Source organism: Phyllobates terribilis, unplaced genomic scaffold (genome assembly GCF_046119375.1).
Source record: "Phyllobates terribilis strain yellow unplaced genomic scaffold, ASM4611937v1 Scaffold_3__8_contigs__length_932513732, whole genome shotgun sequence".
NCBI lineage: Eukaryota > Metazoa > Chordata > Amphibia > Anura > Dendrobatidae > Phyllobates > Phyllobates terribilis.
Window position 1 is genome coordinate 415,469,683 of NW_027362763.1, and position 144,179 is coordinate 415,613,861.

Consider the following 144,179-nt stretch of genomic DNA (forward strand, 5'->3'; position numbering starts at 1 on the left):
GCGGAAAATGCATAGGTAAAAATTGCTTATGAGGTTTCAGGGCTTTTCTGCTGGGGAAATGCATTAGAAAGGCATATGATCCACACATGATTGTATCAATAATGTTTTGTCAAAGCCAAATACCAGGAAGTATCGAAAAAGAGCAGTTTTATTTAAAACATGACATATCGACGCGAAACAAAATGCGATAAAAACGTATGTAAGAGAAAATGCATTAAAAAATGCAAGTAACCTAATTTAACCCAAATACCAGAAAATAACCAACATACGTTGGAAGGAGGGTAAGTAAAGATTATCTACCAAAAAAGACAATTACCCATTAAAAATTAACTTTTAATTTAAACACACTAAATATGCTACTGAGGACGCTGTTTGCAAAATTCTCAAAGCAGGATTCACTAGATCATCTCAGACAGATGTCTGTCCAGCCTCTGTTTGAAGACGTCCATTGAAGGGGAACTCACCACCTCTCGTGGCAGCCTGTTCCACTCATTAATCACCCTAACTGTCAAAAAGTTTTTTCTAATATCTAATCTGTGTCTCCTCCCATTTAGTTTCATCCCATTGCTTCTAGTCTTTCCTTGTGCAAATGAGAATAAAGATGATCCTTCTACAATGTGACAGCCCTTGACATATTTGTAGACAGCTATTAAGTCTCCTCTCAGTCTTCTTTTTTGCAAGCTAAACATTCCCAAATCCTGCAACCGTTCCTCATAGGACATGGTTTGCAGACCAGTCACCATTCTGGTCGCTCTTCTCTGAACTTGCTCCAGTTTGTCTATGTCTTTTTTTAAAAACTGTACACAGTATTCCAGATGAGGTCTGACCAAAGAGGAGTAAAGACCGATAATGACTTCACATGATCTAGACTGTATGCTTCTGTTAATACATCCCAGAATTGTATTTGCCTTTTTTGCTGCTGCATCACACTGTTGACTCATGTTCAGTCTATGATCTATTAGTATACCTAAGTCTTTTTCACATGTACTGTTGCTTAGCTCTATTCCTCCCATTCTGTATATGCTTTTTTCATTTTTATTGCCCAGATGTAGTACTTTGCATTTTTCCCTGTTAAAAACCATTCTGTTGGTTGCTGCCCACTGCTCCAGTTTATTTAGGTCTTTTTGAATCCTCTCTCTCTCTTCTCTAGTATTAGCTATCCCTCCTAGCTTTGTGTCATCATCAAATTTAATCAGTTTACCCTCAATTCCTTCATCTAAATCATTGATATAGATGTTGAACAATACAGGTCCCAGGACGGAGCCCTGTGGTACCCCACTTGAGACATTCATCCAGCTGGATGTGAAGCCATTTACAACCACCCTTTGAGTCCGATCACTAAGCCAGTTATGAATCCACCTAACAGTTGCCTGGTCCATTGCATACTTGGTCATTTTTTCAATAAGTATGGAGTGAGATACTTTGTCAAATGCTTTGCTGAAGTCAAGATATACTATATCATATGTTATATATATACATATGTATATTCATATGTGTACTCATTGAATTGCATTATTAAGGTTCCTTGGCGACTAGGTGAAGGATAGCCGTGGTACAGTGGGGGCACTATTTGAATATTGGGGGCTGATATACTCCACTGCCAGAAAGGGATTAGTCTATTATCCCTTATAACGTATTATTTACGGCCTAGCTGACACTATTTCTATTCCTTTTTCACCTTTATGTCCCTCTATGTCTCCTTTCTTATATGTTAGTTTGTCCCAACCGTACTATTGAGTACATTATTTTAGTGTGTTTAAATTAAAAGTTAATTTTTAATGGGTAATTGTCTTTTTTGGTAGATAAAGTAACCTAATTTACCTAATAGGTGCAGAAAATCTGCAATATCAAAAACTCACTAAATACTCATCATGTGAACAACGCCTTAGTTAGACAAGAGATCTCCAAGCATTTGTTCTGTTTGAGTAAAATTCAATAAAGATTGGGGAAACACGGACAGATAAATATTTTGGTCTGATATTTGGCATTTAGAATGCCTGTGGTGCTTCTATACGGTGAAGGTATTGCTAATTTAGTGTATGTCCATATTATTTGAGATATGTAATAAACATGTTGTTCTATTTTTATATCCAAGGAAATTGTTCTAGTCGGTAAGGTAGGGCACATACGTTAAAAAAATGTGTACGCTAGCTACCGCTCCATGGAGCCCCAGGTAGCCCAGGTGTTTTAAGATTCTAGCAATGTCTCTGATGTCACAGTAATCTACTTTTATAGCTATAAGACAAAACAAATATGTTATGTTTTATCTGTATTGTCAATGACAACATGAAATACATGAACCACCACTCCCCCCCAAATACATGAGAAACATGCTAAATTACCTGAAATGTTTACTAAAGTGTCGCCTTGTTTTATTTAAAGCATACCCTTCAGGTGACTTTAATAATAAACTGTTGCATGTGTTCAAGAGGAATAACGCTATTTCTGCCAATTTTATGGCTTTCATCTTGCAGAAACTACCTGATATCATGTCTCACATAACTGGCACACACAAGAGTACAAAAGTTACTTAACTTTTCACTAAACAATGATAAGCTTTTATTATTTAATAGAAGGTCTTCCAAAGATATGTGATTAATGTCAATGTGTGTACAAAAGAGATCAGCGAATCTTTTAAAATTCAAATTTGCCAGCTTTGACAAATTTTCTCCAAAATTTTGATTTGCGGTGAATACATTTTCATGAATCTCAATACTGGAAAGTTTTTGATTGCTCGGAAAATATATGTGGGGACAGGAGAGAGAGAGAGAGAACCCTGCTGACCATAAGATCTTACACTCTATAGGGAAGAGAGACAACCACGCTGAACACAAGAGCTAATTACATTGTAGGACAAAATGAGAGGACCTTATTAATCATAAAAGCTTACACTCTACAGGCGACAGAGAGCCACGCTTACCATAAGAGCTTACACTCTGATGTCATAGCTGCAGGTAATAAAAGAGAGGTCGAAGCAGCAACGCAAAATGACATTAGCCCGCTCTCTAATACTTCAGCAGTGTGGGAAATGGTGTAGGACAAGTTTCTGCAAACTGCGAATCAAATCTCAAAGTATTAGAATTCACATGAAACTGCAAATTTTGGTAAATTGATCCGCTCATCTCTAGTGTGGAGCGCTGCGGACTACATGATGTTATTGCGATACAGAGATATACAAAGATTATAAGAAAACATGGTTTGGACAACATCCTCATTTGCCTACATCTGGGAAAATTATGCATAAATGTTTAATAAGAACTGTGTGGTAAAGCTTCGGATTGGATTTCCCTTTTAATTCTTGCCATTTCTAATTGATAAAATATTTCCAATATTATGTTGTCTATCTCTGATCAAATCCCAGATCAAGCCATTAAATTAATAATATTTTAGCATAAAGAATACAGCAATGTACATTTGTATTTCTATGAACTATGAACAGCATGGCTAAATTCTATAATCCAAAAGTTATGTTTTATTTTAGACACATTTAAATTTGGCATACAAATTAGACAGAATTATCCATGGGACTATTATTTCATGGGAAACATTGTCCAAAAAGTCTAGCCGGGTTTGATGTTTTACCACAGAGAAATCTTCTACATTTTCTAAATAAAATTACTCATTACCATCTCATTTTTGTAACTGTTTATGTTTTGAAACATTATCTGCATCTTATTAGATTCTCAGGTCCAATATAAATCTCTCTGGTCAACAGCCAAAGAAAATGAAATATTTCTTTTACTAGACAAGTCTTTGGACAACAGTTCCAGAAAATAGTATGTTGCAACATAATTTACTGCAAGCTTCCACAATAAGTTTTTTAAAACCACAGAGACATAATGTGTATTTTTATACTGATACTGACCTTCATTCTATCAGTATATCTTAGTAATGGGAGAGGCCGATCTTTATATACTCAAATACAGTCTTAGTGATGCCAAGAAATCCTTAATAAAAAAAATCTAACAGATAAAGTGCTGGTTCATTTGCAACGATGTTTCAGCAATTGAGAATGTAGTTATTTCTGGAAATACTTCAACCTATTTTCCAGATATAAACAGGGTAAACTGGAGTCCTATAAGTTATGTCCTGATAACAGCTGTGGGTTCCTAGTGTAAAAGTGAATATATTTTAATGGTTTAAGGAGCTGTCTTAGATTATTTTACAAAATGACTAAAAAGAATAGGATGTATTAAGATAACAAAACAACTTGAACTTACAAAGGTAAATCACATGCTGCTATAGTGGCGTTGCGCTATTGGTATTTCGTAGCTGTCTGGCAGTGGTGATGTGCTGACCACCTACATGAAGCCAATCACTAAACTCAGAGGTCATGTACCCTGCTACCAACAAAGCTGAGTCCAGTGACTGGCTATACCAGTCATCTGAAGGTAGTGAGCATCACTACAGGACAACTAGCAAGGACAGTAGTCAGGACTAGGGATGGGTGAACCCGAACGGCCCCCTAACACGGAATTCTCGGGGAAATCCATGCTACTGTTCAGGTTCAGCAGCCCAAACAAAGTTTGTTAAAAGACTGCAGTGCAGCCAATCAACAAGCTTTGCAGGTGTGGAACTTCCGGCTCAATAGCAGCCATGACAAGTATTGGTATGGCTATGATTGGCCGGGGCACACAGTGTAAAAGAAAAAATGACGTATGGTCCACTCTATTTATGCTATCCAACACAAGTAAAGCTGACAGCGGGGAGGGTCCCGTGCCGTTTTTTTAATTTTTTGAATAAATAAATTAAAAAACAGCTTGGGGTCACCCCCAGTTTTGATAACCTGCCAAGCTAACGCAGACAGCTGGGGGCTGCTATTCTCAGACTGAGAAGGGGCCATGGATTTTGGCCCTCCCCAGCCTAAAAATAGCAGCCCGGAGCCACCCCAGAAAAGGCGCATCTATTAGATGCGCCACTTCCGGCTCTTTTCCATGCTCTTCCCACTTGCCCTGGTGCAGTGGCAAGTGGGGTAATATTTGTGGGGTTGATGTCAGCTTTATAATGTCAGCGGACATCAAGCCCACAGGTTAGTAATGGAGAGGCATCTATGAGACACCCCCATTACTAACCCCATAGTCAAATGTAATAAAAACACACAGAGAGTAAAGTCCTTCAATGGAAATAAAAACACAGACTCCTTTATTTGAAAAAAAAAACACTCCCCATCCACTTTCACCTATTTATTACTGTAAAATTAAAAATAATAAAACACCATATTCCTCACCTGTTCGACGATAATCCGTATATCCCACGATGTGCTCCAACTCTGCTACATCGGAATTCATGGCTGAATGGTGGCATGATGCAACCGCTCAGCTGTGAATCCAGGAGACACTTAGCTGAGCGTGTGAGCGCAGCTTCAGTGACCTGCGGTTACGTCATTGAGGTTATTGCCGGTCACAGGCAGTGGTTCTCAGGCTCAGCTCAGTGTAGCCTGGATTCACAGCTGAGCAGTGGCATCATGGAAATGACAATTCTGGAAACAAGACCCTTCTGGCAACTTGCAAAGATGTGTGGTGAGCACCTTTTGAACCCCCAGGTTCTTTACAGAAGTGTTGAGTCATGAAAATAAAAAAAATCAAATTTTTCCCACAAAAATGTTTTTTAGCCCCATATTTTATAGCACACTGATGCCCCATATGTGGGGGAAAACTGTTTGGTTGCACGGCAGGGCTTGGAAGGGAACGAGCGCCATTTGACTTTTTGAATGTAAAATTTGCAGGCATAATTAGCGGACGTCATGTCGCATTTGGAGAGCCCCTGATGTGCCTAAACAGTGGAAACCCCCCACAAGTGACACCATTCTGGAAACTAGACCCCTTAGGGAACTGATATAGATGTGTGATGAGCACCTGGAAACCCCTGGTGCTTCACAGAAGTTTATAAAGTTGAGCCATGAAAATAAAAAAAATCTAATTTTCCCACAAAAATATTTTTTAGCCACAAATTTTGCATTTTTGCAAGGGTAAAGGGAAAAAATGAACCGCGAAGTTTGTTGTGCAATTTCTTCTGAGTACACAGATACTCCACATGTGGGTGAAAAGTACTGCTTGGGCGCATGGCAGGGCTAAGAAAGGCTGGAGAGATGTTTTGGAATGCAGATTTTGATTAAATGGTCTGCGGGTGTTATGTCACATTTGGAGAGCCCCTGATGTACCTAAACAGGGAAATAAAAGACAAAAGACCCCATTTTAGAAACTAGACCACTCAAGGATTGTATCTAAACATGGTGAGCACCTTAAACCCACAGGTGCTTCACAAAATTGTACAACATTGATCTGTGAAAATAAAAAAAATATATATTTTTTTCCACAAAAATGTTGTTTTAGCCCCAAATCTTTTCATTTTTACAAGGATAGCAGGAGAAAATGAACCCCAAAATGTGTTGTGCAATTTCTGCTGAGTACGCCGATACCCCATATGTTGTAGAAAACTACTTGTGAGGTACAGTGCAAAGCTCAGAAGGGAGGAAGCGCCATATTGGAGTTCAAATTTTGATGGACTGATTTGAAGGTGCCATGTCACATTGGTAGAGCCCCTGAGGTGCCAGAACAGCCAAACCCCCCATAATTGACCCCATATTACAAACTAAACCTCTCAATGAATTAATCTAGGGATGAAGTGATCATATTGACACCACGGGTGTGTCAGAGCATTTTACACCATTGGACAGTGAAGAAAAATAATTTAATTTAATCATAGAATGCTAGAGTTGGAAGGGACCTCCTGGGTCATCTGGTCCAACCCCCTGCTCAAAGCAGGATTCACTAAATCATCTCAGACAGATGTCTGTCCTGCCTCTGTTTAAAGATGTCCATTGAAGGGGAACTCACCACTAGTGTTGAGCCACCCCCGTAGTGTTCGGGTTCGGTTCGGTTCGTCGAACACCGGGATGTTCGAGGAACTGTTCGTCGAACTGTTCGGCGAACACCTTAGAACACCGTCGAACACCGTTAAAACCAATGGCAGGCAAACAAAAACACATAGAAACACATAGAAAACACCTTCAAAGGTGTCCAAAAACTGACAAACTGCTCAGAAGACGCTTTCTTTAAAAAAGCCGGCCGGCAATTCAGCAGCGGCATACACCGGTACCCGACAATTTAGACAAGAAGGAATAGAGCCTCACACATAGATTAGATAGATAGAAACATGTCAGTCACATATATATGAAGTACAGTGACAGTGTTGCTTACTGTACTTGTCATTTAGTGTAAAGGATTTATTAAAAAATATAATAGTGTTTTCATGCACTGTCTCTTTAAAAAAGCCGGCCGGCAATTCAGCATCTGTACCCGACAATTTATAACAGACAGAATAGAGCTTCACACATAGATTAGATAGATAGAAACATGTCAGTCACATATATATGAAGTACAGTGATAGTGTTGGTTACTGTACTTGTCATTTAGTATTAAAATAAAGGATTTATTATTAAAAAAAATTGGCGAGGGGTTCCCCTTAATTTTAGTCTCTAGCGGAGGTTAAGCAGACAGCTGGGGCAGATGTTTGAAGCCTGGGAAGGGGGTAATACCCACGGAGCTTCCCAGGCTACTAATATGAGCCCCCAGCTGAATACATAGCCTTTACTAGCTATTAAAATGGGGGACCCCCCAAAAAAAATGACGTGGGGTCCCCCCTAATTTAATAGCTAGCAAAGGCTAGGCAGACAGCTGGGGGCTGATATTAATAGCCCAGGAAGGGAGCCATGAATATTGGCCCCCTCCCAGGCTAGAAACACCAGCCGTCAGCCGCCCCAGAAATGGCGCATTCATAGGATGCGCCAATTCTGGCACTTAGCCTCGCTCTTCCACGCTGCCCTGGTGCGGTGGCAGGGGGTAATAGGGCTGAGGTTGATGTCAGCTTATAATGCCAGCTGACATCAAGCCCAGGTTAGTAATGGAGAGGCGTCTATAAGACACCCCCATTACTAACCCCATAGTCAAAGTTAAAAGAAAACACAAACACCCAGAATAAAGTCCTTTAATTGAAATAAAGACACAATCCTTTATTGTTCTAAATTAAACCATACTTACCATCACGCCCATTCCAGCTGAAGCCAACGATCTCCTGCAATAAAAGAAAAATAATAAAGCAACATCATCCTTACCTTTCCATGGTTCCCACGACAGCTTCAGCTCTGCTACATCGAGATGACAGGCTGGACCGCAGCAGAACGCTGCCATCCCGCAGACACTGAGAAGCGCAGGCATGCTTGCGCTCTGCAGTGTCTGGCTGTGACGGCATAAAGATGAGACGAGTTCATGTCCAATGAACTCGGCGCACCTCATGCACGTCACTGACAGCGTGGGAAAATTCTCACGCTGAAGCGGTGAGTGCAGGAGAATTCTCCCACGCTGTCAGTGACGTGTATAAGGTGAGCTCATGTCCAATGAACTCAGCTCACCTCCTGCACGTCACTGACAGCGTGGGAGAATTCTCCTGCACTCAGCGCTTCAGCGTGAGAATTCTCCCACGCTGAAGCGCTGAGTGCAGGAGAATTTTCCCACGCTGTCAGTGACGTGCATAAGGTGAGCTCATGTCCAATGAACTCAGCTCACCTCCTGCACGTCACTGACAGCGTGGGAGAATTCTCCTGCACTCAGCGCTTCAGTGTGAGAATTCTCCCACGCTGAAGCGCTGAGTGCAGGAGAATTTTCCCACGCTGTCAGTGACGTGCATGAGGTGAGCCGAGTTCATTGGACATTAACTCGGCTCATCTGGATGCCCTCACAGAGAGACACTGTGGAGCGCAAGCAAGCCTGCGCTTCTCAGTGTCTGCGGGATGACAGGCTGGATGGCAGCGTTCTGCTGCGGTCCAGCCTGTCATCTCGATGTAGCAGAGCTGAAGCTGTCATGGGAACCATGGAAAGGTAAGGATGATGTTGCTTTATTATTTTTCTTTTATTTCAGGAGATCGTTGGCTTCAGCTGGAATGGGCGTGACGGTAAGTATGGTTTAATTTAGAACAATAAAGAATTGTGTGTTTATTTCAATTAAAGGACTTTTTTCTGGGTGTTGTGTTTTTTTTAAATACTTTACTAGAAATTCATGGTGGTCATGTCTAATATTGGCGTGACCCCATGAATTTTGGGCTTAGGGCCAGCTGATAATGCCAAGCTGGCCCTAACCCCTTTATTACCCAGTGAGCCACCGCATCAGGGCCCTGGATGAGTTGGGTACAGCGCCAGAAGATGGCGCTTCTATGAACGCGCCATTTTCCGGGGTGGCTGCGGACTGCAATTTGCAGCGGGGGGGCCCAGAAAGCTTGGGCCTCCCTGCGCTGCAGATTCCAGCCCCCAGCTGCCTAGTTGTACCTGGCTGGACACAAAAATAGGGCGAAGCCCCACGTATTTTTTTTTAAATTATTTCATGAAATTCATGAAATAATTAAGAAAAAAAGGCCTTCCCTATATTGTTGTGTCCGGCCAGGTACAAATAGTCAGCTGGTGGTTGGGGGCAGCCCGTTCCTGCCTGCTGTACCTGGCTGGACACAAATATAGTGCGAAGCCCCACGTCATTTTTTTTTTAATTATTTCATGAATTTCCTGAAATAATTAAAAAAAATTGAAGTGGGGCTTCGCACTATATTTGTGTCCAGCCAGGTACAGCAGGCAGGAATGGGCTGCCCCCAACCACCAGCTGCCTATTTGTACCTGGCCGGACACAACAATATAGGGAAGGCCTTTTTTTCTTAATTATTTCATGAATTTCATGAAATAATTAAAAAAAAAATACGTGGGGCTTCGCCCTATTTTTGTGTCCAGCCAGGTACAACTAGGCAGCTGGGGGCTGGAATCTGCAGCGCAGGGAGGCCCAAGCTTTCTGGGCCCCCCCCGCTGCAAATTGCAGTCCGCAGCCACCCCGGAAAATGGCGCGTTCATAGAAGCGCCATCTTCTGGCGCTGTACCCAACTCATCCAGGGCCCTGGTGCGGTGGCTCACTGGGTAATAAAGGGGTTAGGGCCAGCTTGGTATTATCAGCTGGCCCCAAGCCCAAAATTCATGGGGTCACGCCAGTATTAGACATGACCGCCATGAATTTCTAGTAAAGTATTTAAAAAAAACACAACACCCAGAATAAAGTCCTTTAATTGAAATAAACACACAATTCTTTATTGTTCTAAATTAAACTATACTTACCATCACGCCCATTCCAGCTGAAGCCAACGATCTCCTGCAATAAAAGAAAAATAATAAACCAACCTCATCCTTACCTTTCCATGGTTCCCACGACAGCTTCAGCTCTGCTACATCGAGATGACAGGCTGGACCGCAGCAGAACGCTGCCATCCAGCCTGTCATGCCGCAGACACTGAGAAGTGCAGGCATGCTTGCGCTCCTCAGTGTCTCGCTGTGACGGCATCCAGATGAGCCGAGGTCATGTCCAATGAACTCGGCTCACCTCATGCACATCACTGACAGCGTGGGAAAATTCTCACGCTGAAGTGCTGAGTGCAGGAGAATTCTCCCACGCTGTCAGTGACGTGCATGAGGTGAGCTCATGTCCAATGAACTCAGCTCACCTCATGCACCTCACTGACAGCGTGGGAAAATTCTCCTGCACTCAGCGCTTCAGCGTGAGAATTCTCCCACGCTGTCAGTGACGTGCATGAGGTGAGCCGAGTTCATTGAACATGACCTCGGCTCATCTTTATGCCGTCACAGAGAGACAATGTGGAGCGCCAGCAAGCCTGCTCTTCTCAGTGTCTGCGGGATGACAGGCTGGATGGCGGCGTTCTGCTGCGGTCCAGCCTGTCATCTCGATGTAGCAGAGCTGAAGCTGTCGTGGGAACCATGGAAAGGTAAGGATGATGTTGCTTTATTATTTTATTTTTATTACAGGAGATCGTTGGCTTCAGCTGGAATGGGCGTGATGGTAAGTATAGTTTAATTTAGAACAATAAAGAATTGTGTGTTTATTTCAATTAAAGGACTTTATTCTGGGTGTTTGTGTTTTTTTTAACTTTGACTATGGGGTTAGTAATGGGGGTGTCTTATAGACGCCTCTCCATTACTAACCTGGGCTTGATGTCAGCTGGCATTATAAGCTGACATCAACCCCAGCCCTATTACCCCCTGCCACCGCACCAGGGCAGCGTGGAAGAGCGAGGCTAAGTGCCAGAATTGGCGCATCCTATGAATGCGCCATTTCTGGGGCGGCTGACGGCTGGTGTTTCTAGACTGGGAGGGGGCCAATATTCATGGCTCCCTTCCTGGGCTATTAATATCAGCCCCCAGCTGTCTGCCTAGCCTTTGCTAGCTATTAAATTAGGGGGGACCCCACGTCATTTTTTTTGGGGGGTCCCCCATTTTAATAGCTAGTAAAGGCTATGTATTCAGCTGGGGGCTGATGTTAGTAGCCTGGGGAGCTCCGTGGGTATTACCCCCTTCCCAGGCTTCAAACATCTGCCCCAGCAGTCTGCTTAACCTCCGCTAGAGCCTAAAATTAAGGGGAACCCCACGCCAATTTTTTTAATAATAAATCCTTTATTTTAATACTAAATGACAAGTACAGTAACCAACACTATCACTGTACTTCATATATATGTGACTGACATGTTTCTATCTATCTAATCTATGTGTGATTCTCTATTCCTTCTATTCTAAATTGTCGGGTACCGCTGCTGAATTGCCGGCCGGCTTTCTTAAAGAGACGGTGCATGAAAACACTATTATTTTTTTTGATAAATCCTTTACGCTAAATGACAAGTACAGTAAGCAGCACTTTCACTGTACTTCGTATATATGTGGCTGACATGTTTATATCTATCTAATCTATGTGTGAAGCTCTATTCTTTCGGTTCTAAATTGTTGGGTACCGGTGTATGCCGCTGCTGAATTGCCGGCTTTTCATGTTTCACTGTTGGCACTGTTCCCATCGATTTGGGCAATCACTGTAATGCCACAACCACCATGGCTGTGGCATTACAGTGAGTGGCAGACAATCCCTGCATGATTGGTGCTCTAAATAGCGCCAGACATGCAGGACACGCTTTTGGTGCACGAACACTTATCGAACATAACCTCGAACAGCCGAATTTTTTGCAAATCGTTCGGGTTCGTCGAACAACTCGAACACCGCCCAAAACAGCTCGAATTTGAGATTGGCGAACAGTTCTAGTCGAACACCGCTCATCTCTACTCACCACCTCTCGTGGCAGCCTGTTCCACTCATTGATCACCCTAACTGTCAAAAAGTTTTTTCTAATTTTTACCACCAAAATTTTGTTTTAGCCCCAGATTTTACATTTTCACACTGGGAAATGGGTTAAAATTTTACAAAAATTAGTCCCCCAATTTCTGCTGAATGTAGAAATACCCTATATGTGATTGCACAGCACTGTTTAGCCACACAGCGAGACTCGGGAGGGAATGAGCGCTATTTGCCTCCTGGAGCACAGAGTTTCCTAGAATACTTTGCAGACTCCATATACAGAGCCCCTAACTGCTAGAAGTGCAGAATTCCCCCCCAAGTGACTCCATTTTGGAAATTATACCCCTTTGGGAACTTATCTACAGATATATTGACAATTTTGACTCCATGGGTGTTTTCCAGAAACAAGCAGCAGTGGATGTTCCTGAGTGAAAATTGCAAACTGCTGTTGTGGTGACCAGTACATTCTAGTGACCAGTACGTTCTCGTGCCTGTAAATTGTGCCCAGCTCATGCTTCTGAAGACACGCACCCGTAAATTAGGCAGGCTCTCATCGCTACAGAAATGCCAAACAAGTGGATGCTAAATGTGGTTTAGACACACTGGGGCTTAGAAGGGAGGGGGCATTTGGATTTGGGGGGGTCAAATTCGCTGGATTTCTTTTGGGGGGCGAGGAGCTCTAAGTGGTTTTCCAGACCATTTGTACTACCAGTAGATTGGAAGCCCCCCATATTTTCGATAACAGATGACGGATCTGAGTGGGAGCTTTTTTTGTGGGTTGAGTTGAAGCTTTTATTAGGAAGATTTTACATAACATTTTGGATCAAACATTTGGGGTTTCCATGTAAATCTCCGAGTGACGTTACAGATGAAACCCCCAAGGGATCCATTCACTATAATGAGGCAGTACAGTTACTCTGGACTCCGTCTGGCCTCTGTTAAGCGTTGTCCTTCTTTTCAGAAGTGCACAAAACTGTGTCTGATGGCACTTTTATGCATGCCTAAAAAGACGGACAGGGCTGGATCACAGGTCAGACGGCATTCACAGTGCTTCCATCTGCCTCATAATATTAAATCTTCCGCCGGGTGTTTCATCTGAATCACATTTTTCAGAGATTTACACGGAAATCCCGGTATAAGCACTCAGCGCAGAGCACTAAATGTGAGCCAAGCCTTACTGCGATCTTTGGGAGGCAGAATGAACAAATCAACAGCAGGTGAAGAATTGGTTTTATTTATTTTTCATGCCGTTTCTCCTGCGGTATAAGTGATTAGATGACTTTATAATTCAGGTCAGTACGATTACAGCGATACCAGATTTATATCGGGTTTTTATGATTGGCAGCTGTCACACACTAAAAGACGCTTTTTATTGCAATTTTGCATAGCCATGTTTTGATAGCTATAATTTTTCCATATTTCGGCCGATAGAGTCATGTGATGGCTTGTTTTCGGCGGGATGAGTTGACGTTTTTATTGGTACCATTTTCGGGCACGTGACATTTATTGATCGCTTTCTATTCCGATTCCAATTCAGGAATTGTTTTTTTGTTTTTTCTTATGCTATTCCGCGTGTGGTAAAATTGATAAGGCAGCTTTATTCTTCGGGTCAGTACAATTAAAGTGATACCACATTTATATATTTTTTTATGTTTTAGGGCTTTTGCACAATAAAAACAATTTTATAGAAAACAATTATTTTTGCTTCGCTTTATTCAGAGAGCTATAACTTTTTTATTTTTCCTCTGATGGAGCTGTATTGCATCTTGTTTTTTGCGGGACATTTTCAGTGGTATCATTTTTATTTACATTTGTCTTTTTGATCGAGTTTTATTCCACTTTTTGTTCGGTGGTATGGTGATAAAGCATAGTTTTTTGCCTATTTTTTTATTTACTTTTTTAATGGTTTTCACTGAAGGGGTTAACTAGTGGGACAATTTTATAGGTTGGATCGTTCCAGACACGGCGATACCAAATATGTGTATTTTTTTGGTTTATTTATGTTTTTACACAAATACATTTATTTATTGAATTAATATTTTTAAAAAAAAAATCTATTTTTTTAATTTTTCTTAACTTTTTTTTTACTTTTCACATTGTACCAGGATGGGACATCATCTTTACACTGTCAGATCGCTGATCTGATACTCTGCAATGCTTCTGTACTGCAGAGCATTAGATCACCGTCTGACATGCAGGAAGGAGGCGAGTCAGCATGTGCTCTGAGCTGACAGGCCACCATCCCTGGGTGACCCCATGGGAATCAGGGTCACCATGGAGACCATCAGCACAATGCGATCGCATTGTGTTGTGCTTATTGGGAGCACAGAGGGAGCTCACTCCCTCTGCGATGCCCTGCGATATTGCTGTCACTATTGACAGCAGCATTAAAGGGGTTAAACGCCCACGATCAGTGCTAACACTAATCGTGGGAGTTGCTGCGGGGTGTCAGCTCTCACATAGTGCTGACACCTGCGGCGGCGCTCAGCGCGAACCCGTGCGATCACTGTGCCATATATACGATACGGTACACTTTATTGATCCCGACGGAAACCACAGTATCACAGCAGCAGAACATAGACATGAATTGCAACATAACAGTAGAATTTTTCAGGTATAATCTCATAAATTCCTATTTATGACGGGTCAGTATGATATACAATTAGAATGCCAATAATACTCCAGGAGAATTTCACACTTAGGTAGTTGTTGTACATTCCCATAGCAGTCAGCACAAACGATTTCCTGTATCTTTCCTTCTTTCACCTTAGTAGGATCAGACGGTTGCTGAAGGTGCTCCTCTGCCTCATGAACAGCTCATATATTGGGGGTGCGTTATTGCTCATTATTGCCAAACACTTCTTCTGAATTCTTTTCTCTACTACCTCCTCAAAAATGTCAAGATGGCGGCCACCAGCAGAGCTTGCCTTCTTGATAAGCTTATTTACAGTAGTTTATTAGCATCAGACACCCGCACACTACTTCCCCAGCATATGATTGCGAAAAAGATGGCACTTGCCACTACGGACTGGTAGAACATTTCTAACATTTTGCTGCAAACATCCGTAGGAAGTACAGTTTGCTCATCCCCTTCTTTTCTTCTCTGTATGGCACTTCCAGTCCAGTTTGCTGACCAAGTGGACCCCCAAATATTTGTAACTCTCAACCTGCTCCACTTCCTGACCAGCAGTAGTGACAGGTGAACAGTCCATCTTTCTCCTGCTATAGTTCACCACCAGCTCCTTAGTTTTCTTTATTATTAGCTGTAAATAGTTAGCCTGGCACCAATACACAAAATCCGATACCACTCTCCTACATTCCTCCTCACCCCGGCCCCCACTAATGCATCCAACTACAACAGAGTCATCCAAGAATTTTTGGAGGTGGCAAAAATCAGATCTATTCTGAAAATCTACTGTAGACAACGTGAAAAGAAAACGCAGCTCCCGCAGTATTTATACTGCGTATGTAGGGAAGGGGTTAAAGTTACAGCTATAACAATTGTATAGCACTTATATTAAGCACAAATAAATTACCGTGTTAAATACAGACAAAGTTGCTGCTTATTTTGTTTGTATTTTGTGCTTAAAAAGGACCTGAATATTTAGTAATAGCCCTTTACGAAAAAGAGGCTGAAGTAGGGCTTTCCATTATTGAGCTAACATAATATTGAAAAACATGTGCCAAAATAATTATCAGAATGAAGGATATACGGGTATATGAATTGATGCCCAGCTGATGGTGTGTGCTTCAATTTTATTGAATGAAAATGTTTATGTTTTGCAGCATTTGGATAGTTTTGCTGCCATAATAGCAGGCAAAAAAAAAACTAAAAGAAGCAAAATGAACATAAACTCTGCTGTAAATAAATAAAAACCAAAAGTGCAATTAAGTAAAATAGGGTTCTTAGTAACACTGTTTTTGATCAAAAATAGTATGAAAGCTATCCCACCACAACAAGGTGAACCCATTCGGGATAATCCTACTCTGTCTAATATTAAAAACATTACCATGTGTCAAGTTGACCTCTGTGTGAATAAGGGCAGACAAAGGACCGGGTCCCGAACTCTGGGACAGAGTAGGACTATCCTGAATTAGTTCACCTTGTCATGGTGGGATAGCTTTCATATTACTTTTGATCAAAAACAGTGTTACTAAGAACCCAATTTTATTTAAATGCCATTTGCTTTTTATTTATTTACAACGGGTTTTAAGCTCTGGAGGCAGAAGCTCATCAAGATCTGTGTTCAGCCCATAGTCCTGAACGGCTCATTTATATATTAAAAAAGCATGGATTTCTCTAGACATCGGATCACAGATTTCAATGTATCATTTTATTCAGCTTCCTATGACCTACATGCACATATAGATAGTTCAGGAGGGTTGATTCTACTTCATGATGTACAGTTATTTAATATGTTGGTTCCCTGATTTTGACGTAAGCCATGCCTGCATCTTTCCGGGCAGATGATGGCTGAATTATTCTGCCATCATCTGCCTCTAACAGCAGCAGGTGGAGTAGAGCTCCACCCATTGCCGCTAACATGTTAAATGCCACTGTCAATCTCTGCCTTTGACATGATAGCTGGGCGCCAATGGGTTGCCATGACAGCGGGGGGTCTGCTGAAGACCTCTGTGTTTGTTATGACGATTCTCCTGTGAAAGCCAGTGTTTAACTAGCGTTCACAGGAGATTATGATTTTCACTATACATAGCAGTGCTGTAGCATTGCTATATATAGTACAAGTGATCAGATGATCGCAGGTTCAAATCCCCTAAGAGAACTAACAAATACAGTAGAAAGTGGAAAAAAGTTTTTAAAAATATGAAAAAAAAAATACGAAAGTTCAAATCACCCCCTTTTGCCCCATTAAAAAATAAAACAATTAAAAAAAATACATATAATTGTTGTCGCTACCTTCATAAAAGTTTGAAATGGTGCAAAGAGAAAAAAATTGAAATGCCAGAATTTTTGGTCTGCCAAAACATAAAATGCAAGAAGAGGCGATCAGAACATCACATCTACCCCAGAATGGAATCAATAAAAATGTGAGCTCAGGGCGCAAAAAATAAGCCCTCACACAACCCCATATCCAGAAAAATGAGAACATTACGGGTCTTGGAAAATGGTGACACAGCCAAAAAATGTTGTTTTTTACAAATTTACGAATTTTTTTTCAAATAAAAAAAATACACATTTGGTATCAGTATAATCGTACTGACCTGTAGAATCTTATTACCAGGTCAGTTTTACCGTATAGTGAATATGGCAAATAGAAAAAATCAAAAACCTATTTTGAAATTACACTTTTTTATGCAATTTCAATGCATTTGGAATTTTTTTCCCTACTTTCCAGTGCATCACATGATAAAGTGAATGGTGTCAATCAAAAGTGCAACTTGTCCTGTAAAAAAACAAGCCCTCATACAGTTATGTGGACGGAAAAATAAAAAAGTTATGACTCTTGGAAGAAAGGGAGGAAAAAACGAAAAAGGAACATAGCCCGGTCATGAAGGGGGTTAAATAAAGCTTAGGTTATGGAATTAAAACACTCTCAAGTGATGGGGCATCTCATCATAAATTAGTTAGATAGGAACCAAGTAGGGAATAAGAAGCTAGGTTGGATTCTCAAAGGGAGATGTAACGTAATACCTGATGTTGGAAGCATTCAAGTACTCAAGTCACGGATTCCAAATATTCTCAAACTGCTCTTGAGGATCATCTATAATTGCATTCAACTTTTCATAAATTAAAATATTTTTTATGCAAGCTTTGACTGCCCTTAACCCCTTAATAACATCTGACGTACTAATACGCGTCTGTGCCCTGGGACTTAAGAGCCAGACCCGTATTAGTACGTCATATCTTTAATGCGGCACCGCGACTTAAGTCGCGGTGACAGCATTAAAGTTACGGTGCCATCTTACCTCCTGGTAGATGGCGTCATCATCCCGCGGGCTGTCGCCGCCCCCCCACACCAGCGATCGCTGTGATTGGCTGTTCAAATCTGAACAGCCAATCACAGCATTTCTCACTGTTTCCGGCAATGTGATTGCCGGAAACAGTGATCTGCAGCCTAGGATTGGTGCTCCTATGAGCACCGATCCTAGACTGTTGCTAGGACACCCCAGCCCTGGCCCCGGACTGCTATGATCGGTGCGATCGCCGATCACATCGATCGCACCGATCGTAGCGCGACCGCGCGGTGACAGGGCGGTCATGGGGCGGTGACCGGCTTGTGACCTGCCTGTCACCGCCCCATGACCCCCTGTAATGTGATTCAAGCCCCCAGACTGCTGTGATTGGAGCGATCGATGATGACATCGATCGCTCCAATCAGAGTACCTGAATACAGGTGACCAGGCGGTCACAGGGAGGTGTCACCCCTCTGTGACCCCCTGTGGTGCGTGCTCTGCTCCAGCCATGTCTGATTGGTGCAATCAGTGTCACCAATCAGATGGCTGGGGCACAACATGCACCACAGGGGGTCACAGAGGAGTGACACCTCCCTGTGACCGCCTGGTCACCTGTACTCAGGTACTCTGATTGGAGCGATCGATGTCATCAATGATTGCTCCAATCAGATTACCTCCACCTGTCACCACCCCATCATCACCCTGTGACCGCCCTGCAGACCCTCACATTTGGTGAGGATTTCTACAGATCGATCACATCTGATGTGTCTGTGCTGGGCCTTGTAGTGCCACAGAATATTCTGTGACACCACAAGACCATCTTCTCACTGTTCCAGTCGCTGCTGCTGCCGCTGCTCCTGGATCTTCTGTTCCAGCGTCCTGGATCTTCTACTCCAGCTCCTGGATCTTCTGCTCCTGACCTGCTGTGGTTTCTGCTCCAGAGCCTGCTGCTGATCCTGCAGAGAAGACTTTGGTAAGTCTGTTCTCCCCTCATCCACCCCAATCCCCCCTCCCCCCTCTTTTTACCCCCCCTTACCTTTTTTTTCTGCGTCCTGTAGCGGTCTCCAGCTCTGGTCCGAGTCTCCAGCTCCACTCCCGGTCACCAGCACCGGGCTCCTGGTCTCCTGCTCCGGGCTCCCGGTCTCCTGCTCTGGGTCTTCTGTTCCAGTCCTGCTGACCCTTTGGTAAGTCCATCTCTGATCTCCCCTCATTCACCCCAATCCCTCTCTTTCCACTCCCCTGTCTTTTTACCCCTCTTCCCACTCCCCTGTCTTTTAACCCCCCTTCCCACCCCAGTGTCCCTGTTAATTCTTTTGCTTCTAATCTCCAGCTCCAGTACCGGTCTCCTGCTCCGGGCTCCTGGTCTCCTGCACCGGGCTCCTGGTCTCCTGCACCGGGCTCCTGGTCTCTTGCACCGGGCTCCTGGTCTCCTGCACCGGGCTCCTGGTCTCCTGCACCGGGCTCCTGGTCTCCTGCTCTGGGTCTTCTGTTCCAGTCCTGCTGACCCTTTGGTAAGTCCATCTCTGATTTCCCCTCATCCACCCCAATCCCCCTCTTCCCACTCCCCTGTCTTTTTACCCCCCTTCCCACCCCAATCCGCCTCACCCCAGTGTCCCTGTTAATTCTTTTGCTTCTGATCTCCAGCTCCAGTACCAGTCTCCTGCTCCGGGCTCCTGGTCTCCTGCTCCGGGCTCCTGGTCTACTGCTCCCGGGCTCCTGCGCCGGGCTCCCGGTCACCAGCTTCGGGTTCTCGGTCAACAGCACCGGGCTCCTGGTCTCCTGCACCGGGCTCATGGTCTCCTGCACCGGGCTCCTGGTCTCCTGCACCGGGCTCCTGGTCTCCTGCACCGGGCTCCTGGTCTCCTGCTCTGGGTCTTCTGTTCCAGTCCTGCTGACCCTTTGGTAAGTCCATCTCTGATTTCCCCTCATCCACCCCAATCCCCCTCTTCCCACTCCCCTGTCTTTTTACCCCCCTTCCCACCCCAATCCGCCTCACCCCAGTGTCCCTGTTAATTCTTTTGCTTCTGATCTCCAGCTCCAGTACCAGTCTCCTGCTCCGGGCTCCTGGTCTCCTGCTCCGGGCTCCTGGTCTACTGCTCCCGGGCTCCTGCGCCGGGCTCCCGGTCACCAGCTTCGGGTTCTCGGTCAACAGCACCGGGCTCCTGGTCTCCTGCACCGGGCTCATGGTCTCCTGCACCGGGCTCCTGGTCTCCTGCACCGGGCTCCTGGTCTCCTGCTCCGGGCTCCCGGGCTCCTGCTCTGGGTCTTCTGTTCCAGTCCTGCTGACCCTTTGGTAAGTCCATCTCTGATCTCCCCTCATGCACCCCAATCCCCCTCTTCCCACTCTCCTGTCTTTTTACCCCTCTTCCCACTACCCTGTCTTTTTACCCCCCTTCCCATCCCAATCCGCCTCACCCCAGTGTCCCTGTTCATTCTTTTGCTTCTGATCTCCAGCTCCAGTACCAGTCTCCTGCTCCGTGCTCCTGGTCTCCTGCTCCGGGCTCCCGTCTTCCTGCTCCGGGCTCCCGGTCTCCTGCTCCGGGCTCCCGGTCTCCTGCTCTGGGCTCCCGGTCTCCTGCTCTGGGCTCCCGTCTTCCTGCTCCGGGCTCCCGGTCTCCTGCTCCGGGCTCCTGTCTTCCTGCTCCGGGCTCCCGGTCTCCTGCTCCGGGCTCCCGGTCTCCTGCTCCAGGCTCCCATCTTCCTGCTCCAGGCTCCCGGTCTCCTGCTCCGGGCTCCCGGTCTCCTGCTCCGGGCCCCCGGTCTCCTGCTCCGGGCCCCCGGTCTCCTGCTCCGGGCTCCCGGTCTCCTGCTCCGGGCCCCCGGTCTCCTGCTCCGGGCTCCCGGTCACCAGCGCCGGACTCCCGGTCACCAGCGCCGGGCTCCTGCTACGGGCTCCCGGTCCTGAAAGAACAGAGAGGACTTTGGTAAGTAATCTGATCTCCCCTCATCCAACCCAATTCCCCTCTTCCCACTCCCCACACATTTGTGCGCACATCCAGCAGCCGCCGAGTATTGATCGGTGGCATAGTTCACCAATCCACACTCGTGCTCGCTGTTTGCACCACATACAGTATTTCCTTTTTCCACACACTCTAAATAAAGTACTGACACACACACACTCTCAAAGAATTGACACACACGCACCACATACATAACAAACAATGTCCTGCTCATCCCAAACTCATTATTCAGCGGAGGAGGCTTGCGCTATTCTTGCCTCCGACACTGACAGTGAGGGTGAGGATCCCACATTTCTTTGTTTTTCCGACTCCTCGTCGTCTTCCTCCTTCTCTTCTTCCTCCTCTTCCTCAGGTTCTGCTGGCCTGCCCCGCCGTCGTCGCAGGAGAGATGTTCCAGCGCCCCCCACTACTGAGCCTATATGGACTTCGCCCCCTGAAAATTATGAGCCGCTGATTCGTGATTTCGTAGCGGAATCAGGAATCAAGTTTGACACCACCGGCCTCACAGAAATAGACTTTTTCAAAGTCTTTTTCTCTGAGGATTTTATAAACCTCATGGTGGGCCAAACTAATTTATACGCTCATCAATTTTTAGAACAAAACCCCTCTTCATCATTTTCTAACTGGTCTCCTGTAGACGCAGTAGAAATGATGAAGTTTTGGGGCCTGGTCATTCTTATGGGGATCTTGAAGAAGCCCGAGCTTCGGCAATACTGGAGTGTTGACGTTTTGTATAACACTCCAGTGTTCCGAATGGTCATGCCCCGGACACGTTTTCAAGCCATCTACAAGTTCTTGCATTACCAAGATAATGCAAGGTGTCCTGCACGCGATGACCCGAACTTTGATCGTCTTTTCAAAGTTCGGCCGGTCATCGAACACTTCAACAACAAGTTTGGTGAAGTGTACGTGCCCCAAAGGGACATTTGTGTGGATGAGTCCTTAATTTCTTTTAAGGGGCAGCTTGGATTCCGGCAGTACCTGCCCAGTAAGAGGGCAAGGTATGGGATCAAGCTGTATAAACTTTGTGAGAGCACCTCAGGATACACTCACAAGTTTAGAGTTTATGAAGGGAAGGACTCCCGGATTGAACCCCCTGAATGCCCCCCTGTTCTGGGAGTGAGTGGGAAAATTGTGTGGGACTTGGTGCACCCACTGCTTGATAAAGGTTATCACCTCTACGTGGATAACTTTTATACAAGTATCCCGCTCTTCCAGTCCCTCTCTGCGCGACGTACCGCAGCCTGCGGTACTGTCCGCAAAATTCAGAAAGGCCTCCCAAAGACGCTAATTGGGCAGCTGCTCAAAAGGGGTGAGAGCAGAGCCCAATGTAGCGACCACCTGTTGATGGTCAAGTACAAGGACAAAAGGGATGTCCTTTTCTTGACCACCATACATGGTGATGGCAGCACACTCAGCACTGTACGAGGTTCCACTACACAGGTCGTCAAACCAGACTGTGTAGTGGGGTACAACAAGTACATGGGGGGAGTTGGTCTCTCTAATCAAGTCCTCCAGCCATACAGTGCTTTGAGAAAGTCCAGAGTGTGGTACAAGAAGCTGGCCGTGCACATTGTACAGATGGCAATGCACAATGCTTTCCTTCTGTCACAATGTGCAGGCCAGACTTCTGCATCGTACCTTCAGTTTCAGGAAACAGTTATCAAGGCCCTGATATTTAGCAGCGGTGACAGAGAGGGCCCCAGTACTTCTGGAATTGAAGGACCAAGAATTGTACCAGGCCAGCATTTCCCAGGGCAGATCCCTCACAGCGGAAAAAAAGGAAAGTCACAAAAGAGGTGCCGAGTGTGTTATAAAAGTGGAATACGCAAGGACACCATTTATCAATGTGACACCTGCCCTGACAAACCTGGCCTATGTATGAAAGACTGCTTCAAAAGGTACCATACTTCGATGGACTATTGAATTAATTTCTGAAGTATGACAACCTGACGAACACTGCACAGCTGACATAGTGTTCGTCAGGTTGTCATACATCAGTTGTGTAGTGTTCGTCAGATTGTCCTACACAACTGATGTATAACACTACATTACAAAATTCAAAAATCAACTAACACTACCAAAAAGGGGGCACTTGTTAGGCATTTCACTGTTTAGGCACATCAAGGGCTCTGAGAACATGACATGACGCCCGCAGACCATTCCATCAAAGTCTGCGTTCAAAAGCGTCACTCCTTCCCTTCCGAGCCCTTACATGCGCCCAAACAGTAGTTTTTTTCCAACACATGGGGAATATGAGTACTCAGGAGAAATTGCACAACAACTTATGGGGTGCAATTTCTCCTAGCACCCTTGTGAAAATATTTTTTTTTGCATTTTTGAGGAAAAAATGTTTTTTTTTTATTTTCACAAGTCAACATTATGATTTTCTGAGAGGCACCTGGGGGTTCAATGGGCTCACCACACATCTATATAAGTTCCCTGGGGAGTCTAGTTTCCAAAATGGGGTCACTTGTGGGGGAGCTCCAATGTTTAGACACACAGGGGCTCTCGAAACGCAACATGGTGTCGGCTAACAAATTGGAACCATGTCGCGTTTGGAGAGATCCTGTGTGTCTAAACATTGGAGCTCCCCCACAAGTGACTCCATTTTGGAAACTAGACCCCCCAAGGCACCTATCTAGATGCATAGTGAGCACTTGGAACCCCCAGGTGCTTCACAAATTGATCCATAAAAATGAAAAAATGTTTTTTTTTCACTTATTCAATTTTATGAATCAATTTGTGAAGCACCTGTGGGCTCCAAGTGCTCATTATGCATCTAGATAGGTGCCTTGGGGGGTTTAGTTTCCAAAATGGGGTCACTTATGGGGGAGCTCCAATGTTTGGGCACACAGGGACTCTTCAAATGCAACATGGTATCCGCTAACAAATTGTCGGCTCAAATTGTTAGCGGATACCATGTTGCATTTGAAGAGTCCCTGTGTGCCCAAACATTGGAGCTCCCCCACAAGTGACCCCATTTTGGAAACTAGACCCCCCAAGGCACCTATCTAGATGCATAATGAGCACTTGGAACCCCCAGGTGCTTCACAAATTGATTCGTAAAATTGAATAAGTGAAAAAAAAACACTTTTTCATTTTTATGGATCAATTTGTGAAGCACCTGGGGGTTCCAAGTGCTCACTATGCATCTCAATAGGTGCCTTGGGGGGTTTAGTTTCCAAAATGGGGTCACTTGTGGGGGAGCTCCAAGGTTTGGGCACACAGCGGCTCTCCAAATGCAACATGGTGTCGCTAACAATTTGAGCCGATTTTCCGTTAAATTTGTTAGAGGACACCATGTTGCATTTAGAAAGTCCCTGTGTGCCCAAACATTGGAGCTCCCCCACAAGTGACCCAATTTTGGAAACTAGACCCCCCAAGGCACCTATCTAGATGCATAGTGAGCACTTGGAACCCCCAGGTGCTTCACAAATTCATTCGTAACAATGAAAAAGTGAAAAAAAAAACACTTTTTCATTTTTATGAATCAATTTGTGAAGCACCTGAGGGTTCCAAGTGCTCACTATGCATCTAGATAGGTGCCTTGGGTGGTCTAGTTTCCAAAATGGGGTCACTTGTGGGGGAACTCCAATATTTGGGCACACAGCGGCTCTCTAAATGCAACATGGTGTCCGCTAACAAATTTAACGCAAAATCGGCTCAAATTGTTAGCGACACCATGTTGCGTTTGGAGAGCCGCTGTGTGCCCAAACATTGGAGCTCCCCCACAAGTGACCCCATTTTGGAAACTAGACCCCCCCAAGGCACCTATCTAGATGCATTGTGAGCACTTTGAACCCTCAGGTGCTTCACAAATTGATTCATAAAAATGAAAAAGTGTTTTTTTTTTCACTTTTTCATTGTTACGAATCAATTTGTGAAGCACCTGGGGGTTCCAAGTGCTCACTATGCATCTAGATAGGTGCCTTGGGGGGTCTAGTTTCCAAAATGGGGTCACTTGTGGGGGAGCTCCAATGTTTGGGCACACAGGGACTCTCTAAATGCAACATGGTGTCCGCTAACAAATTTAACGGAAAATCGGCTCAAATTGTTAGCGACACCATGTTGCGTTTGGAGAGCCGCTGTGTGCCCAAACATTGGAGCTCCCCCACAAGTGACCCCATTTTGGAAACTAGACCCCCCAAGGCACCTATCTAGATGCATTGTGAGCACTTGGAACCCTCAGGTGCTTCACAAATTGATTCATAAAAATGAAAAAGTGTTTTTTTTTTCACTTTTTCATTGTTACGAATCAATTTGTGAAGCACCTGGGGGTTCCAAGTGCTCACTATGCATCTAGAAAGGTGCCTTGGGGGGTCTAGTTTCCAAAATGGGGTCACTTGTGGGGGAGCTCCAAAGTTTGGGCACACATGGGCTCTCCAAACACAACATGGCGTCCGCTAATTATTCAAGCAAATTTTACAATCAAAAAGTCAAATGGCGCACCTTCCCTTCCGAGCCCTGCCGTGCGCCCTAACAGTGTTTTTTCCCCAAATATTGGGTATCTCCGTGCCCAGGGGAAATTGCACAACAAATTTTGGGGTCCATTTTTTCTTGTTACCCCTGTGAAAATAAAAAAAAATGGGTCTAAAGTAACATTTTTGTGAAAAAAGTTAAATGTTCATTTTTTTCTTCCACATTCAAAAAATTCCTGTGAAGCACCTGAAGGGTTAATAAAGTTCTTGAATGTGGTTTTGAGCACCTTGAGGGGTGCAGTTTTTAGAATGGTGTCACTTTTGGGTATTTTCTGTCATAAAGACCTCTCAAAGTGACTTCAAATGTGATGTGGTCCCTAAAAAAATGGTTTTGTAAATTTTGTTGGAAAAATGAGAAATCGCTGGTCAACTTTTAACCCTTATAGCTCCCTAACAAAAAAAAATTTTGGTTCCAAAATTGTGCTGATGTAAAGTAGACGTGTGGGAAATGTTATTTATTAACTCTTTTGTGTGACATATCGCTCTGATTTCAGGGCTTAAAAATTCAAATTTTGAAAATTGCAAAATTTTCAAAATTTTCGCCAAATTTCCATTTTTTTTACAAATAAACGCAAGTGATATCGAAGAAATTTTTCCACAATCATGAAGTACAATATGTCACAAAAAAACAATCTCAGAATCAGGGGGATCCGTTGAAGCGTTCCAGAGTAATTACCTCATAAAGTGACAGTGGTCAGAATTGTAAAAATTGGCCCGGTCATTAACGTGCAAACCACCCGCGGGGCTTAAGGGGTTAAAGAGAGGTTAGATGTTCTCCGATTCTTGGCTATACAGTATGTATCCTGGCAGCTATCAATATATGTATTGTAACAGTTTATAATGAGTTCTAGATACATTTGAGGAGTTGACATCAGAGAAAGACCCAACATTGTTCCAGCAAAAGTTATCACATCTCTCCAGAAACACCAGACTACACTACTGGACCACCATGTGTAATGCCCCAAAGCTGGGGATTACATTAGTGTTTTATAAGAATGATGAATGTTATGTATGTGCCTTTAATGTTATGTTCTATCAGTGGCTTATCTGGAGGGGGAGCCAGGGCATGTGCCCCGGGACGCAGCCAGCAGGGGGGCGCAGTCGGGCCGCCTAATGCGATTGTCCGAGGTGTCTCCCTTGGCGGCTGCATTCTGTCGTCCCCCTAGAACCAGAATTCGGCAGTTCTCTGAGCAGGCTGACAGCCCGCTCAGAGAAGTTGCAGCGTGCCGGCTTCCAGCGCTCAATTGTACTTTTCATTCAATTTATTAATTGTGCAGGGGGGATATTAATTAATTGTGCAGGTAGCTATTTATTCAGTGTGGAGGGGGGATTTATTAATTGTGCAGGGGACTATTTATTAATTGTGAAGGAGGGCTATTAATTGTGCAGGGGGCTATTTATTAATTGTGCAGGGGGCTATTAATTGTGCAGGGGGCAATTTATTAATTGTGCAGGGGCGATTTATTAATTGTACAGGGGGATATTAATTGGGCAGGGGGGCTATTTATTAATTATTCAGGGGGGCGATTAATTGTGCAGGGGGGCGATTAGTTGTGCAGGGGGCTATTTATTAATTGTGAAGGAGGGCTATTAATTGTGCAGGGGGCTATTTATTAATTGTGCAGGGGGCTATTAATTGTGCAGGGGGCTATTTAATAATTATGAGTGGGGCTATTTATTAATTGTGCAGGGGGGATATTAATTAATTGTGCAGGGAGCTATTTATTCAGTGTGGAGGGGGGATTTGTTAATTATGCAGGAGGTCTATTAATTGTGCAGGGGGGGGTATTTATTAATTGTGCAGGGGGATATTAATTAATTGTGCAGGGAGCTATTTATTCAGTGTGGAGGGGGGATTTATTAATTATGCAGGGGGGCTATTAATTGTACAGGGGGCTATTTATTAATTGTGTAGGGGGCTATTAATTGTGCAATGGAGGACTATTTATTAATTGTGCAGGGGCTATTTATTAATTGTGCAGGGGGGATATGAATTTGTGCAGGGGGGCTATTTTATTAATTGTGCTGGGGGCTATTTATTAATTGTGCAAGGAGAATATTTATTCATTGTGCAGGGGGGCTATTTATTTAGTGCAGAGGGGGGATATTTATTCAGTGCAGAGGGGGGATATTTATTCAGTGCAAAGGGGGGATTTATTCAGTGTGGAGGGGGGGATTTATACAGTGTGAAGGGGGGATTTATTCAGTGTGGAGCGTGTGGGGGGGTGGGTGCAGACAAATTATTGGTAGTGAGGTGAAAAATTTGTGCGGACACAGTATGGGAAGCGAGGGTGATGGGATGTGTGCGGACACAGTATGGGGAGTTGGGGGGATGTATGAGGAGGAAATTTGAGGAGGTAAGCGGAAACGTGTAAGGAGACTATTGGGGGAATAGTGTAAGGAGACAGTAAGGGGGAAGAAAAGTGTGCGTGGGCACATAATAGAGATTGAGTAGTGGGTGAGGGGTAGCATGGGGGGACAGTGGACAGTGTAAGGTCACTGCCAGGAGGGAACAGTATGCTAAGTAGGTGGAGTGTGGTGAGGGGGCACAGTATAGGGACTGGGACCTATAGGTGGGATACAGTGTGATAGGATAATGTGAAGAGGGGGCCCAGTATGGAAAGGAGAGGGCAGTGTGGAGGACATGTGCTATAAGAGGGACAGTGGGGGGGTGATATTTTTGCAGGGAATATAGTGAGGGGCAATAATATATTCAGGGGCTCAGCGTACGGCAGATATTTTTATTCAGGAGCATTATAATGACACTGCTATCTTTAAGGGCATCGTGTGGGGATGTGCTGCAGAAGATTGAAGTCTGCTGTGGATGAGAAAAGTTATCATGGCGTCTGGACAAGATGAAGAAGAAAAGAAAGAGAATGACTCCAGGGACAACGGCATCTAAATGTTTTTTATGATGCTGACATTTTTATATTTTTATTTATGTTAGGAGCATTAAAGATGTTGTCCACGATTGTGATAAGTTTGCAGTCATTCTCTGTGACTGCAGACTTCTGATTTCTCACAGTGCGCACTGCACGCTGTCAGGATTCTCTCGTGCCGGCGATTTGTATACATGCAGTTACGTGCCGACTAGACATGCGTGGCCTCACTCAAAGAAAATGAATTGAACGAGGTCGGACACGTCTAGTCGGAATGTGGCCATAAGAATACAAATCACATACTTGTGCTGACATGACCATCCACTCTTGCCACGGCAAGGGAGAATCCTAAAAGTTTGCAGTGTATGCGCTGCACTCTCAGGAGTGGGAGCCAAAACCAGGTGAGGAACAATCATAGAAAAGGTATAATAGAAACAAGTCACCAATTCTGCATTTATGACCCACTTCTGATTTTGGCTCACACTCATGAGAAAAAATACTGACCAAATACTGATAGTGGGGTCGTGGCTTTAGTGTAAAAATCGTATATGTGCTGGGGGGCGCCAAACTGAATTCTTGCTCCGGGTGCTAGAAGACCTGGATACTCCTCTGTGTTCTATGTCACTATGACTCAGAACTTATTACACTAGTTCAGTAGGTAAATAGTTAATTCTCCACACCAGAGCAAGTTGCTAGGGAATACTTTGGTGGGTGGAGCTAGTTACACCACAAATTACACCAAGTTCAGTTTTAGTCAATTCAGATCCAGATAGAGATGAAGTAACATCACACAGAGAAGCACCACAGCAACCAGCCAGCATGTGAGGGAACCCATTCCCCTGTTCCTAGAGGACTGTATTGGGAATGGCTAACCTGAGGAAAAGTATGGGGGAGCAGAAAGTGTCCACTGCTGGGGGTGAATGATTGCCCACCTCTCAAGAGCACGCATGTCTGTTTGCCTTTGCAAGTGTGCCCAGAAGAGGGATCGACATTTGGCCAGTAGTGGTTACCCATATGGAACTATGGGGATAACGTTGGTATATTGCACTTCACACTGCATGAAAAGTTAGTGAGTTCGGAACGAAGCGGCCTAATATGGATAGAGACCCAGGAGGGGTGAACATAAATTCTATAGCGTTAGTAGCGGACCACCAGCTTCAGACACTGGAGGGACCTATTTGCAAGCTCCCCATTTGTTCCTGCACTCTGTCTCCGTTTACCTTGCAACCAGGGGACCGCAGATAGGATCTGACCTATGCCTGGCGTACTGGAGGGTCTCGGCCCTGCGGAGTTGTGGAATATAGGAGCCAGTAGTGATGGTCATCCCTGGAGATTGAATTAAAATCTGACAGTCCTCCACAGTACCTTAAAAACGGTGAAAGGGTAGGATACTGACAATCTTGTCGGGTACTGACAAGAGGTCCATAGAAGTGTGACCCATGTAATTGGAAATAATATATGTGCCTCTAAGTATGCCCATAATGATGCTTGAGAATTCAGCCACATTCACTAATTGGGAGGGTCTGGCAGCTTTATAATATTTTAAAATATTAGTGACAGAAAGTTTCCAAGATATTTGGTGGAGGAACAAGCTGGGTACAACTTATTGGGAACTCCAATGGCAAATCTATGGAAAAATTGCAATTCTTACTCTGCAACATCAACAAAATGTTCACTACTTAGATCAATGTCTTCATGCGAGTAGTTTTTTTTACATTTTTCATAGCCCAATAAATCTGTGGAACAATTATAACTTCACCCCTAGATAAATAACTGTGGGGAGGCATAGTTTCCAAAATAGGGTGACATCTCAGTAGTTTCTACTGTAGTTTTACCTTGTGGGCTCTGTCATTTTGATGTGGTAACTGAAAATCATTCCACCAAAATTTGTGCTTCAAAAACCAAATGGTGCTCCTTCTCCTTTGTACCTTGAGGTGGGCCCAAATAGCAATGTATGATACATATACAATATGTTTTTATTACCGCTTAAGAAAAAAATAATAATATTCTATAAAAATGTTAGGCCAAAATTCTCATTATAGCCCAAAATGAATTCCTAGAGAGGTGAGGTTTCAAAAAGAAATTTTTGGGAGCATATTTCTTGTGTTTTTGTCACCTCAAGTTTTCTGCAAACTAAAATGGTGCTGGAAAAAATAATCATAATAAAAATGAGGCCCTAAATCCTCAAGGTTCACCTTCATTTCTAAGGCCTAAGTTTCAGTCAAGTAGTCTAAGGCCAAGGCCCCACTATCAGTATTTGGTCAGTATTCGTCAGTATCTTTTCTCAGGAGTGGGAGTCAAAACCAGAAGTGGGTGATAAATGCAGAAGCGGTGACGTGTATCTATTATACCTTTTCCTCTGACTGTTCCATTCCTGGTTTTAGCTCCCACTCCTGAGAAAAAATATTGACCAAATACTGACCAAATACTGATAGAGGAGCCGTGGCCTAAGGGGTAACATCTCTCCTTGTGAAGAGTGACATGCCTGTGTGAAGAGTCTTATAGGTCATGCAATGCTCCTGTGGGAAATTAAATATGGAAATTGTCTCTTCAGAGAGGAAGAGAACTTGAACTCTAGTGCCATCTATTGGAATACTAAAAGTCAATATCGACCTTTTAGCAAGCCTTGTCACATGACTTAGGATAAAAGCCAAACTTACTATATTTAAAGACACGTATTTCAGGGTGCTTACCCCTTATTAGTACAAACCAAGAGGTCTAATTTGGGCTCGTTAAAAGGTCAATGTTGACTTTTAGGATTTCTACCTCCAATAGGTGGCACTACAATTCAAGTCCTCTTCCTCTCTGAAGAGGCAATTTGCATATTAGTCAAGTAGCACATATAGGCTATATCTAAAAACTAAAGAAACAGGGTAAGGTATAGAGTTGGTTTTCCTGGTTTGGTCTTCTGTGTTACTGAAATATAGATTAAAATTGAATATCTGCAAATAAAAAGAAATGTTTAAATTTCATGTCCAAAATAATTAAGACACATCTTAAGTGAATACATGACTGTTCACATTTCTGAAGACCTTGTATACGAAGTCTTGAGAGCAGTGACCACACTGTAAGGAGTGTATCCAACATATTATCACCCCCCTTCTGGTAAATTGTGAGTTTGTTTTAGAATTTTGTTGTTCCTTTTTATGAGCTGTAGAGTTGACCTGTACTTATGTACTGACAGACACCTTTTAAAGGGAATCTGTCACCAGGTTTTTGCCATCTCAGAGAGCAGCATGATGTAGCGACAGAAACCCTGATTCCAGCGATTTATCACTTACTGGCCTGATTGCTGCAGCTTTAATAAAATCATTATTTATCTGCTGCAGATCTACCAGTTCTCTGAGTACTGAGCTCTGTATAACCCACCCACACCACTGATTGACTACTTTTTGAGTCCATAGGCAGAAATATGCCAATCAATGATGGGGGCAGTGTTATACAGAGCTCATGAATCATAAATATGAAGGACTACATGGCAGCAAGTCTACTAGTCCTCTTGTAATAAACAGTGATTTTATCAAAACTACAACAAGCAGCCCAGTGAGTGACACATCACTAGAATCAGGGTCTCTATCTCTATATTATGCTGCTCTCAGATTAGGTGGCAACAATCTGCTGATAGAGTCTCTTTAAATTTTACATGATGTAATGTTTAATATTACAGTTAAAGTTGTATTGCTGTGGTCCTTTACAGGGATATCACAACATTACAACTTTCACTAAGTCTTCATTCATACGTCCATTTTATTTAAGTAATGAAAAAAAGTGACTGAATTCAATCATTGTTTTTGATCAGTTTCATCTGAGTTTCCACAGAATCATCAGCATTTGGTCCGAGTTTCATCAGTTTTTCTCAGATAACAAAAAATAATGTTTCTCCAGCTTCTCTTATAAACCAAGTCTATGTAAAAAGAAAAAAAAATGATTGCAATCACCTTTAAAAGTCCTTTATTGCATTGCAGCTAAAAACATGCAGGCAGGGGAACAAAGTGGATAAAAGTCGGACAACAGGTCCTAAGGTCTCTTATCAACAAGTCTGTAGAAAATGGACAGCACACAGATGGTATCCGAGTCTAATTTTTCACTTACCCATAGACTTGAATTGATACTCGGATCAATATCAGACATGTCTCTGCAATTTTGCACGGGCCGCTCAATCCGGAAAAAAAAATTGGACTTGTGAATAGCCCCATAGACTGAAAAACATGGATAGTACTCATATTTGAAAAATGGATGTCCGAAAAAGCACTAAGGATGTGAGCTGGGAGCATGCTGGTACGTGTGACAACTCTTACATAGAGTTACTGTAAATTCTAAAATTCTTTCTGTCTGCTGCTGATAACACATTCTTATTTTTGGAACCATGCAACTATTTTTCGAAGGCTTCTACATATTTATTAGTGATGTGTGAGAAGTTAGGAAGACTTTGCAATGATCATGTCTCATTCAAGGCAAACTTTATGCTCTATGCCATTTTAAGGTTCTAGATATCATTCAAAACTGGAGTTGAGTATGAAACATACTGGGCAACTTTCCCGCATGTCTGCAACAATATTACAGCATTGATGTTTGTAAAAGCAACTTCTGCTGCTACTGGCCATAGGGAAGCATACTTCTCTATATACTGTACATAAGCATCAATCTTATGGATTTTACCAGTGTTTCAGGTTTCTTCTCAGACAGTGCAATTATTTTTTTATTTTACTCACTTAATGTATATAGTGCCATTAATTCCACAGCGCTTTACAGACATTATCAGCACTGTCCCTATTGGGGTTCCCTATCAGTATGTCTTTGTAGTGTGGGAGGAAACCGGACTATCCGGAAAAAACCCAAGCAAACACGGGGGGGGATATACAAAATCCTTGCAGATGCAAGGGTGCAGTGCTAACCACTGGGCCACTGTGCATGTAATGCCGATAATTAGGGATGAGAAAACCCGAACTGTAAAATTCGGGGTTCATACCAGACACTAGGTACCGAACTCCGAACACAGACTTTTTCCCGAAGTCCATTTTACTCTTCAGGTTCGGTGCCGAATAAAGTTTATTGAAAGGCTGCAGCGCAGCCAATAAACAAGCTTTTAGGCTGTGGGCACTTCCAGAGCCATCACAGCTAAGCCAAGTATTGGCATAGCTATGACTGGCCAGCGCAAAAAGTGACTCAGCCTGTATAAACACCAGATCACGGGTGCTGCCGCCATTGTGCTCTGACTAGTAGGAACAATCTAAAATAAATAAATAATTTTAAAAAAATGATGTGGAGTAGCCCCAATTTTGAATAACAAGCCAAAGGAAAACACACAGCTGTGAGCTGGTATTATTATGCTGGGAAAGGGCCAATATCCATGGACCTTCCCAGCCTATTAATATCAGCCCGCAGCTGTCTGCTTTGTCTTTGCTGGTTATTAAATGTGAGGGGATCCAAAAAAAAGTGACATGTGGTCCCCCCTATATTTAATAACCAGTTAACATAAAGCAGACAGCTGGTGGCTGATATTAATAAGCTTGGAAAGTCCATGGATATTGGTCCCTTCTCAGCCTAATAAGACCAGCCCTCAGCCGCCACAAAAATGGTGCATCCATTAGATTGCCAATTCTAACGCTTAGCCTCGCCTCTTCCCGATTACCCTGATGCGGTGGCAATCGGGGTAATAGTTTTTGGGGTTGATGTCAACTGCGTAATGTCAGTTGGCATCAAGACCATAGGTTAGCAACGGAGAGGCATCTATCAGACACCCACATTACTTGCCCCATATTTAAAAATAAAAAAGCACACATAGGAAAAAAGAGTTTATTTGAATAAAGACTTCCAAACACATTCCCTGGTTTACCCATTTATTATTAAAAAATAATCCCAGCAAATCTGATGGAATCCATAGTGGTTCCCACAACATCCAGCAATTCTCACCTGCATTGTCATTCTGAGAGCGACGCCAGAGGTGTATTTAGGCTTTCTGGCACCCAGGGCAAGAGTTCAGTTTGGCCCCCCTCCCGGCACATATGTGATTTCCATACTTAGTCACATGCCGACGAGCTGCTCTTCTTAATTCTCTCAATGTTCAGTGAAAAACTGAGAGAAACAGGAAGAGAAGCTTGTGGTTAGGTGACCGTAAGTATGAAAATCGCATATGAGTGAAGTGGCCATGTGATGACTGCTGAAACCAGCAAGCAGCGCTGAATCCTGACAGTGAGTATATTATACACTATTAGGATTGGCTACAGGGATTCATTTTATAATTAAAGGGCTTGTCCAGGTTTGAGATTAAAGTCTGCAGTCACTCTATGTAACTGCAGGCTTCTGATTTATCACAGCGCGTACACTGCACACTATAAGGATTCTACCTTGCCGGTGGTAAGAGTGGATGGTCATGTCACCACAAGTATGCGATTTGTGTACTTCTGGTCACATTCCGACTAGACGTGTCTGGCCTCGCTCAATTCATTGTCATTGAGTGAGGCCACGCATGTCTAGTCAGCATGTGACCGCAAGAATACAAATCGCGAGCAGCAGAGAATCCTGACAGTGTGCAGTGCGCACTGTGAGAATTCAGAAGTCTGCAGTCACATAGAATGACTGCAGACTCATCACAAACCTGGACCATCCCTTAAATGCTCCCTTCATAAATAAAAATATGAGCATTAGTCAGTATCACAAATAAAATTTGCATCTAGGTACCTGATAGATGATGTTGTCTCCGGAGTCGTTCTCTTTCTTCTCCATCTTGTCCAGACTCCATGATGACTTTTTTTCATCCACAGCCGTCTCTGCAGACTTCCATCTTCTCCGATCTTCTGCTGCACATCCCCACACGATGCCCTTAAATATAGCAGAGTCATTATAATGCTCCTGTATACAAGTATCTGCTCTACGCTGAGCCCCTGAATAAATAATTGCCCCTCACTATATTCCCTGCACAATATATGACCCCCACACTGTTCCTATTATAGTAAATGATCTCCACAATGTCCCTCTTATTGTACATGCTCTTCATACTGCCTTCTCCTTTCCATACTGGGCCCCCTCTTCACACTGCCCTCACTCTGTGTCCCCCCTATAGGGCCCAGTCTCAATACTGTGCCCCCTCATAATACTCCCCCCTCCTTGGCTTACTGTGCCCTCCTGGCTGTGCCCTTACACTGTCCCCCCACACTACTCAGCCTCTATTCTGTGTCCACTCACACTTTTATCCCCCCATTATTTCCCCCTCCTCATACTGTCTTCTCTCACACACCCCTGCTAACCATACTGTCTCCTCATATATTTAACTCCTCACACATCCCCCCATTACCCATACTGGGTCTGCACACATAACATCACCCTTGCTCCCCATACTGTGTCCGTAAACATTCCCCTCTTTTGCTCCCCATATTGCGTACGCACCCATCCTCCCCATTCTATGTCCGCACCAATCACCCACACACAAAATATCCCCCTCCCCTCCCCCCACACTAAATGTCCCCCCCAGCCATACAATAAATCTCTCCCCATAGTAAATCTCCCCCCAGCCATACCATAAGCCACCCCCCATAGTAAATCACCCCCCAGCCATGCCATAAATCACCTCCCAGCCATACCATAAATCACCCCCCAGCCATACAATAAATCACCCCTCAGCCATACCATAAATCACCTTCCAGCCATACCATAAATCACCCCCCAGCCATACCATAAATCACCCCCCCAGCCATAGCATAAATTACCCCCCCAGCCATAGCATAAATCATCCCCCCCAGCCATATCATAAATTATCCCCCCCAGCCATATCATAAATCATCCCCCGCAGCCATAGCATAACTCACCCCCAACAATTAATCTTCACCTCTGTTATGTTCTGCTACCAGAGCTAAGGAAAGAGAGGAGATCTGTCCCTACGATAGAACTCAGCTTAATCCCTACGATGTAACAGGGGACCTGATCCTGCGATCAGACCTGCTAAAGTCCTAAGCTAGTCTGTACGGAGACCTATAGATGTGGGGAAGGAATCCCTACAAGTACTAAGGACTGGGAGGAATATGGGACACCTCCTAACAGAAATAGTAGCAGACAGACGAACAAACAAAATATATGGAACATAGAGGTCAGAAGACCAAGCAAACTAACAGAGCAAGACACAGAGCACAGGCTAGCTAGAAAGTAGATATACAATGAAGTCCAGCAAAGCCAGAAGGGCGGAGCAGGCTTAAATAGGCCAATAAGGTCATGTGACCAGCAAAGGAAAAAAAACCTAAGAGCAAGGTTCTAACAGTACCCCCCCTTCTAAGAGGATCCTCCGGATCCCCTAGGACCAGGCTTATCAGGAAATCTCCTGTGAAACGCTCTGATAAGTCTGGACGCGGAAACATCATCCGACCTCACCCAAGAGTTATCCTCGGGTCCGAAACCTTTCCAGGCCACAAGATACTGCAAACTACCTCTATACAGTCTAGAGTTAAGGATGCGAGAAATTTCATATTCCCCGTCCTCCACCACCGGAGGAACAGAGGCAGAGGCGTCACAATCCGATACAACAGCTTTTTTCAACAGAGAGACATGAAATACCGGATTAATTCTCCAGGAGGTAGGAACCTCCAACCTAACAGCAGATTGGTTGACAACCTGAAGCACCTTAAAGGGCCCTACAAACTTGGGACCCAATTTCTTAGAAGGAATCCTCAACCGCAGATTCCTAGAGGACAACCAAACCATGTCACCAACAGCGAACAAAACCTCCTGTCGTTTCCTATCAAAGTAGTCCTTAGATTTTCTGTTGGCCTCCTGAAGATTACCACGCACATCCGTCCAAACTCTCTCCAAATCACCGGAAAAATTCTCCTCCTCAGGCACGGCAGATCCCAACTTGGAGAACGACCCAAACGACGGATGTCTCCCAGAACAACAAAAAAAAGGCGAACAACCAGCAGAAGAAGATGTATGATTGTTCAGAGCAAATTCAGTAAGTGGCAGAAACTCAGACCACCCCTCTTGATTGTCTGCCACAAAACAACGCAAGAACTGCTCAACATCCTGGTTTTTCCTTTCTGTCTGGCCATTAGATTCAGGATGATATCCGGACGAGAACGACAAATGAACTCCCAACCTATCACAAAAGGCACGCCAAAAACGAGCCACGAACTGAGGACCCCTATCAGAAACAATGTCAGTAGGAACGCCATGAAGTCTGACAATTTCCTTGACAAAGGCCTTAGCGAGAGTTTTAGCGCAGGGCAGTTTGACGAAAGGAACCAAGTGACACATCTTGCTAAAACGGTCCACGACCACCCAGATGACAGTAAAACCCTCAGAGGGGGGAAGGTCAGTTATAAAGTCCATAGCCAAATGTGTCCAAGGAGCACTGGGAAACTCCAAAGGACAAAGCAACCCCGCAGCAGGAGTATGTGAGGACTTAGATCTAGCACATATAGTACATTGACGCACCCACTTAATGACTCCCTTCTGCCATCCAGGCCACCAAAAACTGCGACCCACCAGTCTCTTGGTCTCAGAGATTCCGGGATGTCCTGCCAACCGAGATTCGTGACACTCAACAAACAAATCTCTACTAAAGGTCCCAGGCACAAACAACCTCCCATGAGGAGTGTTAGAAGGGGCATTCTCCTGTGCTTTAAGAATCTCATTTTCCAAAACGGAGTCCAAAGCAGCTATCACAACACCTTCTTGTAAAATGTTCTCCTCTTTCTCAGCACCGACTATGGGAGAAAAACTGCGAGACAAGGCATCCGCCTTAACATTCTTAGTACCAGGGATGTAAGTAACGGAGAAATTAAACCGCGAGAAAAACAGTGACCACCTAGCCTGACGGGCATTCAGGCGCTTGGCAGCATCAAGATATATCAGATTTTTATGATCCGTAAGAACCTGAACGGGAAATTCCGCACCTTCCAAGAAGTGGCGCCAGTGTTCAAATGCGAGTTTAATAGCCAATAATTCCCGATTACCAATATCGTAATTCAGTTCAGTCTCCGAAATTTTTTTTGAAAAAAAGGCACAGGGATGTAATCCATCCCCGTTATCCTGAGACAATACTGCGCCAACCCCCACAGAGGAAGCATCAACCTCAACCAAAAACGGCCTAGTCACATCAGGCTGCATAAGGATGGGAGCAGAGGTGAACCTCTCCTTGAGATACACAAAAGCTTCAATGGCCTCAGAAGACCACTGAACCGCATCAGCACCTTTCCTGGTGAGATCAGTCAGAGGTTTGACAATACTAGAAAAATTTTTTATGAATTTTCTGTAGTAATTGGCGAAACCCAAAAACCTCTGTATCGATTTCAAACCAATAGGCCTAGGCCATTCCTGCACAGCCTGAACCTTAACCGGATCCATCTCAAAACCTTTGCTGGAGATAATGTAGCCCAAAAAACTAATTCTCTGTACAGCGAACTCACATTTCTCCAGCTTAGCAAAAAGCGAATTGTCCATTAATAACTGTAATACCTCACGCACGCTCCGCCAATGAGACTCCAGATCCGGCGAATAAATCAAAATGTCATCCAAATACACAACCACATTTTTGCCGATCAAAGATCTAAGGATGTCATTAATCAGATTCTGAAAAAATGCAGGAGCATTAGTAAGACCAAAAGGCATAACCAGATTCTCAAAATGACCCACAGGAGTGTTAAAAGTAGTCTTCCATTCGTCACCCTCCTTCATGCGCAACAGATTGTATGCCCCCTTAAGGTCAATTTTAGAGAACCACTTGGCCCCCATTAACTGGTTAAACAGATCAGGAATCAATGGCAGTGGGTAAGGATTGCGTACAGTAATTTTGTTAATCTCACGAAAATCCAGACAAGGACGTAAACCGCCGTCCTTTTTTTTTACAAAAAAAAATCCAACCGCCACAGGAGACTTAGAGGGCCTAATGTGACCGGCGGCCAAACTTGTCTGTATGTATTCCTCCAAAGCCTTCCTCTCAGGAATAGTAAGGTTAAATAAACGACTTTTAGGAAGAGTCGCTCCAGGGACAAATTCAATAGAACAATCATAGTCTCTATGGGGAGGCAAAACCTGCGATTCCTTCTCAGAAAAAACTCTCCAAAAATCCTGAATAGGAACAGGCAATTCTCCCCTATCCAAAGCTGCAATACGCCCGTTACAACACTTGTCATAACATTTATGGCTCCAGGATTTAATTTCACTGGTAGACCAATCCAGTACAGGATTGTGAAATTTTAACCAGGGCAATCCCAATATTACTGGAGAAGGCAAGTTATTCAACACTACCAAATCCAATTTCTCATGGTGAACACCATTAATAGTGAGAGGAAATTCACAGACCTTGAGAGTAATATTCTTCAAAGGAGAACCATCCACAGAAACCACAGCAATGGGGGATGATAAAGGTTCAGGTTCTAAATTGAGTTTTTCCACGAATCCCCCATCAATTACATTCAGAGTAGACCTGCAATCAACAAACACCCGAAATTCCATTAATTTTTTCTGAGCAATCGTGGAAGCAGCTAAAAATATACCCTTGGAATTTAAACAGGCAATACGGGCGTGACTGACCATTTTTTTTTCTTTCTTCATACGAAGCTCACAGCCTTTAATCAAATGACCAGATTTTCAGCAATAGAAACACAAGCCTTCAGAAAATCGACGGTCTTTTTCTTGAGAGCGAGGTGCCACCGATCCAATCTCCATCGGTTCACCACTGTTAGTACACACATTCTCATAACCAGAAACTGACATAGCAGAGGATTTGCTCTCATTAACCCTAGCACGCAGTCTCCTATCCACCCGTATAGCTAATTGCATAGCCTGTTGCAAATCTTCAGGTGTAGGATAAGCAATTAGCAGGTCTTTAACCCTTTCACTGAGCCCAGCAAGAAATAGACTTTTCAGAGCAGAATCGTTCCACCCTGTTTGAGTAGACCAACGACGGAAATGAGTACAATATTTTTCCACATTACCTGATCCCTGTTTTAAACGTCTCAACTCAGTCTCAGCTGATGCGACACGGTCAGGATCATCATATAATAGTCCCAAAGCAGAAAAAAAACTATCCACTGATCTGAAGCATGTATCACTAGGTTGCAAAGAAAAGGCCCACTCCTGAGGCTCTTTGCGCAAAAGTGACATTATGAGCCCTACGCGCTGGGATTCATCCCCAGAGGACTTAGGTCTCAAACGAAAATACAATAAGCAAGCATTTTTGAATGAAAAAAATTCTCGGTGTTCACCAAAAAATAAATCCGGCAAACATACCTTAGGCTCCAAGAAATGTGCTCCAGGACAGTTACTCACGTGCTGACGGAGCTCGGCCACCTCCAGAGAGAGTCCCTGCAGGCGATGAACCAAATCCTGAACCGACACCATGATGGAACAGAAAAATCTTTCCTTAGAGAATTTGCTGGCTGGACTTACTGTTATGTTCTGCTACCAGAGCTAAGGAAAGAGAGGAGATCTGTCCCTACGATAGAACTCAGCTTAATCCCTACGATGTAACAGGGGACCTGATCCTGCGATCAGACCTGCTAAAGTCCTAAGCTAGTCTGTACGGAGACCTATAGATGTGGGGAAGGAATCCCTACAAGTACTAAGGACTGGGAGGAATATGGGACACCTCCTAACAGAAATAGTAGCAGACAGACGAACAAACAAAATATATAGAACATAGAGGTCAGTAGACCAAGCAAACTAACAGAGCAAGACACAGAGCACAGGCTAGCTAGAAAGTAGATATACAATGAAGTCCAGCAAAGCCAGAAGGGCGGAGCAGGCTTAAATAGGCCAACAAGGTCATGTGACCAGCAAAGGAAAAAAAACCTAAGAGCAAGGTTCTAACAACCTCCATCTTCGGTGTCTTCAACTCCAGTGTAGAGCACTTTCCACCAATGGCCGCCTCTGCCTGAGCTGCAGTGCCGGTGAGTGACGTCAGCAGCGTGATCACATGACCGGCGTCGCTCTGATCCTGAGATCAAAGCTTTAATGCTGGGAGCCGGCAGCTGCAGCTTCTCTGAGCGCAGTGTCAGCTTGACAGTCTGCTCAGAGAACTGCCGACTCCCAGTCTGGGGGGCGGCAGAACACAGCCGCCAGGGGGAACACATCGGACCAACGCACATGACCCGCCTGCCCCCCCTAGATACGCCCCTGAGCGACGCTTCATAGGTTACTCGCGTCATGTCTCACAAGCAATGACATCAGTAACGTCATCACCAGTGAGACAAGACCGCGAGTGAGCTATGGAGCCTCGTTCTCGAGGCTCCATAGGTAACTCGCGATCATGTCTCACAGACAATGACAGTGCTCTGATGGATTGAGATAAATTAGTAATACCGATTAAGATATGTAACGGGGGGCAGGGTGGTAGTCATGGGTGAGTGTCGCAGTGTTTTCTTCATCACCCCGGCCCGCTACAGAACAGAAATATGGGGAAGTGCTTGTCCCTGGGTGTGTATGGTGTGCTCTACTTTGGGCTGTATGCTGTGGAAGTCTTTACTCACTTTCATCCTTGCTTCAGACGGGTGCAGATCCTCTGCGCTTTGAATAAAAGATGACACCGTTCTTTTAAAAACAAAACAGTTCAAATTACTTGTTCAGCACGGCCTTAGAAACAGGGGATTACAGGTACAACACTTGTCGCAAAACACGGCATTCACAGATGGTAAAACACAGTCTCAATCTCCACACGGTGTGACTCGGACCTAGGGGAAACTGCCTCTGGATTTTCTCGTGGGGAAGCTCCTGCTTCTACCCACAGCTCCCAATACCTGACTCTAGCAGGGACTACCTCGCTTCTGAGGCTCCCTAGTCCAGGCACGTCCGTTACTGCCTATCGGCTGGAAGAGGCCAGGATCCACAAATTGACATTTAGAGTATAGATTATACTGTGGTGTGCCTGTTCCTTTTAATACTCCTAGTTTCTCCCACACACCCATCTCTCTTCTTCTCTGTACTCTCAGCACGTCTGTCCTCTCTCACTGCTACTACTTAACTCACTAAGATGGCCGAATCTAATCTCCCAGAGATCCCTCGGTCCCTAGCTTGTCACTGAGGGCAGCCCCCAAACTAGTTAACCCTGTGACCCCCTGACATAAGGGTAATGTAATATCAAACAGTTCCTCTGCTGGCCGTACCTGAAAACAACAGTTTTTCAGGTGACTAAAACATACACAGAGTAATTAAAACAGTACAGTTCTATAGTGGAGTGGAGTGGAGTGGACATTCTCCACACACCCCTCACAGATATATGGCAGTCCATATGATTCATAAACAGCTTCACTTTGCTACAGTAAGAACCGGTATTGCTTTGGGTTTATAAAGGTGAATCATTAGCATGTGACAACCTCTAAATCACATTCATATTCCCTATTAGAGCATGTGGACAGGAGTTGTCTTCATGAGATAACGTCCTTAAAGCAGATCTGTAACCAGATTTCACACTAAAAACTGCACATTTTACTAACTTGATGTCTCAGACTGGTGTGCTTACTTAGCAGTTATGTCAAATGGCCTTATATTTTATAAGAATTTTAGGAATCCAGCTGCAGCTTGTACTTAGCAGTGACAGTGAGGAGGGACACTGAGGAGCTATCAATCAGGCTATGTAGGAGAAAATTTCTGAAGACTACAAATATGAAAGAGTACTGTTCAAAATGTGTCTAATACTAACAACACTAATAAACCACAAACTGTTAAAATCATTTATAACACATTCAAGTGTGTTAGCCTCCTAATCATTCATCATCTCACACCCAGTAAGTCACATACAGAAGTAGACCATAAGCAGATAGACCAGGAACATAAAGTAAAAGGCACATAGGTAATAGGCCATAAGTAATAAAACAATACTCAGGGTAAAGGGTAGAATTACACAACTATAAAGTGCACAAAACAATACAGAGTCTAATATATAACATCCCTGCCAGGCATGATGATGGGGTGGACCATTCTCCATTATCACACCATACATGAATTTGTATGGGAAAATCTGCTGACAGATCCGTTTTACTAGTAATATTATATTAAACAATGGCCTATAATACAGTTCCCCACTATTATATTTGTTCTTCTGTAACTAAACAATGTCATCCACATCAAATTTTAGACATAAGTACTGATAAATGTATGTGCTATGAGGAGATGATACCCTTGTTGTTTGTGTGATCATTTCACAGTAAACACCTAAAAAATAATCAGTCATATAAAGTTCTGTAAAGTCAATGCACAAAAACATGCAAGCATTTCCATATCTCTAAAGAGGGATATAGCAAACATATACACTGCTCAAAAAAATAAAGGGAACACTTAACAGAATATAACTCCAAGTAAATCAAACTTCTGTGAAATCAAACTGTCCACTTAGGAAGCAACACTGATTGACAATCAATTTCACATGCTGTTGTGCAAATGGAATAGACACTAGATGGAAATTATTGGCAATTATCAAGACACCCTCAATAAAGGAGTGGTTCTGCAGGTGGGGACCACAGACCACTTCTCAGTACCAATGCTTTCTGGCTGATGTTTTGGTCACTTTTGAATGTTGGTTGTGCTTTCACACTCATGGTAGCATGAGACGGACTCTACAACCCACAGAAGTTGCTCAGGTAGTGCAGCTCATCCAGGATGGCACATCAATGCGAGCTGTAGCAAGAAGGTTTGCTGTGTCTGTCAGCGTAGTGTCCAGAGGCTGGAGGCGCTACCAGGAGACAGGCCAGTACACCAGGAGATGTGGAGGGGGCAATAGAAAGGCAACAACACAGCAGCAGGACCGCTACCTCTGCTTTTGTGCAAGGAGGAACAGGAGGAGCACTGCCAGAGCCCTGCAAAATGACCTCCAGCAGGCCACAAATGTGCATGTGCCTGCCTGCACAAACGGTTAGAAACCGAATCCATGAGGGTGGTATGAGGGCCTGACGTGCACAGATGTGGGTTGTGCTCACAGGCCAACACCGTGCTGGACGCTTGGCATTTGCCACAGAACACCAGGATTGGCAAAGTCACCACTGGCGCCCTGTGCTCTTCACAGATGAAAGCAGGTTCACACTGAGCACACGTGACAGACGTGACAGAGTCTGGAGACGCCGTGGAGAGCGATCTGCTGCCTGCAACATCCTTCAACATGACCGGTTTAGCAGTAGGTCAGTAATGGCGTGGGGTGGCATTTCTTTGCAGGGCCGCACAGCCCTCCATGTGCTCGCCAGAGGTAGCCTGACTGCCATTAGGTACCGAGATAAGATCCTCTGACCCCTTGTGAGACCATATGCTGGTGCGGTTGGCCCTGGGTTCCTCCTAATGCAGGACAATGCCAGACATCATGTGGCTGAAGTGTGTCAGCAGTTCCTGCAAGATGAAGGCATTGAAGCTATGGACTGGTCCGCCCGTTCCCCAGACCTGAATCTGATTGAGCACATCTGGGACATCATGTCTTGCTCCATCCACCAACAGACTGTCCAGGAGTTGGCGGATGCTTTAGTCCAGGTCTGGGAGGAAATCCCACAGGAGACCATCCGCAACCTCATCAGGAGCATGCCCAGGCGTTGTAGGGAGGTCATACAGGCACGTGGAGGCCACACACAATACTGAGCCTCATTTTGACTTGTTTTAAGGACATTACATCAAAGTTGGATCAGCCTGTAGTGTGTTTTTCCACTTTAATTTTGGGGGTGACTCCAAAACCAGGCCTCCATTGGTTAATAAATTTAATAAATTTAATTTCCATTGATGATTTTTGTGGGATTTTGTTGTCAGCGCATTCAACTTTGCACAGAAAAAAGTATTCAATGAGAATATTTCATTCATTCAGATCTAGGATGTGTTATTTGAGTGTTCCCTTTATTTTTTTGAGCAGTGTAGTATATAGGAATGTATTGGAGCCTTGCACTAACAGCGCTTTAGTTAATTGGAAATGATAGTTATCCACAGTCTGTCAGCTTATCCTCATTACTGCTGTCAGTTTTGTCTTTCATCATCAAGATGTTTCCCACAGCACTCTGTCAAGATAATCTTTCTTATGCCCAACGAGGATACCATGCTTATCCTTCTTTGTGAGCAATGTTACTTGGAAGGACATTGCTATTAAAATCTGCCATTAGTCTGTATGATACCAACCTGTGCTTGTAAACATAAATTTGGTAATGAATGGTAAATGCTGCAATTATCCAAAAATTTTTATGTAAATTCTTGTATTCAACTGCTGTGTGTTTTCATAGTTTTCTACATTTGACACCGACAAAAAGGTATTTTATTTATTTTGTATTGCATCTACATAATGACAGCATACTCTGAAGACCTGTACAGAAAGTAACTCACCACTCACAGTCTTTACACCCAGTCATGGCTCTCACAGCCTTATTCTGTAACACACATACACCTTATAGGGTACATAAATTAACATTATAAGGTAACAGTATTAAAGATGATCTAATTTTTTGAAAGTTGAATTTGCTATAAACAACAAATTTTTCTGAAAAATTTAATTTCTGGTAAATATATTCAGCACGAATCTCAGATATTACAATTTCCCTGAAAACATGTATTGCACTCCGACTCTCAAACTTTTTCAAACTCTTTATAGCAAATGCAGCTTTAATAATGTCAAAGTGCCTTCCTGATAAACAAGGATGGTAACCCGGTAGCAGGGCCAGACTGGCAATCGAGCAAATTTGGCAAATGCCAGATGATAGCGCGATACAGGGAACATCAGTCGGCTCGATGAGGTCACTTCATCTTACTGCTTGCATCCACTGTGAGGCAGGATTGAAGAAGATATGGCAGATGGGAAACCTTATTATGGTTAGTATAATTTAAAAAAAATAAAACAAATTGTCGTGGGACTATCATACTGTATGGGGGGCTATGCGGATACTATCATACTGTTTAGGGGGGCTGTGGGGATACCATCATAGTGTATTGAGAGACCATAATACTTATGGGCAGCTGTGGAAGGACCATCATACTGTATGTGGTTTTAGGGAGACCATTATACTGAGTTGGGGGCAATCATACTGTATTGGGGACCATCATACTGTGTGTGGGGCTGTGGGGGTACAATTATACTGTATGAGGGGCTGTGGGCATACCATAATACTGTATAGGGGCCTATGGGGATACTATCATACTGTATGGAGTGCCCATCATATTGTATGTGGTTTCTAGAGGGGAACCATTATACTCTGTGAGAAAACCATCATACTGTGTGGGGCTGTGGGTAGACATCATACTGTATGGGGGGTTGTGGAGACCATCATACTATATGTGGGCTGAGGAGACCATCATACTATTTGGGAGCTGTGGTGGCCATCATACTGTGTAGGGGGGTGGGCTGTGGAGACTATCATGTTGTGTGGGGATATCATACAGTGTGGGAGGATTATTTTACTGTGTGGGATTTGTGGGGCCATCATACTGTGTAGGTAAAGGAATATGGGAATATCATTCTGTATGGGAGCATTTTTTGAGATGTATACTCTATGGGGCAATGGAAGGGGTATTATAGTGGATGAGAAAACAAAGGGGTTTCAGTAGGACAAAATAACTTTGTAAGTGCCACAATATATATCCCTCTTCGTGTCTTAAAAAGTTGAGAGGTATGCCTTTCTGTGACTGCTCTCTATGTGCCGTGATAGGACTTTTGCTATGAGGCACCATGATTTTTATGTACGTCCCTACTCAGGAACATTTTTACAATAAAGAGGCATTGAAGGTCACTGTTATAAGGAGGCACACTGGGGATCATTATCATTATAGGGGAAGCACAAGAGGTATTATTATCATAAGAAAGAACATTGGGATTTTGTATTATTATAAAAAGATACAAGATTATTATTATTATAAAGGGTCAAGGGGAATTATTATTACAGGGTGGCACATGGGGACATTGTTACTATATGGTGCTGTATACCTTTAAAGAGGCAATAGGGAACATTCTTACTACTAGGAAGTACAGAGGGAATATTATTATTGTGTAGGGGCACAGAGGGGCATTATTACTGTCTAGGGCACTGGTTATAGCACTACATGGCTTGTGTAGAGGTGGTGGAATGTGAGGAGGCTGCTGGAAAATCAGTAAGCCAAAGATGTCTCAGTGTTACATTTTGCAGGTATACTTTATGGATGGAAGAAATGGTCATGCCGGTCTTTGTCGAATAGAAAAGAAAAAAGGAAAATTAATCACTATGATTAGTGATGAGCGAGCACTAAAATGCTCGGGTACTCGTTGCTCAACCCGAGCAACGAGCTCAATGTAAGTCTATGAGAAACTCGAGCATTTTTCCGGAGGCAAGGAAGGTCTGCAAGGGGCCTAAAAACTGCCAAAATTGGAAATCGATGAGAACAGTGCTCAAATGACATGGAACAGCATGGGGAAGACCCCTGGAAGCATCTCTGACTCCCAGATCACTGCTGTGAACATTGTTGTCAGAGTATTATGCCACTTTTACGGGCTCACAATAAAACATACAAAAACTAAACCAAAATGAATTTTCCTGGGAAAAATGTTAAGGACCATCCTTTCCAGGGTAATGACTTGTATATAAGGTAAAATAAATAGCCAAAAACAAAAATGCTCCTCCACACCTTGGGCTATGTTCACACGTAGTGTTTTTGATGGGTTTTTGCACTTTTGCATTGTTTTCAACGGTGAAAAATACATTCACCGGTAAATGTCATTTTAACATTTTACTACCTTATCTGGCCATGTGGCGTGTGAGACATGACCAGACACATCCATAAAGTGATGACAAGTCATGGGAACAGCATGGGGAAGACCCCTGGAAGCATCTCTGACTCACAGGTCACTGCCTAAAACTGTGGTCCTCAGACGTGATCCTATATTACTGCGGTAATAATACAGACATTTTTGGCAACGTGATAAATATTAAACTCCATTTAAAATGGACGAGGTGTGTGGTAAGGGATGGGGAAGTGGAGATAATGGTGATGGTGCACTCAGAGGCCGAGGCCATGTGCAAGATGGAACTGTGCCTGCTGAGAGAGCACAACAAACACCCACATCATGTCGAACTACCTTCCTGTCCCAATTTCTAGGGGGCGTCGGAAAACCGCTATTGAAGCCAGAGCAGTGAGAAAAGGTTGTTGGTTGGATAGCAGATAATGCTTCCAGTCAGTTTGCCACCACCACATCCCTGTCTTCCACACGGTCCAGTCTCAGTAGCCATAGCATATTATTATTAGTACTTTAGCGCTATTTATTCCATGGCGCTTTACATGTGAAAAAGGGGTATACAAATACATCACAAAAACAATTACAATAATCTTGAACAAAAATGTGACAGCGACTGGTACAGGAGCGGAGAGGACTCTGCCCGTGAGGACTCACAGTCTACAAGGGATGGGTGAGGATACAGTAGGTGAGGATAGAGCTGGTCGTGCAGCGGTATGGTGGTTACTGCAGGCTGTACGTTTGTCGGAAGAGGAGGGTTTTCAGGTGCTTTTTTGAAGGTTTCAACAGTAGGCGAGAGTCAGAAATGTTAGGGTAGAGAGTTCCAGAGTAGGTGGGATGCACGGGAGAAATCTTGTATGTGATTGTGGGAAGAGGAGATAAGAGGAGAGTAGAGAAGGAGATCTTGTGAGGATCGGAGGTTGAACACAGGTATATACTGGGAGACTAGGTCACAGATATATGGAGGAGACAGGTTGTGAATGGCTTTGTATGCCATGGTTAGGGTTTTGAACTGGAGTCTCTGGGCAATGGGGAACCAGTGAAGGGATTGACAAGAGAGGAGAGGCTGGGGAATAGCGGGGGGACAGGTTAATTAGTTGGGCAACAGAGTTTAGGATAAATTGGAGGGGTGCGAGAGTGTTGGAAGATGTGAGAGTGTTGGAAGGAAGGTCACAGAGCAGGAGGTTGCAATTCTCGAGGCGGGAGATGATGAGGGCATGCACTAGTGTTTTTGCAGATTCGTGGTTGAGGAATGTTGTAATAATTATAATGGATACCACAGGAGACTTTTTGCGTGGAACAAAGATACCACAGAACACAGCTTATAGGTGTCAAAGTGTATATTATAAACACACGGTGTTTCAAACAAGTGCAGACGAAAACTCAAAGTCCATAAACACTCAGGGGAAAATGCAATCAGCAGAGCAGTCTGTAAAGCGCAGTTCACACTAGAGGATGTTAGAAAACAAGGAAGTCTTTATCAAGCCCATACACAAATATATATATAGATGCAAGGAAGTCCAAACAATACATATTAGATAATCCAGGGAGGCCTGGGTAGGAAGTCCCAGATAATGCAGCACAGTCCCGTGCTCTAAATGCAATCAGCAAAGCAATCTGTAAAGCACAGTTCACACTAGAGGATGCTGGAAAGCAAGGAAGTCTTTATCAAGTCCATGCAAGGAAGTCCATACAATATATATACAAGATAATCAAGGGAGGCCTGGGTAGGAAGTCCCTGATAGTGCAGCACAGTCCCATGCTCTGCAGCTATCTAATGCAGGTGAGTCAGAACAGAAACCAGCTTACTTGTTAGCAGAATGCGGGTGAAGACTGAGGCTCAGAGGTAGCAGCAGGAGCATTCAGGAGAAGGAGGAATACAGGTAACAACTGAATGCAGCAGAATCTCTGAGAGCAGGTAACAGAAGATCCACACAAGTCTGCAGGGCAGAGCAGGAAACTAGGAAACCACCAGGAACAGGTCACAGGCAGAATACTCTAGCACTGATTAGAGGCTGGGGTGGAGTTATAAAGCAGGAAGACAAGGGGCACATGAGACAAAAGACACCATCTTGAAAGAGGGCAAAAATGGCCAAAATGTAATTAAAAATATTTGCAGTCCTGACAGATGTGTGGATCCAGGAGATATTTTTGACTTGGAGTTGGCATATTCCTCACCCTGATCCTCCTTCCTCCCACTGAGACAACTGATACCACACTTGGACACTACGAAAAGCTCTTTTATTCATCTTTCCATTTATAGATTCTGGCATCTCGCTCGGTCCTCTGGGAAGTGGAAAGAGCTTGGATATGTGGTTTGAAGGAGAGATTAGAGTCCAGGGTTACCCCAAGAGCAGTTCACTTTTCCATTTATAGATTCGGGCCTCTCGCCTGGCCCTCTTCAAGCAGGGCAGCAGAAGATCGCATGTAGCGATGCCCAAATATTTCAGCAGCCATGGTCACCCGAAGGTGAGGGAGGGAAAGTGCAATTACTGTGGCAAGAAGTGGATGATGATGAGACACAATGGACAGAAAGTGAGGAGGAGGACCAGGGTGCGGAAGTGTAAGACAAAGTTGTGGACGATGAAATTGATGGTCTGAACCCAAGGGTCCAAAAATAGTGTCTGTGGGTGACACCACTGCCTCTTCCCCTGTTGTACATGCATGCCCAGCCTCTGTGTAAAATCACTCATGTCAGTGTACATGCTGCTGCAGGAGTGAGGTCACTGGGGTTCATCAGCTGAAGATCAGCTGATCAGCCCCGGTGATCTCAACGCCAGTACTGGTGGGAACATTCTTCAGAATGTTCCCATGCAGCAGCGGTGCCATGAAGTGAGGTCACGTGAGCTCTCAGCTGATCTTCAGCTGAGAGCTCATGTGACCTCAGGTCCTGGCAAAGCAGTACACTGCACTGCTGGGAGCGAGCACGTTCCCGTCAGTGTACTGCTGGCTGCCGAGAGGATGACATCGCCGGGGGACATTGGGAGGACACCGGGGGGCGCCGGACAGGTGAGTTTCCTGTTTTTTTAAATTTTTTTAATTTTTTTTACCACCTCGCGCAGTCCCGGCTTGGCTGAGGAGACTACTGCTCCCCTCAGCCATGTCGCTCTCTCTGTTAGCGGGAGTGGTTGTTGGATGAGGGAAGTAGTAGTCCTCCCCAGCCGACCCGGGTGCCACTCGCAGCGTTCCCAAAGCGTTTCCGCGGCCCATTGACTTTAATTGAACCGCAGCAAATCCGCAGGTATAAATATTATACCTACGGATTTGCTGCAATTCAATTAAAGTCAATGAGCGGGAAACTCTGCGGGAACGCTGCATACAATGGACATGCTGCGTTTTAAAATGCAATGACAATCCTGAGCGGAAATTTCCGCATCATGTGCACAGCACATCAGGATTGCCATTGCAATAGCTGGCAGACTGATTACCAAGCATTTTTGATGCGTTTCCGCGCTGAAAAAACGCCACGAAAACGCATCAAAAATGCTAGGTGTACACTTAACCTAAGGGGTTTGATCCTACTGACAGATTCCCTTTAACATATTAATTACCAGGTTTCTGCAGGTCACATTCTATCTCACAGGCCTTATCTCTCCTACCTCGTGATAGAATATTTTTAAAGTGGTTCTTCAGATATAGAAAAAAAATAAAGTAAACGTCATTATAAATAAGTTTCTAGATACTTTTAAATAGCAAATCACAATAATTTTCTCTATGGATGCAAACACTGAAGAATCAAAATGTCTGCCTTCTTGTCACGTTGAGAGAAGCCTGTCCTCGGATGTTAGGACAGATGCCACTCAGCATGTTCAGTAGGACGCTCAACATTCTAGGACAGGTTTCTATCAATGTAACCAGACAATGGTAATTTTAATTCTATATATTACCTCTCTAGACAAAAAGATTGTGATTAGTGATGAGCGAACGTGCTCGCCACTGCTCGGTACTCGCCCGAGCATCACGGTGCCTTGGGCAGGAACTTGGGTCCCCGCCCTGCATGTTTGGCACTCTTTAGAGAGCCAATGAACATGCAGGGATTGCTTGCCACATACTGTAATGCCATAGCCATATTTGTTGTGGGCATTATAGTGATTTACTGGCCGCATAGCGTCATCAGGTCTATATAAGACCTGGCGCCGCTATGCTCATCACAGTCTACCCCGGAACCAGGCAGAGTAGAGATAGCTGCTGCTGAGTCAGGGAGATATTTGCTTGTTTATACAGTGGTGGCCAAAAGTATTGGCACCCCTGCAATTCTGTCAGATAATAGTCAGTTTCTTCCTGAAAATTATTGCAATCACAAATTCTTTGGTATTATTATCTTCATTTAATTTGCTTGCAAGGAAAAAACACAAAAGAGAATGAAGCAAAAATCAAATCATTGATCATTTCACACAAAACTCAAAAATGGGCCAGACAAAAGTATTGGCACCCTCAGCCTAATATTGACTGCACAACCTTTAGCCAAAATAACTGGGAACAACCGCTTCCGGTAACCATCAATGAGTTTCTTACAATGCTCTGCTGGAATTGTAGACCATTCTTCTTTGGCAAACTGCTCCAGGTCCCTGATATTTGAAGGGTGCCTTCTCCAAACTGCCATTTTGAGATCTCTCTACAGGTGTTCTATGGGATTCAGGTCTGGACTCATTGCTGGCCACCTTAGAAGTCTCCAGTGCTTTCTCTCAAACCATTTTATAGTGCTTTTGGAAGTGTGTTTTGGGTCATTGTCCTGCTGGAAGACCCATGACCTCTGAGGGAGACCCAGCTTTCTCACACTGGGTCCTACATTATGCTGCAAAATTTGTTGGTAGTCTTCAGACTTCAAAATGCCATGCACACGGTCTAGCAGTCCAGTGCCAAAGGCAGCAAAGCAACCCCAAAACATCAGGGAACCTCCGCCATGTTTGACTGTAGGGACTGTGTTCTTTTCTTTGAATGCCTCTTTTTTTTTCCTGTACACTCTATGTTGATGCTTTTTCCCAAAAATCTCTACTTTTGTCTCATCTGACCAGAGAACATTTTTCCAAAACGTTTTAGGCTTTCTCAGGTAAGTTTTGGCAAACTCCAGCCTGGCTTTTTTATGTCTCGGGGTAAGAAGTGGGGTCTTCCTGGGTATCCTACCATACAGTCCCTTTTCAGTCAGACGCCGACGGATAGTATGGGTTGACACTGTTGTACCCTCGGACTGCAGGGCAGCTTGAACTTGTTTGGATGTTAGTCGAGGTTCTTTATCCACCATCCGCACAATCTTGCGTTGAAATCTCTCGTCAATTTTTATTTTCCGTCCACATCTAGGGAGGTTAGCCACAGTGCCATGGGCTTTAAACTTCTTGATGACACTGCGCACGGAAGACACAGGAACATTCAGGTCTTTGGAGATGGACTTGTAGCCTTGAGATTGCTCATGCTTCCTCACAATTTGGTTTCTCAAGTCCTCAGACAGTTCTTTGGTCTTCTTTCTTTTCTCCATGCTCAATGTGGTACACACAAGGACACAGGACAGAGGTTGAGTCAACTTTAATCCATGTTAACTGGCTGCAAGTGTGATTTAGTTATTGCCAACACCTGTTAGGTGCCACAGGTAAGTTACAGGTGCTGTTAATTACACGAATTAGAGAAGCATCACATGATTTTTCAAACAGTGCCAATACTTTTGTCCACCCTCTTTTTTAGGTTTGGTGTGGAATTATATCCAATTTGGCTTTAGGACAATTCTTTTTGTGTTTTTTCATTGAAGACAAATTAAATGAAGATAATAATACCAAAGAATTTGTGATTGCAATCATTTTCAGGAAGAAACTGAGTATTATCTGACAGAATTGCAGGGGTGCCAATACTTTTGGCCACCACTGTAGTTAGTAAAAGTATTCCAGAGCATATCTATATATACATCTTAACTAACAGACCTTTTGAGGACTAATCCAGTTGTATATATTCAGTGGTGATAGCAGAAGTAAGGCAGGCAGGCAGTATATGTGGCAGACTGCAGTGCATATAGTGCAAGAGGGTCCATAGCACTTTCCTGCTGCTGCTGTTCTTTCAGATATTTGTAGACATAGCCCCATATATCAGGGGCCAGAGCAAATTTTTTTTTTGTTGCCTTAATCCTGGTGATTTGTTTAAAAAGCAATCCAGAGTACACCATTTTTCTGCTCCATTTGCTTGTTAGCACTGCAGAATACAGCCAGATCTGTTCCATATTTCAGCAATAAAAATCCAGAAATTGAACGCGGAAAACATTGGCCTCATTTTCCATTCTGTTGCAGTGTGTCGGTCAAGCTATTCACACTAGGTCTCTGTGATAAATAGTATTAGTAAATTACAGGCCTGCTATTTAAAACCATGGTTCTCTGTCAGACATATCACATATAACAGCGTTCCAAAATCAGCCATTTTTGCCTTTTATTTCGTTGCAATTAGTGTTGAGCCACCCCCGTAGTGTTCGAGTTCGGTTCGGTTCGTCGAACACCCGTGTGTTCGCCGAACTGTTCGTCGAACTGTTCGTCGAACACCTTCGAACACCGTTAAAACCAATGGCAGGCAAACAAAAACACATAGAAACACATAGAAAACACCTTCAAAGGTGTCCAAAAGCTGACAAACTGCTCAGAAGACACAACTAACACATGGAAAAGTGACAAGTACATATAGTCATGCGAAAAGAAAAGAGGTGGAGGAGTAAAAGGAGGGGGAGACACAGATATAGGCATGTCATGTCTCATGCCAGCAGCCGCGTAATTCCAGCTCCAGTAGCGTCCACTAAAGCTGCTGCAGTTAAAAAGCTTTTATAAGGATCGAGCTCGGCTGTCCACCGCAAGGCATCCTAGTGCCAGTCCCAGCCCCTATGCCTTGGGGTGCCGCCTGATGCTCTTCACTAAGTATCCCGTGGTCCCGAAGCATTTCCTTTGAAAAAATTAAGTGTCCAAACTACAGGTGGTGTAGCTTGCTTAACAGCCGGGATAATCCGCTGACTAGCAGACACTGCTACTAGGCACAAAGTATTTCCTGGGCTAGATGCAGTTAAAAATTTGTAAGTAGATACTCTCGTTGGATGCTGAGAAAGCATTCCATAGAGTCTCCTGGCACGCCATATATGATTCTCTTAAAAAGCTTGGGGTAGGGGTCTAGGGGACCCTTTTATAGCCAAAATCACGGCCCTGTATCACAATACGTCACCTAGGCTGAAGATAAATGGAACTGTAGCACCGAGGGCTCGGTTGCTACAGACGTATTGCACCTCACCCAGAGGTGTGATATCTCACTCTCAGATAAGGATGGAGTGTGGATCAGGACCCGACACCTGCATGCATTACACCACATTGCCGTGGGGCAGGGCGACCAATATGCCCCTGAGATGGGCACGACAGTCCCTGTCCCTGGCTGGAGTGGGGGGAGGGAACACTGAGGAAGGGGAACCCTGCAGTGCAGGAGCAGGGAGGAAGCAGTTCCTGGGTGCATTGAGAAGGGAGTATAAAAGGTGGGCACCATCTTAGTTCAGTGCAGAGAAGTCTGAGCAGAAGTGGCAGGGAGCAGGGGCTCTGCATGAGCTCTGCTCCGGAGGCGGGCCTAGTAACAGAGGCCCAGGCCTGCAAGAGGGAGAAGGAAGGAAGAGGAGCGGAGAAGGCTCCAGGAACGAGGAATGAAGGGATCCCAGGGGTGCGGACAGGCGAGTCGCCACCGCACGCCTGAATCCACCTGCGTGGAGGGGTCAGGCCAAAGGGGGAGACCGGTCCCCGAACTAGTGGAGGCAGGAAACGACCCTCAGCTAGAAACCGGAGGCTCTGACATTTTATGTGGCGCAGCCCCTTGCTCCACCCGCTAGGAAGGCACCACATAGGGTCAGGGAAACTGGCGCCAAGTTTACCAAGAGGAGGCCCGAGGCAGCCGGACAGAAGTGTTGGTAAGAAAGGCCAGACAAAGGACACACAAAGGGGGTCCTGTGAAGCGCTCCAAAGTTATCTGGGAGTTGTCTGAGCCCCTCACCTGGTGAGCACAGTACGACGTGGGCAGCCGTTACCTGCAGACGTGGTCTGGATAATAAGAACTGTGAGTAAAGGCCCTGAACTGCATCACTGACTCCGTGTCGTTACTGCTGCTGCCCTGCACCATCACCCCCATCCTCCGCATACACTGCCCTGAGGCTATACTCCTCCCGTGGGGAGTTATGCTACGCTCTGCTGCACCCACAACACCAGCCTTAGCGGTCTGCCCTGTAGCGGCGGTTCACTCTGACCGCAATCCACGGGTGGCGTAGTCGGACATTTAAACATCAAAACCACATAAATAGTTCCGCCACTGGTTTGACCGCCCTGAGCCACGGAACCGGATCGCCGCCACGAAGACTACAACCACCAGCATCCACCAAAAAGGGTCCGGCTCCGGGTGTCCCAAGGCCCAGGGGGTGCGTCAGAACATTTTCATCACCTTTCACAATCACCAATGGGACAAGGCAGGGATGTCCTCTGTCCCCTCTCTTATACATCCTAGTGACGGAGCACCTGCTCTCATCAATTCGCCATAACCCCAATATTAGGTGGATTGAGGTGGGAGGCACCGAGTACAAGTGCTCTCTATTTGCTGATGATGTCCTAGTATATATCACTCAATCACATATATCCATCCCTGCTGTTATGGCTGAAATAGATCACTTTGTTACATGGTAAAATTTTAAAATCAATGCAGCGAAGTCTGAGGCCCTCGATGTCTCCCTCCCTAAATCCATATAGGATTCCATCCAGTCCAACTTTCCCTTTGCCTGGCCCTCACAGGGTATCAAATACTTAGGAATTCCTATTCATAGAGACCTCTCCCATCTATGTTATCTTAATTTTGGGCCCTTTATTGAACAATTCCATACAGACCACGGTTGGCAAGTTAGAACTGTAAGATTCACTACGTGAACCACTGGTGTTTTGTGGAAAAGCACATGTACACCGCGTTCCAAATTATTATGCAAAAAGTGTTTAGGAGTGATAAGGGAAGAATTTGTTTGTTTGTCAGTTAAACTCATTGATGGTGATGTGTGTCAGGGCTCTTTATATCACTGTAAGCAATTGCAGACACCTGTGCTAATTAGTTTGGCAGGTGTGTCCAATGAAAGGCAAGACTACTTAAGAAGGCTCTCTCACATTATTAAGCAGCCTACATTTTCTGCCAAAATGGGAAAGAAAAAGGATGTGTCGGCTGCTGAGAAGCAACAAATTGTGGAGTGTTTAGGTCAAGGCATGACTACAATCAACATTGTGCGATGATCAGGATGAAGTGTCTTGGCAATCAAGAAGTATGTAGCTGATTCACAGTACACACGTGTGCGTGCTGATAAGGGCAAATTGAGGACTCTTTCCTACAGGCAATTACGTCAGGTTGAAAGAGCAGCGGCAAAAAAGCCTTGTCATAGCAGCAGACAAGTTTTTGAAGCTGCTTGTGCCTCCAACGTCCCCCGAACAACAAGATGCAGGGTCCTTCAGAGGTTTGCAGCTGTGCATACGCCATCCTGTCGACCTCCTCTATCCACTTCACACAAGCAGAAACGGCTCCAGTGGGCCAAACATTACATGAAGACTGATTTCAAAACTGTTTTGTTCACGGATGAGTGCCGTGCAGCGCTCGATGGTCCAGATGAATGGAGTGGAGGATGGCTGGTTGATGGACACCCCACGCAAACACGGCTACAGCGCCAACAAGGAGGAGGTGGAGTAATGTTTTGGGCTGGAATCATGGGGAGAGAGATTGTCGGCCCCTTTAGGATCCCTGAAGGCGCTAAAGATGAACTCCATAATGTATGTGGATTTTCTCAAACAGCACTTCCTGCCATGGTTCAAGAAGAAGAACCGTGTATTTCACAGCAAGATCATTTTTCTGCATGATAATGCACCATCTCATGCTGCACATAAAACATCTGCATCTCTGGCTGATATGGGCATAAAAGGGGACAAACTTATGGTGTGACCCCCATGCTCCCCTGACCTCTACCCCATTCAGAACCTTTGGAGCATCATTAAAAGGAGTGTCTATGATGGCGGAAGGCAGTTCACATCTAAGCAACAGCTCTGGGAGGGTATTCTGTCCTCATGCAAAACAATTGAAGCAGAAACCATCCAAAACCTGACAAATTCAATGGACGAGAGAGTTCAGAAGCTCCTTTCGAACAAGGGGTCCTATGTGAAAATGTAACATCACCTAGAATAAAGTTTTGAGTTGAAAACTGTTTGATTTCAGTTTCTAACAACCTGCTAATGCTTATAATTTCAAAAATGACCATTTTTTTGGTCTTTATTAAAATGAAAAGGTTGATCGAAAAGTTTGGGGGATCTAAGAGTGTGGCAACCCAGTAGTCATGATTACTTCGAATTCTGACAATATGAGGGTCATGCTGCAGGTAGTGCAGCAAGAAGGCACTTATGTGTCTTGCGCATCTCGGAGCCCCAAAATTATTTTCCGGGCTAGATGCAGCTAAAAATTATTTTTAATTTTAAATCTGGTGAAGCTTATTATAGATGGCCTAATAGGATCAGTGCTGCACACTGCTACAAAGCCCAAATTATTTTCCAGTCAAGATACAGATAAACATGATTAGTAATTTGAAAGCTTAAAACGGTTGGTAGGGTGATTTTAACCAATCATCAAGCTTTTACTCTCCCCAGGATGACACAGGGGTAGAAAAGTCGTTTCGGATCCATGATTTGTTCATCTTTATGAACGTGAGTCTGTCTACATTATCAGTGGAGAGCCGCGTGCGCTTATCTGTCAGCACACCACCAGCAGCGCTGAACACACGTTCAGACAGAACGCTGGCTGCGGGGCATGACAAGATCTCCAAGGCGTAAGTGGCTAGCTCCGGCCATTTATCCAGATTGGAAGCCCAAAAAGAGCAAGGGTCCAGTGACACAGTCGTGGCTTCAATGTTTACTTGGAGATACTCCTGTACCATCGTCTCTAGACGTTGACTATGTGTCAGACTTCTTGTCTCCTGTGGCCTTGCAAAGGATGGGCTAAAAAAGTGGTGAAATGATTACGCAAAATTGATGTTACCAGCAGATACTGTGGTTCTGTTACGGTTTGAGTGCTGAACACTTGACGGTCCCACGGTTGGCAAGTTGGAACTGTGAGATTCACTATGTGCACCACTGGTATTTTGTGGAAAAGCACATGTAAGATTCTGCAACAGTCTCTGCTGATACTCCTGCATGCGTGCATCCCTTTCTATGGCAGGAATAATTTCTGCAAATTTACTTTTGTACCGGGGATCTAACAGTGTGGCAACCCAGTAGTCAGGATTATTTCTAATTTTCACAATTCGAGGGTCATGTTGCAGGTAGTGCAGCAAGAAGGCACTCATGTGTGTTGCGCATCCAGGAGCACCAAGTCCCTGTTGTGTTGGTGGCGAGGTAACAATCATGCTTCCTTCCTCTGTCCTCTCCCCCCAACCTCGCACAACAGAAATGTGATCAAGGTCTCCCTCATCTGATGAGTCTTCCATCAGTTCGTCCTCCACTTCTTCCTGGGCTCCTGCACCTTCCTCACTAGTTTGGCTGCTACCATGCGCCCTGGTAAAATCATCTCCCCCACCCTCACATGCCTGCCGCCCTGGTGCTGCCGACCGTCTGGACCTTGCAGATGTTAGCCCTTCCGCATACAACTCCTCCTCCTCTACTTCCTCCACCTCCTCTTGTGCCACCACCTGACTCCGAATTCTGTTTAACATGTGCTCCAGCATGTAAATCACCGGAATAGTCATGCTGATAATGGCATCGTCAGCACTAAACATCTTCGTCGCCATTTCAAAACTGTGCAGAAGGGTGCATAGGTCCCTGATCTGAGACCACTCCTCCAGCGTGATTTGCCCCACCTCTGAATCTCGTTGGCCCAGGCTATACGTCAGAACGTATTGCACCAGGGCTTGTCGGTGCTGCCACAGTCGCTGCAAAATGTGCAGAGTTGAATTCCACCGGGTAGGCACATCGCATTTTAGCCGGTGAAGTGGCAGGCCCAACGACTTCTGTAGAGATGTAAGTCGCTGAGCTGCGGGATGCGAACGGCGGAAGTGAGCACACAGCGACCGTGCCCTCTGCAGAAGGCCATCTAGTCTGGGATAGTGGGCTAAAAATTGCTGGACAACCAGGTTCAACACGTGAGCCATACAAGGCACGTGTGTGACATTGCCCCGGCGAAGGGCCGCACCCAGGTTTGCAGCATTGTCGCACACGGCCTTCCCTGGTTTCAGGTCCAGTGGAGACAACTATTCATGAAATTGGTTCTCCAGAGCTGACCACAACTCCTCAGCTGTGTGACTCACATTTCCCAGACATTTCAATGTAAAAACCGCCTGATGACGTTGAGCCCTACTGCCAGCATAGTAAGGAGGTGTGCAGGATCCCTTCTGCGCAGTTAGAAAGCTTGTGGCATGACCAAACAGGCTTTGGGTGCAGGTGGAAGACCGAGAGGAGGTTGAGGAGGCAGAAGCAGTGGAGGAAAAATGACATAAAGAGGATTGACGCACAACTCGTGGGGACGGCAAGACTTGGACAGCAGCCCCTTGTCCTGCTGTCACCATAGTTACCCAGTGCCCAGTCAGCGACATGTAACGCCCTGTCCATGCCTACTCGTCCAAGTGTCTGTGGTGAAATGCACCCTGTCACACACAGAGTTTCTCAAAGAAGCGGTGATGTTGTGTGCGACATGCTGGTGGAGCGCAGGCACACCTTTCTTTGAGAAGTAGTGCCGACTGGGCATCTGGTACTGGGGCACTGCGACGGACATAAGGTCTCGAAAATCCTCTGTGTCCACCAGGCGGAAAGGCAGCATTTCTGTAGCCAAGAGCTTGCAGATGGTGAAATTCAACCTCTTAGCTTTCTCATGGCTAGGAGGAAATGGTCTTTTACTTGTCCACATCTGAGGGACCGAGGGCTGGCTATTGTGCTTAGACGGGGTTGATAAGGGTGTCCCCGGCAAACTGCCGGTCTGTGAGGAAGATGCAGGCGGACATGTTAGGTTGCCTTGATCCAAAGGTGGTGCTATCGATGTCGGACAGCGCTCAAGACCAGCTGGTGTTACCACCTCCAAAGAAAATGATGACCTGCCAATCACGCTGGCTGTTGTGGGTAAAGAGGTGGCAGGTCTGCGCCCCAAAACAGGTGTGACTGCTGTCCCCCCAGTCACAGAGGATGAAGAGGCCGCGGATGCACAAGATATGGCAGACGGTGGTTGGCCCGGCCGGCTAGACCGCATTGTAGCACACTGAGCTTCCCACTGCAACTTATGCTTCATGTCCATGTGCCGGTTCATGCATGAAGTACTCAAACTATGTATTTTTTGGCCTCTACTTAGCTTTTGCTGACAAATGTTACAGATAACACGAGTTGGGTCATCTTTATCGATCTGAAAAAATGCCCAGGCTATGCAAGGCTTAGCACCCATGCGACCTGAAGAGCCACCACGACTTGTGGTGAGAGGCAGAGTTGTGTTTGAGGATGCAGTTGTTGACATGCTTCCAGTACTACGTCTCTGTCCAGGAAGGCGCAACCTGACCTCGTCGTCACTAGCATCTTCCTCCACCTCCTCTGCTGACCTCATCTCTTGGCTGACTGTGGGTTGACAGTAAGTGGGATCTCCGACCTCATCATCATCACCCTGTGCGTTATCACACCCGTCGTCCTCAGAGCCAACCTGTTCCTGCCCTGACAAAAAACTAAAGTTGTCGCTCCAATCAGGTATTTGAGTCTTATCATCGTCTTCCTCATTGTCTCCACCAACAGGAGTTACAGTTTGGGAATGAGGGTCTACATTATGGTCAGAACCTTCTGCGTCTGGTCCTGGATCCGACTCATAAAGATTCTGGGCATCAGTGCAGATCATTTCCTCGTCTGGATTCACAGAAGCGCTGGAGTCGACCTCTGATTCCCAGGCTATAGTATGAGTAAACAGCTCTGCAGACTCAACCATCTGTTCTACCTCATACTCAGACGGGCAGCTGGAGATTTGGGAGCTGTGAGGAAGCAAGTGCGATTTGGGTGACACCTTTGAGGACTGGAGTATTTGTGATGTTGAAGTTGATGTGGAGGAGAGCCCACTTAAAGGAGCACTTGATATCCGTTGAAGCACCTGCTGTTTTTGTGCCTCATCTGGAATTTGTAGCGATTGGCGTGGCCGTAAGAAAGGGATCTTATCACATTGTCCGCTAAAAGAAGTAGACATTTTAGTTTGGCTGGAAGATGGTCTTTCTTCTGCACCTACCCCACGGACACAACCTTTTTTCCCCTTCCCAACACGCCTATTCCCCTTTCCACCAGCAGCAGGCCTTTTTCCACTCATTTTGGTGGTTAACTAATTCACAACTCTGGAGTTGTTTGCACAAAAAAACAATGGATGGTAACCGAGCAGAGCTGAGTGGCCAAACTGTGGTATTAGGCCAAAACTATTGGCTGGGTTAGATGCAGAAAAAAATTATTTTTAATTTGCAACCTGATGGAGGTCAGTATAGATGGACTAATAGACCAAGTCCCACACACTGCTAGAAGCCCAAATATTTTTTCAGAGCTAGATGCAGAAAAAAATTATATTCAATTTTCAACCTGCTGGACGTCAGTATAGAAGGACTAATAGAACAAGTCCCACACACCGCTAGAAGCCCAAATATTTTTTCAGAGCTAGATGCAGAAAAAAATTATTTTTAATTTGCAACCTGATGGAGGTCAGTATAGATGGACTAATAGACCAAGTCCCACACACCGCTAGAAGCCCAAATATTTTTTCAGAGCTAGATGCAGAAAAAAATTATATTCAATTTGCAACCTGCTGGACGTCAGTATAGAAGGACTAATAGAACAAGTCCCACACACTGCTAGAAGCCCAAATATTTTTTCAGAGCTAAATGAAGAAAAAAATTATTTTTAATTTGCAACCTGATGGAGGTCAGTATAGATGGACTAATAGACCAAGTCCCACACACTGCTAGAAGCCCAAATATTTTTTCAGAGCTAGATGCAGAAAAAAATTATTTTTAATTTGCAACCTGATGGAGGTCAGTATAGATGGACTAATAGACCAAGTCCCACACACCGCTAGAAGCCCAAATATTTTTTCAGAGCTAGATGCAGAAATTTTTTTTATTCAATTTGCAACCTGATGGAGGTCAGTATAGATGGACTAATAGACCAAGTCCCACACACTGCTAGAAGCCCAAATATTTTTTCAGAGCTAGATGCAGAAAAAAATTATTTTTAATTTGCAACCTGATGGAGGTCAGTATAGATGGACTAATAGACCAAGTCCCACACACTGCTAGAAGCCCAAATATTTTTTCAGAGCTAGATGCAGAAAAAAATTATTTTTAATTTGCAACCTGATGGAGGTCAGTATAGATGGACTAATAGAACAAGTCCCACACGCTGCTAGAAGCCCAAATATTTTTTCAGAGATAAATGAAGAAAAAAATTATTTTTAATTTGCAACCTGATGGAGGTCAGTATAGATGGACTAATAGACCAAGTCCCACACACTGCTAGAAGCCCAAATATTTTTTCAGAGCTAGATGCAGAAAAAAATTATTTTTAATTTGCCACCTGATGGAGGTCAGTATAGATGGACTAATAGACCAAGTCCCACACACCGCTAGAAGCCCAAATATTTTTTCAGAGCTAGATGCAGAAAAAAATTATATTCAATTTGCAACCTGCTGGAGGTCAGTATAGAAGGACTAATAGAACAAGTCCCACACACTGCTAGAAGCCCAAATATTTTTTCAGAGCTAAATGAAGAAAAAAATTATTTTTAATTTGCAACCTGATGGAGGTCAGTATAGATGGACTAATAGACCAAGTCCCACACACTGCTAGAAGCCCAAATATTTTTTCAGAGCTAGATGCAGAAAAAAATTATATTCAGTTTGCAACCTGATGGAGGTCAGTATAGATGGACTAATAGAATGATGCTATGCCCAAAAGATTTTACTTCACTAGGTGCAGTAAAAAAATTGGTATTCTATACACAGGTGGTATATCTTGCAACACAGATAGGCTACTCCACTGACTAACACACTCTGCAATAGGCCAAAAAGGATTAGCTTTGCTAGATTCAGCCAAATGCTGTGAAAAAAACTTGCACAGCACTGGCACAGACCTGCCTGGCAAAAACTGATAGGAACTGATGTAACCTAGTCCTGAAAAGGACTCCAATTACAATTAGTCTTTACTCCCACAATCTATCTATTTAAGAGCACAGACCTGCCTGATAAAAGTCGTAGGAAATGCTGTAACCTAGTCCTTAAAAGGACTGCAATCACAACTATTCCCTACTCCCAAGCTATCTGTATATTTGTGCGAAAATTGGCTTGAAATTAACAAGGTATAGCGCACACAGCAACAGCGGTGCCGTCTAACACGCAGCTGCAGCAGTGAGAAAATGGTGGCGACGGGGAAAATGGCTGGGTCTTATAGGGCAAGGACATGTGACATACACTGCCAATCACACATGCCCTTGCTTGTGTGAAAAAAAGCACTTCGCTCCGTGTGTGCGCTGCTGATAGGCTGACAGATTGCACCTCCCCACTGCAAATGCGGGAAAGAGAAAAAAAAATGGAGATCTTCATTGTTCCTGCAGAGATCCATCCCCTGCCCCTCCCCCCGCCCCGCTGTACACTCAAACTGCGTATTAACATTAATTTTCATCATTACTGAGAAAAAATCCAGTTATGATTTTGGTGCACGAACAGTTATCGAACATAACCTCGAACAGCCGAATTTTTCTCAAATTGTTCGTGTTCGCCGACCGGCTCGAACACCGCCCAAAACAGCTCGAATTTGAGATTGGCGAACAGTTCGAGTAGAACAACGCTCATCTCTAGTTGCAATGTGTCTATCAAGCTATTCACACTAGGTCTCTGTGAAGAATAGCATTAGTAAACTACAGGCCTGCTATTTAAACCAGAGTTTTTCTGTCAGACATGTCACATATAACAGCGTTCCAAAAGCAGCCATTTCTGCCTTCCATTTCGTTGCAGTGTGTCAGTCAAGCTATTCACACTAGGTGTCTGTGAAGAATAGTATTAGTAAATTACAGGCCTGCTATTTAAAACCGTGGTTCTCTGTCAGACATATCACATTTAACAGCGTTAAAAAATCATTTCTGCCTTCCATTTCATTGCAGTGTGTCAGTCAAGCTATTCACACTAGGTGTCTGTGAAGAATAGTATTAGTAAATTACAGGCCTGCTATTTAAAACCGTGGTTCTCTGTCAGACATATTACATATAACAGCATTCCAAAATCAGACATTTCTCGTGAACGTGGAAAACATTGTCCTCCATTTAAAATGGGCAAGGTGCTTGGCAAGAAACAGGGAAATGGACGTGATGGTGATGGTGCATGTAGAGAACGAGGATGTGGTGGTGGGCAAGCTGAAATTGGGCCACAACAAGCACCCACATATTGTTACTCGACCTTCCTGTCCCAATTACTAGAGGACCACAGCACACCACTATTGAACCCAGAGCAGTGTCAAAAGGTAGTTATTTGGATAGCAGATAATACTTCCATTCACTTTGTCTTCCACACAGTCAAGTCTCATTAGGTGTGAGTCTGGATCGCATATTCCTCACCCTGATCCTCCTTCCTCCCACCGTGCTGAGTACCCGGAGACAACTGATCCCACACTTGAACACTCGGCAGAGCTGCGCACTTTTCCATTTGTAGATTCGGGCCTCTTGTCCGGCCAGCTTCAAGCGAGTCAAGAGGAGAACATGTGTAGCGATGCCCAAATATTTGAGCAGCCATGGTCACACGAAGGCGACGGTGGGAAAGTACTATTGCTGTTGCAAGAGTTGGATGATGATGTTGAGACACAATTGCCAGAAAGTCAGGAGGATGACCAGGGTGTGGAAGATGAGGTGGTGGATGATATAGTAACTGATCCAACCTGGCAGGGGGACATGCAGAGCGAGGACAGCAGCACACAGAGGGAGGGAGGCATAGCACCACAACAGTCAGAAAGAAGCAGTGTGGTGGCCGCAGACACAAGGCGGGAAAGCGTTCCCCGTAACGCCAACACGACGGAAGTTGCCAGTACAAATGTTTGGTCTTCCCGAGTCTGGTTGTTTTTTAAAGACTCTGCCGATAACCCCAAAAAGGCTATTTGCACCACCTGCCAGGACAGCATCAGCAGGGTGAGCAAAACTAGCAGCCTGACCACCACCAGTATGATCAGGCACATGACAGCAAAGCACCCAATTAAGTGGGCCGAACCCCAAGGTCCAGAAACAGTGTCTGCATGTGACACCACTGCTTCTTCCACTGTTGTGCGTGCACGCCAATCCTCTGTCCATGGCACATGCAAAGATGCCTCCCACTCTGCACCTGTCATTGCACACTCTCAACTAGCACCATCAGGAAGCACTACCATGTCCTTGTCCCAGCGCAGCGTTTAGTTGTTCCTACCCCAGTCCTTGGAACGCAAGCGCAAATACGCAGCCAACATCCCACAGGCCACACTACTAAATTCACACATTTCGCGATGCTTGCGCTCAAATTGTTGCCTTTTAGGCTCATGGAGATGGAAGCTTTCCGCAACCTAATGTCGGCGGCCGTCCCTCGGTACTCGGTCCCCAGCAGCCACTATTTCTCCCAGTGTGCCATCCCCGCATTACATGAACAAGTGTCCCACAACATTAGCCATGCCCTCAACAATGCAGTTACTGGGAAAGTCCACCTAACCACGGACACATGGACAAGTGATTGTGGGCAGGGACGTTACATATCGCTGACGGCACACTGGGTTAATATAGTGGAAGCCGGGACCCAGTCGGACCTTGGGACGGAACACGTCCTCCCGACGCAGAGGATTCCGGGCCCTGAGTCAATCAGGGTTGCCCCCACATTCTACAATTCCTGCACCTCCTCCTCCTCTTCAGCCTCCATCTCCAAAATGACCACATCAGTCAAAAGCTAGAAGCACTGCAGCACGGCCTCGGCCAAGCGGCAACAGGCTGTGCTGAAGCTAATATGCTTAGGTGACAAACCGCACAATGCTGAAGAGTTGTGGACAGTTCTGAAAGAGCAGGCAGATCTGTGGCTGATACTGCTGACCCTACAGCCAAGCATGGTCATGTGTGACAATGGCCGGAATGTGGTGGCGGCTCTGAAGCGAGGTGAGCTCACACACGTACCATGCCTGGCCCATGTGCTTAACCTCGTGGTTCAGCGGTTTCTCAAAACCTACCCGGATCTGCCAGATCTGCTTGTCAAAGTACTCCATGTGTGTGGCCATTTTAGAAAGACAGCTACAGCTTCCGCCCTTGTCGTGCTTCAGCCGCGTTTGCAGCTTCCAGCTCACCGACTGTCCCCACGCGTTGGAACTCTACATTGCAGATGTTGGAAAGGATTTGTGTTCAGAAGAGGGCAGTTGTTGACTACCAGCATCAACACGTCCATCGGTATTCAGGTCAGACTCCACACATAAGACCTCAGGAGTGGACATGGATGTCAGACATCTGTACCATTCTCCAAAATTTTGAGGACTCCACCAAGATGGTGAGCGGCGATGACACCATAATTAGCATCATCCCACTACTCTGTCTTCTGAAACACTCTCTACTCACTATTAAAGAGGATGCATTGCACGATGAGATGGAGGGAACCATACAGGTTGATTCCACATAGCCCAGCCTCATCTCATCCCAACGTTGATTGGGTGACAATGGGGAAGAGGAGGAAGAGGAACAACAGTACTACCTGCACAACTGTCTAACCATCTGTTCAGCGTGGATGGGCTGAGGACAGGGAGGAGGAGGAGGATGAGGAAGAGAGCATGGTCAGTCGTCCTCTTGGTGAGGACATGGAAGTCTTGGTACACATGGCTGAGTTTATGTTACGCTGCCTTTCCCGTGAGCCTCACATTGTCAAAATTTTGGGTGGCAGTCATTACTGGTTGGTGACACTTCTAGACCCACGCTACAAGGAGAACTTTCTGTCTCTTATTCCCACGCCGGACGGGCCTATTAAAATGGGGCAGTACCAGAAAGCCCTCTTTGTGGAATTATTAAAAAAATTCACATCTGAAAACGCTGGCAGCAGAGGTCACAGTTCGTTGGACAACCAAGGAGTACAGGTGAGAGAAACACAAATGCAATCCAGCAGAGGCAGGGGAACATTGTCAAAGTTCTGTGACAGTTTTCTCAGCACAGGCCCTGACGTATGGGGTACTCTCACAAGGAGGGAACAGTTTCAGAACATGGTGAGGGAGTACCTTGCCGACCGTACCAACTTTATCCGTGATTCCTTTGTGCTTTATAATTATTGAGTATCCAAGCTGGACACGTTACATGAACTATCTCTCTACACCTTGGAAGTCTTGGCCTGCCCTGCCGCTAGCGTTTTGTCAGAGCGGGTTTTCAGTGCCGCTGGTAGAATCATAACCGATAGGCACATCCGCCTGTCAACTGAAAATGCTGACAGGCTGACTCTTATAAAATTGAACAAGGGCTGGATTGGGCCAGACTTCTCAACACCTCCAAATGATAGCAGCATAACAAACTCAAATACAGTGTCTTTGTTTTGGGAGGTCTAACTCTATTCCCATGCATCTCTATCTCCACACCCAGACATGGGTATACGCTTCCTGATTTAGTCTATTTGCTCTTGTCTTCCTCCTTCTCATCCTCATTCTCCACCACCATATCACCACCATATCTATCTTAGCACCATATCTACGTCTCTTGTAAGGGACATTGGAGTTCCTTCAAATTTTTGGAAGCCGTTGCATTCACTGCATAGGCAAACAGTATGGGAGGCCCACTTCCTAATAATGGGAACATTGTTTTCAGGAGGTCCTCCGACCTCTACATCTCTTGCAAGGGACATTGGAGTTCCTCCAAACTTTTTGCAGCCATTGCATTCACTGCATAGGCAAACATTATGGGAGACCCACTTCCTAATAAAGGGAGCATTGTTTTCAAGAGGCCCTCCAACCTCTAAGTCTCTTGTCCTCCAAATTTTAGGCAGCCATTGCATTCACTGAATAGGCAAACAGTATAGGAGACCTACTCTTTAATAATGGGGACAACAAAGCATAACCGACTGGTGGTCCTTTAAGATTAGTAAGGGCCGCCTGATGGCCCTATAAAAATAGTCTTTGTGACTTTCAGAGTCCCACCTTCATAAATGAAACAGGATGTGTCTGATCATGTCTTACACACCTCATGGCCAGATAAGGTAGTAAAATTTTAAAATGACATTTCCCGGTGAATGCATTTTTCACCTTTGAAAGCAATGCAAAAGTGCAAAAACGCATGAAAAACGTTACTTGTAAGCATAGCCCAAGGTGTGGAGGAGCATTTTTGTTTTTGTATATTTATTTTGCGTTATATACAAGTCATTACCCTGGAAAGGATGTTCCTTAACATATTTCCCAGGAAAATCCATTTTGATTTCGTTTTGGTATGTTTTATTGTGAGTCCGTAAAAGTGGCGTAATACCTCTGACAACATTGTTCACAGCAGTCAGAAATGCTTTCAGGGGTCTTCCCCATGCTGTTCCCATGTCATTTGAGCATTGCTCCCATCGATTTGGGCAATTTTTAGGCCCTCTGCAGACGGCCGGGGGAGCTGCTGGAAAAATGCTCGAGTTTCCCATAGACTTACATTGAGCTTGTTACTCGGACCGAGCACTCGCGCATTCCAATTTGCTCGACCCGAGCAACGAGTACCCGAGCATTTTAGTGCTCGCTCATAACTAATTGTGATTTGCTAATTCAAACTATTTAGGAATTTATTTCTAATGACATTTTTTTAGTTATTTTTTTATTTTACCTTAGAACCCTTGTAAAGTAGAATATCTATTTTATGTAGTGGCATAATAGTGTAACAGCTATAAACTAGCTTAATGTTGAATCCGTTATCTTTCAGCTAACCCTTTACAATCTGGTTTTTGCTTTTCTAATCTACAGAAAAACCCTTATTGAAGTCCCTAACGATCTAGTATCAACTAAATCTAATGGTCACTACTCTCCTCTGATTCATCTGGATCTCTCTGCAGCATTTTACTCTCACGATTCCTCCACTCAGTGTGGTGCGTGGCAGCTCAGCCGTCCAATCTGGGGCAGGGGTGTGCTCAGGCCTGAGCAGGCGGGGGCACTCGCTGTTGGGCCCACTCGCGGTGCCAGCGCCCGCGAGTGGGCCCCCCCCCGCTTGCTCAGGGCCGCGGCACAAAACTTACCTCTCCCCGTGCCTCCGCAGCTCTTGCCTCTTCCGTCTCTTGACTGTGACGTATCAGGTCAGAGGGTGTGATGAGGTCTTTCCAGCATGCCATCTGCTGACCAGTCACAATGCAGAGAGCGGGAAGACGCCGGCGACGCTGAGGAGTGCAGAGCTGAGCAGCGGCAGCTGGAGAGGTGAGTATTTCATTTTTTTTTTTTTAATGTATGGAGGCATGGGGCATTATATGGGGCCCATACAGGATGGAGCAATGTATGCGGCCCATACAGGATGGAGCAATCTATGGGGCCCATACAGGATGGAGCACTATATGGGTCCCATACAGGATGCAGCATTATATGGGGCCTATACAGGAAGGAGCATTACATGGGGCCCATACAGAATTTAGCATTATATGGGGCCCATACCGGATGGAGCATTATATGGGGCCCATACAGGATGGAGCATTATATGGGGCCCATACAAGATGGAGCATTATATGGGGCCCATACAGGATGGCGCAATATATGGGGCCCATACAGGATGGAGCAATATATGGGGACCAGTATACTGTATGGAGCATTATATGGGGGACAGTATACTGTATGGAGCATTATATGGGGGGACAGTATACTGTATGGAGCATTATATAGGGGTCAGTATCCTGTATGGAGCATTATATGGGGTCCATAATACTGTATGGAGGACTATACTGTTCGGTCTGCACTATGCGCTGCGAGGATTCACTGGTTTCTGAGATCTTGTACAATTTACAATAAATATCACTCATATAATGTAAGAAGTGAGTGAAATCTTTGGCATTGTACTATATATATATTTCTCTGCTGTATCTGCGTATCATGAATCGTGGTACGTGTTAAAGGGGTCCACTGAGACTCTTTGGCCTGGGCCCATGAAAACCTGGAGCCGGGTCTGGGTGTGCTCAACTGTAAGTATTGTGATAGACAGCTCAGCCATCCAATCTGAGGCTGGGGCATGATAAGCTGTTAGTGTTGTACTTGACAGTCCAGTTACCCAATCAGGGCGTACTGGTGTCTAATGTTCTTAGTGATTCCCTGGCTATTTAGCTGACTGTCTACTTCTGATTACTGCCAGTTGTAACCTTGTTTTTCAATGTTCTGTTTCTGATCTATTGTTGCCTGACTTTGGACCTTGCCTCTGACCATCTGTTTGCCTAGCCTCTTTGTCGTGATCTGCTAACTTCCTGGAATTCTGACCTTGGACTGTGACCTGACTATGCCTTTGCCTTACCCCTTTTGTTTATGACCAGCCCTCTTAGTATCTGATCCTGGATATCTTGACTACCCAGCCTCATGGCTTGTCCATGAGTAGTGACTAGCGTCACATTGACACTGTGAATCACCAACTCCTCCTCACTATGTTCTGCTCTATCAGTCACAAGAGTACCACTCTTTATCTTGGTTCTCCGCCTATCTCTATGATTGCTCCTTCACTGTTTTATTTGCTGGCTGTTCTTCCTCTCCTCTTCTGCTTATTTTTGATGTTCCTCAGAGTTCAGTCGTAGGTCCCCTTATCTTTTCTTTGTAAACTGCTCCTATTGGACAAATCATCAGCATATTTAGATTTCAGTAGCATCTATATGCTGATAACACCCAATTATACACATTTTCTCCTGACATTGCAACCTCATTTCTACAAAATACCAGTGACTGTCTGTCTGCTGTCTCCAACATCATTTCCTCTTTCCATCTGAAGCTGAATCTTTCTAAAACAAAAATTCTCCTGTTTCCTCTCTCTACTAACCTACTTAAACCCAATAGTGCCATTGCCGTCGATGGTTCCACCATAACTACCAACCAGCGCTCTCATTGTCTTGTTCTTATATTTCACTCAGAGATATCCTTTACTCCCTTTATCTAATCACTTACTCATGTTATCTGTGACTCAAAAATAGCTCAAGAATCCAACCTTTTTTTTACCTTTTGTATTGCAAAAACTCTCACTGTTGCTCTGATTCATTCTTGTCTGGCCTACTGCAACTCTCTGCTAATAGGTCTATTACTTACTAAATTCTACTTTCCAATAAATCCTTGTAGAGACAAGAGGGTCAGTGGGTGCTGTCATCCGCTGGTATGGCTGTATTTAGAAAGACCACATGGACCAGGGCTCATTCCACTCAATGCCCAAACTCCTTCCATGTGGGCATAATAGTACTCAGACAACACAGGGTGAGGGTAAAACAGTGTTACAATACTTTATTGAACCACCAACAGACATTAGCATATAGAACAGTCCCAGCAAATACACAAGATGGTGCAAATTACAGAGTTTCACTCTTATGCTGACTCGCCGGGATGGAGCAGCTGCGACTTCGGGGCTCCTAGGACTGAGTACCCCCACCAGTGACACCCCACTTTTTGTGGGCACCCACAGAGAGGAGGTAACAACAAGCTTAGGAAGCTGACAGTCCATTGAGGTACATGGCCAGATGACCTGATTGTCCCAACCTGGCTTCTCCAAACGTCTCCATGGGGCTTTGTGACCGGATGGTCCCAACCTGGCTTCTCCGAATGTCTCCATGGGGCCAGGTGACCGGATGGTCCTAATCTGGCTTCTCCGAACATCTCCATGGGTTCAGTGATTGTCAATAGAGCAGATCTGTATCCTCCCAGCTGGGACCATGGTCCCTTAGGCTGGCGTCCTGTAGAATTTCAAATCTGTATGTTGGAGCCATGGTTCTCTTTTATACCCACAGCTGTCCTCCAGGCCATCATCCACAGGTCAGGGGGAAGGTGGGACGAGGTCAACTCTCATTGTTTGAGTATTCAATCAATCTACATAGTTTGTCCATCAATGTTTGCAGGTCAACAGACTTCAGAGACTGATACAATGAGTAATCAACATTTTAGCAACCATCAATTTTTCTGTTACCCTGTGTGTCTGTCTCCCAAGGCTAAACATCAATTCAATCTACAACAAGAGTCAACATTCAGACTCATATGAAAAATAGCTCATGTCCCTGGGCCTAGTAAATATAAATCTGGCATAATTAAGAATAAATGCTGTGTCGTCACAATCCTGAATACAGCAACCAAAGTCATATTTATGTACAGCTACTACTACACTAATGCCTTCACCATATGCCAGTCAATGCACTGATTGCCCATCCGAAAAAGAGTGCAATATAAACTTATCACTCTCACCCACAAAGTTCTAAACAGTTCTGCACCACGCTACATCTCCTTCTTCATCTCTGCCTACCTAATCATCTAAGACTAACATCCTCTGTAATCCAAACCTCAGACTCCTATCTACAAGGATTCTCTTGCACTATGCCATTTCTATGGAATGCACTGCCCCAGACAATCAGGTTAATTTCCAGTATCCACAGTTTTATGTGTGCCCAAAAACACATCTATTTAGACTGGCCTATCACCTCATTAATCAAACTATTCCCTTTTCCTCAGAATCTGATCCCCTCTATCACCTGCTTCCACACCCTCCTTGCACTCAATAGCACTTTGTCTCTGTACTTTTACAGATTCTGGCTGATGACCGGTTTATGCAGCGTTATTTGAATACCTCTATTTTTTATAATCATTTTTTTTTACTTTTTTTATTTCTTCCCTACTTCCTTTATTGATTCTAAACTTGTGTGTAAGGCCCTCACTCCTCTTCATAAATGTTGAATTATGTGTTATTCTGTAATGTTTGATATTGTTAGTACATATCCCCTATAATTTGTAAAGAATATATTGGTGCTGTAGTACAAGACAGTGAAACATCAGAAGAACTCTTGCAGGATGTGCCATTAGTGATGAGAGACTGCCATCTGCTGGCCAGACGAAATCAAGCGGAACCAAGTTGTGCTGGAAGATTTGAAGGGGGATTAAATTCAGATGCCAGACCTGATCAGGTGACCACAGGAATGATTTCCTGGGTATAAAAGCCCGGCACGCCAAACCGCAGGCAGATTTGGTGCCAGGTTGCAGAGTGGAGCAGACGTGCTCCAGAGATACAACAGAGCCCAGCACGATAGGCCTCAGCCGGATGCTTGCATCGCATAAGTGCCTGACGCCGTCTGATAAAGTCCAGACCCCTCACAGAACTGCCCCGAGTTCTGCGTGTGTTGGCCAGAGCCAGGATCCGCACTCTGCACTGATTAGGTTAACAGAATCCTACGTTGCCTGTCAAGAGCTGAGGTCTGGACCCCCCTGCCCCAAGCCTGAGAGACTACCGTCAACAGTCAAGCCAAGAAGAGCTGAGAGAGGATTGCAACAGTAGAGGGGCGCCAGCAGAAGCGGAAGAACAGCGTGAGTGAGCAGGTCCATCACGTCCAACTTTCACCTATGGTATCGAGGACAGTTGGGATTAGGACTTTGGGTTGGGAGGAGATCGGTTGGTGCGTGGGAGGCTAAACGGGATCTGATTGACTATATTCGGAAGAGACTTGCAGCCTAGCAGGAAGAACCGGTGACCCCCGCTAGGGTCATATAGAGAGATAAAGAGAACTTACGTGGTGACTCCTATGACTGGGTGCACCGCATTACAGTAAATAACTTTACTGTTACCTGCTGAAAGATTTATTTTTTTATTTCAAGTTACTGTTTATTACGATTGCAATACTAACCCTTTTCAAAATAATTGTTATACATATAAAGTGGTTATATCAACCCCTGACTGTTCCGGCCTCATGGTCTCTGTGCGTTGCATTCCAGCACCTGTGTTACAGTGCTATAGAAATAAAATGATTATATCAATTAATTATCAATATATCAAGTCATAATTTAATTATCAATATTTATACCTTAACTTATCAGTGCAGAATGTTTCTTACCATAAATTAAAAAGAATCCTGTATTTTCTAGTGTCATTTATATCTTATATCCTTACTTTGATTATTCACCTTATAGAAACCATGGACCTTTAAGTCTCGTCTTAAAAAATAAGAAAGCAAATAGTTTCATACCTTCTAAAATATTTAGCTAACGGGTCTCAAATGTCTTCTTGAAATCTGATGCAGTGACTCGACTTGAGTAAGGAACTTTGACCACTGACTGGAAGTGAGATGAATGTGTTGATTTGCTACTGTATGTTTTCTTTCTGATTAAGTATGCCAACAACTAGAAGCCGACTCGCTAGAAATAAATAAGCGGAAAAAGGATTCATTGTTACTGTAGGGCTACGGTAAAAAATATCAGTGCTTGTCTTTGGATACCAGTCTGACTCTCAGGGGGGAATCTCTCTGGTAGTTTAATCCGAGCACCGAAATAACATCTGAGATAGAAATGTACAAGGCATCTAATGTATGTTATGATTCGATCAGAAGTCAGATGTTTCATATATAACAGGAAAAGGGAGTCCTTGTTCCTGAGCTAAAAAATTGCCAAAGTGAGAGGATCTTTTCAGTATCCTAAAGCGGTATAATGAGAGAACTGCTACTCGCATGTACGTAAAGCCACCGTGCTCCTATTTCATCTCACGCCTAATTAGAAACCACAGTTGTAAACTAGCTGGCCAAAAATAGAGCGTACTTGAAATGAATCTCCAAAATAGAAAGAGAGAGTTTACAACTACTAGAAACATAGAGCACTCTAAAAGTATGGGCTAATGATAACTTGGATACATGATTCTATACATACTGTATAGATTTACTAAAACTTCTGGTTTATTAATATTAGGCAATTCTTAAATTATGAGTGGGAATTCCTTTATTCACTTAAGATCTTAAAGGCACAGTCAATTTTTGCATTTCCTTTTGATTTTTCCTCTCTATTTCCTAGAGTCATGACTTTTTATTTTTCCTTTAACTTAGCCATATGAAGAATTTGTGATTTTGAATGACACGTTTCACTTTACCGTATAATGTACTTAGAAACTGGGTAAAAAATCCAAGTGAGGTCAAATGGAGAAAAACACACAATTCTGCCATTGTTTTTAAGGTTTACTTTTTATGGCATCCATTGTTTGGTGAAAGTGACCTGTCAATACGATTCTTTAGGTCAATACGATTACAGTGATGCCAAGCTTATACCGTATATGTTTTCTTATTTTTTTATTACGATATTTTAGCAATTTAAAGACACTCAAAACATTAGATAGGAAAATAAAATTTGGTTTGTGTCACAAATATTAAAGTTTAAATTATCTGGGATTTGTATCTTTTTTATTTTCTATAAATGGAACTTTATGAGAAATTGTTTTCTTGTGTGCTATGCTATACTTTTCTATTGGATCCTTTTTGGGGTGCATAAGGTGTTCTCATCACTTTACATTGCATCTTTTGGGGGACTTGGAAGTACCAAAATATGGTATTTCTATCATTTTAGTTTCTTCTCTTTGCAGCGCATGTTCATATAAGCAAAATTATTTTAAAATTGACAGATCTGACTTTTATTGACACAGAAATACTGAATATGCTTATTTTTATTATTTTTTTTTTATTTTGGATGGGTAAATCCTAAACTTTTATGAATTTTTTGTAATCTTTTCTCTTTTGAAAAACTATAGGGGATTTGAACTTATGATATACAATTTAATTTTATGCATTATATAATTATTATATATGATATTGTACTATATACTAGATTACTCGCTTGTACTAAATTCTGCAGTACAGTATATAGTTGCAAGCTAGGCCTCCCATGAAGGCCATGCTTTGGTATGAGTTCACAAGAACAATTAAATGGCAGGGAGATCATGTGATGTAAATGCCGCTGTCAGAAATTAACAGTAGTATTTAAGTATTTAAGAGGTTACAATACAGCAATCGGATGTACCTCTGATCACTGTTGTTAGAGGCAGGAATTGGCCGTACAACACAGCCAACACCTGCCTATGTGCTTCTTGCTTGGCTCCTGAGCTGACTCTGCACATTGCTCTTCCCCCATGATGTTCTATTTCATCTTGAAGAAGGAACGTGTTAAATAATGATTTTATTCTTCAACATAGAATTCTAGAGGCCACGTTCAATTTACAAGTTATTGTGCTACTATTACATTTGGCACAATTAAATTTAAATTAAATTAAAATTTGGAATTTATGCGATTTTACAAATTTTATCCTAAAACCACTTATCATAGGGGTATGCCCTTTGTGTAAAGAATCCCCAGGTCATGTCTCTAGTGTAGTCTTTCATAGCAACCTCTAATGAGTTGCAGCAGATATTGATTCCAAAGTGTGGTTACAGAAGCATACAAAGCCAAGATCAGGGCCATGTGATAAATACAGGTAATAGCAGGCAGTAATCGGAACTAGGCTCCAACCCAATACAGCAAACAATGAACACCTTCACAAAATATAAGAACCTAATCCAGAATCTATACTTTTATTTTTGGTGGACTTCAACCTTTACTTCTCTATCAGTCTCTAGTATTAGAAGAATGGCCTTTGAACCTCAATCCAGCCGTATAAATATAAGGGGAGTAGAGTTAGCAGTCACAATTGGTCCCTGGTGCCTACAGGGAACAGAAATGCCCCTCTGCAACATAAGAAGACAACATTATTATAAATGCCACATGGTAGGTTGAGGACCGTGTTCTCAATTTCGTATGGACCCAGTTGGATGAGTACGTAGGTGGGCTGCACTGCTGGAGTAAATCAATTCTTCAGAAATGATAAGTAAAAGGCTTTTTATTCATACTCCTTGTATAAAAAGCCTTTTCCTTATCATCATTTCTGAAGCATTGATTTACGATAGCAGCGCAGCCCATCTATGTGTCCATCTAATTGGGTCCAATATCTCCTGCAGGATTTATCCACCAGCCATGGGTCAGCAGAAGCTATTTTTCTTCATACCTACATACGAGTTGTGCCTGTCACAACCCCATCAGGTGAACGTTACCAGCACTCTCCTACTCTCCCTCAATAGGGTATCACCCTATTGTGCGCTCTGTTCCCCGCATCTAGATTTACATACCAATTTCGTATGGTCACAGTCAGAATAAAAAATAACTTCAGTACTTTTCAGCAGTCTTCTTTTCTTGTGGCTTTAAATGCATGCTGCAGACTTTCCATAAGTTACCAGTAATTACTATTTTCACATTCAAGGTCTGCAATATAATTCAAGTTGAAACATGACTCAGACCGCAATTACACATTACTTTCATGGTATAGTTCTAATTATGATTAAAAAATAGGTAAGGATTAAGTGTGTTGCATAAATTGTCATCTGATATCATTTACTCTTATGTAACCAAAGCCATTCATATGCATATTCATAATTGCATCCAACTTCAGTATAACAGAGCACAGGGTTATTACAGCATATTAATAAGATTATGTGGCTTGGGGAAACCCGAAATTTCTTTACCATCTCTGCTTATAGTAGTTTTACTACAAATTTAACTTTAATTTGCAACATTGAAAGACATATTAAATTGATTTCCTCTACATTACAATTGGCCTACTAACATAATTCATGATGGAAATTTTTGAAGGCAAATTTTTGAGTCATAATTTTCCGTTTTGCACAATGTTTTAAATATTTGGGGCATCTTTTCATATAACATTTCTGTTTAGAGCTGTTTCTCTATTTTTATACCACATTGTGACTCAAGTGTGAACTTTTTTGTGAGTACTTAGAATAGTCACAATTCATAAATCTGGTTTAACCCTTTCGCAACCCTGGGATTTTCCGTTTTTGCATTTTCGTTTTTTGCTCCCCTTGTTCCCAGAGCCATAGTGTTTTTATTTTTTGGTCAATATGGTCGTGTGAGAGCTTATTTTTTGCGGGACAAGTTGTACTTTTCAATGCCATTACTAGTTTTACCATATCGTGTACGGGAAAACGGGAAAAAAATTCCAAGTGCTGTGAAATTGCAAAAAAAGTGCAATACCACAGTTGTTTTTTACTTATTTTTTTTACCACGTTCACTGAATGCTAAAACTGACCTGCCATTCTTATTCTCCAGGTCATTACGAGTTTGAAGACATCAAACATGTATAGGTTCTTTTTATTTAAGTGGTGAAAAAAAATTCCAAAGTTTGATAAAAAAATAAAATAAAAATAGCGCCATTTTCAAAGGCAAGTAGCATCTCCATTTTTCGAGATCTGGGGCTGGATGAGGGCTTATGTTTTGCGTGCCGGGCTGACGTTTTGATTGATAACATTTTGGGGTAGATCGGATGTTTTGATCGCCCGTTATTGCATTTTATTGCAATTTTGCGGCGACCAAAAAACATAATTTTGTCGTTTAGAATTTTTTTCTCGTTACGCTGTTTACCGATCGGATTAATTCTTTTTCTATATTGATAGATCGGGCGATTCTGAACGCGGCAATACCAAATATGTGTATCTAGGGTTTTTTTTTATTATTTTATTTTGAATGGGGCGAAAGGGGGGTGATTTAAACTTTTATATTTTTTTTCTATTTTTAAAAATTTTTTTTTCACTTTTTGCATGCTTTCTATAGTCTCCATAGGAGACTAGAAGCAGCAACTGTCCGATCGCCTCTGCTACATACAGATGATCAGCAGATCCCCTGTCTGCAGCAGAAATGGTCTTGTGATATGACAACTAGGTGGCGCTCATAGCGACCAGCTCATGACAACCACAGGCATCTGCTGCAGACCCTGGGTTGTCATGCCCACCCATCGGTGACCCGCAATCACGTGATGGGGTCGCCGATGGGCGGGGCTTAGGACGCGCTTACCGGAAGCGCGAGCTAAGTGCCGCTGTCAGAGATTGACAGCGGCTTTTAACATGTTAATAGCCGCGGGTGGATCGCGATTCCACCCGTGGCTGTTGCGGGCCCATGTCAGCTGTAATGATCAGCTGACACGTGCTCGGTTCAGTGTGGGTTCACCGCCGGAGCCCTCACTGAACCGGGGGATTACAGTCTGTGCGTACTATTACGTCACAAGCTGTAAAGTATTTGTCAAGCTAATCATCTCCAACAATAGAAGAGTATAGATGGCACTCAACAATGGTGTATTTCTTCTTTATTCCCTTCAATCTGTAAAAAGCGTCTTAATATCATGCCTGGGAATTGTCCTCCTGCTCTACCCTACACGTTATTTGACACATTTTTTATGGATTGAAATGAATAAAGAATCTGCCGTTGGTGAGTTCCATTTCTATTCTCCTATTATTGGAGATTGGATGTTGCTAATTGATAGAGCACCACCATCATTGGTAGTGGAAGACCATGTGCTGATCTTACAGAGAAAGCGCTATTTGACGGTTGGTGCCGATCATTGTACTTTTGGGAGAGATTATGTCAAGCTAACCATGCTCGCTTTATCACCCACTTTTTAAAAGTGATGAATTAAAGAGTAAAAAGCCATAATAAAAGCACAACTTAGTTTCTAAAATTGGCAAATTATTTCAACAGTTGCATAGGTCTTGGAAAATGGACTAAATGGCATAGCAGAAATTCATCTGTAATCTTCATATAGGGAAACAGGCTTATAATAAATTATACTAATTGTACAGTATTTTAGAGCAATTTTTCATGCACCTGGAACCTTTTAAACTGATAAAATGTTTAAGTTTTATATCCAAATGGTTGGACACCTTTGTTTGCTTTGTCTGCACCTCAAGTCAAAGAGGGGTTTTCACTTTCCATTCCAAGGATCTTCAAATCCATTCTACGGGAGCTGGTGAACTTTTGCTATAACACTGATTACCTATCCATCAAGCTAATGAAACCAACTTTTGTACCAGGGAATTCTCTTCATAGTCCTGATCACAAGACTCTTTAACAAATATAGATGGTCTATGTTTTCTGCCATGTTGAAGACGTAGTTGAGCTGCACTCTGGTCAGAGTCACTTAGTCTATGAACTTGTTAGCTCACATTTCACTTCTCCATGCTTTAAAAAGCTCTAACAAGTGCATGTGTGGCACCCCAGGGGTCTGGTTTCCACAGTAACAGCAATGTTATGTCTGAGAGCAGGTGGGAGGTCTCTTGGTCAGGAATCCTATGCATGCCACACCTCCTGCCCAGTCCTGGGAGGGGAAGAACTTCCCCTATATAAACCTGGGGCTGAGGCAGGTTTAGGGAGTTCAGAGGGAGAGTTCAGCCAGGAGGGCTGACAGGGAGCTGTGGCTCCGGCTGGGCCCAGCTCCTGGGCCATGCCAGAAGTAGAGACAGAGAAGAGAAGCAGCTATGGGAAGAAACAGCAGGAGCTCTGTGGGAGCAGTGTTATAAGGAGTCAGGGGCTGGCAGCTGCAGAGCTCGCCCTGACTGAGAAGATTTCTTACCTGACCCGGAGTCCGAGGCTGTGGGGACTAACTCCTACCCAGCAGCAGAATCCGTCAGGCAGGGGATTTCAGGTCCTCTGGCCAAGAAACCCGAAGGCACGGTCACACGCATGGGACCAGCACCGCCGTCGTGGAGCGGAAGCTACTAGAAGGCCCCGAGTCACCGGCCATACGGGTGAGCACCACACGGTACACTCAGGGACGTGGGCTACTTATACCCGCCTCTAGCAAGGTAGCCAGAAGAGTACAGTTAGTTTGGGAGGCCTACAACTCCGCCTGGCCAGGGGAGATCCCATCTGCTCAAGGACTGACCAGGCCCCAATCGCTAGCCAGTACTCCGGGAGGGTCTATCTTTGTCACCAGTAAAGACCCTGAACTACACCGTACCGTCTCCGAGTGGTTCCTGCTACCCCCATCATCCACGTCGGCTGCCCTGAGGCCATACCCCTCCCGTTGGGGGTTATACTATCACGCTGCACAATCCTACCACCGGCCTCAGCGGTCTGCCCTGCAGCAGCAGCTCCTTAGCTGTACTCAACGGGTGGCGTAGTCGTCCAACATCTACCGCTGATACAGCGCCACTTAGTCTGACTCCCTGGGCACGGACCGGATCACCGCCACGAGACTACAACCCTCAAAAGATCCGGCTCCGGGTAAGCTCCCGCGTGCGCAACGCAGCGCGACACAGGCCCAGGGGCGCGTCACATGCAAGTATATGTGGAAGTACGGCAGGTTCCTATGCAATCAGGGGCATGGATCATTGCTGTTAAAAAGTCAGAACTCCAACCATCAGAAGGTGGTGTATTCTATTGATATTCCACTATTTTCTATGAGGGAAAAAGCCCTTAACTGATAAATAGTTGCAATAGTGATGAGCGAGCTCTAAAATTCTCGGGTACTCGTTGTTCGAGTCTAGCAAATTGGAATGCTCGAGTACTCGGTCCGAGTAACAAGCCCAATGTAAGTCTATGGGAAACTCAAGCATTTTCCTGGCAGCCCCTCCCCCGGCGGCCTGCAGAGAGCCTAACAATTGCTCAAATCGATGGGAACAGTGCTCAAATGGCATGGGAACAGCATGGGGAAGACCCCTGAAAGCATTTCTGACTCCCTGGTCACTGCTGTCAACAATGTTGTCCGAGGTATTACGCCACTTTTATGGATTCACAATAAAACATACAAAACTAAATCAAAATGGATTTTCCTGGGAAATATGTTAGGGAACATCCTTTCCAGGGTAATGACTTGTATATAAGGCAAAATAAATATACAAAAACAAAAATGCTCCTCCACACCTTGGGCTATGTTCACACGTAGCATTTTTGATGTGTTTTTGCACTCTTACATTGCTTTCAACCGTGACAAATGCATTCACTGGGAAATGTCACTTTAACATTTTACAACCTTATCTGGCCATGTCACTGGGAATAACATGGGGAAGACACTTGGGGCTGGAAGCATCTCTGACTCCAAGGGCACTGCCTAAAACTGTGGTCATCTCTGTGGTCATCTGCGGTAATAATACAGACAGCGTGACAAATCTTAAACTCCATTTAAAATGGGCAAGGTGTGTGTCAAGGGACCAAGGGACCAAGGGACGGGGGAAGTGGACGTAATGGTGATGGTGCATGCAGAGGCCGTGGGCAAGATGAAACTGTGCCTGCTGAGGGAGCACAACAAACACCCACGTCATGTCGAACTACCTTCCTGTCCAAATTTCTCGGGGAACAATATTGAAGTCAGAGCAGTGTAAAAAGGTTGTTGGTTGGATAACAGATAAAGTTTCCAGTCAGTTTGCAACCAACACCATCCTGTGTTCCACATGGTCCAGTCTCAGTAGATATGAGTCTGAATCACATTATTATTATTATTATTACTTTATCGCCATTTATTCCATGACACTTTACATGTGAAAAAGGGGTATACCTCACAAAAACAATTAAAATAATCTTGAACAAAAATATGACAGCGACTGGTGCAGGAGAGGAGAGGACCCTGCCCGCTAGGGGTCAGTCTACAAGGGATAGGGGAGGATACAGTAGGTGAGGATAGAGCTGGTTTTGCAGCGGTATGGTGGAGCGAGGGCTACTGCAGGTTGTACGCATGTCACAAGAGGTGGGTCTTCAGCTTTCTTTTAAAGATTTCAACAGTAGGCGAGAGTCAGAAAGGGATTGACAGAGAGGAGAGGCTGGGGAATAGCTAGGGGAGAGGTGGATTAGTCGGGCAACAGAGTTTAGAATAGATTGGAGGAATGCGAGAGTGTTAGAAGGGAGACCACAGAGCAGGAGGTTGCAGTCATCGAGAAGGGAGATGATGAGGGCATGCACTAGTGTTTTTGTAGGTTCGTGGTTGACAAATGTGCGGATCCGGGAGATTTATTTTTACTTGGAGTCAGCATCTTCCTCACCCTGATCCTCCTTCCTCCCACCATTCTGAGTGCCCTGAGACAACTGATCCCACACTTGGACACTCCGAAGAGCTGTTTTGTTCATCTTTCCATTTATAGATTCTGGCCTGTCGTTCGGTCTGCTCAGAAGTGAAAAGAGCTTGGATATGTGGTTTGAAGGAGAGATTAGTGTCCATGGTTATCCCAAGGGCAGTTCACTTTTCCATCGATAAATTTGGGCCTCTCGACCAGCCAGCTTCGATCAGGGCAACAGAAAATCACATGTAGCGATTTGAGGAGCCATGGTCACCCGAAGGTGATGGTGGGAAAGTGATAATACTGCCTCAAGAGGTGGATAATGATGAGACACAATGGACAGGAAATCAGACACTAGGCGGGCAACTGCTCCCCGGAACACCAACACGACGGAAGTTGCCAGTACAACTGTTAGGTCTTCCCGAGTCTGGTCATTTTTTTAAAGGCTGTTTAGATAACCCCAAAAAAGCCATTTGCAACATCTGCCAGGCCAGCATCAGCAAGAGCACCAAAACTACCAGCCTGACCACCACCAGCATGCTCAGGCACATGACAGCAAAGCACCTGACAAGCTGAGCCAAACACCAAGGTCCAGAAACAGTGTCTACAGGTGATACCATTTCCTCTTCCGCTGTTGTGCATGCACGCCAATCCCCTGTCCATGGTGCATGCGAAGATGCCTCCCGCCCTGCACCTGTCATTGCAGACTTGCAACCATCAACGTCCACGTCCTTGTCCCTCTGTCAAAAATGTTCTGACAGAGAACCACGGTTTTAAATAGCATTCCTGTAATGTACTAATACTATTCTTCAAATAACTGTAATTATTACAGCAGCAGCAGATAGGACGTTCAATGGACCCTCTTGTGCTGTATCATACATTGCAGTCTGCTACATACACTGCCTGCCTGCCTAGACCTGATTATATGCAGCTGGATTAGTCCTCAGAAAGACTGTTAGTTTAGATGGATATATATATATATATATATATATATATATATGTGTTGTGGAATACCTATACTAACAGGACGTTCAATGGTCCCTCTTGTGCTGTATCATGCACTGCAGTCTGCCACATACACTGCCTGCCTAACTCCTGCTATCACCACTGAATATATGCAGCTCGATTAGTTCTCACAAGGACTGTTAATTCAGTTGGGTATATATACTGTATATGTTGTGGAATACCTATACTAACTAGAAACAAGCAAATCTCTCCCTGACGCAGCAGCACCTCTCCCTACTCTGCTTAATTCTCGGCTACACTTTGACGAGCATAGCGGTGCCAGGTCTTATAGAGACCTGATGATGCTGCGTGGCCAGCCATTCACTGTAATGCCACAACCAACATGGCTACGGCATGGCTTCAGGCTAGTACTGAGCAGTGTCGAGCACATTCGCTCATCACTAATAGTAACTCATTAGTGTTGCAACAAAGACTGTCATATCATGGATAAAGAGTACCTGAAAATAATTACTCAGATCCCCTGCACATTGCTCTTTCTTTAGGAGCATCATGTTCATAGTTTCTGGTTTAGGCTTAGAAGTCTAGTGGGACTTTAAATGGGTTTAAAGGACATTTTAATCAATAGATCTTGGAATAAAAATTTGTTACATAATTGGATGTGTTCAAAAAATGTCCCTGTGCTGAAATAATATAAAAAATATGCCCCTGCTATGTCCTGTATAATATCTGTAGCTGACCAGATAGGAACATGATTACTCCTATTGTCCACACAAATTGATGCTGTTAGACACTTCACTCATTATACAACAGCATGATCTGTTGCGGCATATATCCTCCAAATAAGAAGAGATTCTAACCAAAGTAATATTAAAACATAAATTTTATTAAATACAATATAAAAAATGGAAAATATTAAAAGACAGGGCAAATACCTCAAAGAAATGGGGGAATGAGACACAGCAGTAAATAGCCCAATTAGTAAACGTACACAGATAAAAATAGGTTAGAAAGCATAACTATTCCCAATATAAAGGCAAGGACAACAGAGGTAAAAGGTCTATTAATGTCCACTATAATCTGTGTACCAATATGTAAGTATCAGACAAAGTGGAAAGACAGCAATAAAAGTAACGTGCAAGTGCATTAGTATAAATGCCTCCAACCCTTTAGGCTATATCAGAGCTATTCTTAGTTTCTTTCCATGTATAGAGATCGCTATCTATCCTGTTATTTAGGAGGTATTACCTGGTAATGCAGTCAATAGAAGATCACTAGGAAAGCTGTGTGTCTCCCCACACCAGACGGACGCCGTTTCGCTGATTGCTTCTTCCGGGGGGTCTATCATCAGACAGGGACATGGCCTGATAATATCACAGCTCCTGGCAGGGCCGCCTCAAGGTTTTCATGGGCCCCAGGTGAAAGAGTCTCAGTGGGCCCCTTTAACACATACTACGACATATAATGCACAAATATGGCAGATAAATATAGGTATAGTACAATGCCAAAGATTTCACTTCTTATATTACATGAGTGATATATTTTGTAAATTCTACAATTCCATACTGCAGATGGGATATATGCAAGCCAACCCCTTATGTGCCCTATTCTTGTGCCCACTCATCCATCACATATATTAACCCTTCACAGGGCCCAACCTGCCCCCTAATCCTTCACATATATCACCCCACCCCCCACCCGCAGGCAGAGGCAAAGCTAGAGGTTTGGTTCAGGAGGGAAAAACGTCTGAGTGGGCCAATAACCAGGTAGAAAAAAAACACAGCAAAAAAAGAAAGCAGTAGCATTTACCGGCTCTGTTCTTCAGACCTAATGCTCTACCAAGATGCAGCAAACATATTATACAGTGGGTATGGAAAGTATTCAGATCCCTTTAAATTTTTAACTCTTTGTTTCATTGCAGTCATTTGGTAAATTCTAAAAAGTTCATTTTTTTCTCATTAAAGTACACTTCGCACCCCATCTTGACTGAAAAAAAAACAGAAATGTAGAAATTTTTGCAAATTTATTAAAAAGAAAAACTGAAATATCACATGGTGATAAGTATTCAGACCCTTTGCTCAGACACTCATATTTAAGTCACAAGCTGTCCATTTCCTTGTGATTCTCCTTGAGATGGTTCTACTCCTTCATTGGAGTCCAGCTGTGTTTAATTAAACTGATAGGACTTGATTTGGAAAGGCACACACCTGTCTATATAAGACCTCACAGCTCACAGAGCATGTCAGACCAAATGAGAATCATGAGCTCAAAGGAACTGCCCAAGGAGCTCAGAGACAGAATTATGGCAAGGCACAGATCTGGCCAAGGTTACAAAAGAATTTCTGCATTACTCAAGGTTCCTAAGAGCACAGTAGTCTCAAAAATCCTTAAATGGAAGAAGTTTGGGACCACCAGGAGTCTTCCTAGACCTGGTCGTCCAGCTAAACTCAGCAATCGAGGGAGAAGAGCCTTGGTGAGAGAGGTAAAGAAGAACCCCAAGATCACTGTGGCTGAGCTCCAGAGATGCAGTAAGGAGATGGGAGAAAGTTCCACAAAGTCAACTATCGCTGTATCCCTCCACCAGTCTGGCCTTTATGGCAGAGTGGCCCAACGGAAGCCTCTCCTCAGTGCAAGACATATGAAAACCCGCATAGAGTTTGCTCAAAAACACATGAGGGACTCCCAGACTATGAGATATAAGATTCTCTGGTCTGATGTGACGAAGATAGGACTTTTGGGGGATAATTCTAAGCGGTATATGTGGAGAAAACCAGGCACTGCTCATCACCTGCCCAATACAATCCCAACAGTGAAACATCATGCTAAGTGGGTGTTTTTCAGCTTCAGGGACAGGACGACTTGGATGAAAACCTCTTCCAGAGTGCTCTGGACCTCAGACTTGGCCAAAGGTTCACCTTATAACAAGACAATGGCCCTAAGCACACAGCTAAAATAACAAAGGAGTGGCTTCAGAACAACTCTGTGACAATTTTTGACTTGCCCAGCCAGAGCCCTGACCTAAACCCAATTGAGCATCTCTGGAGAGACCTGAAAATGGCTGTCCACCAACGTTCATCATCCAACCTGGCGGACCTGGAGAGGATCTGCAAGGAAGAAATGGAAGAGGATCCCCAAATCCAGGTGTGAAAAACTTGTTGCATCATTCCCAAGAAGAGTCATGGCTGTACTAGCTCAAAAGTATGCTTCTACTCAATACTGAGCAAAGGGTCAAAATACTTATGACCATGTGATATTTCAGTTTTTCTTTTTTAATAAATTTGCAGAAATTTCTACATTTCTGATTTTTATCAGTCAAGATGGGGTGCAGAGTGTACTTTAATGAGAAAAAAAATGAACTTTTTAGAATTTACCAAATGGCTGCAATGAAACAAAGAGTGAAAAATTTAAAGGGGTCTGCATACTTTCCGTACCCACTGTATATGCATTTTTGCACTTTTTTATTCCAGGGTGCAGCCAAGCCAATCAGTGCTGGCATTGAAAACTAGGGTGTCTGTTCTCATGGGGTGCACTTACATGGTAATGGACGGCCTGCCTAATCTAATAGTAGGGGCTAAACTAATAGACTGTAAGCCAGATACTAATACTAAGCAATCACCCTCTCCATGAAATGGTAGGTTGTGAGTGATTGTTCATCAGTATTTTGCACCTGTATAGCCGCCATCTTTGTTATATGGGTTTGCTGCATCCTGGTGGTGCATTAGAGCTGAAGAACTGAGCAGGTAAATACTACTGCTTTTTTTGCTGTGTTTTTTTCTTGAATCTTGGTGGAATTTTAATTCATCTTATTGTGGCTTTGCTTTTTGTGTTTAGCGTAGGGACTCGTAAGCATGAGTACCCTTGACGTGGGTTACGAGCTTGCGTATTTTGGCCAAAATATCGAACAATACCTCATATATTACATATTCATTTTTGCACATTTTTATTCCAGGTTGCAGCCAAGCCCATCAGTCCTGGCATTGTAAACTAGGGTGTCTGTTCTCACAGGGTGCACTTAGATAGTACCGGACGGCCCACCTAATCTAATAGTAGGAGCGCAACTAATAGTCTGTAAGCTGGATACTGTGCACTACCCAGGTGTGAACAGCGCCCTATACAAGCCACTTTGTGTGCAATTCTAATACTAAGCAATCACCCCTTCCATGAAATGGTAGGTTGTGAGCGATTGTTCATCAGTATTTTGCACCTGTATAGCCGCCAACTTTATTATATGGGTTTGCTGCATCCTGGTAGTGCATTAGGTCTGAAGAACCGAGCACGTAAATACTACTGCTTTTTTTGCTGTGTTTTTTTCTTGAATCTTGGTGGAATTTTAATTTTTCTTATTGTGGCTTTGCTTTTTGTCTATAACCAGGTAGCCCTGATTACAACTATGGTGGCGCACACTAGTGGATGTAGGAGAACCTCAGCAAATGACCACACTGTTACTAAAAAAATCTCTATACAAAGACCAACACTGATATTACTGCCATATGATGACCATATAGTGGTACAGTAGTGATCAAAATAATAGCAGTCCAATATGACTAACTAGATTAATCACTGTTTTTGGTATAAATTATATTACCACATGTCAAACAATTTACCAGTTGGTGCAGTAGATTCTAAAAAAACCAACAGACTCCGCATTCGTGATCTGCATATAGGTGCCAGAAGTTGGTTGACTCTATGCAACATAGATGTGAAGCAGTTTTAAAAAACTGTGGGTATACAACTAAATATTAGGTTAGTGATTCACAGGAATGCTTAATCCTCAAAAAAAGAGTACATATTGTGAGTTTGTAAACACAAATGCAGACACTGCTATTTTTTAGAACAGCCCAATGTTTATTTTTTGTTATTTTCTGTAAAGTAGTTAAAAATTATATACATTTCTCTTCATCTTATGAATTAGAAAATGGTGTGCAATGTTCCCAATGCATGGAAATAAAAACTAGTATAAAGAATTTGTGCTTAACTCATGTTTTTGAACACACTGCTATTATTTTGAACACTGCCGTAGATACCAGTGCTGCAGAATATGTAAGAAATTACTGTACAGTGTAATGCAGCGGCTTGCTGCATTGCTAAAATGTCCAGGGGGTGTGTTCTGGCTGACCATTTACCTCCCCCTCAGGTGACTGATCACATGACTGTGACATCATCACAGGTCCTGGTGAGGCCTAGTGAGGCAAGAAGCCTGGTCCCTGTGTCTGGGACTCCACTAGCCTGGAAGGCAGAGGCTGGATCCCTGTGTCTGAGATACCAGTAGCCTTGGAAGGCACGTGGCCTGGAGACTACGTCTGGGAAACCTTAAAGCCACGGCTGTGGCAGAACCGAGCTGATAGAAGCAGCTGAGACCCGGAAAAGGTAAATCGGTGCTTTAAGTGAATATTGTTGCTGTACCTTGCTGAAGTCTGTATTTGAAGCCAAGCTTTTAAAAGGAAGGACAAGGAGGCATTGAAAATTATACAGCGAGACCTAAAGGGGAAAATTAAGATTGCCCGTGAGGCATTCAGAGTTAAATTAGAAAATCAATTTGCACAAAAAAGCTCCAGAGAGGTGTGGGCTGGAATGAAGCTAGTGACTGGGTTTAAGGCAAGGTCGGAGCAGGGGGGTGGTGGACTTACAATGGCTAATGAAATTAATCAGTTCTTCAATAGATTCAGCAATAAAGGTGCGGTAGCAGCAGGGAAGGGGGAGGAGGCCGGGGAACAACTAGCTAAATTAACAGGGGGTGAAATAGATCATTTCTCGGTCTCCAAAAATGACGTGAGGGACCAGTTTAGTAAGCTGGCCATTGGCAAAGCAGCAGGGCCTGACGGTCTCAGTCCACGTGTCCTCAGAGTGTGTGCAAATGAGTTATGTACTGTCTTCCAGCATCTCTTTAACCAGAGCTTACAATCAAAGAGAGTACCAGTGCTATGGAAGACTTCCTGCCTGGTGCCGATTCCCAAGACTACCTTCCCGGCTTCCCCGGGGGACTATAGACCGGTGGCCTTAACATCGCATGCGATGAAGTCCTTGGAGAGAATAGTACTTGCTCACTTGTGTCCGAGGGTGATGGCGCATACTGATGCTCTTCAGTTTGCGTACCGGCAGGGACTGGGTGTGGACGATGCTGTAGCGTCTCTGCTACAAACAGTACATTCCTTTTTGGACAATGATGGAACCACAGTGCGTGCTTTGTTCTTTGATTTCTCTAGTGCGTTCAACACATTACAGCCACTCTTACTGCGAGGAAAGTTGATTAAAATGGCGGTGGATGAGGGACTTGTGAATTGGATAATTGACTACCTGTCGGATAGGCCACAGTTTGTTAGGTGGGGGACGGCTACATCAGATAGTGTACTGAGCAGTGTCGGAGCCCCGCAGGGAACAGTGCTGTCGCCATTCCTCTTTACATTGTACACAGCTGACTTTCAGTATAAATCAGACCGTTGTCACCTCCAGAAGTACTCGGATGACTCTGTGATAGTTGGCGGTATTGGGAAGGACCAGGACGAAGAGGAATATAGAAGGGTGGTTGCGGACTTTGTAGTATGGTGCCAGGCTAACCATCTAGAACTAAATGTTAAGAAAACCAGGGAGTTGGTGATGAGCTATGGAAGGTGCAAGAAGGTATGCCTACCTGTTACCATTGACGGTCAGGATGTGGAGATGGTGGACAGTTTCAAATATTTGGGGGTTTACCTGGATAGCAAGCTAGACTGGAAGTGCCACATGGAGAAGGTCTACAAGAAGGGGATGAGTAGATTGTACTTCCTAAGGAAGTTAAGGTCTTTTAATGTGTGTGGCAAAATGCTTGAGGTGTTCTACCAATCCATTGTGGCTAGTGCCACCTTTGCGGCAATAATTTGCTGGGGTAACAGTGTGCGTGTTGCTGACGCCAACAAGCTCAACAAACTTATAAAGAAGGCTAGCGCGACGGTGGGCCTACAGCTTGGGACTTTTGAAGAGGTGGTAGAGGATAGGATTAAGAAGAAGTGCAGAGCTATAATGGGCAACAACACACACCCGCTTTATGAACTGTTTGCGAAACAGAAGAGCACATTCAGCAATCGCCTAATACAACTAAGGTGTAAAAAGGAAAAATACAGGAGATCGTTTGTTCCAACAGCTATGGGGGTGTTTAACAAATGTCTGAAAAGCAATGTCTAAAGCATTCCAAATGTTTTGTTATTATATGTGTCATGTTCGAGATCTGTGCTCTGCTGCTGTGATACCGCAATTTCCTCCGGGATAAAATAAAGTATATCTTATCTTATCTATAGCTGCCACTGAAAAGGCTCTAGGATACATGTGTAACATTCCTGTGAGCCATTGAGATGGACTATGTTATAAACAGTTTATGAGGTGTAATAAACTGCTGGACTACATATTACCAGAAAGCGTTGCATGTGTGCTTTAATTGACCTGGTGAAGTGAGTGCCCTCAGCATGATGAATAGCTCTACCTTACATGTGGTGGAGAATGCGGGCAACTGCAGCCTGGTTGCTAGGGGTGAAGGCACAGGACGACGAATGTGGATGCAAGCATCTTGCTGTGGCTCGGCGGGGTCACGAAGATTAAAGCATCTGGCTGTAACTCGGGGGGGTTACGAAAATTGTCGTCGCACTCAAACCTGGTTTGCTGTGGCTCGGCGGGGTCAAGAAGATTAAAGCATCTGGCTGTGGCTTGGTGGGGCCACGAAAATTTTCCGGGGAGAGTGGTGTGAAGTGTCTAGTGTGAACAGTGAACCGCGATGACTATGAATGGAGCAGTATCCCCAGTCGGAATGGAGAAGTGGTTGGATGACCTGCTGCAGGCGTTCTGCAGCAAAATGGAGTGTCCTGAAGAGGTGCAGGAGCAGATGAAAATGGCTGTGAAGGAAGCAGAAAATGAGACTGAAGCTATTGAGAGATAAAAGTGCCTGTTGCATCAGCAGCAGGACATGCTGTTGGCACCGTATAGAACGGCGGCAGCGGACCATTCTGTGAGTTCTCATGGGGCACCGGTATTGTCCCAGAGTGCCCGGGGAGGTGGTAAGAGATGTTGTGAACTGGGTCCTAAGACTATCGCGTGTTTTTTTTTTAAAAATCCCCCTACAGGTGTGGGTGTCCAAAAGGGGGCGGAGTCTCAAAAGGGGGCGGAGTCTCAAAAGAGCGTGGCGTATAGAAAACCAAAATTGGTTACTGGTTGTGGGTTGGTACCACCTAAAAATGACAATTTGACCGTTGATAACGGGGTAGCTCCAGTAGAAGGGGTTGACGTCAAAGTGGGAGATGACTTGTTGGTCCACAACACCATGGGGAGTGACACAGACCCCATAGCTGATGGTGACATTATGAAAGTAGAAAAAGAGTTCAGTCAGGAGGAGCTAGACGAGGTGAGAAAGTCCCCCTCTCGTCATCAACGGCGCAAGGGCCACAAAAAAGTTGCTCCTGTAGACTTTGCTGTAAGGGCAAATAAAGAAAATGCAATGTTGTGTGCCTTTATTCCGAGTGTGGATCCTCCTGAGATCAGGAGGGAAGAGGAGGTGACGTTGCCAGTAGCAACCTCCGGTACAGTATCAGGCAACAATGAAGATAAGGAGGAAGAGTTGGATTAGTTACAAGCAGGATGATCTACTGAGACAGAAGGATCCGGAACTGACAGCCCTGAAGGAGGAGGTGGCCAATCCTGACCAAGAGCTGGAGCCTGTCAGGCAGCAGTATCAGAGTGACGTGCAGCAGCTAAGGAAAAACCTGGAGAACGTGTCCTCAGACCAGCTGAGCCTGGAGTCTGAACGGCAGAAAATAAACCAGGTTGTGAGGAACTTACAGCGAGAACTGGAGGAAAGCAGTAAGGAAGTCAACAATTGGAAGGAAAAGTTCCAGAAAAATAAAGAGGAGGTTTTTCAGTTGGAGCTTGACAAAGCGGAGTTTGAAGATGAGCTGTGCGAGATGAAAGATCGTTTCTCCCTGGTACACTTAGAGCTGATGCAGGTGAAGCAAAAGCTGGATGAGGTTCTACACCAGAGGGATAGGGAGCTGTCTGCCTTAATAGAGGCGCTGCAGGATGAAGTTTCTGGACGTGATCAAAACCTAGAACGATTGCGCGAACAGATCAACTGGGAGCTGTGTGAATCCAAGGAGTATGGTGAACTCAGTAAGGATCTGCAACAAATTAAGAGAGACTATGAGGATATACTCAAGGTTAAGGAAAAACTAGAGGATGATAAGGCGGAGGCAGAACACATGTGCTGAGTGATTGAGACCACTCTACAGGACACCCGGGATAAGAATGATGATCTCCGCAGAAAGATCTCAGGACTGGAAGCTCAGGGGAAGGAGCTGCAGACGTTCTGTGGTGGTCTCCAGAGGGCAGAGACGTGCCTTAAGGATAGAATCTGCAGGATGGAGGAGTCTATCGGAGAAGGGAGGTATGAAGTAAATGCCTCATCAAATAATGCAAGCTTGGATGATTCGGTGGATGTAAGACCCGAGATCAAGGAGCTCAAGAAGACGTTACAAGCCCATTTGAAGCAAGAGAAGCTTGAGAGACTAGCTGTCAAGAGCCGAGTGGGCGCATTGGAGACAGAGAGGTCTGAGAGAATTCTGCTGATAAAGGAGCAGTTGAAGCAGGAAGAGCTTCAGAGATGGGTTGCTGAGAGGCGAGTAGCTGAGCTAGAGGAAGAAGTTGTCAAGCTCAAAGGTCGCCTGACAAAGTACCAATCAGTGAATGAGGCCTCCTTGGAGAAGGAGAAGGGCCAACAAATTGCGCTTAATCCTTTAAACCATGTGAAGGTGGACCTGAGGAGAGCTGAGAAAGTGTTAAAAGAAGATAAGTTTGAAATGGAAGTGGTCAAGGCGAGAATTCTTGAATTCATAGCTGTGAGTCAGCTCAGGGGAAGCATACAGGGTGAAGAAGCTGAAAGTCAGTTGTCCCTGAAACCTGAGCCAGATGATCATTTGGAGACCACTGGTGAGACAGAAATGTCTCGGTACAAGTGTCTCATAGATGTACCCGAAGATTTGAGAGAAGAATGCACCAGAGAGTCAGTGCATGAAGAGTTTAAGAAGGCCGTGGGAGCCTGTAAGGTGTACTCAACCTCAGAAGCTAAACAGCTGGTGGTCCTGTCCACAACCGAAGTCACAGTGAAGAGGGTGGCTATCCTAAGTGACATGCACTGGCGATGTGTTTGCATGAAGCGGTTTGTCCGGTTGAAGACAGAACAAGCCATTAGACAAATGGAGCTTATGAGAAAAGCTCAAAGTCTGCGGGAAGAAGTCATCCGGGTGCCTCATGCTTTGGTAAGAAAGCTCATTGGGAGAAATGGCCGAACCATGCAAATGATGGTGTGATGAAAGTAAGCAGTCCACGTGATCGTCAGGACTGGATACCAGATGAAGACGGCATGGTGTCATTCTCCGCTGTCGGAACGGAAGAAAATCATGCATATATACGCATGCTGATGGAGTACCGAGTGACCTACCTGGGAGAGGTAGAACAGTTGAATCTCGCCAGACTGCGAATGGAAAGACAGCATCGTCTGAGTAGCAGAAGATGGCAGCCGTCTATAAATTGTGAGACCAGACAGAGAAAGGGCCCTTCAAATAATAGGACGGCTACAGTAGAAGTTAGAGACCTTTCAAGATGTCCTGAGGATAGTGGGCGTGGGTTTAGAGGTAGTGAGACCTCCAGTAACTTAGGTCTGAGAGGCCCATACAAACAACCCAATAGAGTATGGGACAGCACGAAGTCAGACCTGACCTTAGATACAAGGGCAAGTAAGCTACACTGCTGTATTGACCGCTGGGAGCGGGGAGGTCTGACAAGGTTACGACTGACCGCTGGGAGCGGGGGAGGTCTGACAATGTTACGACTCGGAAATGTGACTTGACGAAGTTAGTGACAATGACAGATGGTAGGTCCCTAACGAATGGGCTAATGTTGATGACTAATGTTCCAGGGGCTGAGTAGCGCAATTGTCAAGTACATGGTCTCTGTGTGAACCGTGGGTTATAATGTGATTGTGTATATTATGTGTTCAACCCCACAAGTTTGAACAGGGGAGGATATGTAATGCAGCGGCTTGCTGCATTGCTAAAATGTCCAGGGGGTGTGTTCTGGCTGACCATTTACCTCCCCCTCAGGTGACTGATCACATGACTGTGACATCATCACAGGTCCTCTGTGCACAGAAGGATATATAAATCCTTCTGGTTTTGAAACAGATAGAGGGAGAGAGAGGCCTGGTGAGGCCTGGTGAGGCAAGAAGCCCGGTCCCTGTGTCTGGGACTCCACTAACCTGGAAGGCAGAGGCTGGATCCCTGTGTTTGAGATACCAGTAGCCTTGGAAGGCACGTGGCCTGGAGACTACGTCTGGGAAGTCTTAAAGCCACCGCTGTGGCAGAACCGAGCTGATAGAAGCAGCTGAGACCCGGTAAAGGTAAATCGGCGCTTTAAGTGAATATTGTTGCTGTACCTTGCTGAAGTCTGCATTTGAAGCCAAGTGGGCATAGCTGCCACTGAAAAGGCTCTAGGATAATTGTGTAACATTCCTGCGAGCCATTGAGATGGACTATGTTATAAACAGTTTATGAGGTGTAATAAACTGCTGTACTACATATTACCCAAAATGTTGCATGTGTGCTTTAATTGACCCGGTGAAGCGAGTACCCTCAGCGTGATGAATAGCGCTACCTTACAACAGTTACAGATAGTGACTTACAGCTGATGTTCTTTGTGGTGGAGTCATTCACTTTTCCCGTCTTTTCCATCTGGCCCAGACCATGACAAACTTCTCTTCTTCCAGCCAGGACTCGGCTGCAGAGATTACAGCAAAGACACATATGACTTCTGACCTTTCCAGCAGCATCCCCGTCTATTTCCAACCTGCACAAACTCCTCATCCTGCTGATGCCCCAATGCTGAGCTGCTGCCATATGTGTCCCTATTACTGCACCTGCTGTGTGGTACTGTGTGCCCTTTAAATGGTAAAACAACCCTCTAGAATATATTAATGCCCTGTGCGAGTGCCCTAGAAAACAGTACCCACATTTTACCCCCTAGAAAGTAACAATGCCCTCTGTGTGCCCCTTTGACAGTCACAATAACCTGAGTTCCCGTAACAATAATTGCCCATTTAACATTTAATAATGTCCCGAGTCTCCCCCCTGTACAGATCTCCTTCACACATTATGCTGCTCTCCTATACACAGTATAATGACCACCACTCTGTATAGAACCCCCACACAGTATACTGAACCCTTAGTAACCCTAAACTGTTTGATGGCCCCAACACTGTACAAAGACCGCACATTAACTTTCACACTATATGATGGCCCCCTCACTGTAATCCCCACACTGTATGATGGCCCCCTAAATAGCTCCATATAGTATAATGAACTCCCCATAGGCCTCCATACAGTATCATGCACTCCCCTTAGTCCTCCATACAGTATCATGCACTCCCCTTAGTCCTCCATACAGTATCATGCACTCCCCATAGGCCTCCATACAGTATCATGCACTCCCCATAGGCCTCCATACAGTATAATGCACTCCCCATAGGTCTCTATATAGTTTAATGGACTCCCCATGATGGCAGCGACTCCCCCGTCTCACGAGCCCCATAGTATCTGGATAGCAGTGCAGGGAGATCGTGTCTCAGTAGTGTAGATCTGGGTAGGCCCCTCAGAGCGCGGAGCCTGGGGCGACCGCACCCTCTGCCCCCACCCCTCCCCCCGGTAGCTGCGCAACTGTTTCCCAGGACATCTTATCATCTGTAAAGTTACTCAAAGACGAGGGTCGCCAAACTACAGCTGATGTCACACTACAACTCCCAGCATGCCCAATGGTGCCGCAGGATGCCGACCCTCCTTTAAACAAAACAATTGGGACCAGTTATTATCATGTAGGTCTCACATTCTTTCTACATCAGCAGACTGTGATTTCCACATACAGGTAATGCAGGTACTTGTAGTACGCCAGCACTAAACCAATAGGGCAACATAAAACATCCTGCAGGAACCCTAGGCTCTAAATTCAGGCCGCCGACACAAAAAAATAACAGTTATGGACTTGTGCTGATGGCCAATTATTATGGACTAGTGTTTCACAGAAGAAGGAGTAATAATGCTGTTACGGTGCCTGGTGCTCACCTCTCAGGGCCTCCGGAACTTCAGGGCCCCTGGAACTCCCTGCCCCGCTCACATTACTTTCCCTCTCACCTTTCAGCTGAAATTTTGCAGACCTCCTTTTTTCGGGCTGTGACGCACTTCCGGCTGAACAGCACCTGCACCTACAACTCCCAGCACTGTCAGGATATAGAGTCTGTGGGCGGTTATGCTACCAGTGAGGGGACCAGAACCTGACCTATCATTAACGGTGTCCTGATGGCGAGTGGGCCCCCCCGTTGTCCAGGGCCTGGGTGCACCAGATGCTGATGCAGGCCCTGTCAGGACAGCAGGGGATCACAGCTGATTCTTTCTGTGAGAAAAACATGTTTAAAAACAAGTTGCAAAAGCTTTACCTTACAGAATCAGCTATGATCCCATGCTGTAATTTCTGTATACTCTCCTTTGCGTCCTCCCCTGCCCAGGAGATGTGGTATGATCAGACCATGTCCCTGTACGGTCAGACACAGCCATTACACAGTACATAGCAGGGGCACATTTATAAGATTATATCAACACAGGAACATTTTATTTAAACACATCCAATTGTGGAAGTTATTATTATTCCAAGATTTATTAGTTAAAATGAACTTTGTTCATGGGGAAACCCCTGTAACTTAGCTTCAATATGGACCTATTTGAACCTTGCAGGTCACGACCCAGGCGCTGCAGAAGAGCCGCCTGCGGCTTCCGCTCATTTTATACAAATGAGCGGCGGACATTTTTTTTTCACATGCGGACTTTCCTCATAGAGGTTAGGTCTATGGGGAAAGCCTGTGTGGCACCCCAGAGGGTCTGGTTGCCACAGTGGTAGTAATACCATGTCAAGGGAGCAAAACAGGAGTTTCCTGGTCAGGAACACATTACATGCAACACCTCTTGCCCCAGACCAGAAAGGGGAGGATCCTGCCCTTTATAACTGGATCTGGAGGTGGGGTTAGTTCAGTCAGTGTCAGGAGTCAGATAGGACACGAAGGAGCAAGGAGCCAGGGACTGGAGCTGGAGTTAACTCATCCTGGCCAGTGTACACAGAGGACCGGACACCGGAGTCCGAGGCTGTGGGACCCTTCAGGCCCAGCAGCAGATACCGCAGGGCAGGGGATTGCAGGTCTCTTGGCCCAACAGAAGCCCGGAGGCTCAGCCACACAAAAGGACCAGTACCGCCACAGAGGAGCGAGGAATACACGGGATCCGAGTCGCCAGCCATATGGGTGAGCACAGCACGTCACACTCAGGGACGTGGGCTACAACACGACTATAAGCAGGATAGCCAAAGAGTACAGTCAGAACGGCAGGCCTACAACTCCACCTGGCCAGGGGAATTCTAGGATTGCTCCCAGACTGACCAGGCCCTCATCCCAAGCAAGTACTCCCATTGGGGCCTATATAATTGCCACCAGTAAAGACCCTAGGACTGCACTGCAAAGACTCCGTGTTATCATTACTGATCCAGGCACTATCACCACCATCATCCATACACGCTGCCCTGAAGCTTCACTCTTCCTGTGGGGAGTCTCATCACCTTGCTGCACACACCATCAGCTTCAGTGGACTGCTCCGCAGCGGCGGTTCCCAATAACCGCATCCCACAGGTGGCGTAGTCGGACTATATATAACAGAGACACATAGACTACCCTGGTTTGATCGCCCTGGGTCACGGACCGGGTCACCGCCACGGTGACTACAACCCCCTGCATCTACAGCCCCGGCTCCGGGTATCCCCACGGCCCAGGGGGCGTGTCAACTTTGGCGTAGTCAGCAGGATTTCGTGCCCGCGACCACTGGGTACTGCGCACCTTCACAGACTGTGTCACATACGGTGGTGAAGATTTGCCGCCATCGTCCGCCATTTTCAAGTCGCCGCGCGGGAAGAAGAGGGGCGTGATCGCTGAAAACGCGCGAAGTCCAAAGCCCTGCCCCACGCACTGACGCAGCACCAGGTCCTGGAAGGAGCCACAGTGAACGCTGACATCAGACGCGTGCGACGCCAGGTCCTCGACGGAGACCATCGCCTGCGGAAGTGCGGCCTACGGAAGGAAAGAGAAGGAAGGTAGGCCACGGTTCACTAGGGAGGAGGAAGACGCCCGATATGGAGGGAACTTCAACCACCGGCGCCATTCACCATGCCTTATATACCGGGGCAGCGTGGTTTCCCCAGTACTCAGGAGAGTCGCAAACCCTGAGTGACTTCAAGGAGAGACTAAGGAGTTTATTTAAAGTATACCCCCTGTCCGAGGAGCAGAAAGTGAGCATACTTATAGGCCAGTTGATTGGTGCAGCCCAGAGAGAAGTAAAGTCCTGGTCAACCAGGGAAAAAGGGACTGTAAAAGAGATACTGGCCCGCCTAAAGGACACTTTTGACACCCATACTACAGCAGAGATAAAGATGAAGTTTTATGGGTGCAAGCAACGGGCACAGGACAGTGTACGGGACTATGCTTTAAACCTGCAGGAGGCGCTGAGGGCCATCAAACAGGTAGACCCTGACAGTGTGCATGATGAAAACAGACTGTTAACTGAGCAATTTATTGAGGGCTTACTGTCCAGCGCCCACCGAACCCAGCTGCGCATAATGGCTCTGCAAAACCCTGACTTGGACTTTGCTCAGTTTAAGGACAGGGCCATCCGGGTGCTACGAGAACCAGCACCAGGTGGCGCTACAGCTCACCGCCGCCCAGCTATCACCTACCACCAGGAGGTGGCACCCTTTTCCCCGGAGCCTGTAGGAGCTGATGCACAGACTCTGGACAATGCCCCGTCTACAGACCTGCACCATCAGGTCCAAGAGTTAACTAAAAGTGTAGCTGCGCTAACCAAAACTGTGCAGTCCTTGCAGGTGTATCCCAAAGGAAAGATCCAGCTGGCTTCCAGTCCGGAGGACGTCCCGTGGCACCGACAGAAGAGGATTCCACCATCCCGAGGGAGGAACAGCGACCGCTACGACCAGGACGGACAACCCATCTGCCACCGCTGAAACCAGCCAGGACATTATGCAAGGTACTATTATTTAAACGAGCAAAACTTGGGGCAGAGGGCCAACCCCCAGGCATAATACCACCAGGCCCATCAAGCTGGCGAGACAAATATGTGGGAGGACGAACGGTCCTACCTGTCGTGCTGGACGGCTTTCCAATGAGCGCGTTGCTGGACACTGGATCCCAGGTGACCACCATCCCCTACATTCTTTTCAAATGGTACTGGACTGACTCTGACATTACCCGCCGTCCAGATGAACATTTGAGCATTTATGCCAGCAATGGTCAACCCGTACCTCAGGTGGGGTTCAAAGAAGTGACCATAAAGGTTGGCAAAGTCGAACTGCCAGCACAAGGACTGATTATTGTCGACATTGATCGCCGAGAAAGTCATCCCATGATAACCTTAGGCACTAATGTCATTGAAAATTGTCTTGCAGAAATAATTGTCTTGTTACAGCAGGTTGCGGAGACCGCCAGTTCCAGCCAGCAGCGAGTTCTACAAAGAGAGATCAGAGCACTGATGAAAAGACAAAAGGTAGAACTGTCTGGTGGTGAGATTGGCAGTGTTAGGATGAGTGACCCATTCCCTATTGCCATGCCCCCAAAAAGTGAAATGCTGATATGGTGCCGGGCAGCCATCGGTCTAAGGGGTAGAGATTACCAGGCCCTGGTAGAGCCCGTCTACTCTGACAGTAGGCCCACCATTTTGACGGCCGGGGGGTGGTTGATGTCCGCCATGGGAGAGTGCCAGACCGCATCCTGAACATTGGGGAAAAAGAAGTCCATTTGCCCCAGTATGCCACCCTAGCCAAGCTATTCACCGTCAATCAAAATTCTATAAAGACAGTGGAACCCTTACCTCCATCCAAACAGGCGGAGGATAATGGCTCCAAGGGACAGGTGGAGGACTGGTGCCAGAAGCTGCATGTGGGCACTGACTCCACCCCTCCACACCAAAAACAAGGAGTATACCGGGTGGTCCAGGAGTATGAGAGGGTCTTTAGTAAACACCCACTCGACTTCGGGCAGGTAAAGGGGGTTCAACACCATATCCCCACGGGAGACCATCCACCCATTAAAGAAAGGTACCGGCCTGTACCGCCAGCACACTACCAAAATGCCAAAGGGATGTTACGAGAGATGAAGGAGGCTGGGGTAATAAGAGACAGTTGTAGCCCCTGGGCAGCTCCATTAGTTCTTGTAAAGAAAAAGGATGGCACAATGAGAATGTGTATAGACTACAGGCAAATTAACCGCATAACTCATAAAGATGCATACCCGCTACCCAGGATAGAGGAGTGACTAACTGCATTAAAATCTGCTAATTATTTCTCTACTTTGGATCTTACTAGTGGGTATTGGCAGGTTCCTGTAGCAGAGGTGGATAAGGAAAAGACCGCACTCACCACCCCGATGGGCCTCAGCGAGTTCAACTGCATGCCATTCGGGCTCTGCAACACCCCAGGAACCTTCCAGCGGTTGATGGAGTGCTGTCTAGGACATAAGAATTTCAAGACAGTCCTCCTGTACCTGGATGACGTCATAGTATACTCCAAGACATATGAGGATCATCTGAACCACCTGGTTGAAGTGTTTGAAGCCCTGGCTGGCTTTGGCCTGAAGGTGAAGCCATCAAAGTGCCACCTGCTGAAGCCCAAAGTACAGTACTTAGGACATGTGGTAAGCGCTGACGGTGTAGCACCAGACCCCCGACAAGATCACCGTAATCAAGGACTGGCCGAGACCTTCCACCATCAAAGAAGTGCGGCAGTTCCTCGGGTTGGCAGGCTACTACCGAAGGTTTATACCAGGCTTCACCAAGATGGCGGCACCTATGCAGGACCTCCTGATAGGCCAGTCCAGAAAGGCCAAGAACCAGAAACCACCATTCAAATGGGACAAGCTGGAAGATGAGTCCTTCACCAGGCTGAAGATGGCTCTCACAGGAGACGAGGTCCTGGCCGACCCTGATTATGGACAGCCCTTCATCCTTCACACGGACGCGAGCAACGTGGGACTGGGAGCGGTGCTGTCCCAGATCCAACAAGGCAGAGAAAGGGTGATAGCCTACGCCAGCAGGAAGCTCCGGCCCACCGAAAGAAACCCAGAAAACTACAGCTCCTTCAAGTTGGAGTTCCTTGCCATTGTCTGGGCCATGACTGAGCGCTTCAAGCATTATCTCGCCTCCTCCAAATTCACTGTGTACACGGATAATAACCCGCTGACACACCTGGACACAGCAAAACTTGGTGCCCTGGAACAAAGATAGATGGCCCGACTGTCTAATTACTAATTCACCATCAAGTACCAGGCTGGGCACAAGAATGCAAACGCAGATGCGTTGTCCAGGATAAGTAACTTGCCAGATGGGGGAGAAGACCCAGAGGAGCTGGAAGAGATAAAAATCCCCGCGTTCCACCGCCATGGGATAAAGCAGTGCTCCCATTGTGTGAAGAACAGGTGCTCTGCCAACAGAGAAGCCACGTTCAATCCATTGCCCCACCATGGATGGGCAGAAACACAAGACAGTGACCCGGCTGTCCGCCTAGTCAAAGAGTTGCTGACACAAGCTGACTCATACCCTGATTCAGATGCTCCAGAAGAGACCAAACAGCTGTGGAAAGAAAAGAGCAAGCTGTTCATCTATGAAGGGAAGCTGTGTCAAAGAACTGTCAACTCCCGGACACATGAGCTGGTCTGGCAGGTGGTAGTCCCAAGGCGAGATGCGTCTATGGTCCTGGAAGCGTACCACGATGGAGCGGGACATTTTGGATGGAAGAAGCTGGAAGTCCTGCTACGTGAACGGTTCTATTGGGTTGCCTTGAGGAAAGCAGTCGAGAGGTGGTGTCGAGAATGCGGACTGTGCAACCTGAGAAGAAAAGACCGTGACAGCCAGAGGGCTCCCCTGCAGCCCATCATCACCAAGCAGCCACTCGAACTGGTAGCCCTGGACCATGTGAAGCTATCCCCGAGCAGGTCAGGCTATGTGTACGCTCTCACCATCGTAGACCACTACTCACGGTTCCTGGTAGTAGTGCCAGTCAAGGACCAAACGGCTCAGACAGCAGCCAGAGCATTCCAACAGCACTTCTGCCGCCCGCATGGTTACCCAGAACGTGTGCTAACTGACCAAGGTCCGCCCTTCGAAGGGGAGGTATTCCAGGAATTCTGCAACCTGTATGGCTGCAAGAAGATCTGGGCAACGCCTTATCAGCCCCAGACCAACGGGATGTGTGAAAAGATGAACCAGGTGGTGATAGACCTACTGAAGACATTGCCCCTGGAGGAACGCAGTCTGTGGCCAGAAAAGTTGCCAGACCTGGTGGATCTCTACAACCACATGCCAGTGAATTCCACCAACTGCACGCCAGCTTACCTGATGAGAGCAAGACCTGGTAAGCTGCCCATCAATCTGGATATGGGAGTTCTGACACCAGAGGACGCCTCACCGGATGCGGATTGGGACACTGAGCGGCAACAGCAATAATGTAAGGTACAGGAAAGTGTTGAAAGAAGTCTGTCCCAAGCAAGAGAAAGGCAAGAGAGGACTTACAATCAACATGCACCTGCTGCCCCCTTGTCACCTGGAGAGCAAGTCCTAAAGAGGAAGAGGTGACTCCACAAGTTGGATGACCAGTGGGAGGAAGAGCCGTACACCATTCTACCATCAAGTCATGATAACACCAAGGAGTGCCTCATAAGTAAGGACGGAGGTGAGACAACAGCAACAGTTTCCAGAGACCACCTGAAGAAATGTCCCGAGCAGCTGCAACACGCTAAAGAAGACCTCAACCCGCAGAGGAAGTGGAAGAAACGGTCAGCACAGTACTCGGAGAATTTCCCCTGTCGTGGACACAAGTAAATAATGCAATAGTTGTGCCAGTCCTTACATTTCTCCAACCAGCCCCTCAAGAAGCTGTAGAAGTCCCAGTAGAGTTGGAAGAACCATTGGCCCCGGAGACAGAAGATTCCTCATCAGCAGACCAGGAGAATCTACCCTCTGCTAGTAGCGAGCCTGTCGTACCCACGGTAAGCCAAAGGATCCGTAGGAAGCTGCCCAACCTACCAGAGACACCTCCAAACACCTGTAGTGAGGTGAACATTGAGCCCACCACACCAGGGGTAAATACAGGGGACCAAGGTAGAGCACTGACAGAAAGTGTACTCCGTAGGTCTACCAGAATCACCAGAGGTCAGATCCCTGCTCGTTGGAGAATTTAAAGTGAAATGTATAACTGTATTATTGCAAATGTTGTATATGTGTGTATTAAATATGTTTTTCCAGTTACCCTACAGGGTCAAAAAGACTTTCAGGTTATGGACAATGGATAACCAAAAACTTTGCCTATAAATAGTTGCACCTGTAAAGTGCCCCCTTTGTGCCAGACCACAGAACAAAAACCCATGGAGGTGGCTGAAGACGTGATCCAACATCCGGATCATCAATGCCCTGTAGCCACCCCAGTGCCCCCGTGGAGGGTTTGGGACGGGTCCCTCAAACTACATCTTCAGTGGAATGGACGCCTGGTTACGGATGATACCGTGACCTATAAAGACTGTAATGTTTGTAATATTCTAATGTACCTTGTTTATTGTTACCTGTTATTTTTGTAAAATATGTTCAGTCCCGGAGTACTGAAATTTACTAGGGGGGGAATGTGGCACCCCAGAGGGTCTGGTTGCCACAGTGGTAGTAATACCATGTCTGGGAGCAAAACAGGAGTTTCCTGGTCAGGAACACATTACATGCAACACCTCCTGCCCCAGACCAGAAAGGGGAGGATCCTGCCCTTTATAACTGGATCTGGAGGTGGGGTTAGTTCAGTCAGTGTCAGGAGTCAGATAGGACACGAAGGAGCAAGGAGCCAGGGACTGGAGCTCGAGTTAGCTCGTCCTGGCCAGTGTACACAGAGGACCGGATACCGGAGTCCGAGGCTGTGGGACCCTTCAGGCCCAGCAGCAGATACCGCAGGGCAGGGGATTGCAGGTCTCCTGGCCCAACAGAAGCCCAGAGGCTCAGCCACACGAAAGGACCAGTACCGCCACAGAGGAGCGAGGAATACACGGGATCCGAGTCGCCAGCCATACGGGTGAGCACAGCACGTCACACTCAGGGACGTGGGCCACAACACGACTATAAGCGGGATAGCCAAAGAGTACAGTCAGAACGGCAGGCCTACAACTCCACCTGGCCAGGGGAATTCTAGGATTGCTCCCAGACTGACCAGGCCCTCATCCCAAGCAAGTACTCCCATTGGGGCCTTTATAATTGCCACAAGTAAAGACCCTAGGACTGCACTGCAAAGACTCCGTGTTATCATTACTAATCCAGGCACTATCACCACCATCATCCATACATGCTGCCCTGAAGCTCCACTCTTCCTGTGGGGAGTCACATCACCTTGCTGCACACACCATCAGCTTCAGTAGACTGCTTCGCAGTGGCGGGTCCCAATAACCGCATCCCACAGGTGGTGTAGTCGGACTATATATAACAGAGACACATAGACAACCCTGGTTTGACCGCCCTGGGACACGGACCGGGTCACTGCCATGGTGACTACAACCCCCAGCATCTACAGGCCCGGCTCCGGGTATCCTCACGGCCCAGGGGGCGCATCACCCACATGAAGACCTGCAAGAGGAATTGACATGCTGCGGTCTGTAAAGACGCGCCGCGTGTCAGTTTCCACGGGTGAGCCTCAGATGCTCGCATAGTGGACATGGGGGATTTCTAGAAATCCCATCCACTATGCTGTAACATCTGGCCTCTGCGGGTTTGATGCTGCATAAGTCCGCAGCGTCAAACCCGCAGCGGCTCCGGATCGTGGGCACATAGCCTAACTGTTACAACTAAATCCAGAAGATTTTTACCAGCTTCAGTAATCTGTGGTCTGTCCCAATATGAAACTTTGCGTGTGCTATCACTTATACCTCGATTACGCCAAGATATTTCAACTGACTGCTGCCCGTTAATACAGCATGTAACGTAACTTACCACTCACAATCTATCAACTGCACTATAGGATTCTGCTACGAAACTGCTTGAGCAAAGTCTGCTGTGCACAAGACATTATTTATGTGGCTCGGTGAGAAGTGACTTTTTAATCTGCTAAATCTCAGCTGAATCAGATCTTCACATAAAATGCTCCCGGTGGCTAGTTTAAAAGTAGTGATGGAAAAAACATAAGAGAGAGTTCAGTAATTCGTAGTTGTAGGTCCCTTGTGGCTCATGACCATGAATTTCCTATGGCCATTTGGCTTCTACGTACATACAGATGGAGTGTGCTTAACTGAGATGAATGAAATGATGGAGATTGTCATCTCTAATGTTCTTGATAATATTACTACGAATGTATACAAGGTTACTGTTATATGGATTATATAATAATGGGCATAAAATACTACTGTATATAAATCTACCAGACAAGAACCGGCATAGATAGCCGCCCTCAAAAATGCTCATATAAAGATTTATATAAGATGTTCAGAGATGTTGCAAAGTAATCTATTAACCATAGTGTAACTTGGTAAACATTATATTAAGTATCTAGTATAACAGAAGTGCATTCCCCAGGATGTAAAAGAGTTGTGACGATGCAATAAACCATCGCAAAGAATCAAACACTGGAAACTAGTCACAATATATTAAAATTTGACAAAAAGGCTGTTTCTTACACAACAGTATGTAAAACTGTTAAAAGGAGTCGGACAGCCCAAACTGACAGTATAAACTAAGCACATAGGAGATATAGACCCAATAAACATCACACCTTTAGGGTATGTGCCCACTTTGTCTTTATCAGGCGAATTCCAGATGGAGCTGAAAAAGCGCTGCGAAAAATGAACATATCGCACAGCAATGTAAAGACGACAGTCTTTTGTTATATCTTTTAACCACTTCAGGGTTCAAAAACCGTGCATAATTGCCCTGCCAGACACCTATATGGAGCAATGTTGAAATTCCATCTCTTAGTTCTTCAAATCCATGCGCAAAAGTTTAGCTAGGCTTTACATCATTATTCAGTTTGCTGTCCAGCCCTGAAATACACTGGAAAAAGGCCCCAAGCACCCAAGGCACATGGGTAGTGATATGGTTTAGTGATATATCATACCACTATATTATGCAAGTGCCTCTTTATTAAAGACAAAAAAGTATAACTTCACTTACATTTACATATTAATGAATTGAATACCACAGAAATACTTACAATATTTTATTAAAGGCAACATCCAGGATATAAGAGCTTAAAGGGAATCTGTCAGTAGGATTTCACCCCCCAAACTATTTATATGTGCATGTAAATCTTTCAAAACAAGTCCAGCAATACCTTTACATTTCCAGTCCGTACTCCTTTACTGAGAGTTCAGGTTTTGACTTTATATGCAAATGAAGCTGAAGAACTATGGTAGATATAAAGCTTCTGTCACTCCAGCTCTATTACCCACCCAACACTTCCTCCTCATGACCAAGTCCTAATGGAGGAAAAGACTAGCCATGTAAAGGCATTACTGGACTTGTATATGAAAGCGCTACATGCTAATATAAATAGTTTGGGGGGTGAAATCCAGCTGACAGATTCCCTATAAAAGGGTTGTCTCAAACTTGTTAGTTTCCCCTATTCAGAAGATTATTAAAATTGAAGAAGCCCCTGGATGCTTTTCTTGAAAAGTATAATATTACAGGTTATGCGCATTAGATTCTGTGATGGAGTGTGGACCAGGGCTCAGTTAGCTGCATACAGCACACTCACCCCATTTCCAAGGGACAGCTCAACGGTACTCCCATTAGACAGAAATGCAGGTACGACAGACCATGTCCCTGGCTGGAGTGGGGAGGGGGAGGAATACCCAGTGATGTAGGAGCAGATAGGAGTTGGTTCCTGAGCGTAGGTAGGAGCCCATTGGTTGCTGGTCACCTGGGCCCATGGCTAGAGGGAGGTATAAAAGGTGGGCACCATCTTAGGACAGTCAGTCAGTCTGTGCAGAGAGAGGAGTTCAGACAGGGAGTAGAGGCTCTGTAGGAGCTCTACTCCAGAGTGGGCCTAGAGAGAGGCCGAGGAGGGGAGTGGAGAGAGAGAGGAGGTGAAGGGGAGCTGGGATTACTTCTCAGCCCAGCTCCACGAGAAAGGAGAAGAAGGAGGAACAGAGAAGGGAAAAGAAGAGAAAGAAACAGAAGGGCTCAGGAACAAGAAGGAAGAAGGGACCCTAAGAACCCACGAGAATACAGGGTGAAGGGTCAGGCAGATTAAGGGTGCCGGATCCCAAGTTGGTGGAGGAGAAACTACCCTCAGCCAAAGACCGGACGTCGTGGTCATTTATTGGTGCGACACCTCATCAAACCTGCTAGGAAGGCACCATATAGGGCAGCGGGGAACTGGGCCCACGTTTACCCGCGCAGTTCCGCGGCAGCTGGACAAAAGTGGGTCACTGGTGAGGCAGGCCAGAGGAAGGATTGAAGGGGGTCCTGAGCCATACTCCTGAGCTGCCTGGGAGTTGACCGAGCCCCTCACCTGGTGGACGCAGCACGGCTCGGGCAGTCATTGCCAGCTGAAGTGAAAAGGATATTAACCGTGAGTAAAGACCCTGGACTGCAGTACGTTGTCTGTGTGCTTTTTCGCTCCTCCGGCACTACCGGTACTGGGACTCTCACCACCATCACTCCCACCATCCACTACACTGCCCTGGGGCCGTACTCTTCCCGTGGGGAGTCATACCATCCCAGCTGCATACATCATCGGCCCCAGCGGTCTGCCCTGCAGCGGTGGTTCCTAATAACCGCAATCCACGGGTGGCGTAGTCAGACATTATCTCAAACATCTAAAAGACTGCCACTGGTCTGACCACCCTGTGCCACGGGACCGGGTCGCCACTACTACCCCCATCGTCTCCCTATTGCCCGGTTCCGAGTACCCCACGGCCCAGGGGGCGAGTCATATATACAGTACAGACGAAAAGTTTGGACACACCTTCTCATTTAAAGATTTTTCTGTATTTTCATGACTATGAAAATTGTACATTCACACTGAAGGCATCAAAACTATGAATTAACACATGTGGAATTATATACTTAATAAAAAAGTGTGAAACAACTGAAAATATGACTTATATTCTAGGTTCTTCAAAGTAGCCACCTTTTGCTTTGATGACTGCTTTGCACACTCTTGGCATTCTCTTGATGAGCTTCAAGAGGTAGTCACCGGAAATGGTCTTCCAACAATCTTGAAGGAGTTCCCAGAGATGCTTAGCACTTGTTGGCCCTTTTGCCTTCACTCTGCGGTCCAGCTCACCCCGAACCATCTCGATTGGATTCAGGTCTGGTGACTGTGGAGGCCAGGTCATCTGGCGTAGCACCCCATCACTCTCCTTCTTGGTCAAATAGCCCATACACAGCCTGGAGGTGTGTTTGGGGTCATTGTCCTGTTGAAAAATAAATGATGGTCCAACTACACGCAAACCGGATGGAATAGCATGCCGCTGCAAGATGCTGTGGTAGCCATGCTGGTTCAGTATGCCTTCAATTTTGAATAAATCCCCAACAGTGTCACCAACAAAGCACCCCCACACCATCACACCTCCTCCTCCATGCTTCACGGTGGGAACCAGGCATGTAGAGTCCATCCGTTTGGACTCATCAGACCAAAGCACAGATTTCCACTGGTCTAATGTCCATTCCCTGTGTTCTTTAGCCCAAACAAGTCTCTTCTGCTTGTTGCCTGTCCTTAGCAGTGGTTTCCTTGCAGCTATTTTACCATGAAGGCCTGCTGCTCAAAGTCTCCTCTTAACAGTTGTTGTAGAGACATCAAGAGAACGCCAAGAGTGTGCAAAGCAGTCATCAAAGCAAAAGGTGGCTACTTTGAAGAACCTAGAATATAAGACATATTTTCAGTTGTTTCACACTTTTTTATTAAGTATATAATTCCACATGTGTTAATTCATAGTTTTGATGCCTTCAGTGTGAATGTACAATTTTCATAGTCATGAAAATACAGAAAAATCTTTAAATGAGAAAGTGTGTCCAAACTTTTGGTCTGTACTGTATATATAAATGTTAATAGTTTATTTTAATAAATTAACAAAATGCAAAGTGAATGAACAACAGAAAAATCTAAATCAAATCAATTTTTGGTCTAGCCACCCTTAGCATTCAAAACAGCATCAATTCTTCAGTTGTTCTAGGTACAATTGTAAACAGGTTTTGAAAGATATTTATACAGTTCTGTGCAAAAGTTTTAGGCAGGTGTGCATAAAATGCTGCAAGGCAAGGAATATTTCACAAATAGAAGGGGTAATAGTGATGGGCGTGCGTGCTTGGCACTGCTCAATACTCGATTGAGCATCGGGGTGCTTGGCATGCTCGGTACTCGATCGAGTATCACGGGTGCTAGAGCGCCATGCTCAAGTCCCCGCCCTGCATGTTTTGCGCTTGTGATAGCCTATGAGCATGCGGGGATTGCCCATATGCACATTAATGCCGTAGGCATGTGTGCTACTGGCATTACTGTGATTGGCCGAACACATCGCGCCATGGGGTCCTATAAAATACCTGGTGATGCGATATTCGGCACAGTGTGTTCAGGAAGCAGTTCAGGGAGAGTTGTTATAGGAGGGAGAGCATATTTTAGAGCAGGGATATAGTCAGGGTTTGATAATATTGCTATAGAAGTACTTGTATGCTGCTCCTGCAGCAGTAAAACAACAGTCCTTTTTAGGGCTAAATATTTTCCTTTCTGTAGTAAAACCATTGTTACCTGTATTCAGTGGAGGAGTAATTTAGGATTAGAGGCATCTAGGCAGGGTTTAATATTATTTTTGCAGTACTAGTAAACCACCGCTGCTGCTGCACCGTTAAAAAAACAGTTCTTGTTAGGGCTAAATATATTCCTTTCTGTTGTAAAACTGCTGTTACCTGCATTCAGTGTAGGGTACGTTTAGGATTAGAGGCATTTAGGCAGGATTTAATATTACTATTGAAGTACTAGTATACCAGTGCTGCTGCTGCACCATTAAAACAACAGTCATTGTCAAGGCAAACATTTTATTTTCCTATTAATACCTGTCACGGGTGTGTCAGAGGTGACAGACAATCGCTCAGCAGTTGGTTGCAGGAGATCTCTATGTTTGGCATTACAGACATCTTCTTAGAGGCTTGCAGTCTCTAGGAATCAGCGGCTACCTCCCTCTGGCTAATTAGCTCCCTGGCCTGGGTGTATAAATACCTGGTGTGTCTGAGAGGGAGATGGCGGCGATATTCATTGCTACTTGTGAGGCTATGGCAAGAGCAGTACTTCGCCCTCTCTGGAGCTTGAGGCCGTGGGCGCATTTGTTTGGAGTCATCTAAAGCTAAGCAATTCCCCCCTGTTTGTCTACCCTTGTTGTCTATAGAATTTAGTGTAGATCGACTAGTGCTCATCTCCTTCCACCCCTAGCCTTAGCCATATGCCAGGAAAAGTCAGGGTGAGGCACGCATGCGGCGATTGGCAAAGTGCCAATATAGGGATGGTAGTTGAGACAGGGTGACACTAGTGTAATGACCGACACAAGGTGGACGCATTAGTGAAGCGGCTGGACAGAAAAACAACCCTGGCTGCCGCATTCAGGATGGATTGGAGAGAAGAAAGTTTGGTTAGAGGGAGACTTATCAATAGAGAGTTGCAGTAGTCCAGACGAGAATGAATAAGAGCAACAGTAAGAGTTTTAGCAGTTTCAAAGGTGAGAAAAGGTTGGATTCTGGAGATGTTTTTAAGATGTTGGTGGTATGAGCGAGTGAGCGATTGGATATAGGGAATAAAGGAAAGTTGTGTATAACCCCCAGACAGCGGGCATGCTGCTTGAGAGTTATGGTTGAACCCTCCAAGGTAATTTCAATGTCAGGTAGAGTCAGGTTAGTAGAGGGGGGAAACACAAGAAGTTCAGTTTTGGAGAGATCCAGTTTCAGATGGAGGGAGGACATGTTAGAAACAGCGGTCAAACAATCCTTGGTATTTTGTAATAGGGTGGAGGTGATGTCAGGGAAAAAGTGTAAAATTGGGTGTTGTCAGCATAGAGATGATACTGGGACCCAAATATACTGATTGTTTGTCCAATAGGGCGGTGTCTAGAGAGAAGAGGAAGGGGCCTAGGACTGAGCCTGAGGAACCCTGATAGTACTGGGACGAAGAGAGGAGTTAGAGTTGGCAAAATATACTGTGATGGAGCGGTCAGAGAGGTAGGAAGAGAACCAGGAGAGCGCAGTGTCCTTCAGCCCAATAGAGTGGAGCATAGTGAGGATGTGCTGGTGAAATGTAGTGTCAAATGCAGCAGAGAGATCCAGGAGAATCAACAGGAAGCAGTGACCATTGGATTAAGCTGTTAATAGATCGTTAGAGACTTTAGTGACGGCAGATTCAGTAGAGTGTAAAGAGAGGAAACCAGATTGTAGAGGGTCAAGAAGAGAGTGATTTGAGAGATAGCGGATTAGACAGGAGCGGACCGAGCGTTCCAGGAGTCTACTGTAGAGATGAAGGGAAAATTAGAGACAGGTCTGTAGTTAGCAGTGCAGTTCTGGTCGAGTGATTTTAAGTAAAGGGGTTATGATGGTGTGTTTAAATGAGGAGGGAAAGATACAGGAAGAAAGAGAAAGGTTAAATATTTTAGTTAGGTGAGTGGTGACCACCGGTGAGAGGGACTGCAGGAGATGTGAAGGAATGGGGTCACTGGTGCAGGTTGTAGGCTGAGAAGAAGCGAGGAGCCGGGTAATTTCTTCTTCTGTAGCAGGCTCAAAGTTGAAAAGTGAGTTTGAAGTGCAGGAGGGAAGGGGATCTAGGCACTGAAGAGATTGGGCAGAAATGTCCTAATGGTTGTACTTGATTTTTTCTAGGAAATAAGTGGCCAGATCCTCACCGTTGGTGATGGGGGCCTGTGCTTTTGGGCTCAGGAAGGAGTGTAAGGTTTCTAAAAGTAGTTTTGGACTGTTAGCTAGTGAAGTGATGAGGGTGGAGAAGTATGATTGTTTGGCCAGATGAAGGACAGAGTTATAACTTTTGAGCATGAACTTATAGTGGCTGAAAACTTCTGCTAAAAGCAATTTTCTCCACTGATGCTCAGCACACCTTGAGCAACGCTGAAGAAAACATGTTAGAATTGTGTGCCATAGTTACAGTCGTCTGTGTCGGGTCTTTCTGAGTTTAGCAGCTGCAGCTTCATCCTTCATGACTTCTTGTCTTAACAACATCACTTGCTGGCAACTGTGTATCATCATCATCTACCTCTTGAGACACTAATTGCCATTCCCCATCATAATCTTCTACTGACCGTGGGTGCTCAAATATTTGGGCATCACTAAACACGACCTCCTTATGTCCTTCTTGAAACATGCAGATCTAGACGCCAGAATCAATAAATGAAAAATGTAAAGAGCTCCCCCGAGTGTCCGAGAGTGGGATCACTTGTCTCCTGGGACTCGCCATGGTGGGAGGGAAGAGGAGTAGGGTGAGTATTATGTGGTCCAGACTATTGGCTAGTTAGACTGGGCCGTGTGGAAGACAGGGTGGTGCTGGGATATATACTGGAAGCATTATCTGCCATCCAACCGACTACCTGTTCGCATTGCTCTGGCATCAAGAGTGTTACCCGCACCCCCTTGCAAATTGGGATAGGAAGCTAGGCTTAGGATATAAAAAATTGCCACCATCCTGAAACTGAGCTGCAGCAAGGTGGCCAAGACCATACAGCTGTTTAACAAGACAGATTCTACTCAGAACAGGTCTCCCATAATCGACCAAAGAAGTTGAGTGCACGTGTTCAGCATCATAGCCATAGCTTGTCATTTCATTGCTGCAGAGATTAAAAGAGTGGGTGGACAGCCGGACAGTGCTCAGACCATACGTTGCACACTGCATCATATTGGTCTGCATGGCTGTTACCCCAGAAGGAAACCTCTTCTAAAAATGATGCACAAGAAAGCCCGCAAACAGTTTGCTGAAGACAAGCAGACTAAGGACATGGATTACTGGAACCATGTCCTGTAGTCTGATGAGACCAAGACAAATTTATTTGGTTCAGATGGTGTCAAGCATGTGTGGAAGCAACCAGGTGAGGAGTACAAAGACAAGTGTATCTTACCTACAATCATCATGGTGGTGGGAGTGTGATGGTTTGGGGCTGAATGAGTGCTGCCGGCTGTGGTGAGCTACATATCATTGAGGGAACCATGAATGCCAACATATTCTGTGATATACTGAAGGAGAGCATGATTCTCTCCCTTCAAAAACTGGGCCACATGGCAGTAGTCCAACATAACGACCCCAAACACACCTCGAAGATGACCACTGACTTGCTAAAGAAACTGAGGTCAAAAGTACTGGACTGGCCAGGCATGTCTCCAGACCTAAACCTTATTGAGCATCTGTGGGGCATCCTCAAACGGAAGGTGGAGGAAAGCAAGGTCTATAGCATCCACCAGCTGTCTAGTGAACTGCATACCCAGAAGAGTTAAAGAAGTTGTGCACTACTTTAGGTTAATGCCCCGAAATATCCCCCCGGCGCCCCTAAGCCTTTTTGTAAATACCTTCCCTTGCAGATAATGCCTGTGAGTGGTGCTATCGGTGGCTGCTCACAGGCATCACGTGACCCCGCGCTGATGTCATGACAAGTGAGGCGTGACTCAGCGCTGGGGTCCCCGCGGTGGCTGCTGGGTTGTTACCCCCCACGTCACACTCAGCATCCACCGCACACTTTCCCAATGAATGGGGAGAGGCAGAACGCACGGTAGATGCCAGGTGTGACGGGGGGGGTAACTCCACCCACAGCCTGGCATCCACCTGGAACCAGGAAGAAAAAGACCCCCGGCTGCTGCCAGCACTTGTAGTGACATCAGCGGATGTCAGATCCGGCTGCAGCTAGGGGTCACGTGATGCCTGTGAGCGGCCAGTGATAGCGCAGCTCACAGGCATTATTTGCAACGGAAGGTATTTACAAAAAGGCTTAGAGGCCCCGCGGGGATACATTGGGGGGTATTCTAAAGTAGTGGACAATCCCTTTAAGGCAGTTTTTGAAAATAATGGTGGCCACACAAAATATTGACACTTTGGGCACAATTTGGCCATTTTGACTTAAGGGTGAACTCACTTTTGTTGCCAGCGGTTTAGACGATAATGGCTGTGTGTTATTTAGAGGGCACATCAAATTTACACTGTTATACAAGCTGAACACTGACTACTTTACATTGTATCAAAGTGTCATATCTTCAGTGTTGTCCCATGAAAAGATATAATAAAATATTTACAAAAATGTGACGGATGTACTCACTTTTGCGACATACTGTATGTGAGGACTTTGCCTTGGTAATTCAAGAACCATAACTTTATTCTTCTTTATTCTTTTGGAAAATTACTTGTGTACGTTGGGTTGTTGTCTTTCTGCTGCTACATACTATATGTCAGGACTTTGCTTTGGTAATGCAAGAACCATAACTTTATTCTTCTTTATTCTTTTGAAAAATGATTTGTGTACTTTGGGTTGTTGTCTTTCTGCCTGACCCACATTTTTTTGAGATTTAGCTCATTGACAGATGTCTTGACATTTTCATTTACCATTTGTTAATGATGTACAATACAAAGTTATATTGTGGTACCATGTTAGCCAGAAAATTTGAATTTTCGATTCCTTGACAACAGGACTCAATTTAACACCTGGAATTATGACTCACTACATGGATTTAACTCACACCTCCACCAGACTGTCTTCAGATAATTAGACATTCCCCCAGCCTCTACACCTGCAACAAAAAACCCTCATTTGATTTCTTTGGCTTATCTTTAGGAGGCATTACCCCCTCTACCTCATGAACAAATGTCCTGCTGTAATATATCTTAAATGTTGTGATTTCCTCATTTGTTTTATTAATTCATTTGTAATCCTGCCTGAAGAAGGAGCCTGTGTGCTCTGAAAACTTGCTTTTATATTTTTTTTCTGGTTAGCCAATAAAAGGTATGACTCAGAGAATTCTTTTGTCACTTTTGGGCATAAAAATATTTACACCATTTGTTGATAAAATTCATTTTCCAATGACTCCAGTCCATGTTGTACAGATGGTATGAGTTTTATATGCTGAAAAGCAGTGTTTTTCTTTCTCCAAAAATTTTTTTTCTCATTTAAACCAAAAAGCTCAGTTTTCTGGAAAGCAGTGGTTTTCTACTAACAATCCATTGTTTGTTCAGTGTCTTTGACTTAGCTAATGTGGGTGAGGCATTTAGTTGCTTAGAAGTTACCTTGGGTTCCTTTGTGACCTTGCAAACTATTATACACCTTCCTATTGGAGTGATCTTTGTTGTTTGACCACTCCAGGAGAGGGAAATAATAGTATTGAATTACCTTCATTTGTCCATAAGCATTCTGATTGTGAATTGGTCCAAACTCTTTATTGTGGATTTTGTAACCCTTCCCAGTCTGAGCAGTATCAGCAATTTGTCTTCCAAGCTTGTCAAAAAATCTTCTTTGTTTGTGCCTTGTTTGTGCCATAGTACACGTCCACAAATATGTTATAAAGATCAGACTTTGATAGATCCACGTTCTTTGAATTGAATAGATTGCCCACTCAGACTTGGTTGTAATCCCATTGACTGAAAACACCAGACTCTAATTTCACCTTCAAATTATCTGCAGATCCTAAAGTATCGCATTTTTTTGCCTCTCACAAATATTTTATATTGGATAATTTTCTTCAATAAAAAATTACAAAGTCTAATATCATATAACTATATATAATTGACTCATTTGTTTAATTTGGTTCTCTATATTTACTTTCAGGTCTTGTGTGAAAATCTGATATTATGCAAACTTATGCAGAAATATGGAAAATTCTGAAAGGTTCACAAACTTTAAAGCATCACTGTATATAGAAATATATGTTTTTATTATTTGGGCAAGAGTATGCCTGAGTGGCAGAATGACAACCATTAACTTAACATTATTGTTTAGACGTTATCTCAGTTTTCCTCCAGGCCTAAATATAATCTATTTTCCTACAGATGGACTTTTATAACATAAGCAAAATATAGGGTGTCATGGGAAATCAACAATCATATTATTTCAACCAGAGAGTCCTGACATTTATATTAGTTTTAAAGCTGCTAAGCCTAACATACTTAAATCGAAAATAAATCCTGCATAAAGTTTTGTAACGGAAGACGACAATTTAAAAAAATATATATTTGGATGGAAAAACAGAATGTTTGCAAATAGGAGATCGAAATGGATAACTATTGCTATTTGTAAACGATAGTCAGTGCAATCTTAGTTCACTAGTGTATACACTGTGCATGAATATTTTTTTCTATTCAATGTTTAAAAAAGAAACATGGAGAAATATTAAAGTGTAATTGATTTACATACAATTAAAAGGTAGCAAAAAGAAACCATATATAAAAGAGGGAAGAGGGAAGGGTTAGTTAGACAAGGTGAAGGTGGGACAGTATGTGGGTATTACAGTATTCGTTAAAGACATTATTGTGTAGTTTCTTGTTGGTGGAGGAGAGCAAGAAAAGATATCTTTAGTATTTGCAGGAAATTGCATTTTATTTAAGATGAAGTTAAACAATATGATTCATAGCACTGGAAACCATCCATTCACTCCATATGGTAAAGTATCTATCTTGAGTCACTGAGGTAGCAGTCAATTTCTCCTTTCTATTTTGGATAGATATTTCAGCAAACCTTTTATCAAATTTTCAAATGGTGAAAGTAAATGTTTTTACTGAATGAAAGAGACGGTTAATTATTTTGTATTTGGGAAGCCAATTGAGTGATGAATAGAAGAAGGCTTTGTGAGTGTTTAGAATAGTTATTTTGCTAAAAAGAGTTTCAACCTGTGACCAGAACCTGTGCATTAGTGGACAACTCCACCATATGTATGACATGGTCCTCCTCTCTACATCTCCAGAATGTTTCTGGATCTCATGGGTACAGCAGATGCCAAAGGGCAAGTGCTCTATATCAGGGTTCCCCAACTCCAGTCCTCAAGGCCCACCAACAGGTCATGTTTTCAGGATTTCCTTAGTATTGCACAGGTGATGTAACTATTGCCTGTGCTGATGATGGAATTATCACCTGTGCAATACTAAGGAAATCCTGAAAACATGACCTGTTGGTGGGCCTTGAGGACTGGAGTTGGGGAACCCTGCTCTATATCATAGAAAAATTTCAATGAAAGAGGATTCTCATGTCTAATTGACAATGAACATTTTATGGGAAAATAAAAAACATTTGGGCCCCAATTCTTCATTGCCTTAGCGCCTTTTTTGTCTAGTTTTGTGGGTTTTGCACCTTTTTATGTTTGCACCCAATTTATTATACTATTTGCTTCTTTTTTTAAGTCTATTTTACTTGTGCTCACCTCATTTTTTTCCCACTTTGCAGGCTGAATTCGCAGTTCCAGATGTTTTAATCTGATTCATTAATTTCGACTTTTTAAAAGTAACAAAATTTGCCACAATTTAAAGCACACATGTCAGCAGGGCTGTGCTCAGTAAACTTCATGCACTGTCAGGTGGGCGACATTACACTGATACCTTGGATGATTAAATCAGTCCTGTGGTTCTTGTGTTATCTTTACTTTCATTTTGCAAATGATATGCTCGTGCTCCGGGGCGGCCTGTGGAAAGGCACTCTATCTGGTGCTCTGCTTACATATTCATCTGTATGCTCTTATGACAGCTCACTATGCCTTCACTGACCTGCCTCCTATTTTACCTAGCCCCGCATTACTAGATGCATTATGTAAAATAGGAGGCAGGTCAGTGAAGGCACAGTGAGCTGTCATAAGAGCATACAGATGAATATGTAAGCAGAGCACCAGATGGAGCCCACCCCACAAGCTACCCCGGAGCACAAGCATATCATTATCTCCAAACAAAGTAAAGATTACACAAGAACGGATTTCATCAACCAATGTATCATATTAATCAGTGTAATGTCACCCACCTGGCAGTGTATGTAGTTTACTGAGCACAATCCAGCTGACAGGTGCGCTTTAACTGCGGCTAACCAACCAGATCTATTTTCAATTATGTCAATATTTGCACAATTTTTGATAAAATGCAACTTTTGGCACCAAAAGTCGAAAGAACCGGTCGAGACAGGAAAAAAGCCCATTTTTGTCTATGCACCAAATTTATGAATCATGTGCGCTATTTTGATGAAATTGGCACCAAAACTGCAACTAATATCACAAGACAAAAAAGGAAAATAACTAAAAAAAAATACAAATCATGAATTGGTGCCTACGTCCGTTGAGTCTTCTCAATGGTTTTCCACAGACTTCTTTGCCATGTAGAGTAGGAGAATGAAAGGTTGGGGAAGGAATGGTTTGTACAAAGACAAAGGAAGCAATGATTTGAGGTGTGTAGAAGAGGAAGATGAAAAACATAATTGTTTTCATAATATGAGAAGACTATGTAATTGCATATTTTTCTGATCTATTAAAAGTATAAATGAAAGAGTTGTGAGCTGTCATAAGGGACTCCAAGCAGTGTCAAATCTGGAGGGACTAGATTATGTAGGAAGGCCAGGACAAAACTAGGTAAGCATAATATTTGTTGAATTACTGTATACTGTGCTGTCTTTGATTAAATGCAGTATATGAGGGATGGTATTTTGTGCATGCTTGATCTTACGGGTTCTTGATAATATATGGCCACACTTGTAACAACTCAATTTGTAAAACTTGCTGCGGCAGAGCTGTAGTGAGCATTTGTATGGTAAGTCCAGTCAATTGTCTAATTATATGTCATGTCTCCAAAAAGTTACAAAGTGCATTTTTGTTAAGGGCTTATTTGTAACCTTAGTTCCAGCTTCAACCAAGTGAAGGACCTGAGATATCACTTGAGTAGGGATGGGTGGACCCATGGATGTTCGGATACGTCAGGTTCAGCCGAACTTTATAAAAAAAAGTTTGGTTGAAGTGAATGGGGGGCTCGAACAGCTGGCGGTTCCCACGCAGTCCTCTGCGTGACAGCGTGGGAAACAGTGGCTCTGACCGGTGGTAACCTTACTGAATTCACCGCTGGTGACAGCCACTGGGTATCGTGGACAGCTGTGGGCTCCCATGCTGTCACAGAGTACAGCGTGTAAACAGACAGTGACCGACAGTAACAATGTTACCACTGGTCAGGCGCTGGCTGATGACTGCTACTGTCATCAGCATCGCCTGCTCTCGCTGAGTATTCGTCGGCAGCGCCTGTGCATAACAGTAGCTTTACTGCTATCCACAGGTGCCAGAGACCAAGAAGATGAACATAAATTACTTTGTGGGATTATTTTATTAATCAATTGGTGACTGAGGACTAGTATGGCAGAGTCTTTATTCAAATAAAGTTTTTTCTGTGAGTGTGCTTATTTATTTTTACTACTAGGTTAGAAATGGGGGTGTCTGACTGACACCTCTCCATTACTATCCTCAAAAACAATTACCCAGATAGTCACCGCACCAGGGCAATCGGGAAGAGCTGAAACTATGCACCATATTTGGTGCATCAAATTTGATGCGCCACTTCAGGGGCGGTAGCAGGCTGATATTCGAAGGTTGGGAATGGCCAAAGAAGCATGGGCATTTCCAGGCTCTTAATATCAGCCCGCAGCTGTCTGCTTTCCCTTAGCTGGTTATCAAAAATAGGGAGGACCCCACATAGTTTTTTTCATTTATTTATTACTAATAAATAAATAAAAAATACTAAGAAATAATTAAATAAATGAAAAAAATTATGTGGGGTACCCCACTTTTTTAAATAACCAGCCAAGAGAAAGCAGACAGCTGTGAGCTGGTCTTATTATGCTGGGAAGGGGCCAATATCCATGGACCTTCCCAGTCTATTAATATCAGCCTCCAGTTGTCTGCTTTGGCGCTGCTGGTTATTAGAAAAAATGAATGCCTAGCACTCTGAAAATAAAAATGGTGGAGGCTCACAAAGCAGGTCAAGGCTATAAGTTTTCAATTTGCCCTCTCCTCAGTTCAAAATGTAACTAAGAAATGTCAGTTAACAGGAATAGTAAGTGTCAAGATAAGGTCTGGAGACCAAGCAAAATTTCAGTGAGAGCTGTTCATAGGATTGCTAGAGAGGCAAATCTGAACCCTTGTTTGAATGCAAAAGATCTTCAGAAAGATTTAGCAGACACTGTAGTTGTGGTGCATTGTATGACTGTTCAGAGACACCTGCACAAATATGGCTTTCATGGAAGAGTCATCAGAAGAAAATTCTCCTGCATCCTAACCATAAAATTCAGTGTCAGAAGTATGCAAAAGAACATCTAAACAAGCCTGATACATTTTGGAAACAAGTCCTGTGGACCGATGAGGTTAAAATAAAAGTATTTGGCCACAATAATCAAAGCTGTGTGTGAAGAAAAATGGGCCTATCATTTCATGGTTTCAAATCATGGTTTAGGGTTGTGTTGCTGCCAATGGCACGTGGAACATTTCAAGGGTAGAGAGAAGAATAGATTCGATGAAATTTCAACAAATTCTTGATAAAGAAAGCTGAAGTTGAAAAGAGGATGCCTTCTACAAATGGATAATGATCCTAAACACACATCAAAATCCACAATAGACTACCTCAAATGGTGCAAGCTGAGGGTTATACAAATGCCCTCACAGTCCTGTGATCTGAACATTATTGAAAATCTGTGGCTAGACCTCAAAATAGCAGTGCATGCAAGACGACCCAGGAATCTCACAAAACTGGAAAAATTTTCCAAGGAAGAATGGATGAAAATCCCTCAAGCAAGAATTGAAAGAGTCTTGTCTGGCTACAAATAGTGTATACAAGCTATGATACTTTCAAAATAAGGTGCTACTAGTTACTAACCATGAAGGTTGTAAAACTTTTGCATCAAGAAAAAGAAACAAAATAAGTCAGCTCACCCATTTAGGAATCCAAAGATGCAGGAATATGAATCAAAAGCAGTAAAAATCCAGCTTTGAGGATTCTCTAAAAACCTTGCTTTATTGTGTAAATATTAAAACTCTGCGATAACAGCATGGATGTCAGGGCTGGCTCCAGGTTTTTGTGGGCCCTGGGTGAAAAAGTCTCAGTGGGCCCCTTTAACACATACCATGATTCATGATGCACGGATACCGCAGAAAAATATAGATACAGTACAGTGCCAAAGATTTCAGAAATATAGATATGGTACGGTGCCAAAGATTTCACTTCTTACGTTACATGAGTGATATCTATTGTAAATTCTACAATAGCTCAGAAACCAGAGAATCCTCACAGCACACAGTGCAGACCGGACAATATAGTCCTCCATATAGTATTATGGGCACCACATAGTCCTCCATACAGTATTATGGGCACCACATAGTCCTCCATACAGTATTATGGGCCCCATATATTGTTTCATACAGAATACTGGCCCCATATAATGCTCCATACAGAATACTGCCCCCCATATAACGCTTCATACAGAATACTGGCCCCCATATAATGCTCCATACAGAATAAATATTGGCCTCCATATAATGCTCCATACAGAATACTGGCCCCCATATAATGCTCCATGCAGAATACTGGCCCCATATAATGCTCCATGCAGGCTGTGCCCCCATGTAATGCCCCATGTAGGCTGTGCCCCCATATAATGCCCCATGCCTCCTGGGCCCCCATATAATGCCCCATGCAGGCTGGGCCCCCATATAATTCCCCATGCAGGCTGGGCCCCCATATAATGCCCCATGCCTCCTGGGCCCCCATATAATGCCTCATACCTTCTGGGCCCCCATATAATGCCCCATGCAGGTGCCCCATCTAATGCCCCATGCAAGTGCCCCATGCCTCCTGGGCCCCCATATAATGCCCCATGCAGGTCCCCCATATAATGTCCCATGCCTCCTTGGCCCCCATATAATGCCCCATGCAGGTGCCCAAACCCTTGATTCTGTGTTCTGTGATTGACGTCTCTTTCTGCGGCGCCATAACTGATACACCTTTTCTTTAGGTGTTTTAGTTCTGTTATCTTTGTTCCTGTCAGTTTTTGGTAACAGGTGTTTTTCATTTACTCTGTTTGTCTGTCCTATCACCTTTTGGGTGCAGCATTAAATACCTTCCCCTACTGGTGTTTCCTGCTGGTGACAGACTTTGTTGGATTCATTCACTGTGCTGTAGTTTGTGTTGGTTACAGTTGATTCGTGTGTGATATTTTTTCTCCTTAGGGAAATGTTACTGTAACGATCCTAGGAGCTGCTATGGACATTCAGGGTAAGACATCGTCGAGTAGGGACGCCATTGTGTTACCTTAGCATGCCAACCTACACGGCCACCCAGGGAGAGACCAGAGTCAGAGAAGGGCTTTTCTTTGTTTGAACAGGGAGCTGTTAGGTTCAGGTATTTGTCTTCCTGGTTTGTAAACTACCCGTGTGAATTTGCTTTGACAGTCATAACACCTTTTAATAGTGATGAAGGGACAGATTACAATATGCAAGAGTTCTTCAATATGAATTCACATGGCCTTCACTGTTCAGTAGATTTGAAGCAGTGTTTGCTGGTATGCTTGAGGGGTTCCTTGTGGGCCTCTGAGGGAGGAAAATGTGTGGTGAGCCTTCATTAGGTTGTCTGCAACATTTGTGATAATAAACTATAATATTGTACCCATTGAGGAAGTCTGTGAAAGGTGTATATAGTCTAGGAAAATTGCCAAGAATCCTCTAAAGTGTGGAGATTGACCATTGTGTTTGGTCATGGTTGCAAATATAAAGCCCCAATGATAGGTTGTGTTCTTTGGGAATAGCCATGAGTGGTCAAATTGCAGCCTTTTGGACAATGTAAGTCTATGTTCCTACATGTTGTGTTTTTTTTCAGTCAGAAATCTGCAGCAAAACTGATCTCTGGCAGGAAATCAGCTGCGTCAAATATGCAGGTTTTGCTGCGTTTTTTTATGCGTTTTTTTCACTGTCGTTCTGTCTCTATTTATGCATGTACATAAAGTTCTGTGGAAAAAAAAGAACCCCATTAGATTTTGCCATAAAAAACGCTGAAAAAACGCTGAAAAAATTTACCTGCGTTTTTTGGTGCATTTTTTCAGCATTTTTTTCACCACCCATTAATTCCTATGCATGAAAAAACGCTGCAAAATGCTGAAAGAAGTGACATGCTCTATTTTCCAAGAACACAACCAAGACACAAATTATGCAGCAAAAAAAACACAAGATGTGGGAACAGAGAATTCTGGTTTCTCATAGACTTTGCTTGTACTGCAGAACGCAGCTGAAAATTTGCATAAAAATCTGCAGCAAAATACGTTGCAAAACACAACGTGTGGGAACATAGCCTAACACGTCTAAGTATTAAACACGACTGTGAGGCTGCTTCTAGATTACATTAGAATCTCCAATCTAGTTCTGAAGAAATGTATCCGACATGACACCACTGAGTCTGCAAATGTCAAGGTCTAAAGAATGGAGGGCTTGTTGGACCCTGTTGAGTTCAATTGTACTTGTTGATGAAGAGCCCAGGAGGTCAATAAATATGCATATTAGAGTTGTTGCCAAGTCTTTCATGAACACATATTCATGAAGCCACTGTATGTGAAAATTGTTATTCTTGTTATGATTTTCAAGGTTTTCTAAAAGGCTTTGTGGGGTTTTAATTGTGAGAAGTTGTTCAGTCTTTTCAGTTAGTTGTATCAAGGGATATTTTTGGGTGTTTGCAATGTTCTAGGAAAGCATCCCGTGATGTAAGTCCCGGGAGGGGGATTTCTCCATTGCCATCCTCTATGTCATGACGCAATTTCCTCAGCTTTAGGCTAGGGTGACACCAGCGTATTTTCTCTCAGCCGAGAGAATCTCGCCGATTATGCAAATCACACTCTGATCAAACTGTGATCTGATGATCAAATCCAACTCAGGCATTCTGCAATTTTTCCTTTGACTACCTCGTTCTGAATAAAGAATCAAATGTGCACTTCCCCATAGAATAACATGGATCCAAGTGTGATCCGATATTTTGTCAGATTGCACTTGGACCGAAAATACGGCCATGTGCATGAGCCCTTAGCAGTAGGTCCTATTGCAGGGATACCTGGCTGCTTGTTCACAGTAAATCACTTTGAGTATCTCTCTGAGAGGTCAATAAAGACGTTTTGGTCACAATGTTATTAGGTTTTTGACTTGTTATAGAGGTCGATGTGGAGGAGCTCACAGCAGTGTGTTCTTACAATGCTTGGCTAATTTATTTCCCAGTATATGACTGTTTTTTATGTAGTCTTTGAAACTATCATTTATTCTAGTAAAAAAAAGGTATATGGTAGCAGAGGCCTGTATGAATGGAAAGATTACACATACACTCTCAAGCAGCAGCAAGTCCTAACATTTTTGATGACTGCTTACTAGTGTTGAGCCACCCCGTAGTGTTCGGGTTCGGTTCGGTTTGTCGAACACCGGGATGTTCGAGGAACTGTTCGTTGAACACCTTAGAACACCGTCGAACACCGTTAAAACCAATGGCAGGCAAACAAAAACACATAGAAACACATAGAAAACACCTTCAAAGGTGTCCAAAAGCTGACAAACTGCTCAGAAAACACTCTCTTTATAAAAGCCGGCCGGCAATTCAGCAGCGGCATACACCGGTACCCGACAAGTACAGTGACTATACATATTCATGGCACCCTTCCTGGGCTATTAATATCAGCCCCCAGCTGTCTGCCTAGCCTTTGCTAGCTATTAAAATAGGGGGGACCCCACGTCACTTTTTTGGGGGTCCCCCATTTCAATAGCTAGTAAAGGCTAGGTATTCAGCTGGGGGCTGATATTAGTAGCCTGGGAAGTTCCGTGGGTATTACCCCCTTCCCAGGCTTCAAACATCTGCCCCAGCCGTCTGCTTAACCTCCGCTAGAGACTAAAATTACGGGGAACCCCACGACAATTTTTTTAAATAAATCCTTTATTCTAACACTAAATGACAAGTACAGTAATCAACACTATCACTCTACTTCTTATATTTGTGACTGACATGTTTCTATCTATCTAATCTATGTGTGATGCTCTATTCCAGGGGTCCTCAAACTACGGCCCGCGGGCCACATGCGGCCCGCGGAGGGCTTTTATCCGGCCCACCGGGCTATGGGCGGTGGGGAGGAGAGCGGTGCCATTGCCCGCCCTTCCCCCCGCTTGCTCAGGGCCCCGGCAGGCGGATACTTACCTCGCCCCGTGCCTCCGCAGATCCGCTGTGTTCCTGCTCTGCGCTTCCTGTGACGTCTCAGGTCAGAGGGCGCGGTGACGTCTTTACACCGCGCCCTCCCGCGTGCTGTCACAGGCAGTGCAGAGCGGGACAACGCCGCCGCGACGCTGGAGTCCGGACCAGAGTAGAGCAGCGGCAGCGGCAGCAAGTGAGAAGTGAGGTGAGTATTGGATTTGCATATGGCATTATAAGGGGGAAACAGCCTGCCTATTGGGAGCATTTACCTGCCCATTGAGGACCTATGCTGCCTATTGGGGACCTATGCTGCCTATTGGGGACCTATGCTGCCTATTGGGGATATTTACCTGCCTATTGGGAACCTTTGCTGCCTATTGGGTACAGTTACCTACCTATTGAAATACCGGTTGATTTAACTTTACTTGTTCTTCATTTTAAATATTGTATTTGTTCCTGTATTGTTTTTTTTACTTCAAAATAAGATATGTGCAGTGTGCATAGGAATTTGTTCATAGTTTTTTTTAAAAAACTATATTCCGGCCCTCCAATGGTCTGAGGGATCGTGAACTGGCCCCCTGTTTAAGAAGTTTGAGGACCCCTGCTCTATTCTTTCTGTTATAAATTGTCGGGTACCGCTGCTGAATTGCCGGCCGGCTTTTTTAAAGAGATGGTGCATGAAAACACTAATATTTTTTTTAATAAATCCTTTACACTAAATGACAAGTACAGTAACCAACACTGTCACTGTACTTCTTATATATGTGACTGACATGTTTCTATCTATCTAATCTATGTGTGATACTCTATTCTTTCGGTTCTAAATTGTCGGGTACCGGTGTATGCTGCTGCTGAATTGCCGGCTTTTCATGTTTCACTGTGAGCACTGTTCCCATCGATTTGGGCAACCACTGTAATGCCACAACCACCATGGCTGTGGCATTACAGTGAGTGGCAGACAATCCCTGCATGATTGGTGCTCTAAATAGCGCCAGACATGCAGGCAGGGCCGGCGTCAGCACCCGGCGCACCCGGGCAAATGCCGGGGCCCTGAGCAGGCAGAGGGGCCCACTGGCGGTCGCGCACCCCGCTGGGCTATGGGCGGAGGAGAGCGGTGTCAGCGCCCGCCCTTCTCCGCCGCTTGCTCAGGGCCCCGGCAGCCCGATACTTACCTTTCCCCGTGCCTCCGCAGATCAGCTGTCTTCCTGCTCTGCGCTCCCTGTGACGTCTCAGGTCAGAGGGCGCGGTGACGTCTTTACACCGCGCCCTCCCCTGAGCCATCACAGGGAGCTCTGAGCGGGAAGACGCCGACAACGCTGGAGTTCGGAGCCGAGCAGCGAGCGGCGGGCAGCAGGTAGCAGGTGAGGAGAAGGGAGGTGAGTATTTGATTTTTTTTTTTTTTTAATGTATGGAGGCATGGGGCATTATAAAGAGGGGAGGGGGGGGGGCATCCTGCATGGGGCATTATAAGGTGGGGAACAGCCTGCATGGGGCATTATAAAGAGGGGGGGATTCCTGCTTGGGGCATTATAATGAGGAGGGGTGACAGCCTGCATGGGGCATTATAAGGTGGGGACCAGCCTGCATGGGGCATTATAAGGTGGGGAACAGCCTGCACGGGGCATTATAAAGAGAGGGGGGACATCCTGCATGGGGCATTATAAAGAGGAGGGGTGACAGCCTGCATGGGGCATTATAAGGTGGGGAACAGCCTGCATGGGGCATTATAAAGAGGGGGGGATTCCTGCTTGGGGCATTATAATGAAGAGGGGTGACAGCCTGCATGGGGCATTATAAGGTGGGGACCAGCCTGCATGGGGCATTATAAGGTGGGGAACAGCCTGCACGGGGCATTATAAAGAGAGGGGGGGACATCCTGCATGGGGCATTATAAAGAGGAGGGGTGACAGCCTGCATGGGGCAGTATAAAGAGGAGGGGTGACAGCCTGCATGGGGCATTATAAAGAGGAGGGGTGACAGCCTGCATGGGGCATTATAAGGTGGGGAACAGCCTGCATGGGGCATTATAAAGAGGGGGGGATTCCTGCTTGGGGCATTATAATGAGGAGGGGTGACAGCCTGCATGGGGCATTATAAGGTGGGGACCAGCCTGCATGGGGCATTATAAGGTGGGGAACAGCCTGCACGGGGCATTATAAAGAGAGGGGGGGCATCCTGCATGGGGCATTATAAAGAGGAGGGGTGACAGCCTGCATGGGGCATTATAAGGTGGGGAACAGCCTGCATGGGGCATTATAAAGAGGGGGGGATTCCTGCTTGGGGCATTATAATGAAGAGGGGTGACAGCCTGCATGGGGCATTATAAGGTGGGGACCAGCCTGCATGGGGCATTATAAGGTGGGGAACAGCCTGCACGGGGCATTATAAAGAGAGGGGGGGACATCCTGCATGGGGCATTATAAAGAGGAGGGGTGACAGCCTGTATGGGGCAGTATAAAGAGGAGGGGTGACAGCCTGCATGGAGCATTATAAAGAGGAGGGGTGACAGCCTGCATGGGGCATTATAAAGAGGGGGGGCAGCCTGTATGGGGCATTATGTGGGGGGTAACAGCCTGCATGGAGCATTAAAAGGGGGGGGCCTGTATGGGGCATTATGTGGGGGGGAACAGCCTGCATGGAGCATTATAAGGGGGGGGGCAGCCTGTATGGGGCATTATGTGGGGGGGAACAGCCTGCATGGAGCATTATAAGGGGGGGGCAGCCTGTATGGGGCATTATGTGGGGGGTAACAGCCTGCATGGAGCATTAAAAGGGGGGGGGCTGTATGGGGCATTATGTGGGGGGGAACAGCCTGCATGGAGCATTATAAGGGGGGGGGGGCAGCCTGTATGGGGCATTATGTGGGGGGTAACAGCCTGCATGGAGCATTATAAGGGGGGGCAGCCTGTATGGGGCATTATGTGGGGGGTAACAGCCTGCATGGAGCATTAAAAGGGAGGGACCTGTATGGGGCATTATGTGGGGGGTAACAGCCTGCATGGAGCATTATAAGGGGGGGACAGCCTGTATGGGGCATTATGTGGGGGGTAACAGCCTGCATGCAGCATTATATGGGGACCGGTATCCTGTATGGAGCGTTATATGGGGGCCAGTATCCTGTATGGAGCGTTATATGGGGGCCAGTATTCTGTATGGAGCCTTATATGGGGGCCAGTATTCCGTATGGAGCCTTATATGGAAGCCAGTATTCCGTATGGAGCCTTATATGGGGGCCAGTATTCCGTATGGAGCCTTATATGGGGGCCAGTATTCCGTATGGGCGTTATATGGGGACCAGTATTCCGTATGGAGCCTTATATGGGGGCCACTATTCTGTGTGGAGCGATTCACCGGTTTCTGAGCTATTGTGGAATTTACAATAGATATCACTCATGAAGTGAAATCTTTGCATTGTACTATATATATATATTTCTCCGCCGTATCTCTGCATCATGAATCGTGGTATGTGTTAAAGGGGCCCACTGAGACTCTTTCGCCCGGGGCCCAGAAAAACCTGGAGCCGGCCCTGCATGCAGGACACGCTTTTGGTGCACGAACAGTTATCGAACATAACCTCAAACAGCCAAATTTTTTGAAAATCGTTCGCGTTCGTCGAACGACTCAAACACCGCCCAAAACAGCTCGAATTTGAGATTGGCGAACAGTTCTAGTCGAACACCACCCATCTCTAGTGGTAACTAAGCTTCTTTCACCTTGGGAAAAGATTAAGTTCACTGCCCTTGTCCTTTATCTGAAAATTTTGCTCCTAACTTGTTGCCCCATGACATTCAATACACAGGGGCAATGTTCACCTGCACGTCATTTCTCCAAGCAGAGGGGTTCACCACAAGGAGAATGAAACATGTCTGAGTAGGTAGGCCCCCTAACTAAGGTAACCAGTGGTGTAACTAGAGTCCGGGGGACCCGGATTCAAAATTTGGACCTGGGCCCCCACCTACATGTGGGTCAGATGTATTGGCCCTTCTACTGTTCTGGATCCTATAAAGACATATGTTTTCACCCCCATGTAATAATGTCCCCCATCCTGGCTCCTTCTTGAAATAATCTCCACCAATATGGCTCCTTCTTGGTAAATAATGTCCCCAATTCTGGTATAATGTCCCATCCCTGTATACTGTCCCCATCACGGTGTAATGCTACCCATTATGGTATACTGTCACCCATCCTGGGCCCTTTCTGTTCTTCCCCAACACATTTTAAAAATAAGCAAATGATTATTCTCACCTTCCCCTGCCACATGGCGTCCTCTTCTGCAGCCAATGCAGGAGCCGGCAGCTGACTTCAGCGTACCAGCATGGACAGCGCATTACATTACTGCCATGCGCCACGTATCACTGGCAAGCTGTCAGCTTCTGATTGACAAATGCATGTATTGAAGTGCAGGGAGTCTCTGCGCCACAATACATTTCAAATTGGCGTCCATGGGCCCCTCTCCAGCATGGGCCTCAGGGAAAGTTATAATTTTGCTCCAGGGAACCATGTTTACAAATTCGGAGCCTCTGCCTAATTATAGTGGGTATAGTGGGCACCTCACCAAATGATCAGGCTATTACTGAAAAAAAATTCACTATACAAAAACCAAGACAAATATTACCACCATAAAGTGCCCGTGTGGTGGTAAATACCTGTCCTGCAAACCTTGTAAGTGATTAGAGTATAGTTATATATATTTCATAATATATATATATATACACATATATATACAGTACAGGCCTAAAGTTTGGACACGCCTTCTCATTTAAAGATTTTTCTGTATTTTCATGACTATGAAAATTGCACATTCACACTGAAGGCATCAAAACTATGAATTAACACATGTGGAATTATATACTTAACAAAAAAGTGTGAAACAACTGAAAATATGTCTTATATTCTAGGCTCTTCAAAGTAGCCACCTTTTGCTTTGATGACTGCTTTGCATACTCTTGGCATTCTCTTGATGAGCTTCAAGAGGTAGTCACCAGAAATGGTCTTCCAACAATCTTGAAGGAGTTCCCAGAGATGCTTAGCACTTGTTGGCCCTTTTGCCTTTACTCTGCGGTCCAGCTCACCCCAAACCATCTCGATTGGGTTCAGGTCTGGTGACTGTGGAGGCCAGGTCATCTGTCGTAGCACCCTATCACTCTCCTTCTTGGTCAAATAGCCCTTACACAGCCTGGAGGTGTGTTTGGGGTCATTGTCCTGTTGAAAAATAAATGATGGTCCAACTACACGCAAACCGGATGGAATAGCATGCCGCTGAAAGATGCTGTGGTAGCCATGCTGGTTCAGTATGCCTTCAATTTTGAATAAATCCCCAACAGTGTCACCAGCAAAGCACCCCCACACCATCACACCTCCTCCTCCATGCTTCACGGTGGGAACCAGCCATGTAGAGTCCATCCGTTCACCTTTTCTGCGTCGCACAAAGACACGGTGGTTGAAACCAAAGATCTCAAATTTGGTTGACCAAAGCACAGATTTCCACTGGTCTAATGTCTATTCGTTGTGTTCTTTAGCCCAAACAAGTCTCTTCTGCTTGTTGTCTGTCCTTAGCAGTGGTTTCCTAGCAGCTATTTTACCATGAAGGCCTGCTGCACACAGTCTTCTCTTAGCTGTTGTTGAAGAGATGTGTCTGCTGCTAGAACTCTGTGTGGCATTGACCTGGTCTCTAATCGGAGCTGCTGTCAACCTGTGATTTCTGAGGCTGGTGACTCGGATAAACTTATCCTCAGAAGCAGAGGTGACTCTTGGTCTTCCTTTCCTGGGGCGGTCCTCATGTGAGCCAGTTTCTTTGTAGCGCTTTGATGGTTTTTGTAACTGCACTTGGGAACACTTTCAAATTTTTCCCAATTTTTCAGCCTGACTGACCTTCATTTCTTAAAATAATGATTGCCACTCGTTTTTCTTTACTTAGCTGTTTTTTTCTTGCCATAATACAAATTCTAACAGTCTATTCAGTAGGACTATCAGCTGTGTATCCACCAGACTTCTGCACAACACAACTGATGGTCCTAACCCCATTTATAAGGCAAGAAATCCCACTTGGTAAACCTGACAGGGCACACCTGTGAAGTGAAAACCATTTCCGGTGACTACTTCTTGAAGCTCATCAAGAGAATGCCAAGAGTGTGCAAAGCAGTCATCAAAGCTTTGAAGAACCTAGAATATAAGACATATTTTCAGTTGTTTCACACTTTTTTGTTAAGTATATAATTCCACATGTGTTAATTCATAGTTTTGATGCCTTCAGTGTGAGTGTACAATTTTCATAGTCATGAAAATACAGAAAAATCTTTAAATGAGAAGGTGTGTCCAAACTTTTGGTCTATACTTATATATATATATATATATATATATATATATATATATATATATATATATACATATGCACAGTGGAGAAAATAAGTATTTGATATACTGCCGATCCCCACAATGAAGTATTTCAAGATCCTGGACTGGTCTTTGGAGGGAGCTGAAACCCGGAGAATAAAGCTGCCTTATCAATTTTACCACATGCAGTGCGGCATAAAGAAAAACCCATACAAACAATTCCGGAATTGCTGTTTTTTGTTTATTCTGCCTCCCAAAAATCAGAATAGAAAGAGATCAAAAAATGTCACATGCCTAAAAATGGTACCAATAAAAACGTCAACTTGTCCCGCAAAAAACAAGCCGTCACATGACTCTGTCATCCAAAATATGGAAAAATTATAGCGCTCAAAAAATGGCGATGCAAAAACTAGTCTTTGCAAAAAAAAAGCGTCTTTTAGTGTGTGACAATTGTCAATCATAAAAACCCGATATGAATCTGGCATGGCTGTAATCGCACCGACCGGAAGAATAAAGTCGTCTAATCACTTATACCACACCAGGAACGGTGTAAAAAAATAAACTTTAGGGTTAGGGTTGTATTAGGGTTGGGGTTAGGGTTGCGCTAGGGTTAGGGTTGTGCTAGGGTTAGGGTTGTGTTAGGGTTAGGGTTGGGCTAGGGTTAGGGTTGGGGCTAGGGTTAGGGTTGAGCTAGGGTGGAGCTAGGATTAGGGTTAGGGTTGGGCTACTGGTTAGGTTTGGTCTAGGGTTAGGGTTGTATTAGGGTTGGGGTTAGGGTTGTGCTAGGGTTAGGGTTGGGCTAGGGTTAGGGTTGGGCTAGGGTTAGGGTTAGGGTTGAGCTAGGGTTAGGGTTGGGATTAGAGTTGGGGTTGGGGTTGGGGTTAGAGTTGGGGTTAGGGTTGGGGTTAGGGTTGGGGTTGTATTAGGGTTGGGGTTAGGGTTGGGATTTTTTCAAAGGTAAAGAAAAAAAAATGATGACGATATGGCGACCAGTGTTGAGCGCAAGTGCTCGCTACTTGAGTTTGCATCGGGTGCTCGTGTATGCACTGAGTATCGTGGGTGTTCGAGTGACATGCTCAAGTCTCTGCCCCATATTCTTTGCGGCCAAAAAAACGTTGCTGGGATTTACTGCCATGCACGAGCAATCCCCGCATGTTTTTTTGGGTGTCTAACAACTGTGAAACATGCGGGGCAGGGACTCGAGCATGTCACTCGAGCACCCGTAATACATGGTGCATACCCGAGTACCCGATGCAAACTCAAGTAGAGAGCACTTACGCTCAAGACTAATGACAACTTATTCAATATGATGACCTAATGTTATCAAATTCTGTTGTACCTCTGGGTTCAAAATGTAAACTATACCCCTTGATAAAATCCTTGAGGGGTCTAGTTTCCAAAATTGAGTCAATTGTGGGGGGTTTCCACTATTTAGGCACTTCAAGGGCTCCCGAAATGCGACATGGCGTCCGTTCTTGATTCCAGCCATTTTTGCTTTCAAAAAGTCACACAGTGCTCCTTCTCTTCTGAACCCTGACGGGCCCCAAACGGTGTATTTTCCCCACATATGGGGTATTGGCGTACTCAGGAGAAATTGCACAACAGTTCTTAGGTTCCATTTTCTCCTCTTACCCTTGTGAAACTAAAAAAATTGGGGCTAAAAGATTATTTTTGTGGAAAAAGTTAGATTTTTTTATTTTCACGGCTTCATGTTCTAAACTTCTGTGAAGCACCTGGGGGTTCGAGTTTCCAAAATGGTGTCCCTTGTGGGGGTTTTCCACTGTTTAGGCACATCAGGGGCTCTCCAAATGCAACATGGCGTCCGCTAATTATTCAAGCAAATTTTACATTCAAAAAGTCAAATGGCGCTCCTTCCCTTCCGAACCCTGCCGTGTGCCCAAGCAGTGGTTTTCCCCCACATATGGGGTATCGACTTACTCAGGAGAGATTGCACAACAAGTTGCATGGTGCAATTTCTCCTGTTACCCTTATGAAAATGCAAAACTGGGGGATGAAAACATTTTTGTGGGAAAAATGTGATAATTTTATTTTCATGGCTTCATGTTATAAACTTCTGTGAAGCACCTGGGGGTTCAAGGTGCTCACCACACATCTAGATAAGTTCCCTGAGGGGGGTCTAGTTTCCAAAATGGTATCACTTATGGGGGGTTTCCACTGTTTAGGCACATCAGGGGCTCTCTAAACGCAACATGGCGTCCGCTAATTATTCAAGCAAATTTTACATTCAAAAAGTCAAATGGCGCTCCTTCCTTTCTGAGCCCTGCCATGCGCCCAAACAGTGTTTTTTCACCACATATGGGGTATCTGCGTGCTCAGGAGAATTTGCACAACAAATTTTGGGGTCTATTTTTTCCTGTTACTCCTGCAAAAAGAAAAAAATTGGGGTCTAAAGTAACATTTTTGTGAAAAAAGTTAAATGTTCATTTTTTTCTTCCCCATTCCAAAAATTCCTGTGAAGTTAATGAACTTCTTGAATATTGTTTTGAGCACCTTGAAGGGTGCAGTTTTTAGAATAGTGTCAATTTTGGGTATTTTCTGTCAAAAAGGCCCCTCAAAGTCACTTCAAATGTAGTGTGGTCCCTAAAAAAATGGTTTTGAAAATTTTGTTTTAAAAATGAGAAATCGCTGGTCAACTTTTAACCCTTATATCTCCCTAAGAAAAAAAATATATATTTCCAAAACATGTGCTGATGTAAAGTAGACATGTGGGAAATGTTATTTATGAACTATTTTGTGTGACATATCTCTTTGATTTAAGGGCATAAAAATTCAAATTTTGAAAATTGCGAAATTTTCAAAATTTTCGCCAAATTTTAGATTTTTTCACAAATAAACGCAAGTGATATCGAAGACATTTTACCACTATCATGAAGTACAATATGTCACGAAAAAACAGTCTCAGAATCAGTGGGATCTGTTGAAGCGTTCCAGAGGTATTATCTCGTAAAGTGACAGTGGTCAGATTTGTAAAAATTGGTCCGGTCATTAACGTGCATACCACCCTCGGGGGTAAAGGGGTTAATCAGCCTCTAAAGTTTTTCCCTAATGATATCTCTGTGCATCGGGATGGGACTGGGGGGAAGTAGGGTCTTTTTCTGCTCCTCTGTCCCACTGCTTACCTCCTGTGTTTCTATGACAGGTCACTGATTATTCAGTGACCTGCCTTCGTTTTTAAAATGCCGTGCCACTGCCGTCACTGGGGTGGGCAGCATGTGCGCAGTGTGGTTCCATGGCAAGTCTCCAGGTCTTCAATAAAATAGCGATGGGGGTGGTGCATGCGCAGATCGAGATTTTGGCTTAATGAAGAAGTCATTGAGCCGATATCTCAATCTGCGTTTAATCAGTATAACAGCACCATTATGGCCATGCCCTTACTTTATATTGCTAAATCATGCTGACAGGTTCTCTTTAATATTTTACTTACTGTATTTTAATTGGCACAACATGGGCACAAATAAATATTCGTGCCCAGAACAAAGTGAGGCAGAATTATTCCAATCTGGGATTTGTTCAGATGCTGCTATCCTGTTAGGTGGAAGTCAGCAAAAGTGGTGACTAGTTCGATAATTCCACACATAGACAAAGCGCCAAAGACACAAATGGATCCTGCAGACAGAAAAAGTATAAGTCAATGTAGTGGCATTTAGAAAAAAAAACTGTATATGAAACCCTTAAAGGGTCATGTAATATATTGCTATTACCCTTCAAGATATAGGGTTAATCTGCAGGTTAATCGCATTCTGACACCGTGCGGCACTGGTACTGAGAATCCCACTGCCTATAAGTTTTATTCCCCGGGCAACTTTCCGCTTCCAGTCACAGGGGTGGCGCCGGCAGGACTTCAGTCACCACTCAGTGTATAGTGAGTGTCTGTAACCACACCCCCGGTACTGACTGACAGCCGGCTCTAATGCGGAGCCTACTGTCAATCACTTATTTTACTCACTTATTGAGCGCCATTAATTCCACAGTGCTTTACAGACAACATCATGTGTGTCCCCATTGGGGCTCACAATCTATATTCCCTATCACTATGTCTCTGAAGGGTGGAAGAAAACCAGAGGAAACCCACACAAACATACAAACTCTATATAGATGTTGTCTTTGGTGGGATTTGAACCCAGGACCCCAGCACTCCAAAGTATTAGTGAGAAAAGATTCAGTATAACTTGTGTTTTAATCACTTAAGCCTCTGTTCTTCCTGATATTTTCAGAAAAGTGGGCGGTCCTATGAGTGACTGACAGCTATCTCTGTATGTACACTTATAAAAAAATATGTCAGTCACTGATATGACCGCCAACTGGACCCAAAATCCCAGAAAAAGCAGAGGTTTAAATTATTAAAACCCAGGTTATACCAAATCTTTTCTCACAAAGCTATACCTCAATCTGTGCAGCTCCTCCTGTTCTATAAATGCCTGTAGGTTGGTCCATATTTTCATGGGGATAGGTTCCCATTAAAAAAGAATGTCATTAGCCTGGTGGCTTCAGAAGTCAATTGGGGGCATTTTTCACTGCATTTGTGTCCAAAATTTTATACAGTGCCTTGTGATAGATGCTTATGCCAAATATATCAATGTTTTATGCCATTTAATACATTTTTAAAACCTACACTAAAATGTAAAATTTACTGGAAATGGGAGTGTTAATATTTTTTAATGAAGTATGATATATATATTATCTATTTTTATAGAAAAGTTGAAGAAAAAGTTGCATATGCTAGACTTGACATAGTTGTCTTAATTGAAAGTGTGGGACAAAAATAAATATTGAAATTTTAGAGTCCTCAGTTGTTGATACCTTTTAATGGCTAACCGAAAAGATGGTAACAAACAGCAAGTTTTTGAGAACACTCAGGTCTCTTTATCAGGCATAGTATATTGTTACCATCTTTTCAGATAGAAAAAAGGACTGCGCTACACTCCTACTTAGGGTGCATAAATAGGTTTCCAGTCCACTCCACAATAAATCAAAAAATAAAAAGTAAATAAATAATAAAAAGAAAAAATTGCAAAAAAGAGTGCCAAATTTTTTATTTTTTTTATTCATCTTTTCAGTTAGCCATTAAAAGGTATCAACTACTGAGGACTCTCAAATTTAAATATTTTTCTATCTACTGGCTAACATGGTACAAGGATATATTTTTCATGTATCCGTGTGGGACAAACATTTATATTGCAATAATCTTTACAATGCAAGGAAAATTGCAATTTCAGCAAAATTTTACATTAACTTGCAACATTTGACACATTGGTCTCAGGTTCTTAACTAACTTTGGGAAGTGTATTGCCATGCTTAAAAAATTGCTCTGGCATAATATATACTAAATTTATAGTTTAGTTGTGACGTTTGTTAAATAAGGAGTGTCGAAGTTAAAGTGAGTACATTAAAGATTTGGCATAAATCATGACATTTTTTATAAATCTAGGCCACTTCATTTTATTTACCAGCATTAAACTTCTGGTGAGTAATAACATAACGAATCTATTCAACAGACTTCTATTAAATGTAGTGGCGACTACTTGTTTTCATCTGTAATATACATTAACACATTATTTCAGTTTTGTTGTAGTATTCACTGTTCATCCCTAGGAAACTCTAGTAATATTAGACTTACAAAGTATTTGGGCTAATATAAAAAGATGTCCTGGATGACATTAGGAAAACAAGTGAGAAAAAATGCACGAGATTTAAAAACAACCTCAACAATAGGGAACGCAAAGCCATTCAACAACTATTCACCAATGAAAATATAGTTATACGTCCAGCTGATAAAGGGGGAGGCATTGTAATCCTGGATCATTGCCAATACCATGCCGAATCAATGAGACTACTAAACGACAAACGTACCTATGAACTATTAACCTGTGATCCTACTACAGACCATCTAAGGGAAATGAAGCTTCTCATTGATAGGGGCCTCAATACAGGTTTTCTTAACAAACAATAATACAAATATATACAGACCCCTCACCCCAGAACTGCAATTTTCTACCACTTACCAAAAATAAATAAAACCCTAGATAACCCCCCAGGTAGACCAATCATCTCAGGGATCCAGAGCCTTACTTCAAATCTCTCCAGATATGTGGACCGTCACATACAACACCTAGTTCCGCAGCTACCTGCTCACTTAAAAGACATGAAGCATGCCCTCCAACTACACTGTGTGCAGAATTATTAGGCAAATGAGTATTTTGATCACATGATACTTTTTATACATGTTGTCCTACTCCACGAAGCGTGTTGGCCAAAAAAGGCGCAAAATAACTGCCCATGAATTGAGGAAAATCAAGCGTGTAGCTGCCAAGATGCCATTCGCCACCAGTTTTGCCATGTTTCAGAGCTGCAGCATTACTGGAGTATCAAAAAGCACAAGGTGTGCGATACTCGGGGACATGGCCAAGGTAAGAAAGGCTCAAAAACGACCACCTTTGAACAAGAAACATAAGATAAAACGTCAAGAATGGGGCAAGAAATATCTTAAGACTGATTTTTCAAAGGTTTTATGGACTGATGAAATGAGAATGACTCTTGATGGGCCAGATGGATGGGCCAGAGGCTGGATCAGTAAAGGGCAGAGAGCTCCACTCCGACTCAGACACCAGCAATGTGGAGGTGGGGTACTGGTATGGGCTGGTATCATCAAAGATGAACTTGTGGGACTTTTTCGGGTTGACGATGGAGTGAAGCTCAACTCCCAGATCTACTGCCAGTTTCTGGAAGACAACTTCTTCAAGCAGTGGTACAGGAAGAAGTCGGTATCGTTCAAGAAAAACATGATTTTCATGCAGGACAATGTTCCATCACAGGCATCCAACTACTCTACAGCGTGGCTGGCCAGTAAAGGTCTAAAAGAAGAAAAAATAATGACATGGCCCCCTTGTTCACCTGATCCGAACCCCATAGAGAACCTGTGGTCCATCATAAAATGAGAGATCTACAGGGAGGGAAAACAGTACACCTCTCGGAACAGTGTCTGGGAGGCTGTGGTGGCTGCTGCACGCAATGTTGATCGAAAACAGATCAACCAACTGACAGAATCTATGGATGGAAGGCTGTTGAGTGTCATCATAAAGAAAGGTGGCTATATTGATCACTAATTTTTTTGGTTTTTGTTTTTGCATGTCAGAAATGTTTATTTCTAAATTTTGTGCACTGATATTGGTTTACCTGGTGAAAATAAACAAGTGAGATCGGATTATATTTGGTTTTTATTAAGTTGCCTAATAATTCTGCACAGTAATAGTTACCTGCACAAACAGATATCCTGCTAAGATAGCCAAATCTAAAAAAAAAACACTCCAACTTCCAAAAATATTAAGCTTGGATATTTATGAGTCTTTTGGGTTGATTGAGAACATAGTTGTTGATCAATAATAAAAATAATCCTCTAAAATACAACTTGCCTAATAATTCTGCACACAGTGTACTTAGCCAAATCCAGTGGCAAAAACACTACATCCTGGGTACACTAGATATTACATCACTCTATACAGTGATCCAGCACCACAAAGGTTGCCAAGCAGCCACTTTTTTCCTAAAAGATTTCAGTAATATACCAGACACCCAGATTGATTTTATTAATGAATGCATGCACTTTATTTTAAATCATAACTCATTTAAATATGGACAGAATCATTATACTTAAAGGTGGGACACCGCCATGGGGATCAGATTTGCGCCAAGCTACGTTAACCTATACATAGGTATGTGGGAACACTCTGCCATATACCCCGGAGGGAGATTGCGGACGGGCCTGGTCCTGTGGCGTCGCTTCATCGACGATATTTTATTTATTTGGTCAGGAAGCCACCCAGCTTTGGAGGAATTCTTAACGGAGATCAATCAAAATGACTTTTTTCTTAAATTTACTTCCTCTGTTAGCCAAGAAAAAGTGAATTTTTTAAATATTTTTATCGATAAGGACCAATTACGCACAAGCACCTTTTTTAAGCCAACTGACACAAATGGGTATATCCATATGGACAGCTGCCACTTACCCAGGTGGCTTCTAAATATACCAAGAAGCCAATACTTAAGACTCCGTAGGAATTGCTTACAAGTGTCAGATTTTAATATTGAGGCGAACCTTTTTACAACAAAGTTCCTTGACAAAGGTTATCAACAGGACTTCCTTCACACCACCAAAAACCAAGTTAGGGCAATACCACGATCACAGCTACTAATAGACAAAAACCCTAAAAACACTGAGGACTTTATACCGAATAAGTCCATACTAGAGATTCCGATTATCACCACCTATAATTCTAATACCAATATTCTTAAAACCATTATCAAAGAACACTGGAATATTCTAAAAGATGACAAGATTTTTTCCCAAAATTTATTTTCAGAAAAGCAAACAATATTGGCATTAAGGTAGCACCTACAATAAAAAATCCAAGCGCCACCTGCCTCTCTGACAATACGGGCTTCTTTCCATGTAAAGTATGCAAAATGTGCAAAACTCTTTGCACAAAAAACCATAGCTATATCTCACATGGAAACATTGAATTCCCCTTAAGGGATCATATCACCTGTACTAGTAAAGAGGTAATATATGGATTAAAATGCCCATGTAAATTATATGTAGGTCGGACCATACGACCCCTTAATAAAAGACTAAGTGAGCATATTAGAAATATTAAAAATCAATTTGAAGGACATCCTTTGTCTAAACATTTTAAGGACAAAAATGAGGGTTCAATAAAGGGGATTGAGATTACAGGTATACAGATTATTCAAAAACACTGGAGGCATGGCGACTTTATTAAACAAATGTCAAGAGCTGAAACCAAGTGGATCTTTAAGCTAGATTCCCTGAGACCAAAGGGCCTCAACAGTGGAATTGAGCTTTTTGCCTTTAATGAATGAGAATAAAAATTACTACCCACTAATTATGATGTGTATATAAGGAGTGCAGAGGGACTAAGGACCATCCCTGAGGAAGGATACCGCAGTATCCGAAACGTGTAGGAATACAGGTCCTCACTGCTCTCCGTCTTCTGCTCAACTCACGTGACCGACCAGGACCTGATGCTACGCAGGTCCTATTATACAGACGCCGCTCTACCAACGTGCCTCCGGACGCCGCACGCTGATGTCGGAGTCTCCGGCCGGGACTCCGACACACACCAACCCCTGCCCTGCCCTGCCAGCAGCACACCTCTGCACTGGACCAGGACGACAGCTGCAGCACCACGGATCAACATCCACCTAAAGGTACCACACTGTATCACCAATGATTGCAAGGCAGTCTACTGTAAAGGTGTTAAGGGGATGGTTGCAAACAACTTTATTAATAATGGAAAGCAACTGAACCCGGGGTCCGCGATGCAGCTTGGAGGACTGCGGCCGAACACCTTCCGGGTAAGAAGGTAAAACAACCAACTGAAATAACAATCCCATCCGTGTTACAGCACACCGGAACAGGAATAGGGATTCGCACTATCTCCATTAACTGCACGAGAGAAGTGCGACAAATAATGTATCCGTAGCCCTGTTTACTGCACAGGGACTACGCAGCAGGCGCTACGATGCGTGTGTGATTCACGCCGGCGTATACGTGCTCCCAGCCGGCGTGCTACCGGACTGAGGAGTATCTCTCCACGTGGCTAACAGGCGGTGCCGGGAATACAGAGTCTGCAGTCTGCTCGGGGTGTATAGCGATAGCGACCCCCTTGTCGGAGCCAGACTGTCAGACGAAGCTACCTGCCTCCCTCCATCTAAGGCTGCCTATCCCCCGCTAAACCTGCCTGTCAGAAGCTATAGCTGCAATAGCACATGTGGAGCCCAAACAACCAAGCGTCCACACAATAACACCATCTCAGCTCAATGATCAAAGCGCGCCGCCATGTTTGTGGGCGGGCTATTTAAAGATTAAGCCCAGCCCACCGACGCATTATTGGTGACGTCACCCGCGACCAGTCAGGCGGTGCCAAGTCACCGGATCAGCTGACTCCCAAACCACCAATCACGGTCCGCTATGTCACGGGCATGCTCAGTGCAATGTATCCTGGACTTAGGCTGTAGCAGCCCTGTTTCCCTTGGCAACCTATGCTTCATGTTGCTAGGAACCAAGACCTGAGAGACAGCTTGTACATCTCATTCACCAGCTAGGTGTTGGGACGGCTGATGATGCTGAGCAGCATCTTCCCTGGCTTGACTGGAATGGGAGACCACAGAATCCACTGATGATTCTGAACCCATTTTGGATCCAGAAAACACCCGACGCCTAACAAAAGGAACTCCTTGCACCTTGCCTTTATCTGTGACACACAATATAGAGCCAGTAGGCTCTCTGGACATACAATAAAGGACTTCTTCCTGCCCAGCCTAAACTTTAAGTAGCCAACCAGCGTATGTACATCAAACAAATAGAACAGGAATCTATAGCTAAAGTCATCGGGACCTGACTAAACAGCCCCCCTGGCAATATCCAAATTCACCACTTCATCTAACCAGTGGTAATTTGATATATACTACTAGTGTCAGTATTTTACCAGGTAATAATAAATATTAACCCCTTTACGACATAGGGCGTATTAATACGTATCTGTGCCCTGGGCTTTATGGACCAGATACGTATTAATATGCCCTGGCGATTTCGCCCGCACACAAGTGGTGCGGGCGCGATCGCCGCCGAGTGTCAGCTGATTGTCACAGCTGACACCCGGGGCTATGTGCAGGGAGAGTATTTTGATCACATGATACTTTTTATACATGTTGTCCTACTCCAAGCTGCATAGGCTT